The sequence below is a fragment of the Rhododendron vialii genome, chromosome 13a, assembly GCF_030253575.1.
Source record: "Rhododendron vialii isolate Sample 1 chromosome 13a, ASM3025357v1".
NCBI classification, from domain to species: domain Eukaryota; kingdom Viridiplantae; phylum Streptophyta; class Magnoliopsida; order Ericales; family Ericaceae; genus Rhododendron; species Rhododendron vialii.
Genome location: NC_080569.1, coordinates 6,918,981 through 7,038,037, shown reverse-complemented (window position 1 = coordinate 7,038,037; position 119,057 = coordinate 6,918,981). Strand labels below are relative to the sequence as shown.

Genomic DNA, 119,057 nt, shown 5'->3' with positions numbered 1-119,057 from the left:
AAAAAAATCAAAAAATCATTTTCATTTACATTATTTTTGAGTTTGAAAATGTGAAATAAGTACTTATTTTTTAAGAAGGTGGTGGAGAAAGAGCTCGAAGCACTACGCGGCCACATGGCATTGAATAATTTTTCATGTTTCTTAGTTTAATTTTGCACATCGTAGCAGAATTTTGTTTCCTTGTAGAAGGCCCACAATTAATTCATGATTGCATCAAAACAAATAAGGACCATCCTTCGAGACCTGAGTCACGGATCACCAAATAGTAAAAACTAAGCTCGATTCTTCTTCTTTTTTTGGGTGGCAAACGAATTGAGCTCCATCCTTGATTTATATTTACGAGTCGTATTATCGGAGAGAATTAACCAGAAACGTTATATGATCAATAAAATTGTATTCGATCGAAACAATCCAATAAATGGTATTAGAGCATCTCCTGGCTCCTGCTCTAAACATTTTTTGGAAAAAAAAATTTAGACTTAAAATTTGAGTAAAAGCCCCTTTAAGACTAACGTTGCTCTTTAACTTAAAATTTATATCAAATTGCAAATCATTTGATAGTTAAATCAAGCGAGGCTCGAATTTTATAAGATTTGTATCTCTCAAATTTATAGTTATGTCATGAGGTGAAACTTTTACTCATTTTTTTTGGAGTAAAATGTACTAGTAAAGATTGAAAAGGTCTTAATTATGTCACTAATCTCAAAACATTCAACTCCACTTATTAACTTAAAAGAATATGCTAATGACTGCCTTTTAGCATGGTGATTAAGGTATAATAGTACACTGATATCCGTAAAATATGTATTCAATTTTGCAAAAAAAATATCAAAATATTGTGAAATATGTATTGCTGCAATTCTCTCTTTGTGTAGGCCCCAATAAAAAATTACCTTGTTTTCTTCTTTTCTTATTTAGAGAAATACTAGATCGACTTAAGATTCTTTTCGAAAGGGACTTGTAATTCTTACCATATAAGTTATTGCGTGGCAACCACAATAAAATCGCACAAAATGAACAGAAGCAAGGAACACATAATGGTGGGAAATCCGACCAGAAGTGGTGTGTTGACGTGGTCCAGCATCAAGCCCAAATGGCTATAGTAGCTGCGGAACTGCATCCACTCTGGGGAAATCTAGAAAGTAGACGACCATATATCAAAGCATGTCCCGTGATATATGGACTATTATTTTTTTCGAGCCAACTTACGTGCATTTTGATAACTTTCTCTGATCAAACGCAAGCCAGTTACGTCGGGACTAGAAAATTGGCAAGAAATTACTATTTTCTTGCCGCCTAACTCTGAGAATCGAATCTCAATTCATTTTATGAGGATCAAACCCACCAATCGACTAGAATAACCTGCTTATATTGGACTCTCTCTGCAACTCTCGCTTGTCTTTTCAGATGCCATAAACACTTGGGGTTGGGGCCTGGGGGGGAGGGGGGGGCCCTCATCATCAAGAAGATGAAAGAAATTACATGTGGGCCCCCAGGAAATTGTCACTTCTGTTTCCAATCAAGGCCAACAACCCACCACGGAAACTACAATTGAAGTTTCTTGATTGGATGTTTACTTTGCTCTAAACTTGAGCTTGATTGCTGTGATAATTTAGTTTCCCTTTTCTTCATCCGATTCTACCAGTTGTATGATGAATTTTAAAAACAACTTACCCTCCCCTTACTATATTTTCATGCCTCCATCTGATTTCCGGGTCGCATCAGAGGAATTTACATTTTATGCAAATTTATAAAGCCCGTTATTGGACGGATGTCGTGTTTGTATCTTAAATTCGTAGGGTTATGTTACGTTTGTGTGTGTGTATATATTTGTGCCTCCATTCATTGTTTAACAAAAGTTATGTGTTTTTGGATAATTCAGAGCCCATATTATTGACCGTAACATTAACTCGCGTGACCGTACTGGGAAACGGATCTCCCTTCTTCAATTATTTCACACAATCTTTTTGCATATAAGACGGGTGGCCTAAATAATTTTGTTGGTATAGAATTAGGACTTGTTCTTGTCAACACTTACCTCTTTTTCGGTACAACTTAAGCTAACTTTTAGGTCATACAAATGTTTTGCTAAGGAATTCTTTTCTTTTTCTAAGAGGTCATACAAATGCTATGCAACCTTTTTTTATATCTCATATCGATATGCTTAAGCATTCTCAAGTATTACTTAGCTAAAGGGTTTAAAATACACTCCCTGAGCCTTAACTTGTCTAGTCTTTAACGACAAAAATGCTAGCACTACAAATAAGTACAAATACGCATACACCAATACGTCAAATTCACTGTTTCATTTGTGTAAGACTCATAATGAAAATGATCGTACGAGTGTATATTTGCGTATATGTTTTCATTTGTTTTTGTGGTGCTAAAATGATACAGTATATAGTTTCCCATAACGTTGAGACACTGATGGATGGGTCATGTATGGACAGAGGGTGTGTGTTGTGCAGCTTCATGCTGCACAGCGTGCTGCACAGCCTCCGGCGAGGCTTTTCCAGCATCGTTCCGACGATCGGAGACGTTCACCGCGTAGAGCTCATCGAGTTCTACATGTGCACCAAAAATCAGCTCGATCAAATATCGTTAAGGTCCTCATCCGAACATATATAACTTGAAAAAAATGGATTTAGTGGTTTTGATCCATTGTTTCGTATCCATTAGGATTCATTTTTTTTCAAGTTATATATGTCCGGATGAGGCCCTTAACGATATTTGATCGAGCTGATTTTTGGTGCACATATAGAACTCAACGAGCTCTACGCGGTAAACGTCTTCGATCGTCGAACCGATGCCGGAAAAGCCTCGCCAGAGGCCGTGCAGCATGCTGTGCAGCACGAAGCTGCACAGCACACACCCTCTGTCCGTCATGTATACGTCTGTTTGCCAAACATGGTCTTATGACTGCGTTCGGGAGAGACAGAAATCTGACTTCCAAGTTGAATTTAATCCCCATAATATAACATGGGTCACTTTCAAGTGTCCTTGGTAAAGCTAGTCCAGGTTCAGTCACGTAACTAATTGGTCTGGATACGTGACAGGAGGGGTACTCGATCCATGTGAAAGAACTTTCGTTCATTCACATCTACGGATAAGCTACTCCTAAAAAGCTACCACGTTTTCTTTCGAAAGTGGTTTGATAATAATAATATATCCACCAAAAGCAATAAGGTATCTATGGGAGAAAATCCATTGACGGGTATATAATATATATAAGTGCTGTAGCTCTTGTCGGCAGACCCCAAACCCGGAGAAATTTTTGGGTGCCGGGTGGGTAGCTGTGATTACGTGGTGTTTGAGTAACGCATTCAGATCGTTCAAAATTGTGTTGAACAGTTTAAATTGAAATCATCTCTCTCCTCTCCTCTCTTCTTACTCCACCACTTTTTCTCTCTTTAAATTTGAGCCGTCCAAAAATAAAATGGACGGTCCGAATGCGCTGCTCAGACACAACGTGGTGTCCGTTCGGCACCTAAAAATTCCTCTCAAACCCAACTTCAACCCAATGATCGTTAATGGATGAAAAGTACTAGGCGAAAAATAAACAGAGAAGCCAAATCATAAACATAATGTACAAGATTAGACCAGGATATACATGGCAAGCTGATTTACCAAAAAAAAAAGACATACATGGCAGGACGGGTACTCCATGTGAAGAACTTTCATTCATCTACATCTAATTTGGCTAAGCATAATCCACGTATTCTTTCAAAAGTGGTTTGATAATAATCCACTAAAAGCAATATGGGAGAAAATTCAATATTGACGGGTATAAGTGCCGTAGCACTTGCGCGGCGGACGCCGAACCTAACGGCAACCCAATAATCGTTAATGGATGAGAAGTAACCGGGGAAAGATAAACGGAAAAACCAAATCATAAGCACTACGTATAAGATAGATCAAGATATACGTGGTTTGACTTACTAAAGTAAAAACCTTCTCCACGAGCCAAGTAAAAGATGGGCGATTCAACTTGTTAGATTTTTTTGGAAGGTTTCAAACTAAATCCAACTTGATCATTTTAACCAATTGATTGGGCGGTTTAGGTGTCCGGTGTGGACAAAATCTAATACTCCCCTTACGTGCAACTCAGATACACGTTGAAGTATTGATTAATGAGATGATATGATTGACTCGGACAGAAATTCGATCACGTGAGGTGAGGCCACATAAGATGTAGCTCTAATACTATGTTAGATTTCTTGAAATTTTCAACCTAATGTGGTATCAGAGTTAGGTCTTGAATGACCGTCCAAATAAAAATTGAGTCAATGTTCCTTCATTTTATCGAGAATATTGCATGAAAAACATATTTTTAGGAAAAGGAAAGTAACGTGAAAAAAAGAAAAATTATTTTATTCTGTTCAGGATTTTTATTTATTATAAAAAGAAAGTGTTTCCAGTTGGAACTGTGAGTTCCACAATTTTCTTTATAATTGAACAATAAATAATTTACAAAGAAAATGAAAATTTCCATATATACTTTCATATTAATACAGCGTAACTCAACAGTCAACCGGGTCTAACTCCAACAGCGTACATCTGATATTTAGAGGGAAAAAAAATGATGGGAAGGTCCATCGGGAAGGAATGGACCCTGTAGAGCGGTTGGCCACTTCGCTCAGTAATCGACGATTTAGATATTAATAGAACAACGGACACGGTTAAAATTTGTATGCCATTTACATGGGCTCAAGTACAATTTGAACTGGCTGTGTCGAGATAAATGGTCGAATTAGCCACTTAGCAGCATTCTGGGTCCCATTGGGAGGTGATGGTGTTGAGTTGGACGAGGGTACAGCGTTCCCCTGGATCTCCAAGTGGTGTTTGTGGGGGCCGGCCCATCTGGGTGCAGCGTCTGATCCGCCTTTCTGGCACCGCGGGGGGGGGGGGGGGGGGGTTGGGGTTTGTGTACCTTTGGAGATCGACGTCGCTGTGGGGGCCATATTAAATATTGCTTTTTTATTTTTGGACAAATGAATCAAATGATCTTCATTGATAATATGAAGAAAATACATAGAATGAGAAGTCATCTCAAGAAAAGGGATATATAGTCATATAACAATCACAAAAGAGGCTTAAATACCACGCAGAACATCCATTATCTCACACAACCAAATGCGTAAAACAGATGGATCATATCTCTAATCAGCACAACACCAGATAAGTGACCAACAAAACACCCATGTAGGGATGAGAGAAACCCCCACAATGGGAGAGAAAACAGGAAGAAATGAAAACATCAACAAATAAGAAATCTACAACAAACCCACACCCCTAGAATCAGCCGCCCAAAAACGTCAGTAAGACTGCGGCTCGAAACCTCAATCACCACAACAGCCACATCCCACCGTATAAATGTGATACATTTGTTACCTTGTATACCTACTTTAGAATTGCTGATGCACCAAAAAAATGGAATTTTGTTACCGCAACATAATGCCATTTTCAAATAAAGATGAACTAATACAACAAATCTAATGAAAAATGTATGAACTAAGCCATGAAATCGTCGTAGTTGTCTTCGCCGGTTAGGTTTTTCCACTCCAATACAGCCATACCACCATTTTCCTCTCTTTTTTCGTACGTCGGAGTATAATTTTTAATTATTAATTTGGAGCATGTTAATGTATTCTCACGCATTTAATTTATACATTTTTCTAAAGTTTTAAAATGATTTTTAGTTCGAAAAAGTTTAGAAACACAATTCCAGACACATTTTTGTTTGGAGCATTCCGATGTTTGCGAAGCTATGTGCATTGAATGTGTTCTTGGCATTGGTTATCTTATTTTAGCAATTGTTATACTCCCTTCGTCTCTTTTTAAGTGTCCCGTTTCGTAACTCCAACTTATTAAAAAGACATCATCATTATACTTTTCACATCAACTTTTGCCTCCATTTTCCCTACTTACACATCATCATTACACTTTTACTCACTAACTTTTTAAAATGGAATCTACTTTTAGAGGCAAAATGGAAAATTCACCAATTTTTACCTACTAACTTTACAAAATTGACACTTATTAAGGGACAACCCAAAATAGAATACTGGACTATAAAATAGGGACGGAAGGAGTACAGATTAGGGGGTGTTTTCACTAACAAAAAATATTAAAAATTTAACACATTTTACTATCTCGTTTTCACTAACAAAAAAGTTTAAGCATTTTACCATCTCATTTCCACTATAAAAAAAATTGTCAACAAAAACTTTTTTTTTGTTACAGTAACTCTACTCATAAATCCATCGACAACTTATTCACTACCGAAAATAACTTGATATTTCTCAGCAACTTATTCATTATCGAAAACACCTAAATAACTTCTCAACTACAAATAAAAATCTACAAGTTTTTCGCTATTAGAAACACCCCCTTAATATTATGATGGTTGTGTTTGGTTGGGAGTTTAGTTTAGTTTAGTTTTGGTAGTGGGTGGAGAGAGAAATAGAGTAATGATTGAATCTATGGGTAATGATTGGAGAGAGATGAGAAATTAATAATTGAAAAAATAAGATAATGATTGTAGAAAGAAATAGGATAATGATTGAAAACAAAACTAAGGCCCCATTCTAAAAACATTCTTAAAAAATAAGCAGGTTATTTTACATTTTCAAACTCAAAAATAATGTAAATGAAAAATATTTTTTTAATTTTTTTGGCATCGTATTAAAGATCTTGATGAGATCTATTAAATAAGATCCATATGGGTAGGAAAATTATTTGCGTAAATATATTATTTTTAAACTTGAAATTGTCTTCTTAAAAAATAAGTACTTATTTTACGTTCTGAAATGAAGCCTAATAGTAAAACTAAACCTAAACCTTTAACCCAACAAAGCCGATTCATTTCCTTATTTCGTGGGAAAAAGCATCACGTGGTGAGGAAGTAGGGCATGCATGCCCAACAATCAATATCACTGGATAATTTTCCCTCGATGTCTCTCTCTCTCTCTCTCTTGGTGTGGCTCGATTGGTAATCGGAGGAGCACTTTTTCCGCTGACACAAATTTACTTTATTTCCGAGACACGTACAGAAGGACACCAATGACCATAGTCAAAGGCGACTGAAAGAGTACTTCTATTGGTACCGATGGTACCGTAGAGAAAATGCACCGACGGTCACCGGAAGGCCATCTCCGGCTACTAGACGGCTGATCCGAGCCGTCCAAAAATTTTAAAAAACAAAACTGATTGGGCATATTGAGAATCAATAGCATCCGAGGTGTGTAGGATACTTGATTTGAGCACCCCTTTTTCGTTTATATATGTATATACGTGTATATACACGAAAAATGGATGCTCGGATCAAGTACCCTACACACCTCGGATGCCATTGATTCTTGCTAAGGCCCACTCGGTTTTATTTTTTAAAATTTTTGGACGGCTCGGATCGGCCGTCTGGTGGCTGTCGGTGTATTTTCCCTACGGTACCATCGGTACCAATAGGATTTTCGAATAAAAATCTACAAATTTTTTTATTACCGAAACACCCATAAGATTCCAAGCCATGCTATTGGTACAGAAATCTGTGCACAGATTGTGCACAGATTTTGTGGTGGGGCCCACCACGGGTTCCACACAAATGATTCGAGCCGTTCATTAAATGTAAAATATTTTTTCAAGAGTCCCGGTAGAAAATTAGCTCAATCTAATACCTATAAGTGCTCGATCCAATCATCTAAATTTTCATTCAAATTTTCGGGTAATGAAAAGTTAGATAATTAGCTCAATCTAATACCTACTTGGCTTATTTTTTGTTTTTATTTAAAATAAATTTGTTGTTAATTTTGCATCTAACTTTTATGAATTATTAATTCGTCTCAATGAGGAAAATTGGAGAAGTAAAAAAATTTAATAGAAATTCATAACATTTTGAATAAAAACAAAAACAAGAAAGAAAATATGATTTTTTGACTTATTTTGTCTTTATTCATAAAATTATGAGTTTCGATAACTTTCTACTTTTCCGATTTATCCTGCAGAAACAAATAAATAATCTACAAAAGTGTTACGCAAATCTAACAAATGCAAATTTTTTTGAATAAAAAAAAAAGAAGAAGAAGAAGTAGAAGTCAAGTTGCTTCTTTTTATTCCAAAACACCTCGAAGGGAAAAAAAAAAAAAAAGGGAATTTACTTCATAAGCCTGGAAGTTGTACTTATGAAGATTGGACCTAAATAATGTCTGGTATCAATACGGCCAAACTTGGCACACATATTTTAGCATACCTCAAAACTATAATACACAAACTATATTGAAACACCTAAAATACATTTTGTTGGAACTTTGGTGTGTATTTGTAAAATATTGTGTTTTTCTCTAGTCTCACATTGCCTAGTCACAAAACTTCTATCTACTTTAAATGACTTTGCACACAAGTGGGTTTGTGAATGAGGACCCAATGAGAGGTCTTGCGCGCTCAGAAAAATGAGCGGCAATTTGAAAAACTGATTCAGAAACCAATTAATCGGATGAGCGTCACAAATTATTCGCGCGCAGGGGGGGTGCAAATCTGGGATTTGAGCCTCGTGCACGTACTATGGTAAAGCCCGCGTTTTGCTACAAAGCAATTTGATTTAAAAAACCAAAAAAAAAAAAAACAACTCTCTCTTCCACCCCTAAAATGTTTTCTGAGTTCGAGCAATAGGTCGATTGTGTGTTTTGTTTCGGTTTTCTTCTGTGCAAAGAAGGCCGACCAGAAGTGATGAATTCTGGGCTGATTTATCCTGGGGACGGCGGGGCACTGACGAACTGCTTGCACAATCTGGGCAGAGCCACGAAACGTCTTAAAGAAAACAACCTAGTCCGCGACTCAACCCAGACGTCGTTCTACAATTTGGTATTATGTATTTCAATAGCAGAATTTCAAGGTAATCTGTTCTTGTTTTACAGCAGTTAATCCAACACATTTTTATTTGCCAATTCCTAGTGACCACACTAAAACACCAGACACCAACAAAAGAAGAAGAAAAAAAGAGTTTTTATTTCCCAACTTAGAGATAGTATGTGTTCCACAGGGGTAATAATATGAAAATCAAGTAAAATTTCCAAATAAAAAATAAAAAATGGTCTTGAGGCCAATCGAGCTATATATCAACTCTTGTAATATTGGATAGTCCATACGAAACTTTGCTGCGATTTTAAATGGAGCTAGGCCGTCTTGTACTCAATTATCAGAAAGAGAAAAAGATACTCCACATGATAGGTTTCTTTAATGTCTTTTATTCCTAATTAATTATCTTGGGAATCTACTTATATATAACACCCTTTCATACTGCTTCCTTCACTCCCTACATTGGCATTATCTTTGTAAATGATTAGTGGCATAATTCGTGAAGATGCATGCATGTCCTCGTGAATTTCGCAAATGATTTTCTTTACTAAAAAAAAAATTCGTGCTGAATTGAGAATCTGAGATGCATGCTCGATCTGGTCCCGTTACAGGTTTTGGGGGTCATCATTTTACGATGTCACACTGCTAGCCGCCTCTCTCTCTCTCTCTCTCTCACACACACACACTCATATCTAGGGTATCCATCAACTACTTATGCACATTTCCACTAATTCCTAAGACAATTTTATCACATCATATACTAGGCTACTAGCTAGCAAGAGATCCAATTAAAATTAGGAAAAAAAAAAGTCTTGCATGAACTGAACCTATAATAAAAGTGCGATGTTGAGTACACAGTTTGTCTGTCTATGTTTAAACTAATATTCTCCTTTATTTGAACTTGGAAGTGTTAGGCAATGTTATTGAGTATTGACATATAAATACTTTTCGATTTTGATAAGGCAAAATTTATCACTAGTATTGCTAGCTATTTGAAAGTATTTTCTTTCTTTTCTTATTTTCGAAAACAGACGTGTGATTCTCAAAGATAAAAATAGTGTAGGGATTTTGAAGTTTAATTTAGAAAAAACTAAAGTGGGAATATCATTTCCCTTACCATAAAAGGTGATAAGGAGTAAAAGAAGCACATACAATTTTAGTTATTTTTCTTCATCATCTTGCCAATGGAAAAATGATACGATTTCATAAACATACCATATGCATGATTTAGACTGATTTTATGTGAGATCAAATTAAACAATATTCCTTGTATTATTAATCATTATTCTTTTGAAACATTCAACTAACACAAGCACATGACTAGCTATGAGCGGCATTGGGTCAGAACCACCGGATCCATGTGCATATTAACGACTCACGGTTAGATTATTAACTTATTATCATTTTTTTTTGACAAGATTAACTTATTATCATTATTTAGAAGAATACTGGGCTCCTAAAGTATGACAATTGCACAAGTGATGTTGGGATGGGGAAGGACAACCAATGATAAATTTAAAAGAAGTCATATTAATATAATACTCAAAGTAAAAGCACCAAATAATTATCACCCATCTCACTTACTAGTTCTACGGGGTTTTTGTTTTGTTTTGTTTTTTTTTATAATCTTTCTTGTGCAACTGTGGCTAAGCAAAAAGCCTGGTACCTTTTGCCCGAAAAGATAAATAGGCGAATAAAATAAAAATCATTTTGCGGTAATACTTAAATTGGGAAAAAGTTAACAAGGGTTATTAAATTGGAGATGCACTTTAATGCATATGAAGGTACATAATTACTAGTATGGTATGCGAAGTTGCTTAGCCTAAATAGAGTGAGGACAACAACAACAAAAAAAAAACCAAGAAGAAGAAAGGAAAAACCTTCCTCCACAAAGCAAACCCCCATTGGAGGAACCCGGAGTTCTTGTTGTCCGTAAGGGACAACATGCGTGTTGTCTATGTTAGACTTGTCCCATATTATTCATTTAAGCCACTTAAGTTTAGTTAATATATTCTAGAGGCTACTCCACTTATTACTAATTGGTTTTAGGTTGGAATCTTTCAAAAAATCTAACAGTCTACATTCGAGCCGTTCGTACTCGGCAACGGACAACTAGGATTTCATCTCGGTGGAAGGCCGAGATTTGTTCGAATGAGATAAAATATAAACCGTCTGTTAGATATCAAGCACAGACAGCTCGGATGGAAACAACATGACTAAAACTCTCTGGCCCCGTTTGATAACTATACTAGGCCTTGGGATTGGACTACCAATCCCATGGGTTTAACAATAACTTACTTGTTTGGTAACCAAAAAGAGGTGTGGACTATTAGTCATATGGGCATGTGAATCCCCTCATTAGGGGGTATTATTAATACCTTGGGGGACTTGGTATTAACAATCTAATCCCCTCTTTGCCAATGCACAAATACGAAAATAACCTTCACTAATCTCATCTCCTTACCAATCATATCCTATGTGAAGGGCAAAAAAAAAAATGTATACTATTAATCCAATCATATCCCATGTGAAATAAACATGATATTAATAATTCCATCATCTAATTCTATCTCAAATAAACATACTCATCACCAATCTCATCTCCTTGCCAATCCCTTCTTCTTATCAATCTCTTCTCATTACCAATCTCAATTCTAATCTCATTTCCTTATGAATCTCAACCATGTTATCAAACGAGACCTCTAATCTCTACTAACCCCCACTGACGATGTATACCGTCTGGAAAAAAGAAAAAAGAAAAAAGAAAAACCCATTTTACTTCGTCCAGGAATCTAAGCACATCAATGGTCTAAAAAGAGAGGTCGTGATCCCCTTACTTCTATAAATACACTCCTACCGCTTCCCTTCCTTTCCCCACCCCACCATGTGATCATATATTCATTTATTTTATTTTGGTAGCTGATCTGCTCAGCTCAGCTCATCAACCCGAGGTCAAAAGTGCATATATATACAGTAAAGGAGGATCTGTAAAGCTCAGGAGGGATAGCGCCATGAATTTATACTATATCTTACTGGTGGTGGCCGGCATGTGGTTGTAGCCGCCGCCGGTGGTGGTTGTCAGGGGGGCTGGTGATGGTCATGACTTTTGTGTGGCGCTATCTATCCTGAGTTTCACGGGTTCTTTCTTGCTATCTATCTGGCTAGCTCGCTGCAGTTTCAACTTTCAACCCCCCAAAATTAAAGGACCTTTTTCTCATCTGGGTATGTAAAACTATGTACTACTCCATATCTAGCGTTTATGATACTCCATGTGACGTGTTTATCTCTCTTGCCTTAATTTTTATCTTTTCGATCAGCAAAATCAAGAGGCTGCTTCGATTAGTGCTTCGCGCCTTACTCTCTGGTTCTTGGTTTGGTTAGGGCTCTATATTAGTAGTACTATTATACCCTAAGTAATTAGTTAACCTAATTAGAGTGAAAATCCATTCCCTTTTTTGTGGCATAATCTGACTTTTCAGGCCAAAATCATGGCCTTCTCACGTTGCTCTGGTTTATATTTGGAAGCTTATCATGTTTTGAACTGAAGGAGCGACAGTCGCATGCTGATCCGTTCAATATCGTAATCAATAGTTTGGATCTGCTCAGAGACTTTTCATTGAAAAGAATTGAATTCTTCACGCGAAGAGACTTTCGGCAGATTCGAACGATGGATTACCGTCTAAATTTGGTCTGTTTTCCCGAGTCCAAAACTTGGACTAAAGAGGATCCGTTCCCTTCAAATTTTTTGTTTTTTTCAGGCCAAATCGAGGGAGTGCCTTGATTTCAGGACGAGGGTTATGCCAACACATATGATCATGAGGTTTTTTTCCCCATGTTCTTGGTTTAATTTATTTCGCGCGTGCGCCCTTCTTCTTAGCTTCATTTTGCCATGATCGAGCCTTAATTCTCATGTTTATCTGGTTTTTAAGTTTGATCTCTTGTATTATTTCCTTTAACTTTCCTGGTTTTGTTATTTCATTTTAGCTTAATTTCGTCCCATCGAGCAATCGTGTCCATATATATTAGTATTATAGCTTATTTTTGTACTATATCGTATTAATTACTATTAATTTGCAACCATATGTTTTCGTTACTGGACCGGAAAAAATGAAGGAAAACCCTCTCTTTATTTGGCAGTGATAGAAAGATGGGGATTTTTAGAGGATATTTGCTAATCCCCCTCCCAATTCCGTAATATTGTTTGTACTATTTTGAAAACTTGCGTTATTTTTTAGACAAAAAATTGAACTATTTTTTTGTGCATAATTTTTTAAAAAGTTCTGGCACATTTACATTAGTGTGAAAAACAAAAACGAAAATTGCAAAATTTTTTATTTTAAAATATGGCACAAATTAATGTAAGAATAAGGGCAAATAATCGGAGATGAAAGAGAGTGGTGTTTTTTTCTTTTCTTTTGGGAATTGTTAGACACACGTTCAAGTTTACATCTATTCTTTTTTTTTTTTTTATAGGCAGTTTACGTCTATTCTTGGATAAGTAATGGCGAGAACCTGTAGATATTATTGTGAGTCTCACATTTACTTGTGAAAGTATGGGTAAGTAATGAGCTTGGATGAGGTCAAATATTTTGTATTGAAAAAATGCAAGTATCTCTATTCTCGTACAATTTCAGCAACAAAATTGGACAAATGGAAAGGCAAATTGCACCGGAATAGAAATGCACATAGTTTTTTTGGTACAAGTGACTTGGTCCAAACTTGGAGCAATTACTAAGTGCCCTAAGGCATCGCCATGTGGTGAAATCCAAGATAAAGTATATGAATTCTACTACGATGTGTAATAGAAAAGAAACCTAATATATCACATTACGGTGCTCGGAGGGCATTGAGCAATTTTTCCCAAACTTGGTTGGGTTCATTAATGCTCTTTTCTATTTCGTGTTTGGAAAAAGAAAATGATTTTCAAACTCATCTTTTAGCCACTCATACTTCTTTTTTTATTTTTATTCACATAAATTTACAATATTATTTTTGAATGTGTGAAAAAATATATTGAATAAATGACAAAATAGTAAATCCAAGTAGATAAAAAGAGAGTGAAAATCTTCCCTTCGGAAAATGCTAACCTAAAGTGCGATGATGTCTGTGTAAAGTTCATTACCAGTAAGTGTGCATTCTCCAATGCCCAGTAGGTGTGTTTGGAAGGCTGAGGTTAGTAAAGAGATCGGATCCCCTGTTCAACCCCATCTGGACAGGCGCATGTCCCATCCTTTTTCAGCCGTTGATCTCGTAAATCAACGGCTGAGATGGGCCGAACACTTCTTGCTCAAAACGACATCGTTTTGAAGCAAAAAATGTTCGACCCATCTCAGCCGTTGATTTGAGAGATCAACAACCGAGAAAGGATCGGACAGGGCCCTGTTCGGAAGGGTTCGGACTGGGGATCTCGTGTAGTTAGCAAAACCCTTCTTGTTTTCACAAAGCATTAATGGTGAATTGGTGTTCTTGTTTTCACAAAGCATTGATGGTGAACAGTTTGTCTTGTTTTCCAGGAGATGGGAGTAGTCCTACTAGTAGTTTAGTGACAATGGATGGATTGAATTAGAAATCTTATTGGTATCGACGGTACAGTAGGGATATACACGAAAAAAGAGTGTTTGAATTAAGTACCCTACATATCTCGAATGCCATTCATTCTTGCGTAAGCCCACTCGATTTTATTTTTTAAAATTTTTGGACGGCTCGGATTGGCCGTCCGGTGGCCGGAGACGGCCGTCCTGTGGCCGTCGGTGCATTTTTCCTACTGTACCAATAGCAACACTCGGATTGAATTAATGGTGCAGTAGCATAGCAGAGTAGCCTTACGCTTTTTTGACTTGACTTTGTTTGTGCAGGCTTTTGAATAATGTTCTGAGGTTAATGACTGTGGTTGGTTGGATGGATGTTGACTACTTCCCCATCTTCCCTGATTCACGTCTTTTTCTTTTTATAAACTGGTCCTTGTTTTGAATTTGGAAATCCTGCGGCTCAATCCGCACTGCAGAGTGCAGAGGCTGTAGGACAACTGATTTGACCGTTCATTTTAATGTCGATGACTTAAATTTTCAATTAATTCGAGCTGTTCATTGTTCGGATTAAAATTTGAGACGTCCCTTGTCGAAATAGACAGCCAAATCAGCCGTCCTACAGTCCTATAGGACAGCCCACCGTCATGTCTTCGTCTCTTTATTCTTACCATTTAGGGGTGTTTTGACTAGCCAAAAAAGTTGATTTTTTAATTTTTTCTGAATTTTTTAAAAATATTTAAGTAAAAGTCATAATGTTTACTTTTTCAATTACGAACCAATAATACATAAGGATTAGGCATAAAATTAACAAACGTGAAAAAAAAATTAAATAATAACAAAATCAAAAGGTAATTGACTCCCTCTAGTGTGCATTAATCCACTCAACAATGCCACCCAAATTTGCATACCTAAAAGGGCCAAAACACATATACTCACCCATGAAACCCAAATGGCCTCCCACACACTACAAGGTTTTTGTGAATGAGTATGTATTTGGGTGTGGTTTAAGACATTGATTATCGTGTATACCTTCGCGTATACCTGCTGATCCATTAACACCACCAGGTCTTCGTGTTGTTCGGCTCCAACTATAGCTAAGTGATCGGCGCATTGATTTGCCTCCCGAAATATGTGATGCAAAGTAGAATTTGTTCTATTTAGAATAGCATGAGCATCCTTGATCATCTCTCAAAATAAATACCAAATTACCCTCAAACCATTTTGTATCCTCAATGCAATAATTTAACGAGGCCAACCAAGTAATTTATTACAGTATCCACTCTTATCCACCCATGTCAACTACTACTAAAACTACATATAACTTAATCCCCCTCTTTAATTTACCCCCTTATAACATATTCATCTCTTATCCACCTAAAACCTTTTTCGCCCAACAAGCGAGTTGTACCTTCATTGTTATTAATAGTATTTAAGATCAAGATGATTTCAACCGTAAGTGCTTAGTGGTGTGCTTCCTATACAATAGGGAAGGATTTAACTCTTGAGGCTAAGCAGTAAGAATGTATATTTTATTTTTTAAAATTTTCTAGTCTTGGCGTGGATGATTTTTGTTTGACCGAATAGGAAAATTAGTCAAGGTGTGTAAGTTGGCCAAACACCCGTGATGACTATGCTGAAAAATAAAGATCAAGATGATTTTAATCCATTCTAAGAGCGTGTGTGTGTTTTTGTACACATGGTATTACATTTTTTTTGATAACGCAAGATGTTCTGAGCCAACTTATGTACACTTTACTAATCCTATAGTCCCTTCCACCATCATTTAAAATTCTTACGTGTGGAGGTGAGATGGCTTCAGGAGTTGCTAAATCTAAAACTTTAGGAGGGAGTAACTCCCTAAGTCTCAATCCAAAGTCACTAGACCAACCCCATGCTTATGGTATAACGTTGTGCATAAGTCCACATGGTAGATGAAAAATAAGTACCTAATGGTATAGTTGATAAGCGGATCTCAACTATCAAAATTGCACTAATTAATATATTAAAAACAGATGAGCTGATATCAAAATATGATACTCAAAATGTTATCATCATAGATGACTCTTATATAACTGTTCATTAAAAAAAAAAAAAAAAAACTCTCATATGAGCTTTCTTGAAGTAAATTCCGAGGGGTTAATTGAGCTAAAGCATAAGTAAATTTTAAGGGGTTAATAGAGCAGGACCATTACAGCGAGTTGCAATTTCAAACCAATTTGACCCTCACTGCTACAAAGTAGTAAAAAATTTAGTTGAGGCTATTAGAGATTTACCTGGTCATTAACTCTTTTTTTTTATTTTTTATCGGCAACATGATAGGCTGTACACAAACTAGCACACAGACCTTTCTTTTTTATACCTCTATTAGCTAGAGTGGCGATGATCATAATGTAAATATGCAAAAGTAATGTTAGTTTAATAGGCTTTAATTTTTTTTAAGTTTGATAGTTTCATTCTGTCGTGCACACGAGTAAAAAAGATTTCTAGCTTAGGGTTTCCTATGTTTCTGAGAGAGATGGTGCATAACAGTGACTTGGGGATAAACAATACTCCAGTATTGTCAAGGCAATATGAGCTTATCCACATGCAACATCATGTGGGACATGCATCTGGTTGGCCACTACGTGCCGCGGCGGGGATGCATTCTATAAGTGATCATGGCGGGCGAGACAACAAGTCTACAACCACATCCAAAATTCATGCCAAACGCACAAATACGTACTCACGTAAATGTGTGGGGCTCACACACGTACATTTGTATGAGTATTCGGACATTTATTTCTGTTTCGGATGTGCTTCTGGACTTTGAGGCAAGTGTTGAGGAATTTGATACTGCATTTCTTTTAGGGCCTGTTTGCTGGGGTATTACGAGAGAGGAGAAAAAAGAGGAAGAGAGAGAAGAATGGTGTCTTGTGTTTAGGGTGCAATGTGTTTGTGGTGTTGATATGGGGCCGGACAAAAGAACAACTTACCACTAATTACCAGTAACAATATCAATTATATATCTGCACCGGCCTTCTCATGATCTTCACTGTTTAACCCACCATACCGCTTCTACTAAGGATGCCTTTAGAGATGGAAAATACGGACTTTTGATTTTAGCCGTTGGATTGTGTTTTTAATGATCTGGAGTCACGGACAATCTATTCATGTGAACAAATATCTATTTGCGCGAACAGATTGTCCGTGAATCTGGATTATTCAAGACACAATCCAACAGCTGAGATCAAAAGTTCGCATTTTTCCACTCTAAAGGCGTCCTTAGTAGAAGGGCAGTATGTGTTTGTGTGTCTATACGTATACACACCGCGCTTCAGCTAAGGTCGCCCTTAGATTGAAAAAATGCAGACATCGCTCAGCTGCCGTTGGATTGTGTTTTTAATAGTCCGGATTTACAGATAATCTGTTTGCGTCCGCAAATCCGGACCATTCAAAACACAATCCAACGGCAGCTATGTGACGTCCCATTTTTGTGATATAAGGGCGACCTTAGCTGAAGCACCCTGTATATATGTATGTGTGTGTGTGTTTATATATATATATATATATATATATATATATATATATATATATATACACACACAAGATTTTCATAGGTGGAGGATAGAGGGCACCGTGCTTCAACAGTATCCCCCATCAACCCCTCTGTATTTGGTGGGAGAAATTAATTCCACTCTACAAATGTGAGAAGTCAGGAAGAAAGAAAAAGAAGTGTTCCAAACAATGTTATGTGTGAGTGGTTCCTTGTTATTCATGCTTTATGATGGAACTCACACTAACATACGGTCCGGTAGAGAAGAGCCATAGAGCAGGCCAATTATACAACCGTCTCAACAACGGGGTTGCGAAGCATAAGTAATTTGGAGTTATTAACAGAAGCAAAATAATTTTGGACAAAGCACAAGCAAATTGAACTTGCTACAAGATCATGGGATTGGGGTATGATGGTGAGGAGGATGAAGTCATAAGCAAACTTGCAGATATGGTAGCTGAAGACTTGGACAGAGCTAACAAAGTGACAGGGCAGGCCTAGCTTTCTATTTCATTGCAAGTCGCTTTCTTAGTCTTGTTTGCTGAAATTTGGGTTACGATGTTAGCCTAAAGGTTTCTATAGAATACCTTATTGATTTTGATGATAACAAAATATATTGGAATTGAAATATAATTAATATTGTGATATTTGGTACTCATTTGAATTTATGTTTATTTTGTAGGATTTGATTAAAGTACACCGGAAACATTGCTACACCAAATCACTATCTTCAATAGCTAAGATAAATTGAAAGGAGGAAGATTAAGAACAAATCTTCTTCTACCTAAATTGGCTAGAGATTGATTCAAAAGGATAGAATTATTGGTTGCATGATTTTATTCTTTCCAACGGCTCTATTTAACTATGGAAAGATTCATTTTGCTTCAAGACAATTTGTGAAGGAAAATGGAAGCAAACAAGAAAGGAAAGGATGAGGGAGCCTCTTGTGATTAACGGCTAATTGATCGATAATCTTCTACATGCTTATGAAGGGATCAACGAGAAGAAGATTGTTAGAGAGAATTATTGAAGACAGTATTCCTGCGGTGAGCTTGCTCCAAATAATCTGTGCACTCAACTCCATTACTACATCTTGAATATTTTCATAGTTTGAGTGTTGTTCTTGAGCCTTATTTGTAAAAGGGATTGTACACCCTTATTTGTATTCTTGAGAGAATTCCTTTTTGTGAGTAGTTTTGGAGAGAAAATTACTTGAGGGTTAGGTGTTACTAGCACAGGAGTCAAAACTAGTTGGGTTAGGTGTGACTAGCACCGGAGTCAAAATTAGTCGGAACAATTGGGGATAATTGCTCGTTGTAAAGGTTGTCTAGCACCCGCGAAACTAGAAGATTGTAACTATTGGAGATAGTGCAGCAAATCCCAAGTTGGACACTTGGGGAGTGGACTAAGCTGTGAAGTTGCGGACCGAACCACTATAAATCCTTGTGTTCGATTCTCTCTTCCCTACTCTCTTTAATTTTTCGCTTTGCATATTTATATTGCTTGCATAATTTGATAATCTTTGAATCTTACTTGGGGCAATTTAGCTTGCTTTATTTTTATCTTGCAATTAGTTTTTTTAATTCCGCGTTATAATTGAGATATCCAATTTACCCCCCCTCTTGGGTTGCTTTTGGACCAACACGAAGCATTCTCCATGCCTCATAATCTGGGGTGGTTTTGCTTCTTGGGGTACTAGAGCCTTGGTGGGGTGTGTCTTAGTTTTTGGGTGAGTGGGGTGTCTTGTTCTGAGTGGGTGGTGGGGGTGTCTTTGTTTGTAGGTGTGTGGGGGTGTTTTTTTGGGGTTTTGGTTTCGTCAAGTCCTTTTGGGGGTGGCCCTGTTGGGCGTTGTTCGGATTGATTTATTGTCAATTATTAGAACTTGATTTCTTTTTAAATATAATATCCCTTTTTCGCCGTTCAAAAAAACAAAAACGGGATTAAATTCTATCCGCCAAAACTGGAAACCCCACGGTTTCTACCACCGTCTATGGGCCTGATTAGTTTTTTTTTATTGTAATATGAACCGTTTATTTTATAAGAGTTACAGATCCATATAAACAATTAGCTTAGTCAGATCTCAATAGTTACATCAAAATTTAAATTTTGATTTACAGAATGTACGGTCATAGATTTTGAAGTTAAATTGTTTATGACCATCTATTTTATAAATCAAAATTTAATTTTTGATATATCTATTGATATCCAATCAAACTGATTTTATATATAAATATAATATTGTGCAAGCCCTAGAAGAATGGTTCAGATTGTCACAAAAATTACACGGTTTGGCTCACAACAGACAAGGGTGGAAAATCCAAGATTTCCACCTGTGAATTTAAACTCCCCAACTAAATGCTCAACCACAAAACAAGACACTGAGAGAACCTCTCTGCGTCCCCTCCTTTACCGCATGTCCGTTCCCCCAACCTGTGTGGTGCTCATTTTTGCATGGTTAGGGTTTCGCCCATTTCCATAATCCAAATGAACCAACAACTCCAGTGCTCAATCCTCCATGGCCATGGCGAAAATGATCAGCGTCGGAGGCTCCCAGACGGCAGACCAAGCGCTGTACGTATGTCGACATTCCCACGGCACTCATCCCCGCGGCATCTTCTACAGCGAAAACCCTTTGGATTTCTCCTTCCCTCTTTTATTACTAGATGCCATCTTAGTCATCTTCTTCATCCGTTCCATCCATTTCCTCCTCAAACCCCTCAAACAACCCCACATCGTCTCCAAAATCCTCGTACGCTCCTCTCTCTCTCTCTCTCTCTCTCTCTCTTGCATTATTCGGATTCCTTAATTTACACGGATACAGATATTGATATACAGAACCATTCTCTCTCTCTCTCTCTCTCTCTCTCTCTCTCTCTCTCTCTCTCTTGCATTATTCGAATTCCTTAATTTACACGGATACAGATATTGATATACAGAACCATTATTTCATCGTCAGAGATGTCCGTGGCCGCATCTCTATCCTGAGTATCTGAACATATATATGTGTCTAATGCTGCTTGTGATTTTTTTAATTTTTCCAAGGGAGGCATAATAATTGGACCCTCTGTGCTCGGCCGCAACAGGGCATTTGCTAAGAATGTGTTTCCAGACAACACTTCGTATGTTTTCAAGAACATAGGGTTGATCGGATTCGTCTACTTCCTCTTCCTATCCGGCGTGAAGATGGACATCACGGCAATCGCGAAAACCGGAAAGAAACAACTGTCCATAGGCCTAATCGGCGTGCTGGTTCCCTTCCTAACCGTCCTATCTATCATGATCGCGACTCGAAAGACACTCGACAAGGAACTCAATAGGGTTCCTGTCATGGAAGGAATCGCCTCTGCTTTTGCCGTAACCACGTTCCCCGTTCTGTACCAGGTAATCAAAGAGCTCAATCTCCTAAGCTCCGAGGTCGGAAAACTGGCAATGTCATCGGTAATGGTGAGCGACTGCATCGGAGTCGTTTGCATGGTCATATTCGAGGCGGCGAGGTTGGAAACGATCGACGCCTTGTGGGTTCTCATTTCATTCATCGGAATAGCGGCAGTTATCGGCGGCTTTTGGAAAGCGATGGTATTTTTTGTATTTTGTGAACTCGTAGAATTAGAGCATTTCCAATGAAATTGCTAAAAGTTAACAATGTTGCTGCTATGTGCACTCTTACCATCACTCCCCGACCATATATGTGTTGGCTCCACAATTAATAGCCCTCACACATATGTGAGAAATGAGTGATCAGAGAGTGATCGGTAGGAGTGTTTATAGATTTATTGAAATTTGCAAATAGGCAAATGATTTATTGGTAGCCAAGTTGAGCGCAACTCAATTGGCATTTGCTCTGCTTCCCTTAGTGGAGGCGTGAGTTTGAGCCCCATGGGAGGTGCAGGCGGAGTTCAGGTCTATGGACAGTCTATAGACCCCTGTGAACTAACCCACTAACTCATAAACTTCCCCTAATCCCGCTGATCTACAAACTGTGACATAAAAAAAAAAGAAAGATTTATTGGTAAGGAATTACTATGAGTTATTGAGTGAGTAGTCACTCCGAAAGACTAGCTAAATTTTCGGATATAGGAGTAGTGAAAGAAATTTAGCCAGCCCATTGAAGTTATTTTTTGCACTTTTACTAGTTATAAATTTGCAGCCAACCTCTTTATAGCATCCTTACACGATCACCCAGTGAGTTTGTGAAACTGACCGCGTATGCTTGTAATACGTTTATCTAAGAGTTAAATTCAGTACTTGCTTTATTATTATCTCTTTTTTTTGCGTAATTGCATGTCTCCCACCAACAGGTATGGATCGTGAAATCGACACCGGAGAGGAAACCAGTGGACCCAGGTTATGTGGTGTGGATTTTTCTAGCGGTGATGGTGATGGCATTCTTGAGCGATGTGAGCGGACTTGCGGTGGCGAACGCGCCATTGTGGCTGGGCCTGGCGGTGCCGGCTGGGCCGCCGCTGGGGGCGGCCCTTGTGGAAGGGGCGGATACGCTGGTGACGGATGTCTTCATGCCGTTCTCGTACGCGTTCGTGGGGATGTACACGGACGTGTCGTCGATGGTCGGGCAGTGGTCGAGTGTGGTGCCGCTGTTTCTTATGATCTTGGCAGCTTATTTCACGAAAGTTGTTACGGTCCTGGTGGTGGCTTTGTTTTTCGAAATGACGGTTCGAGATGGTTTGGCCCTGAGCCTTGTGATGAGCTTGAGAGGGCAGGTCGAGATTTTGATATTCATGCACTGGATGGATCTACAGGTATGATGTGAGAATACTTTCACTCTTCATATAATACATAATTCATGAGGGGAAAGGAAAATGACACATAGTTCATGCTACCCCGTAAGGGGGCGCAGCCAGAAAGATGGGATAAAAGGATTCGCACTTTGGGGCTAAATTCGTAGTTAGGGACGGAGCCAGAAAAGGTACGTGGGATAATAGGATTCATACTTAGAAACATACTTGATATATATATATATATATATATATATATATATATATATATATATATATATATATATAGTCAGGATCAGGTCAGCTCCGGTCCACACCTCCCCATTTCTCACATTTTCCGATTGAATTTCGATAATCCGAACCGTTCAATGTGATCAGAACGTGATTTTAAGGGTACCCGCGAGAATTCAGCAAAAAAAAAAGACCGGAAAGGGCTTGATCTGAGCAGTTTTTTTCTGTTTCAAATGGGAGGTGCGGATGGGAGCGGACCGTAAGGGTGTAGACTTGATCCGGACTGATATATATATATATATATATATATCGTTTATTTTAATGAGCTGAGTCTATTGATCGATAAATAAATTATGTGAAGCAAATATATTGATTGGATATTAGTAGTCATCTAACCAAATATTTTTTTCATGGTAAATCATCTAATCAAATATAGACATTAAGTATCTTCATATAAAATGGGTGTTTATAATTTTTTAAGAAAATTTGCATTAATCGTGGATATCCGGTGAAATTTCGCATGAATGATTTTTCATGTCAGGGAAGACTATCTTCTTGGATCATCAAGGTGAAGTGGCCAGTATTGCATGGATTTAAAAATCGGCCGCTGATCAGTAGTGGTTTTTCAAACCTATATGATAGCGCTACACCCTATTATACTGATGTTAGCCAAAATTCACACCCATATCGATCGGTTTCCGCTACCTATCTCTTTGTATTAGATTTTTTGTCTGCTACAAGACCGCTGTGGTTACTCTGGCACTAAAAATAAATTTTAAAAAATTTACGATCGTTACACTCAATTCTTACTACATATCATTCGATACTCCGGCCGCTACCACTGTTTAAACATTGCCCCGAGGGGAATAGAATTCAAGACCAAAAAAAGTAGAGAAAATTAGGCAACAACTCTTTAAGTTTTTCTTATCTGCATTGTTGTTTACCGGAGAAAAAATAAAATCTTTTTTGCCAAAATTGAAATACTAACTCCTATAGTTGTTTGAAATGTGCACGCCAGCACAGATTATACAGGTCCCATCTTTCACAATGCTGATAATTTCGACAACAGTCTTGACAGCCATAGCCACACCTTTGATCAGCATACTGTACGATCCGACAAGGCCGTACAAGGTTAACAAGAGGAGGGCCATTCAGTACACCCCTCCAAACACAGAACTCCACATAGTTGCCTGCATCCACGACCAAGAAAGTGTGACCGGATTCCTCAACCTTCTCCAGGTCTCCAACCCGTCGGCGAGCAGCCCGTTCGCGGTGTATGCCCTCCGCCTCATCGAGCTCGTCGGCAGGGCCGCCCCGGTCTTCGTCGACCACGAGCAGCAGGCCCAGGGGTTCGAGCAGTACTCCGGCTTCAACTCGATCCACAATGCTCTCAAGCTCTTTCAGGAATCACAAGGGGACTACGTTAAGTTCAACATGTTCACGACCGTGTCCCCCACGAGGACCATGTACCAGGACATATGCGACCTGGCTGTGACGAAGAAAGCCGCTCTTATTATCTTGCCTTACAATAAAGAGTACCCAGAGACGAGAACAGAGGCGGCGAGCCCGCAAATACTGCTCAGATCCGTAAATTGCTGTGTCCTGGCGCACGCGCCGTGCTCTGTTGGAGTTTTGGTAGACAATGGTCCTTTTAGGGACAACAAAATCGTCAACTCCGCCATGAGACGGATAACGCACCGTTTCGCCGTGCTTTTCTTGGGCGGGGCCGACGCCAGGGAGGCCATTGCCTTTGCGGACCGGATGGCAGGGAACGTGGACGTGTCCCTCACTGCCATCCGGTTCCTTTCTCACAACAACGAAGGGGACGACGAGATGGAGAAGAAACTCGATGACGGTCTGGTGACTTGGTTCTGGGTGAAGAACGAGGGAAACAAGCGGGTGGTTTACAGGGAGGTGGTGGTGCAAAACGGCGAGGAGACTGTCGCTGCGATCCGGGCGATGGGTAAGGATTATTATGACCTCTGGATTGTTGGGAGGAAAAATGGGATTAATCCAGTTTTGTTACAAGGGTTATCGAATTGGAGCCAGAACAATGAACTTGGAGTCATTGGAGATTTTATTGCGTCTACAGATGTAGGGAGTAGAGCTTCTGTATTAGTGGTGCAACAGCAGGTTTTGAGAGGGCAAGAGCCTGCCTCACGAGGTTTACTACGATGGTTTTCAAGCTGTTCGTATTAGGAGAGATGTACGTATTATACCTACTAACAAAAGGGTAGATAGCGGATGTAGAGGCACAGCTTCGTTGAGCTCGCTCTCCTTGGAGCTCCTCCATCCACTAGGTCGATCCGGGAGTTCCAATCTCACCAACCCCTCCCGTCTCTCCCTCAATAGAATAGAGGTAGAATTTGCTTAGTCAAAAAACGGTAGATAGCAAAGTCGTTTTGTTGCTGATCATGAGAGTAGCATTTTAGTTGAGAAATTTAGCAATGAAACCGGTGTTCAAGTGAACAAGGAATGCTTGAACCGAGTTACATGTACGATGTTGTTAAAAAATACTAGGTAGTACATTTTTTTGGTATGCTCTGTTACTTGAATTTTTAAAGTTTTGTTAAGTATCTCAATGTCTTTTTGAGCCAAAGAAAGTTGAATTACTGAAGCTAAAGAGTACTTACAACAATTAGCTGGAAACGGAAAAATCACTTATCGAACAGCCAAGTCTACAAAAATCTTAATATTCAAAGGATTTAACGCAGTGATAGTCACCTGACAATCAGGAATCTCAAGAAGTCTTTGATCTGTGATTTGACTCTCTTCCGCTTGCTATTAATTTTCTGCAATATGCTATGAGTAGCAAGGGGTGTGGTGGGCACTGTGTACTCCCATTCACTTGGCGGGGTTCAAAAAACTAAGTAACTATATAACTAGCAATGCTGACAATATGCGACGAGTAAAAATCACCTCCAGAGCAACTTTTTGGATTATGGTTTTCTTCTGCTCACAAACGCTTCCACAAAGTCAATTATGCACATTTATCCAAAGACACTTTTACAAAATCTCATCATAACAAAAATATCTATAATCTACGATACCAAACCGAGTCTTAAGTTTCAATCAATTGGGGTCAGCTATATAAATCTTTTTTTTCTATTGAGCTCTGTCAATAAAAAATCGAAGCAATAATTAACTCCCAACCACCCCCTTAGTTGAGCTTACGGTAGCAGAATGCCAGGTTAAAACAGATTTGACTACTTACTAATTTGGATTCCAACTCATTCCTGGATTGAAATATTTAGCATTTGAGCCAGGCCTGCTAGACTTCTGCTTTAAAATCAAGCTAAGTTAAGCTCTGGGTTAGAAAAAGGCCAAGATATCGAATCCAGGAATCACATTAGGACTAGTTGAAAACTGCATCTCTGTTGCCATTGGTTGTTTTCTGGTGATGATCTTAGCATTGAGGAAGATCTTCTGGAGGAGGTTCAAAGGACTGCAATTCCCCTTCTCCGTTCTCGACTATAAATGCCATGGCGAAACCCCAAGTGAGATGAGCATCTATATGACAGTGCATCAGCCAAACTCCTGTTTTAAGACCAGGTAATAACTATACCAGTCAATTTACAAATTACAACCACTCGAATATATGAGAATTACCATGTTGGCTATAATATATTACCTGGATTATCAGCCAAAAATCGGATGGCTGCCCACCCACCAACAGGAACGACAACGGTATTTCTGTTTGGCGGATCAATGAGGTTGAAATTGGCAGTATCTTGTGTTGGGTCAAAGTTACCAAAGCCTTGTCCAACAATATAGAACTGGTATCCATGAAGATGGACGGGGTGGGCCTCTGTTGAGGAGATAGCTGTATCTTGAAGCACGATTTGTACTTTCGCACCATATTTAACTTTGTAGAGCTTTGTCCCAAATATAGGTTGCCACAATGCACGACTAACATTGCCCGTATAGTCAAACGCAATCGGTGGAACAGCTGGGAAGTCTGTCGTGAAGACCCCAGGTATACCTTGGTAGTAGGCTTGGAGCAAGGAAGCTTGTGTTGGGAATACAAAAGACACATTGTTCATACTAGCGGCAAAACGGGTATTATTTGGCCCTTGACATTGAGGACCAGGGTTGCAGTTGACAAGCCCTAGCCCCACTGTGAAAAATAGGTTTTCGTCAATCCCTGCGGGCACTTTCACATTAGAAGTAGCAGGACTCCTAAACTTGGCTAGGAATGCAGTCACAGTGGCTGTATCATTGTAGGCCGGTAATAGTGGTAACATTGGCATTGAAGGAAACCCTTGGTTGGGTTTGCAAGGGGTGGATATATACTCAAGGACTGCAGTGGCGGTGGTGTTGTCAAACGGTACATTTTGGGCACTGGCATAGGCACGTGCTGCCATGTAGTAGCGTCCGGGGGTCTGATCGGCGGTGAGGAGGACATTGGTTGTCTGGCCAGGTCCCAGCATGAGGGTTCTGGTTGTGAAAGGTTTGGTGTAGGCGGCATCAGCACCAACTACGGTGAGTATGTGGTTGGCTACCATGAAGAAGAGTTGTTGATTGAGAGCGGCATTAATTATTCTAAGATGAACTATATCACCAGATTCCACAAAAAATTTCACAGTATCTGCATTGCGATGTAGATATATGTCAGCTGCTTGAAGCTGTTGAGATTCGATGAAACTGAAGTACCACCTCCCAACCTCAGCCACTTAACCTTACAGAGAATCCAAATACAAAAGCTATGATTTAGTGGTGTTAGGACTAGGCAAGAATAGTGCAAACCTTGGCTGGAACATCTGTATAGATCACCAGGTTGACCATTTATGGTGTACGCATCGGAAACAGCTGGACCTGCACCTGTGAAAGTTGCCTGTCTTAGAACATCAATGGGGTCCTTGTTCCACCATTCACCTGTTATTCATTGGCGCCGAGAGTGTTGTAAGAACATCTTTTGTTAATTAGACTTTGGGTATTGAAAGTGGGAGGGAGGAAAGGGTCATATTTACCCAGGAGAATGGGGATCTCCAGCTTCGGCGTCGGGAAAGGGTATGAGGTACCCAACTTGGGATAGATGATTAGTGCTCCAAAAACAGTAGCTCTAAGCCATTTGCTATGAGCATGCCACCAGAGTGTTCCGTCCTGATTTTGAATGGTGAAACGATATGTGTAGGTGCCTCCCGGTTGGATCGGACACTGGGTCACGTACTCGGGGCCATCTGCCCAAGGCGTTCCTCTCTGTCGTACTCCGTGCCTGGTGAAATTAAAGTTGCAATACACACAGGCAGATAGTAAAAGGGTCCGTATCAATTGTCTAATTCAGTTTGGAAAACTGCATGCAGGGACTCAAAATTTTATGATATTGAATTGTGGGTCCAAAAAATTGGTATGCATACTTACATGACCTGATCAGTTATATCTAGTGCATATTGCATTATATACAGGGATAATATTCTGTAAGTTGTTCAGAAATGTACTTGAAATTAACTGAATTACTGGAGGAAAAAAAATTGAAATTTCGTTTTCCCATGCATCCACGTGAAGGTTAGATATGTTTGTTTTACTTCTCATCGGATATCATAAAAACGGGGGATCCAGGAGTTTAAATTGGGGAAGGGTGTCATACATGCGTAGAGTGTCCGACACAGAGTACTTACATTTAGTAGATTCCATGTACCATATTGCAGAGGATCAAAAAATAATAATAATAATGTACCATTTTGCACGATTATACATACTTCATGCAAAAGCTATCAGCTATCGAAAAAATGTGATTACCAGTGGATGGTGACATTGTAACGCGCGCTGTTCGTAACTTTGATAACAAGAGAATCGCCGTCTCGTACTTCAAGTGTTGGTCCTGGATATTGGCCATTCACTGTAATAATTTCATGGGTTCTGCATAACCTCTTCACTTGTGTCGCTTGAACCTGTTTGAGTACAGGGGCGTGTCAGTATTCGACTCGAAATCACCGTAGAGCTAAATAAGAAAGAAGGAGACATACAACAAACTCGTGGAAGTGAATTTCCGCATTGGCGAAAGAAGTAATCGAAGCGAATGCAAGGAGGATGAGGAATAGGCTATTGCACCGTGGATTAACACACACATTGTGAGCTTCCATTTCTTTCTATCTCCTCAACCTGCTACAGTATCTTTTAGTCATGGTTGCTGGTTAGACTTTCTGATGGTGCTGCCATTTATGAAGCAGTTAGGAAGGAATAAGGGCTCTGTTTTAGTAAAATTTGGAAAAGAGAGTATATGGGTATTATTTTTGGTTAGGTTATGAGTCAAGAGGGAGATACACAAATGTTAGGGAACTCAGTCCAACCATAAACAAGATTTGGTGCACCCACCGGCTCTGTCAATGCTAAACAAAGGAAGAGTCAGCGAAAAAGGATACACAATTGTTAGGGGGTACAGATTACCTCCCTTTCTGCCTACACACTATCTCACACGACAAGCAAGTGCTACTCTTCATGGGCTTGGAATTGTATTTTTTTAACTTAGGTGTTCGGGCTAGCTTATGTGCACCTCGATTAATACAACCAATCACACCATCCATTTATTATTTTTTATCCGAAGCAAATAACTTCATTTGATAAAAGCCAGGCATCTACAAAATTTCCATCCAAATACAGAGATGAGGAAAACGAGCCAAGGCCAATCCGAAAAAACTAAGGATATAAACAATAAAAACAAATAGGTAAACTAATCTCTAAGTCCTACATGAGAGCATAAAGCTCTCTTCACGTTACTGCCGAGACAGACAGACCAAAGGCCGGCATAAGTGAAATTAGGTTACCAGACACTAAGTCGCCTCGAGATGGCAGAAGTCCACATCAGAGGAATTGTAACAAGCGCCTATGGAAATTAGACAAGGAAACTAAGCCCCATCGACTGAGGATACAAATGAGTCCTCAAACCAAACTATTGGAAATCCAGTCTTCAAAATGATGAAAGTGATGGGATCGTCTCTTCAAAATCTGAAAACGAAAGAAACCATTCGAGTCACGTTGGAGAACGCTTTCCTAAAAGCAGTACTTGCTCCCACCGGAAGATGTGCACCAGGTTACAACAAATCCGCCTTCAAGATAAATTGAATCCGAACTCTAGGTTCTTTCTGTTTGCGTTTGCACAAACGAAGACAGATAGAATATCCGCTAAACGAATGTAAAAGAACCAAGAACTGATACTCTATTTTGTGAGATAATAGAATATCGGTTTGCCATTCAAGCAAGAAAATGTGTAAAGAGAAAGAGAGTAATTCAGTATAGAATTTCCGATGTATCGAATGACTTAGCCAATGGCCTATTTATAGACTTATAGGTACCATAATGTAAAATGTTGTGTCTTTAGAAGAAACACACATTAGAATAGTCATGTCTTTTAAAGACACTAGTTAGGAAAGGTCATGTCTAATAAAGACATTTAATAGACATTTAATTAGAAGGAAACATGCATCTTGGTAGGAACCTTTATGTGAAACATTTAATTTAGAAGGGTCATGTCTCTTGGAGGCACCCTCATGTTTCACATCCTTTCCCAAACGAACACACCCTAATTTAATGGGTGTTACAACCAATTATATAAAGTCACAACCCATGTGAAAAGGTGTAGTAACCTTTCACAAAAACCTCACTCAGTACCTTTCCAAAAATTCCAAATTAAAATCCAATTTTACTTTGAAAATCTCCAATAATACCATTGGAGAAAACTCCGAGGGGAGCCCCCGCTGTCACGGTAGGCTTCGGACTCGAAGACCAGAAAGGAACGCTGTAATAAGCTAAGAATCCAACCCCGCAATCACGGCGGCTGGTGATTGAAACCCACCGCTCTGCTGATTCTTGACAACAAAGTGAACCAACCCAAAGAACCAAACCCAAGTCTTTATTCGCCTACCACCTCAACCCTCCGGATCTGGAAAACCAGACAGGGAATAAACCAGAATGAACTCATCCCGAAAGAGTTGATAGTACTTGAGATGGACTTAGAATTGTTGGAGGGCACTTTGTGATATCACCGAAAACTAAGGGTTTGTATGTCCTAAGACACTGTCATAAATTCGTATGGCTTTCACGGGATCGCATTTATCCTGGGTAATTAAGTTAGGTGCTAATAATGTCAAAACCTTTTTTTTCCTTCCAAAACTCAAGGTGTATCTTTCATGTCATGACTTAATTACCCTCCACTACACCACTTGCTTTTACGAAAGTGCCCCTTCAAATTCCAAAGAATTATTTAATCATTCTTTTTTATTCTCCTGCTCTAAACCCATCAAAGCTTGAACGGAAAGAGGCTGCACAGAGCTTGGCTTGGGTTTTCACTTGGCAATCCCCTACAAATCTATTGCTCTATTCTTTAATCAGGTAATAATTAAAGAAATATTTTATCCACTACTTGTTCTTTATTTGAGCTCCCCCAATTTTATTAGTAGTATATTTTACTGTTTACTATAACTTTAGGGTTTGAACAGACGTCATCGCTTGTTATATAGAGTTTGAACTTTTAGGGCTTGAACAGACACCATCTTGCTATCGGGAAAACCCAAGTTTTGAATTTCATTCCAACAGCGGATAAAAAAAAAAAAAAAAGAATTTCATTCCAACAAAGCTACTACGGTCAAAAGCTTCTGACGACAATGATAAATGCTTTGTTTGGAACACTTTTTGAAATTTTTTTTGAAAAAATAATAGGGGTAATAAGTGGAAAGAGATAAAGAGAGAAATGATTGGAATCTAAGAGAAATCTTTTAAAAAATATTTTTCAAAAAGAGACGCAAACACAGTAAAAATTGGGGGAACTACATATCAGTTTCTATTGAAGAGAATAGGACCCTTGCTTCGTTAATTCACTGTTCTTTCTCTTGGGTCCCTAGAAATTGTAATGGGGTTGCCCATTGGGTGTCATCCCATTATTTAAAGGGAGCTATACCAGTTGATTGGATTTCTACAATACCCCCTGGCTCTCCCTTCCATTTTTTATGCAAAAAAGCCACGTTTTTTCCCTGTAAGGATTGCTTTCAATTTTGAAGGGGCATTTTTATAAAACAAGTGGAGTAGTGGATGACAATTAAGTCATGAAATGAAAAATACACCGTGAGTGTTTTGGCAGGAACAAAAAAGGTTTTGGCCGGAACAAAAAGGATTTTGACATTATCGACATTAGTGTTTTTTTTTTCTTTGTACTTTTTAACTACAAACTTTGCTGGGTAGTTATGCATTTGGATCACACTTTTACACTAACAAAAAATTACAGAGTAGACGATGCTGGGACTTTGGATTTGTGAGGGGATCAGCTGAGAGGGGGAAGTGGACGAAATAAGCTTCTTCACTAAAAATTGTCTTCTTCTTGTTAACTTTAGTTGTTCAATTGTGTAGGTATTCTTCTACTGTTTCTGAGTTGAAGTTGATCAAACCTGAACTTTATTAAAGTTATATAGGTACTAATAAAGGAGCTCAAACAAGCCAGTAGATCAGGGTTTTAAATAATGACTATTATGTATTGTATCCGTCATTTCGTAACGGGATTTTGAACCTCTAATACCACTATTTTCCTATGTATAGGTCGATATTGTGCGATGGATATTGTCCGATGGTGACCAATATCGGTCAATATATAGTCATACCACCACTATCATTACGTTTCCGATACTGCAATTTAGAACCCTGTGGTAGACAAATCTAGACGAGGAATCAGAGTAGTGAAGATATATACAGATTCTTGCATGCATATGTATACACACACATATATGTATACAGGGCTGTTCAAGTCCACACCCCTTAAGACACCGTCCGCATCTCTCATTTTTCGATTAAATTTTGATGATTCGAACCGTTCAATGTGTTTAAAACGTGATTTTAAGTATATCTTAATGAAATCGGCAAAAAAAATGACCTGAAAGGGCTTTTGATTTGAGCAGTTTTTCATAAATGCCGACATAAACTGTTTTATGAAAAACTGCACGGATCTAGCTCTTCTTGATATTTTTTCTCATGGATACCCATAAAATCACGTTTTAAACACATTGAACAGTTCGAATCATTAAAAATTGATTAGAAAATGAGAGGTACAGATGATAAGTGGTGTGGATAGGAACCGAAATGTATATGTATATATGCCTGTGGCGTATGAGATACGCGACAAAAGGTAATTTAATATCTTTGGTAGGAGGAGTCAAGAGCAGGTTTTGTTGTACTTGGAAAAAATAAAGTAGGCTTGAATGCATAATTAAGCTTGCTCCCCACATAACTAGTTCTTTTAAAAGATTAACTGCATCAGGGCACTGATTAGCATTCAAAATCTTTGTCAAAATGGGGCCAGTTTGATTAGATTCTTTCCAATGTCCAAATTCATTGCTTAATTCTACGACTTCCCATTGGTTTCAACGAATTAGGTGACCTACCAAGGAAACACCAGACCTGTTGACCCAAGAATTTTTATTGTCTCTCCTACTTGAATACTTTGGAGGCCTCTTTCGATTTGGGTTTTGAGAAAAGTTTTTAAGTGTAATGAGTGAAGACAAATAGATAGAGATAATTTATTGGAGACCGTGCCCTAGAGTTTTGATATAATTTTGTAATTGGGGGATGGTGTTGTGCAATGGTGTGCGCACCACCATTCCGCGCACTTCCGAGCCATCGGATCGTGCATCCGACGGCTCGGATCTCATCTCGGCAATAAATGGCTCTCGATCGTTGGTTGCCGAGATGAGATCCGATCCATTGGATGCACGATCTGACGGCTCGGAGATGCATAGCACTGCACAGCACCAACCCAAAGTACATGATTTTGTAAGGCAATGATGTTCTGTTAGAGATTGGATTGTAGAATTAATAACGACGAATATAAATAATAACATCATTTGATGTTCATGTCCATATCTTTAGACTGCTTGACAATGGCTTTCAATTGATTTGCAATAAAGAGTTAGGGTTTAGTTACTTAAAACGAGTTCTTCTCTTTTTCGTTTTTTTTTTTTTAAATATTTTTTTAGTACTGAGATTTTTAGTCTCGCATGTCTACCATTTTACCACCAAGGCATCTTGAAGGTGAATCGTCTTCCATGAATATGATATCTATCTAGCGTGATGTATGGAATAGTTGAGAATTATTCTGAGCAAATTCATGACCTATTAGAAGTCGAAAGAGCTCTCGTGGATCCTCACTGACAGAAAAAGATTGCAGTCCGTTTGATAATGATCGATTGATATTGCTTCTTTGGAAATAGATTACGCATTAGCTTGGCAATAATTACGCATTAGCAATGCTATGCTTAGAAAGCCATGTTACATATGAATTGGTACAAATCGATAACCACTTTGAAGAAGGTTCTTCGCAAGTAACAGAAAAGGAAAAAACAACTACACTGCAGAAATGCAGAATGAGATTCTTCTAATAAATGAGATTAAGAACAGGCTCTTTCTTTTGTGTTCATAAAACTAGGGGCTGATGAAAATTCTGATTCGGATAATCGTTGTGCTCTGTTTGAGTATCTCAGCATTTAGGCAGATCAGCGGGAGGAGGTATAACAGACTCCAATTCCCCGTATCCATTTTCGACGATGAATGCCATAGCAAAACCCCAGGCGAGATGAGAATCTATGTGACAGTGCATAAACCATACTCCTGTTTTGAACACAGCAAAAGATTATTTCAAAATATTTCGCTGGAAGATAAAAACTTGAACAGTACACAGAGAAGTAAGTAAGAGTGTATTATGCGAATCGATTCTCGATGCATTACCTGGATTGTCGGCTATAAAGCGGATAACGGCCCATCCGCCAACAGGGACATCAATGGTGTTTCTCTGCGGCGGATCAACGAGGTTAAACGATGCAGTACTTCCAGGATTGAAGTTACCAAATCCCTGTCCAACAACGTAGAAATGGTACCCATGAAGATGAACGGGGTGGTCCTCCGTCGAGACAATCGCTGTATCTTGCAAAACAATCTGAACGCTGGAACCAAACTTCATCTTGTGAAGCTTAGTCCCGAAGCTCGGTTGCCACAATCCACGGGGGACGTTGCCCGTGTAGTCGAATTTCACCGGTGGAGCCACTGGGAAGTCGGTAGTGTAAACACCGGGTATATTTTGGTAATAAGCTTGCTGTAATGAGGTCTGTCTAGGGAGCACAAATGACACATTGTTCATGCTAGCAGCGAAACGGGTATTATTGGGCCCCTGGCATTGGGGTCCAGGGGTACAATTGACAAGTCCCAACCCGATGGTGAAGAACAGGCTCTCGTCGATCTGAGTGGGGACTGTTACCTGCGAAGGGCTCCTGAATTGCGTTGTGAATGCAGTGGCGGTGGCTGTGTCGTTGTTGCGCGGTAATTGTGGCAAAACTGGTCTTGAGGAAACCCCTTTCGCGGCCGATTTGTATTCAAGGATTGCGGTGGTGGTGGTATTGTCGAAGGCCGCATTTTGGGCGGTGGCGTATGCTGAGGCTGCCATGTAGTAGCGGCCTGGGGCTTGATCGGCGGTGAAGAGGACGTCGGTTGTCTGACCGGGTCCCACCAAGACGACTGAGGTTGCGAAGGGCTTGGTGTAAACGGCATCGGCGGAAACCACAGTGAGCTTGTGGTTGGCTAGTGAAAAGAAGAGTTGTTGATTGAGTGCAGCGTTGATGATTCTGAGGAGAACTGTTTCCTTGGATTCGACCAAGAATTTCACAGTACCTGTTTTGGATTTCAGTTTATGTCAGTTTCTATCATTCACAGTCGTGGTTTAAGAAGCAACAAATGGGGACGAGGACAAGGTAAAGGCCAAGGATCCTCCGAACCAAAAAAATGATGTCTCCCTGTCTCAATGAACTATCAGTGAAAATCTCAAAAACAAGAATTTCATGACAATCATACGGCTGAGAGTGCATCTAAGATAAAAGCGGCATACATTTTTGGGGACGGAGAATTCCATGCTAGTTTGATGGGGCGACGTTGTGCACCTAAGACAAAAGTGGCATACATTTTTGGGGACACAGGATTCCATGCTAGTTTGATGGGGCGACGTTGTGCACCTAAGACAAAAGCGGCATACATCTTTTGGGGAGGGAGAATTACAAGCTAGTTTGATGGGGCGACGTTGTGCATCTAGACAAAGCGGCATACATTTTGGGGGACAGGGAATTTAAATGCTAGTTTGATGGGGCGACATTGTCTGCTAAACTCTTACACACCGACAAAGCTGGGTCAGCTCGACACTCCACCCATCCTATGTAGTATTTTTGAACACTACGAAAATACTACATAGGATACTAAGGTGGTTCGGAATTACTGTACGCAGAATTAACACTATTAGTTCTTCTCAGTTGTCCATACCTTGACTGGAGCAACTGTATAAATCACCGGGTTCACCATTGATGGTGTATGCATCAGACACATTTGGAGCTGCCCCAGTGAAAAGTGCCTGCTGGAGGACACTAATGGGGTCCCTGTTCCACCATTCCCCTGTTCGAAGTCATCATGCAAACGACAGTTAAATCAGTTACTCAAAATTAGTAGGGAAAAACTTGTAAATGAGAACTGTTACTGATTTTACCAAGAAGAATGGGGATCTCAAGCTTGGGTTTTGGAAAGGGGTACGGGGTGCCCAGCTTAGGAAGGATGACGAGTGCCCCGTAAACAGTGGCCCTTAGCCATCTGCTGTGAGCGTGCCACCAAAGAGTTCCCTCCTGGTCTTCGATTGTGAACCGGTAAGTGTAAGTCTCCCCCGGCTTGATCGGACACTGCGTCACGTACTCTGGGCCATCTGCCCATGGGTTTCGCAACTGGCGGATTCCGTGCCTGATAATTCCATTAGTTAGATGCCAGTTTAAATTACCCACGTGACAACACAATGTGGGGAAATCTATTCAAGGCTGTATAGCAAAAGGGATAATTGACTGAGCTTATACATCTGACACCATGCGACTGATAGTGCAACGAGGCAATAAGGACACAGGATCTCGGTGCAGAGGAGCACCAAGATCCAGTGTCCCTACTACACCCTGAAATTCAATGATACTTATCCTGAAGAATGGTGCCAAAATATCCGCTATCTTTTGGAACAATATTACTTGACTAATAGAACTGAAGACTATTCTAGAAGCAGTGGTTCAGATAATCCAGAGTGACAACCATGTGCTCAGACCAGCTGTGTGGTGTATGAGTAAAATAAAAATAGTACTCATGTCATCCTTTTTGGAAGATGGTGAAATTATTGATGTGTACTGTTTAAAAATGTAAATTATTGATGTGTACTGTTTAAAGATGTAAATTATTGGTGTGTACTGTTTGTACTAATAATTAGTGTGTGATGTAATATAATGCTAGTCATATGCTACAAAAAGGCACAATTGATTGATGAGCTTTATTTCATCTTGTGTATACTCAAGTTGGTCAAGAATGTTTACCAGTGGATGGTGGCATCGTAACGACCACTGTTGAGGACTTCAACAACAAGACTGTCTCCGTTCCGAACCTCCAGTGTCGGCCCCGGAAACTGCCCGTTGACCGTGATTATGTTGTGGGTACCGCACAGCCTATTCACTGTAGTTTCTTCTATCTATTTCATCACCCCAAAAAAAAAAAAACACAAGAATGAGAACTCTTATATAATATACATATGCATATTATAAACGAAGTCGTTAAGTCCGTAAAAGAGGAAGAAGACATACCACAAATTTGTGGTGATGAGTCTCTGCAATTGAAACAGAAGCAATTGCAGCAAGGGAGAGAAGAACTCCCATGCATATTGTGTAAGCCTTCATCTTTAGTTTTTTTCGAAGTTCTCTTCTTCCTATCTGCTTCTGTCAGTCTAACAATGTGACCCATTATTTATACTGTATCAAGTGGACGGGAAGCATAGAAAATGTGGCTTTACTGAATTATAAAAGCTAGTAGTATTAAAGAAAAGAATGGGTTGATTGGGGAGGGGGAGACATTTTAGGCCTTTTTAGGAGCTTAGAGTAGGAGTCAACAATGAGATCAAAGTTCAAAGGACGCCTAGTCTAAACAATAAATAGGAGTTGGTGCACCCACTACGTACATCCTTGCATCTAAATCAACATTTGAGATACGTATTTGAGTATTTGCAGTCAAGTTAAAGGGTACTCTAATGTGATCGGATCATCGATTTACCAAGTGGTTTGTAAGTTGATTTGTGACGAAGATAGTAGTAGTCTGTAATTGGATAGCTAAAAAGCCATTTTTATGAAAGTTGATGAGGATACCAAGTTTACCATTCTGGGGTGAATGCAGATTCATGAAAGTTGCTCTTATTGAAATAAGTTATCCAACTGGGGTTAACTTAGTTGGCCAGGATTCTTGTATCTCACTAAGAGGTCAGGAGTTCGAGTCTTACCACCTGCGTGTGGGTGTTGTTTCCTTAGAGGGTTTTTCCTTTCTTTCTTTGTCTCACAATTGATGTAGTATCCCGAGTTTGAGCTATGTACTTTATATCTGATGTAAAATAGTTTCTTCTATCGATTGCCAAAAAAAAAAAAGAAATAAGTTCGGCAAAATCTTCTATAGATTGACCAAAAATAAAAAATAAAAAATAAGGTGGGCAAAATCCATTTTGACCCCCTTTGGTTTGCGCCCTACCGTTATGTTTTTCATCCATATTAATAGAATTTTGAATTTTGAAAAAAAATATAAGAGGAAAATACATTTTTGCTACCAAAATTTAATCTGAGTCATTCATAATGTATTAATCACAGAATAGAGCATCTCCATAAAAAAAATCAACTCGATTAAACATCAATAACTCAGTGATCTAATTTTTGATAAAATGGTAAATTTAAATTTGAAAATTTACTTCCCAATCAATTCGATTCGACCATGAGGTTTTCATTTTTTGATTTGCACACTTTTGAACCATATGGAGTGTATCCGCACATGGCTCAAACCACCGGGGGGGTCAAAGTGAACTTTGCCCAAATAAGTTCTAGAGGTTGCAAAAGAACTGGAATTTCTTGGCCTTAAACAGTATCGATCGCTAACTATACCACATCCACATATAGAAAATTAGGATCATAAACACCTAGCCTGATAGTGGGTGGTTGGTCAGCTTAAGAATCAAAGCATTCAATCTTAGGAGGTGCATCTAACAGGTACCAAAAGTAGAAATAGTACCATTTTTTTCATTTTCTTTTGTAGTTTATGTCAAGTTCTCAACTGATCAGTTCAAAAGTCAGCTTAGTTTAGGGACCATATTTTTCGCATTTCGCTTTGTTTAATCCAGTGTTTGAAACATGAGGCTGATTAGTTATTGAGGGTGTTGAATTTTGGTTTAGGTTTGTTGGACTAAGGTGAACGCGTCTGTCTTTCGCCTTTAGCTGACTGCCGTTTACAATAGCATTTTGAAAATAACCTCGGGACGACACGACGGGCTATTTAACTCGAGATATAATTTGGCTAAAGAAAACAACCCTCATTTTGAAATATAGACTGTCAAGATTATGATTGTCCTTGATATGTCTATTGATGTCCTATTTACCTTATTTTCTTATTATACGTATAATTTATACTACGTTTTAGATCATAAAACGCGGACACCTTGCATCATCGATCAAAATGGCACCATGATAAAGCTGCATTCCTTCGATATGATGGTTATACAAGGAAATCACGCCAGGGGATCTCGGTTCTTCCAACCCAATTCGCTCCGAACTTCTGCATGGAACGTAATTTGGGACGACAAAAGTACGTACCTTCCCATGGATATACAATAAGGGGTTGTATATCCCTCCAAATAAAGTTTGAACACTTTCGTTTCTTAACATGTGGTTTATGCTGGAAAGCAGGCGTGCTCAAGCTTTAACTTGATCTTAACAAAAAAAGAATTGACTCCCCAACTGCTCATAAGTCAAGTACTTTTTAACGTAATACCGGTACTAGAAGCAAATATTTATGCACATTCTCATGTCACCACTTTCACTAAAAAAAAAAAAAAATTTGACATCGCAGCTGCAACTTAACTCACGAGAGAGAAGAAATCCTTCTGAAAACATAAATAGAAATTATGTACCTTCATATACCAGAATATATCCAGAAAACGTCGACCCTATTACCTATGCCAAAAGGGAAAGACAAGTCTGCGAGCAAATCAGTAGATCCTGTTCACTAGAAGAGAGAACAATTGCAACAAATAAATAATGCGAGGGCTAGCTCCATAGAAAACCCAAACACGAAATGAACAAATATCCTCCCCACGAACATGTAAATTTTATCAATTTTACATCATCGATGAACAAGAAAATGAATGATACATTTCGCCAAAATTTATGAGTAAAGAATTAATGTTACAGCCCTGAACAACAGGGAAACATGCTCAAAAAAGAAACTACATGTTCAATTGTGTACACTGTGGAACAGAATCAAAATCCATTCCCAAAGAGAGAACAAATAAACAAGCCTCCAAAAAAAAGAGTACAGCACTCAACCAGATCCCACAAAGCGTAGCCTTTCGGCACAAGATCATTCTGAGGAAAGGAGATCAAGAAGAAGAACAAACCCATCTTTCCCAATTTTCAACCCAATCAGGTAACTTAAAGTACACGAAAGTCAAATCGAGGAACAACTTGCGCGACCACAAATAGATTGCTTCAAACTTTCTATATCGGCAGTTTCAGTCCCTGCAAAGATTTAACTTTCGATTCACAGATCCCGAGAAACTGGGACAGGACGGAACAATGTCCAGTCACTATCTTCCTCGCCACGTCAGCAGAACTCCAAGACTTCAATGCTTGAGAGATCCGATGACCAACTTCTAAATCATTCATGGATGAGATTGAAGTTTCTAGAATATCCAAAACCTTTCCAGGCCCCTCATTCTGTTCTTTCACCTGAATTGAGGAAAGTATGATTTCCACGTTTCCGTCCACTGGCATCTTGATTTGCTCCTTTAACCAATTCGCAACCTTCTCCAATACAGCACACATGCACTCGATCGAATCCCTGATTCCTTGAGACAGTTGGGAATTCGTCAGTTCTGTGGGGTTACCTTTCTTCTTCTTCTTTCCAGATGGAAGAGATGAACGGACACAAGACTGAATTATCAGACTATGCCAAGCCAAAGGTTCTGTAACCAATTGCACTAACAAAGGTAGACTGCAGCCGGGAGAGGTAACTAAGGGTCCAATGGATCTGAGCTTCTCCAGAATATAAATCTCTAGCAAAGAATTCACAATGTGCCAAGTACCGGGCCTACATGCATCTTTATCTGGCCCAAGCTTGTTTGAGCTCAGGTTCCAAGCATTCCAAAACACGGCAAAGTTCATCCAGTCAATCAGGTGTGAACTCAATGCCTGTCAAATAAAAAGGACTTTTTCAAACCAATTTTCATCCGTGCGCAAAAAGAGCTTAAATTTTTAGAAAACAACAAAGACAATCTACAAACTCAGAAAGCTGGCACTCATCATGGTTACCCATTCTTTTGTTGATTTCTTGGCATATGTGAACCTACGCCTTCACATGCCCTACTTACTAATGTAACTAATCATATCTGATTCACAACTTCGCCATGTTAAAACGCCAATGAAATGAATTACAGTAAGCACCATAGTGGAGTTCCTCTTGTCACCATGGTGGAATGCCTAGAAGAACTTAACCGCTAGGATAAAAATTTCTGGCTTTGCGTGTTTGATTGAACTACTAGTGAAAGAGAAATATAATCTCATAAGATAATAATGCTATTGAAAAGGATTTTATCCAACAGTTCATTAACCCAGACTGCATAAGTTCCAAGCAAACACAAGATATGTACTCTACTGGGATATTTATAGTCTGAGCCCATGCTTTGATCCGGACAAACAAACAGAGAACGTACTTCCAAGCAGGCTACAATTTGCGTATACAGGCAATTAACCTTTGTTACTGGAACATAGCACAAGTAATATGCGTCTCCAAAATACTACCCTCCTCGGTTGAAAAATAAACTAGAAGTGTCTGCCTTTAAAGGTAGCAAAGATATATTAATTTAATCAATGGCAAGGCCTTAAGACAAACAAAAAATCTAAATGGTAGATACCTCTGAAGACTTCCTGCCACTTGAAATCGCAAAAAGCACTTCTACTGCATCCTGGAAAGAGAATCCCAAGAATTTTGTATAGCGTTCCAGCAAAATCTGTAGCTCCAATGAGATCTTAGGGTCAAACACAGAACCATTAGCTTCAATACTTTCCTTGAGCGGCAAGGAAGCAGACCTCACAGACAGATAAATCATTCGAGGAAGAAGGGATCTCCTCTCAACGGCTTTTGGCACATTTGCTTCAGTTTGTTTAATATATTGTTGCTGCCACAAAACATAAGGACTAAGCAAACAGGATGATTTCAAAAATAGGTGGCAATGAAATTAACAGTAACTCAAATGGCATTGGTGTTTACAAAAGTTGCATTTCAGGAACATATTGTGTGCAGAGCGCACGTATATACACAGACAAGAAATAATACATAAAATGAAATTCTCAGAATCTCAATGTGGAAGGTAAGTTGTTTGGAATCTAGGATTTCAGCAACAGGGTTCAAAATATAATAAAATTGGGTTCACAAGAATAGATACTGTGAGTTTATTTTCTAGTTTTTGACCTCGACAAAAGCACATCCACGTATGAATAACATCACCTCACCAATAACAAAAAATTCACTCCACTTAAGATAAAAAGCCTATAATTAAAGCTAAACAAGTGCGCACACACAATCTCCACAAAAAATTCTGATGCAGAATTGTTAATGCCATCTACCGGCTGAATAGCATGATGACTCTTCCAATTGGACTCAAGCTCCCTTAACTCATGCAGCTGATAGACTACCTTAGCAGTCCTACCATAGATTCCATAAAGTTAAAGATGATAATTCATCCTAACAAGTTGGAAGAAGACCTTTAGAAAAGTAATTTGCTCCTACTTCAATTTTGATGAAGTCTTTTAAAATTTCCCACTTATGCTTCATCAAAAAACCAACCAGCAAATTAATGTAAATAATTAGGGGCTAAATCTCCATACCTTGCTTTCCCTTGGAAAGTAGGATACTCCTTCAAATGGTCCTGCAATCAAGGATAAACAGCTATTTAGCCCAATTCTAACAGAAAGAAAGGAAACAAGATTTCAACTTTAAAGATGAACCCTGGGTTTCTTTTATTAAAAAACTATAATTTGGGGGGAGGGGATGGGGGAGATAAAATCAAGAGTCAGACACAAATATCTGTGTTGACATAATAATACATATCAAAGAGTTGGAATTATATCAACCTAACAGATAATTTTTGTCATAGGTTGGCGTCCACCAAGGCCGAAACTGCAAATCCTCATTGAAAGTCAAAGATTTGCTTCCGATCTCACTTGAGACCTCGAGAAAATCAGCTCCACATTTCAAGCTTTCAAGGACAATCTAGAAGAAAATGAACAAATGTGAACTTTAAGTGAACCATGTACGCGTACAATAAAACCAAGGGCATCAAAAGTAAGCATTGGAGAAACATAAAAGAGAAAAAATACCTCTTCCTCTTCAATGTTATCTGCAGTCCTCTTTAGCTGTAGAATTGGTGCTTCAATCTTTGCCATTAAATATTGACTGGAGCGTTGTAATCTTTCTTTAAATTGCACAAATTCAATAACCTAAGATGAATAGATTGAAGCTATCACGGTTGCATCCCATCTTGATAATCTGCTAGACTAGCAATAGTAACTCAAATTGTGACTTTTTCCTTTTTTGCATAGGAAAAAAAATGGAAGAAACTTTTTTTTAACATTCCCTTGAATGCAGATTGCAGAGCACACAAAAGTAAAAATACAAAAACAAAAATGGAAGATTGTTTCCTTTTCGGTTGGCAAATACTCGCCACTTACCATCCCAGCTTGTGTAACACCTTTACATCACAGTATCACACCCTTTCTGTCCTAAGTTATCACACTCTTCAGGAATCAATATTGATATGTGGTGAAGGAAAAGACATTAAGCCTGGTATCTGCTACGGGCACATTCTGTTACAAACAACAAGGACAAGGGAACAGCCTTGCCTTAGGAATCGTAGTCCTCCAAAGCAACCTGGTTACTTACGGGATACTAAGCACAGGAGAACAGTGTCAAAGCTTATAGCCTTGTAGCTTACTTATAGCTTATAGCTTTGACACTGCACAACTTTCTCGAAGAGGATCCCTGCACAACTTTCTGAAAACAAATGGCAAGGGGTTATAGACTTGTAGCTTTCTCTCAGTCCAATGCTGAAAGTATCAATCCTGACCAACACCGTTATCCAGCAACCAGACATTTTACTACCAGAAATATACCTCTTGAAAAGTTACACAAAATATCTTTCCCATTTACCATCACATATGAATAAAGGTGAAAGAATTCCTTTCTTTTGTCCACCCAGATATCAACAACCTAGGACCCAAAACAATTCCTTTGTATTTGACCCTTCTAGCAAGTAAACTTCAATTACAAATGAACCTACTTGATTCAAAAGCAAAACTCCACTCCTTGCAATAGTGCACTCCTAATCTGTGCCTCCCCGAGTCCCCACCCTCACTCAACACACACAAACACGAGGTTTGGCCTCCAGAAAACAAAGAAAATTGAGTGAACACTCCAGAAGAAGATAATAACGAATGAAACCATTTGGTCCATACCGACCATCTCCAGGCAAAGTGAGCCCAACCACCTCCTTCAGATGTCGTCTTGCTGTAATATGTGATGTGTACAAGGGTTGCACCGCCATCTCAAAGGCACCATTTCACATTTACATAGTCTCTTAAGCGCCCCAAAAAGTGAAGAATCCAGTGCTTATTTTAGGTCTGAAGCAGCAATCAGATGGTTCGACGGGTCATACTAACTTCTACAATAATATCTCAAGGACAAAACACCACAAACAAGTCCCTGAATGCATAGCATCTCTTAATATAGATTAGATCTCTTTTTGGATGCAAGCATGAGTGTGTCTGTGCACGGCTTGTGACTCATGAGTGAGAGAAAGAAAGACCATAAGATTAGGAAAAGGAGCAAAAAGCCCAAGAGACAAGTTGATAGTGGAAGAAAGAAACACGGTACAACCATATCCAGATGCTAAATTAAGTGTGAAAAGAACCAGTTCCAAGAAAAATAGAAAGAAGAAGAAGAAACACAGTACGACCATATCTAGATGCTATATTCAGTGTGAAAAGAAGGCAACGCCAAACAAGAAACTGCTTCAACTACCACCTGATAAAACAATAAATATATCATCTCATCCATAAACAAAATGTCATCAAAGAGGAAAGAAAAACCAAAAATTATCTCACGTACTTTTGAGTAATTTCGATGACGATATGCAAGGAACGTAAGATCGGCAGATTCTCGGAAGTGTTCATCCATGAATTTCAGATAATCCCCCAATAGCTCACCTACATCTACCCAAAGGGGAGATATCAACATCTGGGGTAATATGTGATGGGAAACAGTTTCCAGCAAGATATTCTTCACGTCCAAAGACTTGTACCTATACAGGGGACGAACAGTCAATATCATACCTAAACAAGTAGATGCTGGGAAATCCAAAAGTCAAGGCACTAGCATTTGTATGTAACTAGCAATAGCAGATAAAAGGAATAGATGTATATGAAATGAAAGAAAAATCTCATCAACTCAAAATGAAGGTTGTCAAGTAATAGAACCAAGTTTACCATTGATATGCTAATGAAAGGGCGCCCCAATGAGAATACAAGTGCAACAATAAAATCTTGTACTGCCATACATATCTGCAAAAACGATCATTATACATGTTATTCCACAAACAAATTTCTAACATTATAAATGACGAAATTAGTGAAGGAATAATTCCTGGCTTATAAATCATTTAGTATTCATATACTATACCACAAACAGAAGAGAAATGTCAATGTATGGGTCCAACATCAACCCCTGTTTTATTCGCCACAATACAACATTGCTGATATGATATGCAATTTGGATATAAATTCATCAAGATAATCTCTTGAACAGGTTATCATGGCAAGCCACCAAAATGGTAGATTGGCAAACAAATTTAAGCATCATTTATTTCCTCTAAAAAAAATGTAGTAGACAATGAAGATCTCTAAACAGTTAATAATAGGAACACTGTGTATACTGTATAGACAATCATGATGGGAGTATGCTTTGAAGTGCTTATGTCAGTCAGAATGCAATGTTCAGATGCTCCTAATCATGCAAATCAAGCAGATGTAGAGGACCAGCAGATCAAAGAAAATGCGCAAGAAGAAAAGGACAAAAAGAAGCCCCTTCATTTTGAAGCATTATGCAAGAGATCAACAAAAAGGCTTATCTTATTTCTGCACCAAAAACTCAAACTGGGAGTCTAGTTATTCAGCACGATTTTTGAGGAAATTTCCTGGATACTGAAGAAACCAGACCACCTTCGAGAAAAGCAACTCACACTGACACACTTTAAAATACATGATAGTGCTACTAGTCAGCAGTGCACACAGCATAATATCCCACAAAAAGCTAGTCTGGCAAAATAGGACACTTCCACAGTTGACGTCAGCCTATTAGACACTCGTCAACCAGGCATCGTATCAACCAGTCTTCCCTAGACGACTACGCAAGAGTAGGGCTGCAAATGAACCGCACTGTAGGAAAACTGCTCAAGCTCTGGTCACTTAAGTCTCATAATGACCTTGTTCGTTTTGGGTTTTGAGGGAGGTTTTTAAGAGTAATGAGTGGAGAGAGATAGAGAGAGATAATGTACTGGGGACCATGTGCAGGGGTTTTGCATACCCAAATCAAACAAGCCCAATATGTCCTAGTGCGGATATGTGATGATAAGTGCTAATGCATCATTCGCCTATCAGATTGCTTCCAAGGAGCCCACACAACGTCATTTAAGGGTATGTATGTCATTTTGAGTCCTTTGTAGTAGAGGGTCTATAAATAGGAGTCTAGAGTGCTCATTAGGTAACTTTTGATATATTGATAATAGATATTTGAGAGTTTTTGCTCCTTGAATTCCCATTTGAGGGATTTATCACTCTTATGGAAATCTATCCTTGATTTTCTTTGCATCAAATAGATAGGATAATGGATATTTTCTCCATGGTCATAAAACAAACACAGTAGTTGCGGTGGTATCTAAGCTCGTATATGAGTTAAAATAAATTATACATACAACGTGGACAATCTCCTAAATCATTATACCATTATCTATCTGCCAATAGACTCATCTTTACCAGAACTATCGCTAACATATAAGTTGATGGGTCTTGAAAACTGAACAATGTTATAAAGTGAAGATCCAAATGATCAAACTGACAAAGAAATCCTTGATATGACCTTGACTTTCAGAGTTTCAATGGAATCTAGATCACTATTACAAAATTAAATGAAAAACCACATCCCTTCTGCTATTCAAGAAAGAGCAGCAATCGAATAGTTGAGACAATACTCCGATAAATGGTTGAAATGACAGCAAAGCCAGGAAATAAGAAAATAACTTCTGACCTCCGTATAGTTAACCCAAACTCCAGAACCATAACTGACTCCACCAAATAGCCGAGATCCTTAGTACGCCAGAATAACTATGGCCAAAAAGCAGATTTAAAGATGTCAACATAAGCCTAAAATCTAAGAACACAATTACACTAGATGTAAAGGAATACTCTAAGCAACCTGACAACAGGACTTTAGCAATCCCATGTGACAAAAAAAAGATAACAGGAAATTGCAACAAAATAAGTTCCAAATATTCGCAAACATAAGATGCATACCTGAACCAAAATGTTAGCCACCATAGACAGAAGATCTTCACCATGCATACTCTCTTGCACATCCAAGTCCTTCGAAAGTGGAAGGTTCTTACAGTACATTTCCGCCATTCGTACAGCTATGTCCCCAAGTTCTGAAGGAGATCTGGAGTCAATATTCTACGGGCGAAGTGCACGAGGATAAAAAACCTTGATATTGCAAATTGTCCCGTGCATTTTTCATATTCTTTTCCCCTTTGTACCAACAGTAAAGCTAAATTCGAAGATGATAACAAGCAAATAAAGCAGCAGAGCAACTGGTAAGAAGTAAACTCCAAAACACAACTACATGGAATAGGTGATCTAGAACTTCAGATCTACAGGGAATATCCACTGAAATTCTGAGGATGGATGTAAAAGCAAAACAAGGTAAGCCAGAAGGGGTGTGATTTTGGAAAGGATTTATCCAATTCGCCGTATAGTAATGACTAATGACTGACGAGTAGTTGACCAGATTTTTTCGACAGGAGGAAGACTGAAGTAGTTCGGAATCCTCTTTTGAGAAGGTATACTCAAAATTAGGAAATAGTCACGCAGAAAATAGAAGACAGAACAGAAGGGGAGACAAAAAACAAAGAAAAAAAAGAAGGCAATCCAATAAAATTCATTTAGTGATAATTTCTCCTTTCTTGGCTGGATGATGCAAGGGGTGAAGAAATTTCCAGTTACCAAAGTAAGCACGCATTAATTTCCATTTGGCCAGAGCCTCTGGTACATTAAGTCTATTTATAGTTTATGGGCACTTACTTCCCTCACATTTTCACCTTTTTTGCCGCAAAGGAATTAAAAAGGTCAACATCCTGCACACCTGTCTCTTTACTTTTAGTTAAATTTAGTTATTATACAAATAGAAACCATGTCAAGAAAAACCTCAGGAAAATTCAGACCATATAATGCTGTTCAAAAAAAAATTCACACCATATGAGGAATTGTGTTCTCCTTCCGAGCGTTCATTGAGTAACAAACAATTACAAATCTGTAATTCTCACAGACTCGAAACCACACAAAGGCCAAGCAATAGAACAAGAAGTTAATGAGGGGGCAGAAAATAAGTTGCAACAAACCTGCTTAAATCTAGCAGCGGGGCTTAAGGATTAATTGTATTAGCACTAAATCAAGGGCATGATAACTTTACCATAGGACAAGAAGATCCATTATTGATGTGAAGAATATCATAAATTGTACACACGATTAACTAAAAGGCATACCTCTTGCTGAGAGAGTGAAGAAGTTGCCAACAGACTCTTGAATTTTCAAAAGGGTTAGCGACTGTCCAAGCGCTTTTGTCGGCATTGTTGCAGGAGGTTCAATGGTTTCCATTAACATCTTCAAAAGGAGTGTCGATTTATCACGAGGTAGAACTTCAAGAAACACCTCAACATCAGAAGCGAAGCAAGCCAAGTAACCGAACCTGTACAAAGAAAACAAAATTACTAAAAAGTCGAAGCCTCCTGCATCAATTTGCACATTAAGCATCATACACTTGTACTATACAAAGCAAAATAGAAAATCCTAGCACATGCTCCACGTGCCTATCTTGAATAATCAATAGACTAGAACTGTTGGACAAAAATAACTAGGTTACAAAATCAAATAATTATTCGAAAGTGCTAAGGGCACCGACGGTGCACAGACCAGCATGCGGGGCCCACTCCGGGTCCCCCGTGGAAGATCCAAGCCATTCAATAATTTTAAAAAAAAATGAGTGGGCCTGTGAAAAATCAGCTTAATTGGATGTGTAGGTGCTCAATCCAATCTTCCAATTTTTCATCCAAATTCAGGATCCTGAATGAAAAATTGCAAGATTGGATCGAGCACCTACACATATCCAATTAAGTTGATTTTTCATGGACCCACTCGATTTATTTAAAATTATTGATGCCTTGTTGGATGGAGTTTTGAAAATTTTTAAGTTTGGTTTTTGGGTAATGAGTGGAGAGAGAAACTAGAGTAATAATTAGGGATAGAGATAATAAATAGAGAGAGATAGAGAGAGAAACGAGAATATGATTGGAAAGAAATGAGAGTAATGATTGGAAGTATGGGTAATGAGTGTTTTTTGGAAAAAAAAATTTCAAAATGTCATCCAAACAAGGCATGAATGGCTCGGATCATCAGTGCAAGACCCCAGTGGGCCCTGCCCCGCGTGCCGGGGTGTGCACTGTCGGTGGCCGTAGTCGGGTTGATAATTATTGACTGGTGAAAGAACAGATGACTGTAAAGAAGGCCAACTGACAGACAATTTAGCTAAGCCTCACAAAAATTAAACAGCGGATTTATATGCACCAATTAAACAGAGTTCGAATTTAGTAAATATCAATCGGACACTTCTTTTCTCAGCCAACCCATAGTGGCTGCAAGTTACTGCAAGACCAAGAGGTCCAAGATATGTACATGGTCATCAATATTCAATACAATAGCATAACTGACTACACATATTAACAGAGTGAAATAGAAATATATACGAGGGACTGTTTTTTTATAAGCAGCAAAAGAAATTATTTTCCTGAAAGGATTTAAAGTTGCAATATACCTGCAATAATATTGCATCAATGCCTCTACTAATTTTTCATCATCTCCCTTTCCGAACAAGAACTTCCTCCTCTCAATTTCAAGATTTGCCAAGTACGGACATCTTATGACATCATTACTAGCAGAAGCCAGTAACTTTTGTACAAGAGCTGATGCATTTGACATACGGGCATCAAACTGCACATCCAAGTCACGCAAATGAAATTCAGAAAAGTTTGTAGGGAAAAACTGTATCAAACTACAAGAGTCATAATGGAAAAGCTAAAATGTGCACCACTTCATCTGTCAAGTGGGAAAGCTTGCAGTCCAATGGATTAGATCGATGAATAGGATCACCATTACACCAGCTACTGTCATCCTCCAGCAAACAGCCTAAGTAATGCAGGAAACACTCCCAATCATCAGGGCTGCCAGATGAAAGAAACCAAATTAATGGTTGACAATAAATGTGCAGAAGTACCAATGTACCATTAATTGTATCAGAAAGAGCAGCGTAACGATGGAATCAAGAGTCCAGATAAATGCAATGCAAGAAACCCAAATCATTGATAAAAGAATGTGGACAAGATGCTGCAAGGATCACAACTCATAGAACTGTCTAAGGAAGGATCCCATAGAGAACCCATATAATTGTATTAGTATGTCACGCAGAACATGAAAATGTCAATGTAGTAAATGCGGGAATCTCAACTCATCTGTGAGATGCTGAGCCACATGGCTATATACATTTCATTAAGGCATATGCTTGGACTAATTAGAATCGGTTTACCAAGAGCTTTTGGGGCTTTATTTAGCGGCTCTTTTGGTCTCTGTGCAATTTTTTGACACATCAACAATTTGTTTCTTCTTTTTCAGGGCGTCAGACTAAAAGCCCGTTATTGATCATCCAACCTATTTAACCCATACGCAATATACTGAATAGTAATTGGCAACTATCCCCCACAATTTAATGAGAATCCATTTGTTGAATACGTCTCTCTTAAATTATTACCCAACTGCTAGACTAATCAATAGAAGAGAAGCAGAATGCTCTGTAACTTATTAACCTGCTCAATCAAGAGACTCAAAGCTAAAGAACTAAAAAAGGAAGATGCAGTAAAAAGTAAAACCAAGCAAACCAAGTAAGAATATAGATGATGTCAGCTATACTAATCACAAAGCAACTTCTGCAAGCTTACCACAGTTCTAAAACTTTCTCATATATATCAGCAGCAGCAGCGTAATCACCTGCCCTAGCAAGAAGCCTTCCCTGTCAACTTAAAGTTAAAGAGTACGAGTTTATAAGAAGCAAACAACGTATAGAATTAAGATCTTCCATGACAATATAGTCATCACAGAATGAAGCAAATTTGAATGTTGAAACATAACAGATCCAGCATAGCACCACTGGATAATGGTATTCAACGTGCTCCACATACTTGAGTTCCCTAACATCTTTTAGCCCAAAAAAGCCTATTTTTATCACATACGGGTTGTGGAGGAAATGAAGTAGCAACTTCTGTACAGACACCAGAAAGTATCTTCTGTTTGATATTCCATTGGGCATAAAAGCTTCATAGTAGACCTAGAAATAAATGGTTGTGGAATTGAAAGCAAATAAGAATGTGAAATGGCTATACCTAATAAGTAATAGCTTTGAGGTAATCTATAGAATAGAATGTCCTTTCAGTCATGTCCCCGTATGCACGTAAGGGCGGAGCAGAGCAATCACGTAAACCAAAACCCTTATAGAAACCCATTCAGGTTTCAACTTTTCTCCTGTAACAGAACCCACCCTAATAACGAACTTCTCGAATCGATATTGATATAGTGAGGATAGGGGCAGTAGAAGTGACTGATGTTTATTTAGGTACTCTGCCATCTGAAATACCTCTATTTCTTTCCAAGAAAATTTGTTAATCCGCAACTAAACCAAAAATACTTCATAAATGAATTACAAGGCTAGGACTTGTATACTATTGGATATGAGTACAAATGAAAGGCTGTTGACACGTGACGGTGAATTACAGGAAAACCATGAGAGGTAAGAGGATTTCACAGTGGAGAGCAAGAAGAAACTTCTGACATAATACCTTAACACCAAAGAATTGCTCTCATGAGATTAAATAACAGAACGGATCAATTCCGAGTAAAACTCTACCTATAAAGAATTTAACCAAACTCTAATCTCACACGTCCCTTAAAATCGGAAGGTTCCCCCAGCATTTGTGAACATTGTACCACCATCATGCAAGGTGACACACTTGTCATTAGATGAGCTTGTTTGTTAGCCAAAACCCAATTTCAATACTTCTATTGAAATTGAAGGAAACAAAAAGGTATGGATCCATCAGATATTCGGATGTGAAATCTTTAGGTACTGGGCGACAACTTCTCACCAAAAGGTCTGTTACCCTTTGTTTGGACATTCTCTTCTCCGGTCGCTTCAAGATCTACTCTTTCTTGGGATGCCACCTTTGAGCCTTGTAGCCTTGGGCGATGTTTGTTTTAAGCTAAACAAATATCTCGTATACCAATCCCATGTTTGGCAATTTCTTTTGAATCCATTGAGGCCCTCCGGATTACTTGTCCCGCAAAAAGACAGCTTTTAGAAGAGGAGGACAATATGTAAATGGCCGTAAAATCCTATCTAATATCCCATAAAGAAAATTCCTTTAAATTCTGTCTGTAACTCCATGATGCTACATTTCCTCTGGACTCAGATCCCCATCTGGAACAAACATAGGCTCGCAGAAAAAATGGAATATCATCGAGATCAAATGTTAGTTCTCGGATTTGTATAACTTCAAGAGGCACTGAGAAAATCTTACCTAAGATGATTTTATAGTCAACCCAAATAATTGATGGCAGAATTTCAGCTTTTAATACAATTAAGAGCAGTTGCTTTTAATAATCTGATCATACAGGAAGTACTCAGTTGCTTACTTTAAAAAACATCTTTGTCTTGCACAAAGTAAGGTTGTGGAGCTATTTCTAAGCTTATCATGATTCGTGGGAATTCGATGAAATTATCATAGATACCCAGTTTACGAATTAAATACCATTTTTATGCCGCTGAATGTTTACAAGCACAAGGTATGCCTACAGGCCATAAAATGGCTAGAACAGGTAGTTAAATGTTCTTCTGATACCTACAAATCAATCCTGAACCAACGCTATGCTGGATAAGTCAATATAATGAAAAATGTATCGCCATTGAAGTTGTTACGGACAGTTGTTAAGTAATGAAATGTTAGCACACATCAGAATTGGTGACGAACTGGAGCCTCTCATTCAAATATTCAAGACATGCCTAAACAAGTATGCTGGCATGACAGATTGAGATCAGAAAGTCTATGGGTACATACATTCATGTACATACACCACGTACATACGCACTTTAGACCTGTCTCGGGTCCTATAAAAATTATCCGAACAGCTCATTTTGTTCAAAATAGTTTATTTACGGTCCTCGTAAAAAATCAACTCAACCCGATATCGGTAAAGGCGTTTACGATACATCCAACTTTGCTCTATAATTCAGGCCTGGATTCTAAAGCAAAAGCGAATGTTTCGTAAACGCTTTTACCGATATCGGGTTTGAGTTAATTTTTCACATAAATCATAAACAAACTATTCTGAACAAAATGAGGGGCTCGGATCTTTTTTGTCGGACTTGATACTGATTTAAAGTGCGTATGTACGTGATGTATGTACATGAGTGTATGTACCTATAGCAACACTCAATTGAGATATAGTCATTAGCATGTATAGAACTAACTCCAGGTGCCTATTTGCTAATTAATGGATGACACCAGATAAAAGAAAGCTGCATAAAGTACCTGCATCCGTAATCTATCAACTTCAATCATTATAAGTGATCCTAATTTTCCAGAAAGAACTTCCAAAGCATCACCGAACTTGGATTGCTGTTCCAATAGAGAAACGTAGACAATAAGAGCTGCAAGAGATTCCATCATTTAGTGTGAAGAGCTAACAGAAATAATACAACAGTAACCAGACAGATTTCAGATTATAAGCCGAAAGGCCCGAAAGAAACACAAATTGCACCTTCTGGCTCGTGCAAGCTATGAGAAGCAATGTGCTTTTTCAGCAAACCTTCAGCTAAAAGTAACAACTTCTCTCCACCATTGCCACATAAAACCTGAAACAAGCACCGTGCATTTTTTAACATAACGAACTAGCAATAGACCTTCACAAACTCGGGAACAATGGCTTAAAAAAGCTAGAAGGTACAATGAAAATAAATCATGGTCCATGCGTACTTTTTGCATACAAATTTCTCTTATCCGTGTCTACAAACATTCTAGCATTAATAATTCCCAAAGAGCCAATAATATCTTTTTACTCTTTCTAGATCCCATGATACAAGTTTACATTTTTATTTCACGGCAAGTTTCTAACCCACGGACTAGAAATTCACCAACTTTTTCTATCTAACAAACTTGCATTTTGTCACACAGACATGGGTAACGTTATTTCATCCATCTTTGGAAGGTAATTAAAAGATCAAAAAGCTACTTGCTTATCTAATGATCAAACTGTATGGAGGGGATTTTAGTTCCGAAATAGTTCAATAAAATGGGTTTTGACTAAACTACAAAAAGGAAAACGCTAAAGAAATGGAGCGCGGCTAGCACTCTTTGCATTTTTTATATCAAGCAAAAAGGTGAAACAAGAAAAGAACATCATACAGTTAACAAACAAGTCAGAATAAAATGATGCAGTGAAACAAAAAAGATTGAAATGAGTGAGATTTTGACAGATGGCAAACTGACAGCAAGATTTATAAAAGCAATTATAGTGCTGTTACTCTTAGCAAAATTGTTTTCTTAATGACAGCATTTTGTCAGGGCAAAATGCTGGATAAAGTAGTTATAGAAAGTCATAATATTGAAAATAATTCTTCCGATTAAATGAAAAAATATTTAATAACCTAAGAGATGCAACTATGCAAGTAGGCTCAAAGGATTGCACAACCATCGTAAGTGGACCTTTTGAAATTACAGAGAACTAAGAGTGACGTTCTACCATTAGGATAACTAATACGATAAAACTTGAAGCAATAGTTTAAGCAGTTGTTTCATTTGTATTTAAGTAACATTTATTGCACTTTCAGTATCATTTGATGTTGTACGACCTGTTGGAAATAAAGATCCACCTTTCTCAGTCGTTGATGCACAACCACAGAGATAGCAATTACTAGTAAATCATAAGTTTTCTCTACTCATGGGTCCAAAATTTCCATTGCAAACTGGGAAGCACAAACACTTTAGGAAAGGGAGGCTTCACCTGTAACTGAATGCTACAAACTGACCAAAGCAAGAACCTTTCTTCACCTACAATCTTGTACATTTTGATAGCTATCTGCCAAGAAATGAAACTCAAATAAGGTTTATCCCAAACATTGCAGAATCCGTATGCATACAGAAGGCAAAAATTACTGATTGTCAGATGCCATCAACCTGTTGCTGCTTCACAAAAGAGTATTCGCGAACGTAACAGTTGAAAAGCCCCATCATTAATTCCAAATTGTTTGGAAACTTCCCACAGGCATACTCGTAACAACTAGTAGCCATGTCCACTGCCAACATAAACCGCTTATAAATATATTATTTGGTATTTACAAATATAATTCATCACTTTGGAGGTATGTAAAGTAGTACATGTACTGACAATGATCAAGTCGTTGGAATACAATCTGCAGCGTGCTGAGAGTTAGATCATCAATGAAGATGGAGTCGCTGGTGTATAATAGCTCTTTGGCATTTAAGCAAACAGACAGAGCTTCATCACATTTACCAATCCTCTCCAAAATGAGAGCCTTAAGTGCCTGCATTATACTCAAACAAAAAAATGAGAACCCTGCTCGACCTTGAGCTTAGATTACAACATATTCATCTACATACTAGACATAGATACGCTTAATAGGCCAAGAACCCGATCAATAAGGCAAGTAAGCACAAGGTGGCGTGTTGAAAATAAAAAGTAAAAATTCCACACTCCTCTTATCTAAACCTAATGCTCCATTGTATGCTCCATTGTAGTGAATTCAATATATGTTTTTTTTTCCTTTGGTAAGCAATAGAAGCTAAATCTCAGTGGATCGTGGCAGCAAGGTTACTCTGCCACTTGTGATAGAATTCAACAAAAGTTACACCCAATATTTATAACAACTTACAACTACATATGCACAGAAAGAAAGAAATAGCCAAATTATACTTAGCTTGGTGGCTTTGAAACCTTGGAAACCATAAACCACAAAGTTAGGGTTTGGAAATTCGAATCAGACGAAAATAACACTGCATAACTTCTTGTGTTGTTTCCTTTAAAAATCTAACACTGCGTCAATTCCACTTAAAAAAAAACCTCTCGCACTGACTATATCGAACGGTTCAGCTGCATTCATCTAAATCACTGCGAAACCTCGTGTATACAGCCGAATAAATTGGATTTGCATGTACAGATGAGTACGAAGAGACTTACGAGAGCGTAGGGAGAGTTTGGGTATTTAGCCAGAAGAGAAGCGGAGCTCTTGAGAGCATTCTTGTACTGGCGTGAGTCGATGGCGTCCCAAATTGGTCGAACCCGACGCTCCGGTATGCCACCGGCCATGCCGAACTTCGACGCCATTCAGAGCCTGGGTTTGGGGATGATTGCGAATATCCTGAAGCTAGAACCCTCTGGTTTTTCTCTCTCCTGGTCGATCGGTGGAGATCAGAAGGAGGTGATGAGAGTCAGAGAGAGGGAGAGAGGTGACGAGCGGGATTTTACTAGGTTTGGGAGCAGGCTTTGTCGGAGGGGAAGTGAAGTGTTGGGAAACCTAGTCCGTGTTTGGAGAGCAATTTTAGTAATGGTTTCTGGTGTTTGGATACGGTGATAAGTGCATCCACACCACTATCGCTATTCCTCATTGAAAGTTATAATAAAGAGCAAAAGGGGCAAAACTCTACTGCATCAGTCTCGTTTCCTCAATCGCTATTGTGCAATTTGATTAACTTTGCTACAGTTGCTCGTGAGAATAAAAGAGCCACTGTTCATCAAACTATCTACTATTTTACTATTTAATTTGTACCCACAAATGAGTCTTTTGTTATTCTATAAAATCTTTTCTGATAATATGATGTTCGAATCAGCTTGCGCCCACCTTAACTAATTTTTGAGCCCTGAAGGTGCAAAAATTTTATTTTTCTGATCATTCTATCATAAATGATCATAATTAATTTTTATCTCTAGGACTCTCATAATTAAGTATTTGCTTTTATTTGGGACCCTGTAGAGCAAAAACTTGATTATGAAAGTTTTAGAGGCAAAAATTAATTATGACTCTTTAAGATAAAATGATAAAAAAGAAGAAGATATTCATACTAGTTCAAACAGATTAAAAATTAGATCACCTAATTTTTTATCCTTATTTTTATATAAACAATAATTCCTCCATAGCCGAGGAATTCCGTCACCGCTGGCAAACACGATCCATCCTGGAAATTCCGTGTGTTTGTTTGGGTGAGTTTGAATATTTTAATTGAAAAGAGAGTGAGAGTAAAGAGCCTGATACAGTAAATATTTTAAAAATGGGCAGCTAAAGTAATAAAGTAGCTTTTTAAGGTGTAAATTGGTCCAAAATTTATAGAATCTGGTGCGAATGCTCTAAAGAGTGCATCTCTGGGCGTCGCCCAACGTTCGACTGACATCGAGGCCTTGGCCGTCTGGGGCCTATGGGCCATGGGGGTTAGACATCGGTTTAGTTTTGACTTTTGAGAACTAGTACTAGGAGTACATTTTATAGTCATGGTAGTTTGGACCAAGTCAAAATAACTTGGGGCCTCTTTGGCTTGATAAGTCAAAATTATAAGCTTTGTTTGATTGGGAGTTTAATTTAGTTTAATTTTGATAATAGATGGAGAGAAAAATATGGTAATGACTAAAGAGAGTAGTAATGATTTGAGAGAGATGAAAAAGTACTAATTTGAGAAATAGAGTAATGATTGAAGAAAGAAGTAAGGTAATGATTGAAAAACTAAATTAAGTACTGAACAAAGCCAAAAATTTTATTCAAAATAATTGTATTTGTTAATTTTGTCTCAAAGTTTTGCGACTTATTGAGTCGTCTCGTCAAGAGTAATCGAAAAAGTAAAATAATGATCGAAACTCATAATTCGTATACGGTAGCGGCTGGTTTTCGATTCTGGTTGTCAAAATAACTTGGGGCCTCTTTGGCTTAATAAGTCAAAATTATAGGCTTTGTTTGGTTGGCAGTTTAATTTAGTTTAATTTTGATAGTGGATGGAGAGAGAAATATGATAATGACTAAAGAGAGAGATAATGATTGGAGAGAGATGAAAAAGTACTAATTTGAGAAATAGAGTAATGATTGAAGAAAGAAGTAAGGTAATGATTGAAAAACTAAATTAAGTAATGAACAAAGCCAAAAATTTTATTCAAAAGAATTGTATTTGTTAATTTTGCCTCAAAGTTTTGCGACTTATTGACTCATCTCGTCAAAAGTAATTGAAAAAGTAAAATAATGATCGAAACTCATAATTCGTATACGGTAGCGGCTGGTTTTCGCTATTTAATGGCTGTGGTTGATCGAGGAAATTGAATGTATAACAACTCACCCTTTACTGGTCCAATAACTTGTTTAGAGTCTGATCAACATAACACAAAATGCTAAAAGCCCAAGTTGTTTGGTAATAGGAGATGGCCCTAATATTTCATTGAAACTTCTTTTAATCCACCAATGTGGGACCAACACTGGAGTATTACAAATGGGTGGTGGTGGTGTTCAGAACGGAAGAGAAATATGGGAATCGAATGAATGCAAATCAGAGAAAGAGGCATCAAGTAGCGACTTTAAGATTTGAGAAATTGGATGATGGCTCATCTTCTTTTACTCCATATATAATTTATAGTTTTTGAATCATATATTGCTTTGAATACATAACAAGGCACAAAATATATTTACCTCTTGAGCTCAACCCTTGAGTAAAACAACTGAACCTTAGAGAAAAATTGGAGCCTCATACTGGCACTTCAACTTTTTGATTCACTTGTGTAACAAAAAAATAAGGATTCTTGACTCACTTGATTTCCATGAGAGTAAATAGCCACCACCCTGTTAATTATGTGCACGGGGTCCTATAGTTATTTATCTCTCTAAATTGGAATTTTCGTTTTCTTTCTCGTGTTTATTTGTGCACGTTTATTGATCAGGTATATTAAATTTTATAGAGGCATGGTTATTCAGAAAAAAAATCCAGTGGGAAGAGGGGTGATGGATTTTTAGCCCACAAATAGTATGGTTTGGTGGGGTGGATTACTACCCATTTAGGCTTTGGGTTGGCAATGGTGGTTACACGTGGCAGGGGTTATTTGGGCACTGTAATTTAGGGACGGTATTCAGTGAGGGTGGTTGGACAATGTAAATGGAGCTTCGGGGGAGGATATCAATGATGAGGGTTTCTAGTAGTACAATGGTTTTCGTTGGAGATTATTTTTTTTTACATCAAAAAAGAACTTCATAGATAGATAAGGAGTCATTACAAGAGTGCAAAGATAATAAGTACAACCCCAATTCCATTGGAGATTGTGCGGGGCCAAATGTGATGACAGAAGATGGGACCGATTTCATGGAGGAGGGGCTTCACGCAGATAACGGTGGATAGGTCGATAACAGAAATTTCAGCTGATGATAATCAAATACTACGTTGATAAACACACAGAGGTATGGATCAGGTGGAACTTTGATAATGACATGTTTGGATGCTTCCGGGGGGGAATTTGAGCGGTTGTTTTGTCCTTAGATTTAAAAAATAGCCATGAATTATCCAAAAGAGAAAATAAATAGCCATGACAACTCCCATCCAAAATCTTAACAAAATTCTAAGTTTTTTCTTCCCTTTCATACGGTAGATTGCTAGGGACTAATTGGTAGTGGTAACAAACAAGAGTTGAGCATCTCTTCCATAAGAACTCGAACTCAAGATCTATCTCTTAAAAGGGAGAGTAACAAACCGACCACACTAGATATGGTTTTCAAAGGTAAGGCGACAAGTGTCTACCCCGTTCCGCTTTCTCAAGCAAGTACTTAAGAAATAAGGATCAATTTTCAACCTTAAAAATAATAGACTTACGAAAATATTTTTTAATTTTTTTTACAGTGTTTAATAGATCTCATCGAAATCTATCAAACAAAATTCATATTGCATATTTTTTGATTTCAGTAAACGTATTATTTTTAAGTTTGAAAATTGCAAATAAGTACCTATTTTTTAAGGGGAATCTGGAATACAATTAAATTACATTGAGGGGGTAAAGTGCCTGACTTTATACAGTAGGGGCAACTTGGGAATGGGTAATAATTTGAGGGGGTTGAATGTACTTTACCCTTTCTTTTTGGTGTTATCACTTTTACGTAGTGCTCCTCCGTTCGGATTTAATAGTCTTTCGTTCAATTTTAATCGGATAAAAAATGAATTATATTTTTAAATTGATAATGAATTTTATATCCAATATGAATCTTGTTTGTTAGGTTTCAATTAGTCCTATAAAAAAATATTTTCAAAATTACATAAAATATTATAAATTACAAGATATAATCGATTAAAAAATAGCATAAACTCTAAAAAAGAGTATTAAATCTTGACGGAGTAGTAGTTAGTTTTAAGTTTAAACCCTCCTATTAAATAATCAAACAAAATTTTTAGGACATTTTTATTTACTCCATGTCCGATTGCTTCGAGACAAATACATAATAAAAAAGTGGTGAAGTGCCGTAGGGAGTTTAAAAAAGAACCTGGCTACCCACATATAATCTGTGCAAAGATTATGCACATATTTTATTATGAGGCTTGCTATGGATCCCACAAAAATAATCAAAGTCGTTCATTAAATGTAAAATATTTTTTCGATGGTTCCCATGAAAATTTAGCTTAATCCGATACATATAGATACTCAATCCAATTATCTAACTTTTAATTATCCTGAAATCTGAATAAAAAGTTAGACGATTGGATTGAGCATTTATAGATATCGGATTGAGCTGATTTTTCACATGAGTCCTCAAAAAATATTTTATATTTAATAAACGGCTCGAATTATTTGTCTAAAACCCGTGATGGACTCCGCAGTAAAACGTGCACTAATAGTCTATATGTGAACAGGCTTTTTAAAAAAAAATAAAAATTACTCCACTTTTGATCCAACCTGACTCTTCTGTTGAGGCCTTGACAAGCTACGCTGCTACGGTAGCTAGTAGCTACCCCTATCCAAAATTCCAGCCCAGGGAATCTCACAAGGAAAACAGGTACGAGTAGTTAGAAAAACGACGGATTTCCAAGAAAAATCACTTCCATCTCCCCCCTCCCGGCCCGATAACCACGTGCCCCGATCATTCCCTCCGTCTTCTTCCAGGTATCACACGGGCTTCACTACTACTCCCCCCCGCGCACGATACCTCCAACCGCCGTCCACGTGAAACACCACCACTAACAATATCAGATGTTAACAGCTTAGAGAGAGAGAGAGAGAGAGAGAGAGAGAGAGAGATTGAAATTGATATCCGTTTCAGTTTCCAATTCTTAAAACATGATGGGTTCAGAGATCCACGCATCAAGAGAAGAGATGGAAAGCCTCGTCCTCGACGATTCCTTCACCTCTAAATCCTACTCTAATTACAAAAGCGCCATGACCTCTCTCTCCGATTCCCGCCTCCACCACCACCACCACCCCCTCGCGCCTCCCATCTCCTCCACCCCGGCCGACACCGATCCCTTACTCTCCCCTCCTTCCCCTCCTCCGTCACCGCCGCCAAATCACACTGAAATCAGGAGCCCTAAATCAGTTGACCCCCCGCCGCCGTACAACGACGTCGTTTCGAACCCCCTCGACGGCGACGACGACACCGCATTCGAGGTCAACGGAATCGAAAGCCCTAGCGAAGAGCCGGAGAAATCGACGGTCTTATCGAGATCCGCGTCGTCAAGCTCCGAGTACTTGAAGATTGTAGTGTCGAACCCTCAGAAGGAGGTGGAATCCTCGTCGAACGCGCTCGTGCCCGGAGGTAACACCTACGTCACGTACCTGATAACGACGCGGACGAACCTGGCGGACTACGGCGGACCGAATTTTATCGTCCGGAGGCGGTTCAAGGACGTCGTCACGTTATCGGACCGGCTGAGCGAGTCCTACAGGGGCTTCTTCATCCCGCCGCGGCCGGACAAGAGTGTTGTGGAGAGCCAGGTGATGCAGAAGCAGGAGTTCGTGGAGCTGAGGCGAGCGGCGTTGGAGAGGTACTTGAGGAGGCTCGCGGCACATCCAGTTATCAGGAAGAGCGATGAGCTGAGGGTGTTTTTACAGGTTCAGGGGAGGCTGCCGCTGCCTACGAGCACCGACATGGCTTCGAGGATGCTTGACGGGGCGGTGAAGCTGCCGAAGCAGTTGATTGGGGATTACTCGGGGAGGAGTGTGATCGGGCCGCAAGATGTTGTGCAGCCTGCGAAAGGGGGAAGGGATTTGTTGAGGATATTCAAGGAGTTGAAGCAGTCTGTGAGTAATGATTGGGGAGGCTCGAAACCGCCTGTGGAAGAGGAAGACAGGGAGTTTCTGGAACAGAAAGAGCGGTTGCGTGATCTCGAGCAGCAAATTGTCAATGCCTCTCAGCAGGTGGTTTTTAATTGAGCCATCATCGTGTTATACTGTATATGCATTGTGTGAGTTAATACTACTATGTGTTATGCTGTTTGCTGTTTGCATTTGGGCTGAATCACATATGAAAGCTCAGCAAGATAGGGTATAGATTTGGGTTACGTGGATTAATATGTATGTTTTGGGTTTACGAGGCTTAATTGGTTGTGTGAGTTAATACTACTATGTGTTATGTTGTTTGCATATAGGCGGAATCACTTGTGAAAGCTCAGCAAGATATGGGAGACACATTGGGAGGGTTAGGACTAGCTTTTATTAAGTTGACGAAGTTTGAGAATGAGAATGCTGTGTTCAACGCGCAACGGGTGCGGGCCGCTGATATGAAAAATGTGGCTACTGCAGCTGTCAAAGCAAGCAGACTATATAGGGGGTTAAATGCTCAAACTGTCAGTCATTTGGTAAACCGTCAAACAGCCTTGTTTGGGTTGTAACTCAAATTTTGAATTGGACATTTTTAGGATGAATGTTAATCACTCTTAAGTGTAACTTCTAAAATGTACGTTGCAGGACACACTGCATGATTATCTGGGGCTGATGTTAGCAGTTGACACTGCATTTGCAGACCGTTCTAGTGCTTTGTTGACAATTCAAACTCTAATATCAGATTTGTCTTCTTTGCACTCGAAAGTCAAAAGACTTCAAACTTCATCGTCGAAAAGATTCGGGGATAACTCTAGGATTCACAAGATGGAAGAGTTGAAAGAATCTATACGTGTCACTGAGGATGCTAAAAACTGTGCCACCAGACAATATGAAAGGATCAAGGTATTTTCTTTTTCATTTATATACTCCGTGGGCGTGGACTGAGGTGGCTTTTTTCTACTCTTCAAGTATAAAATTTGCTCATTGACCGAAATATTGCACTGTTTGGCTAAGTTTACTCACTTGTTATCACCATATGCGTACTGCTTTCTTATTGTGTTGCTATTGGATGAATAATTGCTGGAAGAGCTAGATGGAAAAGGTTGTCTACTCAAATCGTTGAAATCTTAGCTTTCCACTACTTAAAGTCGGTTACATAGTAACGTATAGTTTGCATAAAGGCCATCGATTATCTTTTGTCTTCTCACAATTTTTGCTTTCTCATTGTTCATTTTGGCGTCTTCTTCCTCAGTTGAGTCAATCCACTATGCATGAAGATATCCATTTGTCTTTCGGAAGATTATTAAGATCTTAGATGACTTTGTATTCTCCTCCTTGGTTGTTGCTCTTGTTCTTGTTTCCTAACATGCACTTCTCCGTTGTAAACAGTCTGATTCTATAGCTTAGAATTTCTTGGATGCATTTGTTGTCTTATACTGTAATGAAAGAATGTCCTTGTGACAATCTAAGAAGATCTTACTTCGGTTTAAAGGTTCAAAACGAGAAATTGTTCTACTCTATTCTGCGATCTTGATACTGATATAGTTGATACTTTCCTTCAATTTTGAACTTAAAAGGGTTATCAAGGACGCTAGTTTTTGACAAAAACAAGTTGAAGGGTGGTGGGTGCTGTCAGTGTTTAATTGTTGGAGTTGCATAATTCCTATGAAACACACGGGCATGGTGTGAAATATTCCTATTATGCTTTCACTGCTTTCTAGTAGAGTTTCATGCATAATGTGATAGTATTATCCAGATTTTTGCGGTGAACTCAACTTGCTATTTATGCTTGGTGGGAAGATAAAGATATTTTGGGATCCTTGTGACAAGTTTTGCAACTTGTCCAATATCCTGGATACATCCTGGATGCGATGTCTACACTATAGCGGGCACATCTGCCATTTCGGGGCATTCCATATCACAATTGTCAAATATGAAATCAGATGATCAAAATCACCCTTTCCGTTATTCGGATAAAATTGTGTATTGTGAAGATATGGTTATAATTGTGTAGTAGAAATCAATTAGGGCATGTTTGTTAACCATACTAGCTAATCTGGGACCAGATAATCCAGTGTTTGGTTGGGGCACATGCCCGGACTAGCTAATCCGGGACTAAATAGTCCCTCTACAGCTGAACTATATATTGTCACCCCAACCCTGTCCATAATTAGTCCTCCATCCCCAATTACCCAATTATCCCTCTCCACCTTCAAACTTGGGTTTTTAAAAGGAATTTGGAAGGGCAAGCAAGTAACTTGCTGTGTTTTTTTTATCATCCACCCAATTTTATCCACTCTTACAACCTACCTATCAAATCAAGTATAAATTATCTCACTTTATTAGTTGAACTCCCCTTCTACTATATCGTCCTCTTAATTGCCCTTCTTATTTAATCCCCAAGTTAGTCCGGCTAACAAACGGGCTCTTATGGCCTGTTTGTCTGAGGGATATGGAGGCTGGATGTCGGAGAGGCCAGATGTAGCATCTCGAGTCCTCCCATATCCGGTGGTGGTTTACATTTTTCACAACAAGATGTAGAATCCGGGGATTAATTAGTACCCCTGCAGCCGGATATACTTGTCCCTCCCCTCACCCCGTTGTTGTTTTATCCGGCTTCCAAAACTCCGAAGTACCCTCAATTTGTGCTTCACGGAGCGAGGCTATGCTGTTACCAGTCCGGGGCCACCATCGTTGCTGCTGCTAAGCTTTCGGTTTTCATTTGGTCGTCTCTTGGTTCTGATCTGATATATATCTACATATACATATACACAGATTTAAAAATTTACCTTCTAACAGTTAAAAATTGCAATTTTACCTTAAAATAAAAATGGAAATTATGTTATTAACCCTGAGGAGGGTGTGGCGGTGGTGAAAGAGGAAGGAAGTTGGGTTCAAGAGTTGGACTTGGGGCTTGATGGAGCAAGTGCAAAGTATATACGTGGATATACAAATTTTATGAACTTTAACCTTTAATTTAAAAGAACAAAGTAAGGCAATTTTGGCCTTTTAAAAATTTAACAAGGGCAAAATAGGAATACACCACATTTATCTATTATCCACCCACTCTATCCACCCATATCAACTACTACTCAAACCAAGTATAACCTAATCCCCCCCTTCTTAACTAATCCACCCTCATAACCTATCCACCGATAAACCTTTCTTCCTTATCCACCCAATACCTTATCCATCCAACAAACGGGCCATTAGATGTTAAAGGACCTGGGCTATGAGCTTTGCGTAATCACGAGCCTTTATTATGTTATTGATTAGGTATAATCTGTTCTGAATATTGGTGAATCCATACAATATGTTTTTGGTTCGAAGAAACAAGAATCAAAGATCCATCATACAATAAGCTAGAAATTAATTCAAATCACCAGGGTGAAATAGAAATTAATTCAGATCACCAGGGTGAAATAAATTTAACACGATATGCATGCCTTTAAACCTAACCAAACCAAATGAAGCTTTATGTCCCAATCGACTGTGGTGAGCTACATGAATAATTTTTGCGACCCCACTTTATCATGTGTATGTGTTCACTCAAATTTAACTCCTTACCATTTTTGTGTCCATACTTTATGCCGTTTTATTTAGTCCCTTTTTTTTGGTAAAACGCATGGATAAGGTTGAGTCAATTGCTTGGTGTGTTAAACAAAATTCTGTGATACAACCATTGATCATATGATTCTATGCCAAATCATGATTCATTGATTCATCCCAGACACGAGTCGATTGTTTGGTGTATTGATCCGAATATGGCAATATGGATTATGGATCATATGGCTGTTATAAAAGAGTTTCATGCATTTAGAAGGGCTGTGCTATATTGATTCGGGTACAGGTGCAGGTAAGTGAGTAAGGGTCAGATTCATCTAATTTTCATCTCAAGGACGCCAAAAAAATTCAAATTGTGCTGCCGATAAAAAATCATATTGGTTAAATCTCTTTATTTTTGCTAGGATAGATGTTCACAAGGTACCTTGATGCATTTCATGCATAAACAGTGGAACTTACACTTGTCTGGTGTCCGCATGTCCATTGCGTAGAGCTTATCCATGTTAGACACGTGTTTTGAACTCTGAAGCTACAGTCTAAATCACGAATTATGTTTCTGTTTCTATATTTGGCACAAGTGAGATTGTTTCTACTCATGTAAGGTAGATTCATACAAATGTACAATTAAAATCAAAACCCTAAACAAAAACTAAACTCGCCTGTAAGGTCGGTTGATGAAGGAAAAGGAAGAGAAACAAAAGGTTCCTTATAGCTTAAGCTGAGTATAATGTAAAACGTGTTCTAAGTAAGATTCGAGAAGGTTCAAGTGGTGCAACACAATATAGGGGTTGGTTTGGTTGCAACTGGATCTCGGTATCATAAATAGATGATTTGTGAACAAGAAAACACTTCGGGTGCTGTTACAGGAAAGTGTTTTGCGGTTGTATTAGCTGATTTTCAAGAGCACATTAGACGCATGTGATTTATTTTTGTGCAAACTTTATGGTTGCCGTACTAACATGCTTCTGGGTCTTATTCATCAACTGTTATCACCCTTATCTGATGCAATGTTGTGTACCTGCAGGAAAATAACAGGTCTGAAATCGAAAGGCTAGATAGAGAAAGAAAGTATGAATTTGTGAATATGTTGAAGGGATTTGTGAGTAATCAGGTACTCTCTGGTCCACACTTTATTAGATGCTTGGAACTATCCATGGAACATAACCTCTGAGTTTAATCATGTTATAGTGATGTATGTGAACAACTATTATGACTTGGTTTAATGAGTGTACATTGACAGACTTTAAAGTGTGGAATTTATAACCAAATTATTGGGATCCTGCTATCTACATTAACAATGTGTTCTACATTAATCTGATGATAAGGCCGATTTTTGTCATACGTAATCTCCTCAGCTGCTGGTGCTTGAGATCAGTTGGTTAGTAGTTTTTCCCCACAATTTATACGGACTTTTTGATAGTAAAGTTAGTCAGTGTTAGTCTAGCATTGGAAATACGTTTCCCTGGATTGCTGCCTAAGTTAGAGAGCATCGTAATGTTGATGGTTGAACTAGTTTAGCTTCGGCTATGAAATTGATCTGCTTGAAGGAAGTTGTGAAGTCGAATGGAAAGGAGTTTTGGAGGGTGGAGATACAGAAAACTTGAGTTCTGAATCAAATGCTATTCCCTTGTAAATAGGATTTTGAAACTTTTATGCATGGACACTGCTAACTATGCGTAATGATTCTACCTTTTGCGGTAAATAGTGGACAGAAAGGAAGGTCATTCCACATCGACAAAAAACCAACACCCAAGCTGCACAGCTTGTGGGTCCCCTTGCCACTCATGGGAAAGAGTTACGCGGTGCCATCCTCCCAATGGGTGGGTGGGTTTTCTGTTCAGCTTGTGATGTTGGGGACAACCCCCATTACTGCATCACTATGTATTGCAGTATTGGCTCTCACAGAACATCCTAAATTAGCACTGAGTTTTTCCCTATAATGTCCTTTTTGATGATGGAGTGCATCACCGTCTGGAAGGGCTTAAAATAATGACCATAGTGTTTAGATTCACACCAGGTACTTTCACATACGTATGCATCTTGACATTCTATGTTTGCTTCTTTATGTAGAGTCAGCCACACGAGCTTTGGCTTTCCCAGGCATCATATTCTTGTCAATATTAGACATTAATTCGAAGTCGTGTAATAATATCTTTGCAGATGTTTACAAAAATCTTACCCAACAATTTCAATAGTTGCTGTCGATGACATTGTGTTCTTGAGAAATAGTGACAATGATATGTGGTCCCGAGATGTACTTCTATGGATATGTCCATTTGCTCTCGTCATTCTGCTAATTGTGCGCGTTAACTTCTTTTGAACAACAGGTGTCATATATGGAGAGAATTGGAAATGAGTGGGCAAAGGTTGTGGAGGACACTAGTCGATACGCGAAAGATAGTGCCTGAAAAGTGCGGCTGTATATCACATGTTTAGCTTTTCCTTCCTCTTCTCTTTACATTTTATGTGTGAAGTGTGAACTATTAGGAAATAGCAACACATTCATCATAAAAAATAAAGATAGAGCATCTGCTAGCCTTTCAAATAGCATCTCTCTCAGTTGTACTTGTTAGAGCTAGAATAATATTGAGGTTGTAAATTGCTTCCTAATTTTTTTCCTAGCGGTTTCCAAAATTGGATTCCTGAATTTTGACATTGTAGTGGGGAAATACTGGGAGAACACTGGAACTATACTGGGCATGAATACATTAGCTGCTTTTGTATTTGCATCTACTTGATAGTATTATTTTCTATGAAGCTCTGATGCATTCATATTTCATGATTCTTGGTTCTTGGAGCTCTTTTACTTGAAGGGAGGAGACCATCAATATATTTGATTGAATGAGACCAAGGTATTGACCTAGGATTAGGTACTTTATGCCCGGGCATGATGCACGAGTTTGAGTCACCGCGTGTTGTGTTGTGGCTTCCCCATCCCGTATTATGTTTTGCGACTTCGATGCACTGCCTCACTGTTTTTGCTTGTTTTATTTGTTGGTAGATGAACGAAGTAGATCATATTGTATTTCCCGATTATTGCCCTGCAAGGTTTTGAAATGAAACTATAACCCTTTCTATTGGACAAAAAGTATTGATTCATTAGACAAGGTTTTGAAATGAAACAATAACCATCTGTTGCAACACCCCAATTAAATTTTCCTGGATTCTCTTTTACTCTAAGAAAATTCCCAGAATTCCTCTCAGAGACTAACCCCCGTCGCTTAAAAGTTTAAACTGGATATATCCACTCCAAAGCCTCCAACTTATACACAAACTCGAGCTCGAAACAGTTAAAAGGTTGAATATCATTCAAATTTGAGGGGTCCAATCTTTTCTGTCTCGAAAATTCGAATACTTTTGTACTAAGGGGTTTTTCGGCTTGAATTGTGTGATTTTTTTTTTTTATGTTTAAAATTCAACAACCGGGAAATCTTTCTGCACAAAGGATCCTGTCTCCAAATTTGGTCCATTCAAGTTCTGTACACATAACCTTTGGGTTTTTTTGAACGGCAAACACATAACCTACCTTTGGTTGCCACCTTGAGAGTGAACTTGAAGAATGGGTCAATCGACCTTGCTTTACTGGCATTCCATCTGTTGGGATCGACATTCTAATCCCAATATTTTTTTGCAACAAATAATTTAAATCTCAGTTTCTAACAATTGGGCATGTCAATGCTACCGATTCATTAAACTCCTCGAACAAAATTTAGCAGTAAAAAAAATTAAAATTCAAGAATTTGAATTCTCAAACAATTTCACGTAGGATACAAACAAGTGCCATATGTCTTAACAAATCGTAAATCAATTAAATCCGGGCCCTAGATTTCCGATCCGGTGCGTTGCACGCTCCACCGGTGTAAAAAATACTTCGTAGACAACTTGGATCTGATCAACACGACTTCAAGCACGCGAGATTACAACGGAAGGTGCAGCGGCGACGGCAGCAGACGATGCGGCCCCGCCGACGTACGAGAAGAGGCCTGATCCCATCTGCTCTTGATCATCGAGGAACAGGTCCTCTGGAACCCTAAACGCGCCGTGAACGCACACGATCGCCGATCCAACCAGCGCGGCCCACAGGAGCAGGGACCCGACGCTGGTGAGGAAAAACACGATCACCGTCAGCGCGATCAGTACCCCCAGGGTTTCGGCGTCGGAGAAGGTGCGGCCGTAGACGACGACGGGGTGTTCCTGGTGGCGGAAGACGTAGAGGAGGAGCCAGGCGGCGAGGAGGGAGACGAGCGTGAGGAGGGAGAACGGGTGGGAGAGGAGCGAGAAGGCGAGCACGGCCGCGACCACGGTGAGGTAGTTGACGCGGAAGTAGGAGGCGTTCTTGCGGACGCGGGAGGCGGCGACGGCGAGGTTGTCGGGCCGGGAGAAGGCGGTGTGGTCGGCGAGCTCCGTCCAGGGGCGGCGCCGTGCGAACGCGCGGCGGAGGGAGTCGGAGGAGCGTGAGGCGAACTCGCGCAGGGCCGGGGAGGCGATCGACGACTTGTACAGTGATGTGACCGAGATTGGGAGGATCGGTGGGGAGGACATCGGTGGAATTTGTGGGAAAGGCGAGGGGGTATTTTGGGTAAAAGCACGCGGTGGACGTTGGCAGAAAGCGACAGGTCTCTGGCAACGAAGAAGTGAGAGAGAGAGAGAGAGAGAGAGAGAGAGGTGATGGTTTATTGGTTTTTGACTTTTTGTAGTGAGAGAGGAAAGTCGAAGACTGACGGGGGTTTCTATCCGATGCGGTGTAATTATAGGGTTTTCGTGCGTGTTTGGGAGATCGAAGACCGTTGATTTTGAAATGGACGGTGGTGATTGGTCTTTAGTTTGTCGCGATTGAGGCGTTTTTGTTTTTCCTTTGAGGTAAAATTACACATAGACCCTCTCATCTATACATTTTAGACACGATTACCCCTTAACCTTTAAAATGCTCAAAAGCATCTCCTCATCTATAACCGTTAACTAATCAGCACCCCTTATCTATAACCGTTAACCAATCAGCACCCCCTCATCTATAACCGTTAACCAATCAGTACATTTCTGTCAAAAGACAGTTAAGTTGTAGGGGTTAGCAAGGACAATTTTTTACAGATGAGGGGGTAAGTGTGGGTGAATTTTAAGGGGTAGAATCGTCATTTTTTGTCATTCCAATGACAAGTGTTTACACAATTTGTTAACACTAATTTAGATGATGACAAGTGTCATGATTAATAGTTACTATGGTTTTATTTTCAAAAGGTAACGGTTTAGCCTTCTTTCAAAGGCAGTTATAGACGAAATTAAGTAAATGAACTAGATTAATTAGTCGAGTGCATGCTTAACCGTTTGTTACACATGGCAGTCCACTGTGAAGTATGTTCGATTACAAGAAGATGCAAAGCAGTTAGATTAATTGCCCAATCCAGAATTTGAAGAAAGGAAACTGCTCATATTTAAATCAAATGAGGGAAATGCTCAGATTCAAAATTCAAGATAAGAAGATGGCCTATAAATAGAAGAATCGAAGTGGTTTACAAGGACACCCAATCGCCCAACGGCTTATCTTTTTTTATCTTTTCTAGGAGTAGTTGTAATTTGTAATCGTTCACTCGACTATTTTAGTCGGTTGTACTTCTACTTTAAAGATTAATAAAGTCCATATATTATTATTATTCTATATTTTACCCACTTCATTGTTTACTTCTAAAGAAGTCTTGATAACGGGAAGGAATCAAACTTCACATTTCCAACATACGTTTCAATCATCTCCATTGATTTTGATCAATTGAGAAATTTGGTAAACACATAGTCAGCTATATAGATGAGGAGGTTTTGTGTAATTTCATCTTTCCATTGCGTGGGAATGTGGGATCGGTTACACGCGGAGGAGAGATGGGGCGAAACTGACGGGGACGGGAAGTTACGTGGTAATGCGCTAAAGGTGGTTGGGCTGGAATTTTGGCACGTTGCTTTCTTGAAAGTGAGATTATATGTGGGTCCATTGGGCTTGGCCCACCAGGAATGAGGACCAAATTATGATACTCCACTATTCTGGACAACGGAGAAATCAATAAAGAAGAAAGAAAACCGATGACCAAGTCCAATTCAGACAAACAAGAACAAAAAGAGAAAAGTAAGGACTAAAATAGGATGCGATGTTAAATAATGAAAAGCCGAGTCCCATTCCAATCACCGTCATCTGGAACCCTAAGGACTTTTATCAGAGGGAGGTGGTTTTGCCGCTTTTCAAAAATGAATCCTAATGGATACGAAACACTGGATCAAAACTACTAAATTCATTTTTTTCAAGTTATATATGTTCGGATGAGGACCTTAACAATATTTGATCGAGCTGATTTTTGGTCCACATGTAGAACTCGACGAACTCTACGCGGTGAACGTCTTCGATCGTCGGACCGATGCCGGAAAAGCCTCGCCGGAGGCCGTGCAGCACGCTGTGCAGCACGAAGCTGCACAGCACGCTCCCTCTGTCCTCCTACAATAATCCTATTTTAGTGTGTTTTGGTTAGAGGGTGATTGAAGATTCAAAAAAGGTGGGTTTAAGCAGATAAACCACCTGGGCCCCAATCAAAAGTGAAAAGATACAAGGGAAATCTTTGGATTTATATTTAGATGTCTAGACTAGAATATGAAGCAAAAATGCTACTTGCACAATCGTTGTGTTGATTGTGTGTGTAATTCTAACCGTCCAGATGTATTTGGACGGTCTAGATTTTAAAAAAACTCTTCCATGGATAAGTTTAACTTTTATGAGGAAGAGTTTGAGCGAATCCTGACCATTCATTACAGTCATGGATGGCTAGAGATTGATTGTGTGTTGTGTTTTACACAACCGTTGTGTGTGTACATATATGCCTGATGATGATTGTGATATCCACGTACTATATCTTTTGGATTAATAAATTTATGTAACATTGAATGGTTCTGGACACATCAGCGTTTGGATTTGTGTTCAGACATCTTCGTCGTAGCACAACTCAAAACGAAAATAACGTGTTTGATATTAAGATTGTAGAAGATTTTTTAAATTATGTAATTATTTCATAGTGTTCTTAAATAGCTTATGCTTTACTAAAATCAGAATACGGTAAACTCAGTCGGGGAGGAAGTCTACGTTGAATATTCCTCTGTTTTCTGACTTCTGAGATATACAATGTGCTAAGAAGAAATTTGATGAAAGTCAAAATAATCTTTGGTGTTTTATTTTTATTTTATGTGTGTGTGAACATGCAACAAGTATTAGGTAAACTTTTTTTTTAATGATCGATTGTCCGGGCTAGCTCGTGCGCACCTCGAGTACTAGTATTAGTTTATAGTAGGATTTGATCCATAGTCTTGGGCATGTGGTATATGGTGCCTATCGACTTGGCTACCACTCTATTTACAATCTTTGGTGTTTCAGAATATCAAATACAAATAGCAGTATCCTTTTATTTCGTCTTTAATGTTTTTAGTTTCAAATATTCTCTTGATATTTTTGTATGTCTTCTTGAACAACTAGAGACAATTTCTTTGTCCTAGAGGCAAATTTTCCATGAATCATTTCTTTTATACAATAATATTATTATTCTTTTATCGTTTGTTGGCAAGTTGTAGTGTCTCTAACGGTAAGTCATACTATCAATTACCAATTTAAAATATTATCAAATTGTGTTGTAAGTTTAGCAAATGATTCGATTGGACTTGTCAAATTTTCTGCATCGTGCGATGAATAAAAAAAATGACACATCTAAATTTCTCTTTTCAACCATTGAAGTCAAAAACAAGGATCACCGTTGGAATAGGCAGCAGCAATTTGTTTTGATGAGTTTGATTTTGTTGGTTTTCTCTTCATAAATAAAGTAGTAATAAATTTCCTCTCCCCCTGCCAACCCGTGAAATTGTATCGTTGGCGGCACCTGTGGGAAAAGAAAATTAAAAAATGCGGGAAAATCTTTCCAACGCACCACCGGGACTTTTATTTATAATATATTTTTTGATTAATTTAAAAAATTACACGAAAAATTAAATCAAAAGTTGCAAGGAGTAAAAATATATTAAAATAAATTTCAAACTTATAAATTTATAAGAATGCAATCTAATTCCTATCTAATCTAATAAAGAATAGATCATTCAAATCGAGACTGAAAATGTCACCAAAAATTACTTTCTCACGTTTTGATCCCGAAATCAAACTCATCAATCAACCCGATTGACCGTTGTGCTGGTTTTTTACGTTTTACCTTTCTTCCTCCCCTCCTTCCTCCCGCGTTCTTTTTTTCGTACTTTATTATTCCCCGACACCATCCGCCCTTTATCCATCCATCTACCCCTTCCACGAAACCGCGTTCCTCCATCCATCCCTTTCCCAATTTCTTCACCCCAATTCTGAAAACCCTAATCTCCATAAAAAGGCAAAATTCACACTCCTCTCTCTCTCTCTCTCTCTCTCTCTCTCTATCCGTACTGAAGAATTTCGCACAAATAGTTCGACTTCACCAGTACAAGCTTCATCAGGAATGGCGGAAAACGGCGAAGAGAAGCTGATAGCGGTGGCCCGGCACATCGCCAAGACTCTCGGCCACAACGAGACCATGGCGGACGACATCCTCCAGATATTCTCCAACTTCGACGGCAGGTTCCGGGAGAAGCTCTCGGAGAAGCTGAGCGATGAAGACCCGAGAACGCTGGAGCACACCCTCAAGTCCCTCGACCGGCAGATCTCCCGCTACGTCTCGGCGGACCACCCGATCTGGTCCGACTCTGCCGACGCCGCCGCCTTCCTCGACGCCGTCGACGACCTCCTCTCCCTCATCCAGACCTGGACCCCACTGTCCGACGAGAAGCCCGTCGCTGCCTGCCTCGACCGCGCCGACGACCTCCTCCAGCAGTCCATGTTCCGCCTCGAGACTGAGTTCAGCACCTTAATCGAACGCGGCGGCGAGTCGTTCGACACGACTCGGTTCCAGAACGGAACCGAGTCTGCCGCGGCGAATTACTTCGACTCGGACGACGACAACGACGACCTGATCGGGGGCGACGACGAGGACCACCAGGTCCCGATCGCGCACCCGGTCACGAACTATGACTTCGTCATCGACGCCCTCCCGTCCGGTACCATCAACGATCTACACGAGATTGCCAAACGAATGGTGGCGGCCGGGTACGGTAAAGAGTGCTCCCACGCCTACAGCACCAGCCGGAGGGACTTTCTAGAAGAAAGCCTGTCCAGGCTAGGGTTACAACAACTGAGCATCGAAGAGGTCCAGCGTATGCCGTGGTCCGAACTGGAAGACGAGATCGAAAAGTGGACCAAAGCAACAATCATGTCCCTCCGGATCCTCTTCCCAAGCGAACGCCGCCTCTGCGACCGCGTCTTCTCTGGCTTCTCCTCGGCCTCCGACCTCTCGTTCATGGAGGTGTGCAGGGGGTCCACTATCCAGCTCTTAAACTTCGCGGAAGCGGTCGCGATCGGGAGCAGGGCTCCCGAGCGGCTGTTCAAGGTGCTCGACGTGTTCGAGACGCTTCGCGACTTGATGAGCGAATTCGAGGCGGTTTTCTCTGATCAGTACTGCTTGTTTCTTAGGAACGAGGCGGTTACGATATGGAAGCGGTTGGGTGAGGCGATAAGGGGGATATTTATGGAATTAGAGAACTTGATCAGGCGTGACCCGGCCAAGGCGGCCGTTCCAGGGGGCGGGCTGCACCCTATTACGCGATACGTGATGAATTATCTTAGGGCGGCGTGTAGGTCGCGGTTGACGCTAGAGCAAGTGTTTGAGGAGGGAGCGGTAGGGGGTAGTGATTTTAGGAGGGTGGAAGCGTCGTCTTCCTTATCGGTTCAAATGGCTTGGATTATGGAGCTGTTAGAGAGTAATTTGGAGTCGAAATCAAAGATATATAGGGATCCTGCTTTGTGCTCTGTTTTTATGATGAATAACGGGAGGTACATTGTTCAAAAGGTTAGAGACAGTGAGTTGGGTTCTCTGTTAGGGGATGATTGGATTCGAAAACACACTGCCAAGGTCAGGCAGTACCACGTGAATTACATGAGGAGTTCATGGAACAAGGTTTTAGGGGTGTTGAAGCTGGATAGTGGTGCTCTGGCATCTTCTAATGGCGCATCAAGAGCAATGAAAGAGAAGCTCAAGTTGTTTAACTTGTATTTTGAGGAGATATGTAAGGCTCAGTCCGCATGGGTCATCTTTGATGAGCAGATGAGGGAGGAGATGAGGATTTCGGTGGATGGAAATTTGACTCCAGCATATCGGAGCTTCTTGGGAAGGTTCCAGAATCTCTCAGATATTGGAAAGCATGAGAAGCATATTAGGTACAGTGTGGAGGATGTTGAGGCTCGGATTAGCGAGTTGTTCGAAGGAAGGATTGGTTCAGCTGGTGGAAGGAAGTGAAGCAAGTAAGTTGCTCACTTGTTTGTAGTGTTGTATCATGTATGCTGCTTGTTGTTTTAGTCTGTAGAAGAATTTGTGTAGTAGTATGTAAATGTAACTTTTTTTATTCTGCCCTTTGTAGCCACTGTTCATCTTTGTTTACCTCATCGGACCTATTAATCAAGAAATTGCTAGGTACAATGAAGTTCTTGTTTTCTTTTTGTTTTCTTTTGTGTTTCAAATGCTTGGTAATACATGTGCTTGTATTATTATGTTGTAACGATGTATCTCAAAATTTTGAAGGCAATGTCACTCGAGTTCTTTTGAAATGCTTCCAAATTTGTCTGTGCGTACTTGTTTCCACGGTAATGCTATACCACTATCTCCCACAATTTTAAATGTAGATGACAAATTCAACTTGAATAAGCTCCATCAACAACAATATGTGGCCCCCTTCGATTGGGGTTTGGGTGGAGAGGACTTGAGACAGATCTAATTTTTGGCAATATGTGCATAAAATGACTGCTTTTAGAAAGTTTTACCACTAATATAGCAGCTTGCTTATACCTCCAAACTAAAAGGGACATTATGTCATGGAACCAAGTCTCAAATCAAAGAGGGCAGGCCTAGAGACCTGATTGAATTTGTGTTCAGTACCTTAGTTCCTTCATTCATAATTCAGAGCATTATTAATGGATAAGACTTGAATATGGTTCATGAAACAGCAAGTATCAATATGCTTCTGGTGAGTCCAGAATATTGATTTGCTAACACATTCATCTATCTATCTCAATGCTGTAGAAATTATCTTCTTGTTATCCCATTAACAACATGCAAAATTTGCTACTGTCAATCAGTGTTTCCTTATCGAACTGACAAATAAGGTTGATGATTAGTTTGTGGAGGGTAAGTTGCATTTTTCTGCTGATTAGGGATGCGTTCTTCTTCACTAGTTGCCATGTAAAATTCATGAAAAATGCTTGTTAAGTTGCTGTGCGTATTGGGGCACTGGGCCAAGAGAAGCTCTATGAGTTACTGAAATGGAAGCAATATGTGTCATGTGAATTAGGCCAATCAAATGAAAAAAAAAATGTGAAGCTAATTTAGAGGTTCCCTATGCCATTCTTTTGATTCTGCTTACTATGGCTGTAGGACTAGGATTCATCTGAAATGCTGAAGACAAGTCACATTAAAGCTGAACATTGAGGAGCAGCAAATCAAATCCATTTTCTGAACACTCGAAACAATCTACTAAGTAATCTAAAGCCTACTTGAAACAGATTTTTGTTTAAGAATAAGATTGGAAATCCAAGTCTCTACCCCTTGTATTTGGATCCTGGATTCTTGGAGGAATTGGTAGAGGGAAAAGATGGTTTTGTCACTTGTGAATGGAAATCCCTGATATTTTCTCTCTACAAATCCATGATCCAAATAGAGCTTGACTGAATCAGTTAATGGTTGCTAACTTTTTGTAATAACTGGCTAGTGATTTGCTGTTTGAGGGCTTCAGAAAGGTACCGGTAAGCCGATTCAGTTGGATGAATTCCATCCCAAAACAAGAGCGTAGTAGAGTTTGGACACACTGGGCTGAGTGCAGAACAAGGGGTCCTGCTTCTAGCAATCCTGTCCCACAGCACCCTCTGCGAGTTTCCATTAGTCCTGTGGTGCATAATACACAAACTTAGCACAAAATAATCACATATCCGCTTTCATTTCAAATGCATTCGTTGGGTTGATTAACCTCACCGTATTTGTGAGGGTTGTCCATCATGTCGCTCAGCGGAGTGTATACATCTGCATATATGATTTTGCTCTCAGGAAGTGATGACTCTAGTCGAGGTATCAGACTTGCAAGTTTCTGATTATAAGATTTTGCATCGGAGTTCTGTTGGTCTATGCACGTTCTGAGAAGATGGAGTTTTACAGTCATTTGGAGCGGTAGACTACCGATTGGAGGAAGCCCTGCTACCACTATCGAACGGCACCCCAGATGCTATAGTTCCTGCAAACACACAAGGTATGTAAATATCTCCGTTGGATATAGTGGTATTCATGTGTATGTGTTTGCATCTGCAATTGTGTTGGTGTTAAGAGGTAGAAGTTTTACCTTAACGAAATTTTGCAACTTGTTTAGCACAAAATCTTGGTACCCGTTTATTGTGAAGTGAAGATTTCGTTGGGGTATGTTGTAGTAATTGAAAACAAAGTCATTTGTTCCTGCACTAACAATAACCAAAGAACCATTTAAGATAGCCTGAGCTTGTTCTTCCCCTACGATTCTCTTTAGCCTCTCAATGTATTGTTTAAGATAATCTGGTTGCTTCGAAATGGAGATTGCACGAGTTAAAATGGTAGTGAGGTCATTGTATCCCGATCCTGCTGATGCAAAGCTGACACCTGTACGTATGTCTTCATCGGTTAGTTTTGGATCTAGGAAAGGAGGAACGGTGTCTTTGATTCCTAGAATGGAGGCCGCAAAGTCTGGAATAATTTTTCCGTCTGAAAACCTCCCTGTGGCAACGTGGCCGAGGAAATCTTTTCCATACGGTGGGTGGTTGCTTTTCATAATAGTGTTTACATAGTTGTTGTTTCCGGTATCCACTGTTGAGTCTCCAAAGATGAGAATGGTAGTGAATTTAGGCAATTCTATGCTATAACATGGGTTGGTATTGGAAATACAAACTTGAATTACCAGAATGAAGAAGAGGGCTAATGCCATTTCAAGATGGAGTCTTCGAGTGCAAGATCAGGATTTGTAGCGTATTTAGTTATACGTTGCAACTTGGGCCTTATTTTCATTTTATGGTGATCTTAATGCTCATTCGTAACTTGCAAGAGAGTCATCAAGTGGTCAAAATGACAATTTTTTATTTGGATTTGAATGTATATATAGTAAGTTTTTCAAATTGTAGAGAGTGTAATAAAAGAGGCAACATTCATTACCATTTTGATGTTTCAGTCAACTGGAAGTCTCGAATTAATATCCAGGAATTCTCAAAATAGAATGTGCGTTTTTCTGGGCATAAGATCTGTACTGTATACTGTATACAGAGGTTTTTTTTTTGCGATCAGTCAATCAACGCAGAGTGAATCAGTCCCTTAGAAACCCCCGAAAGGGCCGCCGCCCGATGGGTACACGAAAGTGATAGTTGCCTTGACTACAGAACCATGCATGTCTGTTGGAGCGAATTGGATGACCGGGCCGAGGGCTGCCCCATCTTCCCCTTGCTCTCATTTCCCTAATATGAACCTTGAGTCATCAAAGCCTTTCTGACTCGACCTGCCCGATCTATAGGAGTAGATGATTTCATGGTGAAGATGGTGGGTTCCATTTGCCAAAAGTTGGCTTCTTTGAGAGAACTATTTATGTGTAGTAGAGTTGAAATAATGACCAAATTCGAGCTTAGTTCAAGTGGTTGGAGGCCTAGTAATTTTAGAAGAATATTTGATGTTTTGCCTTTTTGATTACTGAAGTAATGGTAGATAAAAGATTTTGAATACGATGCTTCATTGAATTAATTTCTGAAGCAACGTAATTTTTTTCTTCTTCCTCCATAAAAAGTCAACGCCAATCAAGCGACTCTAAAAATTGAAATATACTTGTTAATGAAGTTCTTTATTTTGCACCGGGAAAAAAAAAAAATACTGATTTCCTTTCCAAAGTCACCTGAAAGGCACTCTATCCGAATTATGAACCCTAACGGATTTGGTCAAGCGGGCATGAGAAAGTAAACAAGTGCTTGTCCTCCTGAAGTCTCATGCTTCAGCCCAACATAGGCCAAACATTGGCCACTCAAGGGTCTGTCTGATCAGTAACTTCAAGGCCTCGAAATTAGTCGAGGTGCGTGTAAGCTGGCCCAAAATCCGGTTATCAAAAGGCACTTTATCTGTGTCTTATCCCTAATCCCCCAATATCCACAATTGTATTAAATACTATAAATTAACCACCAAGGATTTAGCAGATAAATTTTTCTGAGTGCGACAACAAGAATCACTTTTGTTGGGTTGTTGGAAGATTAAGGATGATGCAAATAGTTTGCTTTGCGATTATTTATCGGTAAAAGTATTGCGTAGGCTTTTTAAAGTTCCTCTCTTTTCCAACAACCTAACAAAATATCTACACGCAAAATTCCTCTCTTTTCCCTAAAAGTTTTTGATCGTACAATTTTTTATTATCGGCTTTTTAATCGTACATATAGAAGATGATTAGGGGCATTTTCTTTGGATTTCAACCCTGTTGATTGGCTCTCTCTCTAAAAGAAAATCCCATTTATTCGAATTCAAATGCCTTGGCGCCCCAAGTTACATATAGGGGATCAGAGGAGAAAGGAACTATATACATGAACTAGATTTGTGCTAACCCGAAGTTTAGCTCAAGTTTCTCCCTTTGATTAGTTTTGATTTTTGAGCACCCTGGGATTAATCATCAATAATCAATGCTTCAATATATAATTCGGTGAAACATATTTGATCATCAAAAGTAAATTGTAGCCGATAAAAAAAAAAGTAAATTGCAAAAATGCAAGCACCAAACTGTACTAAAAGGACAATTTTATTAACTTAGTGACCCAGATACGAAACAGAAGTACTAGCAGTTCTCAAAGAAAATGAAAAGAAGAGAAAAAACAATTCGGGCATCATTTGATGAGGGATCGAAAAATTCGAAGAAACTCCCTTCACAAATTATCCCTGATACCTAGGTTGTTAGCACTCCTAGCTAGCTACTACTACTGTGTAGTTAAAATAAAAACTGGGTGATTTCTCAACTTTATGAGAACTTGGGAAGAGCATCGTCCTGTAAATATTTTGAGACAACTCGGTAGGCAGCTTCTCCTGGATGAACTGAATCCCAAAGCAAATATTGAGAAGGGTTTGGGCAAACTGGAGTGAACTGAGTGCATAATCCGCAACATCCTGTATTAGTCACTGTGAAACCTATAGCACAAAAAACAATCATTTAGTTCTTGACGAGGCACTTGGTTGCCAGGTGATTACTATTGCCCTAATTCTTTATGGTTTCATTTACGTATAAATCATTTGCACCATTTAATCCATGAACTTTCTCCAAAAAAAGTTCAAAGTTGTCCGGTATGAAAGAATTATGCAAACATTGTCATATTTTAAACTTGCGGATCCGTCGAACTTTGCTCTTCATACTCTTCTATGAATTTCCCGTTGAAAAAAAGTGTGCGCGTGTAGATATATTGCAATATCAAATTAAATATAGTGAAAATTAATGTCTTACCATATTTTTGAGGATTGTTCATCATGTCGTAAATTGGGGTGTAAAAATCTGCATAGGCAAGTTTGCTACCAGGAAGGGATTCCTGTAACTGAGGCAACAATGCAACAAGCTTCTGATTGTAAGATTGAGACTGTGAGTAGTCCACACATCTCCCTCCCATATTGAATCCAGCAGCCCAACACCCAAGTGGAGGAAGCCCTGCAATAAGCACGTTTCGACATCCTTGATTGTACAATTCCTGCACATTCACAGTATTTGTAAGAAGATAATCATGCATCGATATAGAACATATTGTTGGGGTACACCCTTAGTGGGTGGGTGTGACCACAGGGGATCACTTCCCCTTGTTATATGAAAAGTGCAGTGTGTGCACTGTGTGTGTGTGAGTAAAGCTGAAGGTGGAGCTGCCACCGTTATTGGGGAATTTGATTTTGAATCTACTGCAGATCTGTCCGCTGAAGTTATTGGGAGTGAGTTTGATGGTGGTTCAAGCTCAGTCCACCTGATTCAATGTTAAGCACCTTCGGGGTGCATGCGCCTCTGGGGCGCCTGGCTCAATCGAGGTTGAGCATTTGGCTTGATGTGGGTCAAGCATCTGAATTTGTATATGAATCTGTTGCCGGGACTTTTGAGTTGTCGCGCGACTTGTCCGAATCTGTTCTGAAGTTTACTCGAAGACTTCGGAAATCTGGCTCTTCTGTTGGTTTGTTCCGGTATTTTGAATTTGTTAAGAGCATCTGTTATCTGCAGTCAGTCTGTTTGTTTGTTCTGTTTTGAGAGCACTGTTGTTTGCTTCTATAGTTTGCTCTCTTGTCTCTCTTTGTTTGTTCGAGTTTGTAGAGAGTCTGTTTGTTCTGTTTTTGGATTGTATTTGGGGGCAGCATCGGACTTTTTGGAGAATTGTCGTCAAGGTGGAGATTGTTGAAATCAGCACATGGGCTGCTGAAGTGTGGCTCCAATTCTCTCATTGGTCAAAGATGGCAGCCTTGGCAGCCTTTGTAGACTTCAAAAGATTTGCCTAAATCTTGAAAATCCCAGGCATGGGATTGCAGTAAATGAGCCTCTCGTGGCTCATGAATAGGGCTCCAGGTTTTGGCTATAAATTGGAGTCCTCTGCTTGGGGTTTGTATCTCTCTTGAGTGAGAGACCATTGAAGGAAATTGTGAGGTCTGTTTGCAGTAGAAATGTAGGTCAGAGATGAGAGAGTGTGGTGAGGTGAGAGACCTCACTTGTAAAGCTTCCTTTGTTTGAATAATTGCTCCGGTTTACCCCGTGGACGTACCCGATTTTGGGGAACCACGTAAATCTTTGTCTCTGTGTTTGTGTGTGTGTTTGTGTTCTGGTTTGATCCTTAGTTTCCGCAACAATTGGTATCAGAGCGCCGGGTTCGGGCTGCGGACATCACCGGAGGAGCACGGACAGCACGATCGGAAGAAAGCACGGAGCATGGCCTAAGCTGGGTTCTCGGTTGAGCCGTCTGAAAACTCAATCGGACCAGTAAGGGTTGTGCACCTCACTGAGACGAGTCTATAGGAGGTGACGGGGTCGAGTTTCGTCACCGGATGAAGGCTCGGGAGCCATTCGATCGCTGTGGGCGAAGTCGGCGACGGGCAGAGAGGCTGTTTTGAAAAGCCCGATATTGTGGTTGCTCGAATTGAAGGTTGGAGCACAGGGTCGGATGGGGCTTGAAGAGACGATCACAACGGTGGTCGGAACGTCGCCGGAGGTGGCCGGAGGAGCGAGCACGCGCCGGTCAAAGGTGGGGCGTGCGGAGCGCGTCAGATCTGCGCGCGCGCGTGGATAGCGCACGCTGGCACGCGGAGAGCACACGCTGGCGTGTGGAGAGCGTGTGCCGGTCAACGCCACATGGGCGGTCAACGCTGACTAGGCGATGAGTCAGCGGCCCAGTAAGCAGCCACGTCAGCGACCACGTGGCGGTGCCACGTCAGCAAGAAGGGTCCCATTTTGGTGACACGTCAGCGGTCAACTGTCCACGTCAGCCGGTCAACGCTGACGTGGCAGTCCAGTCAGCGGTACAGTGGCTGGTCAATGGTCAAACTGCCAGTTTTGGTTTTTTGCGATTTCGGGGCCATTCGGACTCCGTTTTTCGCGTATGATTAGTCGATTTTGACTATCTCGACGTTCCGGACGCAACCGCGGGCTCCATTTTCGGATTGGGGGCTCCTAGGCCGGTGCGAGCGCTTAGCGGAGCAGACTTGCAGAGATCGGAGGTTGATCGAGGCAAACATGCGCGGAGCTAGTGAGCAAGGATACACTCGGGTTGGTAGTGACACAGGCGCTCACTAGTGCATTGGTTTGCGGAGATGATTGACAGTGATCGGAAGCAGTCTGGTTCAATCGGATTTTGTGCTCTGTGATTGGGCACGGTGCGTTCGGAGTTCAGCCGCGGAAGATCTGGTCTTGCAAGGAGACACTCGGTCAGTTGGTAGATACACTTCCGGTGTGGGGGTGCAATGTATCGGCGGTGTTGCCGATATGAGTCACGGATATCTAGCTGGGTTGTTTTAGCCTCCTCGTAGGTGATGTGTGAGATTATCTGGCGAGTGGAGCCTCTGGTGTGAGCAGGGGATAGCTGTGGTGCTAGAGTGGCGGATTGCAGTCGGACAACGCTGCGAATTCAACGATTACCCCACTCGGGTGTAGGGGGTGATTATTGTTGGGGTACACCCTTAGTGGGTGGGTGTGACCACAGGGGATCACTTCCCCTTGTTATATGAAAAGTGCAGTGTGTGCACTGTGTGTGTGTGAGTAAAGCTGAAGGTGGAGCTGCCACCGTTATTGGGGAATTTGATTTTGAATCTACTGCAGATCTGTCCGCTGAAGTTATTGGGAGTGAGTTTGATGGTGGTTCAAGCTCAGTCCACCTGATTCAATGTTAAGCACCTTCGGGGTGCATGCGCCTCTGGGGCGCCTGGCTCAATCGAGGTTGAGCATTTGGCTTGATGTGGGTCAAGCATCTGAATTTGTATATGAATCTGTTGCCGGGACTTTTGAGTTGTCGCGCGACTTGTCCGAATCTGTTCTGAAGTTTACTCGAAGACTTCGGAAATCTGGCTCTTCTGTTGGTTTGTTCCGGTATTTTGAATTTGTTAAGAGCATCTGTTATCTGCAGTCAGTCTGTTTGTTTGTTCTGTTTTGAGAGCACTGTTGTTTGCTTCTATAGTTTGCTCTCTTGTCTCTCTTTGTTTGTTCGAGTTTGTAGAGAGTCTGTTTGTTCTGTTTTTGGATTGTATTTGGGGGCAGCATCGGACTTTTTGGAGAATTGTCGTCAAGGTGGAGATTGTTGAAATCAGCACATGGGCTGCTGAAGTGTGGCTCCAATTCTCTCATTGGTCAAAGATGGCAGCCTTGGCAGCCTTTGTAGACTTCAAAAGATTTGCCTAAATCTTGAAAATCCCAGGCATGGGATTGCAGTAAATGAGCCTCTCGTGGCTCATGAATAGGGCTCCAGGTTTTGGCTATAAATTGGAGTCCTCTGCTTGGGGTTTGTATCTCTCTTGAGTGAGAGACCATTGAAGGAAATTGTGAGGTCTGTTTGCAGTAGAAATGTAGGTCAGAGATGAGAGAGTGTGGTGAGGTGAGAGACCTCACTTGTAAAGCTTCCTTTGTTTGAATAATTGCTCCGGTTTACCCCGTGGACGTACCCGATTTTGGGGAACCACGTAAATCTTTGTCTCTGTGTTTGTGTGTGTGTTTGTGTTCTGGTTTGATCCTTAGTTTCCGCAACAGAACAATGCTGACTCAGAAAATATATCAGTATTGGAGGTCCTATTAAAATTTCTTTACGTATCGATAAAAAATGTACGTAACAGACGAAACGTAAAAACTGAGAGAGTGGCAACAAGACGAAGCACCAAGAATGGGAGAGAGACAGGGGGAAAGGTTTTAACCTTAACAAATGCTTGGACCCTTTGTAGCAGGAAATCATGATAGCCGCCAATGAGGGGGAACTGAAGCCTCCTAGCACCACCACCAAAGTAGTTGATACTAACATCGTTACTTCCTGAAGTAACAAGCACCAAAGAACCGTTGATTATATCACTAGCTTTTGCTTCCCCGGTAGCCCCCTTAAGCTTCTCTATATACTGCTTCAAATACTCCGTTTGTTTGGATACCGGAATTACTCCACTCATAGCCGTAGTCATGTCGTCGTACCCTGACCCTGCCGATGCAAAGCAAACACCCGTTCGGAGTTCGTCTTGCGGTAGATTCGGATCGAGAAAAGGTGGGACAGTCTCCTTTATCCCTAGCGCCGAGGCTAAAAGATCCGACACGAGCTTCCCGTTTGAAAACCTTCCCGTCGGGATTTTCCCAGGAAAATCTTGGCCGTACGGCTTATGGTTGGCTTTTACTACAGTGGGTATGAAGTTGTTATTTCCGGTGTCCAATAACGAATCACCGAAGATGAGAATGGCGGTAAATCTCGGCGAGTTGGTCGTGTCGAGTCTCTTGGCTGTGATGGAGAAGACTTGCACTAGGAGGAGGAGGTAGAAGAGTGAAGAAGCCATAGGTAATTCTGTTTTTTTTCCCCCTTGTTTATGTGCTTTGTTTGTTATGTTTCTGAAGTGTTTGTTGCACACACACATATATAGAGGTGTTGGGGTCAATGTTCATTTAGTAAGTGTACCATTTTTTAGGAAGGAGATAAGAATTACCACGAGAGAGTAGAAAACTAATCTTGATAATTAGTTAATTTTCGTATAATTTTGGTCAAGGAAAAACAGAAACCTTACCATCAATACTCTCTATGGACTTGAATGTTATTGAATTTTTGTAGGTTATGGGTTTCTGGGTTTTAGGCGTTGATGAGGGGGTTTTGGATATGGAATTTGCAATTACTACTAATTTGTATGGTCTCATAATAAGATTGAAAGGTAAAATGTAACTCCCCTCATGAAGTTATCCTTTTTTAACAAAGCTTCTTTCTGGTCTGCCTTTATTGATTTTGAATGGTTTTGATGGGGATTTTAAAGGCTCTTTTTGTAACACTTGCTGCCCATATCCTTGTATATAAGATCATGGTATTGTGGATAGTTGTTACTGCTGGGAGTTGTATTGCGTTGTGTTAGGTAGGAATAGACATTTAACTACCACGAATCAAATTCCTAGTAATAGAATACCCGGAGTAATTTTATATTGCGATGTCTGGATTAAGTCACTAATGTTATTTTGGAATTTTACTACAATCAAACATTTGCTTTTTAATAGATTAAGTCAGGAATTTAGGATTACCACATGGATGATACAGATGGGAGGGATAAGATTCTCACGTACGAGTAGTTTGGGAATGTGATTATTGCTTGTATATGTTATCATGATTTCACATTTCTCTATGCCACTCGGCTCCAGACATAGGAATCATGGAAACACTCACCTCGAGATTACTCTCATCCAAACCGAGCCTCATGTCATAAAATATCGAGGCTAAAGTTTTATTGATGAGTGCTTTTCACATGCTAGTTTGTTTTCATCTTCAACATGTGGATTAAGTTGCAAAACTTTCCTCTAATGCTTTTTGATCAAAAGTGAATCAGGAAAGGTAGAAAATGGGGGGAGAATTGTTCTGTTGATTTGACTAAATGAAGGCAAAAATGAAGCAATTTTATTCCTAATTAAGTGGGGCAAAACTTTCCTCCAATGATTTTTGATCAAAGGGGAATCAGGAAAGGTAGAAAATGGGAGAGAATTATTCTGTTAATTTGACTAAACGAAGGCAAAAATCAAGCAATTTTCTATGCGATTTAAGTTGTCGTAATTTCAGCCCATTGCTCATCCCATTTTTCATTAACTTTCGTTGACTGTGATTAACCAATTGACGGTGTATTAAGGTGGAAATAATTGCACAGTAAATTACGCAGTAAATTTTTCCATCAAGAGGTAAAAGAAAACCCTCTTAAACTTAAACTTGAAGTTATTTTTGTTTTATTGACTGAGTGAAGGTAGATATAAATGATTTAAAGTTTCAACTTGACCGATTTTCAAGTCTTGAGGTAGATTTTAAATTTCAAGTCTCGTATCGCCCTTTTTTTTTTCCATTCGTTAATCCTAATATACTCTATCTTAGGGGATTTGGAGAGGGGGATGGGTGCTCACGAGAATCAAACCCTGTCTATGTGCATGGGAGTATAAGGGGGGCACCAACTGCACTCCACTTCACTTGCGTCTTGTATTGCTTGTCCTTCTCAAAACTTGACCTATTTTGAGCAATAGAAAGGGTTTAGATTCTCTCCGGTCCTCGTTCAGAATTGGATGATCGAACAGTCTTAATCTCGACTGCTTGAATTGAACGGTCCAAATCAGGAATGCTCATTTCACAATAAATAACAAAATAGCATTGGTATTCTTTTATACCAGTAAAAACACGAATATTATCAGTAAGATACTATTAACAAATTCAAGTGCTAATTAATTATTTCGATGGACGATCCAAATTTAGATTGTTCGAGACAGTCCAAAATGAGAACCGGAGCATTTGTTTTGTTTTGTGTTTCTCACATTGAGAAGATTTCATAATATGAGGCCCAATTTCAGTTTAGTGAGCAAGCCCACTACATGTAAGTCATTGGGAAAATGACGGCGAATGACGTGTTGCGATAATTAATACTCGCCAAGGACATGCTGAGAACATTTGTTAATGCTGAAAATGTTATTGACGGATATTAATTATCAAAACACGTCATGAGCCGTCATTTTCCCAGTCATTCCCTCCAAAATATCATGGCCCAACCAAATATTGGGCCCTCAATTTTCATTTCACCCCGTTTCTACTTTCCGAGGCTTCGGGCCGGGCCGGGCCGGACCACCACTGGCACCACATTTGTGTCGTTGATGTGCTTCTTCCAAGATTCATATATGGATATTAAAAGAGAAAAAGAGACTATATATATATATGTCCTTCCAAGACTTTGGTTGTTGATACTCGAGATAGACGGTTGGATTGTGCACTACAATTGCCTACACTACAGGCCACAGGGACTTTGATGTCGGGGCCCCTTCTCTTGAAAATAAGTCTAATTTTTTACCAGTGAGTAAGAAGGGATTAAGAAAAAAGAAACAAGTTAGGGCTAGTCAGTCACCCTTCTGGAGTTTCTATTGAAGGATCAAGGGGTCAAGCTAGTTTTTTCAAAGTACATTTGATAAAATTAGTTTCGTTGCAGATCGAGGAGTCTTCCGTCCGTTTATCTCTTCTCTGGCCATATGAGATTTCTTGAGTTGTTCTGTATTGAACTTGCTTTAGTTGTTGTACATCTTGTCATCTTCGATCTCTGTATCATTCCAATTTTATCGAATGTCCTCGAAGGGGCTACATCTTGAAATAAAGTTCCCTTGTACTCTTTAAACAAATTGTTTGAGATACCAAACTTTTCTTGGATCATGAAAAATATAATTTACGATCATATGGATTTGCTTGTTTTTAATTTGTAGCAATATATAGCATATGATCCCCGTCGGCGTTTGTGGAAGAGCTGAAGAAGGTGACTGCCATAGCAGAGCCGATGGTGGTGGTGACAATGTCGCAGTACCTCTTGCGCGTAACACCCATGATAATGGTGGGACACATTAGTGAACTTTCCCTCTCCAGTGTGGCAATTGCCACCTCTCTCACCAACGTTACCGGCTACAGTGTCCTTGTAAAGTTTTGTTTCTTGTCATTTTTTTTTAGTTAGCCCTGCAATTTTCCAAACTAATATGGGCACCCAATTCAAAATTTATGCATTATGAAGTGGTTTCTTGATCTTTTTACCTCTTGCACCGACGTCTTTTTTCGATAACAAATTGACTACTAATTTATATGTATGCAGTTTGAGATGGCAGGTGCATTGGAAACCCTGTGTGGGCAAGCTTATGGAGCAGAGCAGTATCGAAAGCTTGGAACTTGTACTTGTGGAGCAATATTGTCCCTCATTCTGGTTTGCCTACCGATATCTCTTCTCTGGATCTTCATGGACAAACTGCTTGTGGCCAAGACCCTGTAGTTTCTTTGGAAGCTGGCAAATATGCAATTTGGCTGATTCCCTCGTTGTTTCCTTACGCCATTTTGGAATCAATGGTTCCGTACTTGCAAACTCAGAGTTTGATCCTTCCAATGCTTTTATGCTCAATTATCACGTTATCTTTTCACATACCTCTTTGTTGGGCTTTAGTTTTTAAGTCTGGGTTAGGAACTAAGGGAGCGACATTGTCAATTAGTTTGTCGTATTGGGTGGATGTGATCGCGCTTGGGATTTATTTGAAATATTCTCCAGCATGTGAAAAAAGCCGCGCTCCTTTCTCAAGGGATGTTTTCCTGAGCAGTGGGGAGTTCTTCCGCTTCGCTCTTCCTTCTGCCGGAATGGTTTGGTATTCTATGCGCGCGGATTTTGCACTTCTGGTGTCAGGAAACATGAATTTAAGCAGCATAAAAAAAACAAGAAGTTCCAAGGAAATGCATCAGGTTAATTAGTTAACCTCAAAATTCAAATATATATAGAACATGCATGCTGAACCATGCATGTTATATACAATGAATATCATACTATATATAAATCTCACCAACTCGATCGATATCTTTTCATTTGGGAGAGCGAGTTGTTAGCATTGAATCTTTAGGATTTGGACGATTATCAAATCCAATAACGGAAAAAGGAAAAACTAAACTAGTGAATTTTCACAGTGCGAAAAAGAAAATAATAGTGGAATTCTTAATCAACCATCTAATTAAAACTAAACTAGGATGTAAGATTAGATTTGTTTAAAAAAAAAATGCAATTATTGCTTGAAAAGAACAAAAAAATTGGGAATGAAGAGATATACAGAATTAATTGGTGGTGTCTCAGAGGAGTTCGTGGAATTCTCATAGCCACTTTGTGTTTGTTCGATTAATGCATATTGGCCTATCAACATCAATATAATGATCGAGTTGATTTTTTCTGCTGGCTAGCTCATCCGTGTTATCCTGTTTAATTTAATTATCACCTTTTGTTTTGTGGGGGGTGTTCCATATGGCCTCAGAGCAATAACATATAGGAAATGGATCCTCTCCTGTCCATGTTTTGGATCGGAGGAGGCAGTCTTGCTTGGGATCTTTCATTTGTTGCAATCGACAGTTTAGATGTATTTTTACACTTTTATCAATATTAGTGTATTCTTACACTTAAAAGTGCATGAGGAAATCCGAATGGATGGTACCGATTTGGACTGTCTCGTCCAGTCCAATGAATTGGAGAGGAGCCAGACCCTTAACCCCACCAATGATTAATTCCTTGATCTCTTAGCACAAATCGTACGTATGGGTCCAAAATCAGTGTGGACCGGGGATTGTGTTTATGGTACTGTGGTAGTGACCTGCATATATGGTTAGGGATCCTGTCATATATTGTTTTTCTGTGGCATACGTAGAATTAGGCTTCTCAGCACCCTCGGATTGAATTGTAGAGAACAGTTTGTGTGAATCTCAGCCACCGTCGAAAAAATGAAGACAATGGTTGGATTTCCTCAAAAGTTTCCTTCCAAGAAGAAACTATTCTTTCAGAAAAGAATATATGTTTAGAATCTGAACCATTATAATTATTGAGATGGACGACCTTGCAAGCCTTCTCTACAGTCCAATTGCAGAACAGCCAGATCCTACATATATGTACTTTTTTTGCGTTCGCTTTGTTTTGCCTTGATTGTACGAGTCATGCTAGGAGCCGGGCGAAAAAACACTCAAAAGTTCTAAAAAACACTCAACTTCGCCGTCCAGTCCATAGACCGGAGAGAAGTCATATCCTAATATCGAATATCGCGATCATCGCATCTAGAGATGGTGACTACTTTTATTTACTCCACATACTCCAAATTAATTGACGATCGCTTGGAGCGTTGGAGGCGGAGCAAGTAGCAGATCACAAAAAAGGGGTACGGCTGGGGATTAGAGCTTTTAATAATAAAAACCTTAGAAAAATGCATGATCTAGTCTAGTCTAGTCTATTAACTACCGATGATGATTCAGTATTAATCTATTCATCTGGCCACCTTGGCTCTGGAGTGAAGACAAAAACCTAAACGCGTTGTTCAATAATGGGATGCATGATTTCTCTCATCCTCATAGATGGAAACAAAATCTCACGTTAGGAATCTTAATTGTATACCTCGTGCGGCGCGCCCCTCGAACACCATTAATTATCATCACTGGTACTCCGTTATTCAGTTTGTACGAGGCTTTTTATCATCCGGATTTTAATTAGGCCTTACTGATAGACGGCGGGATCGGTCTCCTGAATTAGTCGATCATTTCGGTCGGATATCGAGTACTTGTCACAAAATATAGAGGCGGCTCTACATTCACCTTTTTCATGGTCACATGAACACCCAAACAAATTTTTCTTGCTTAGAATACATGTAAAAATTATGGGCTAACCTCTTTTTGAACATCCAATTCAAATATCAATGAACACCCAATATTAAAAATTATAGTCTTGAACACCTAATCCAAAAATAATTGAAGACCTAACTCAAGCAATTGAACACTCAATCACAACCCAATTACATTCCATCAATCCAAAAAAATCATAATTGAACACCTAACACATTATCTCAAAAATAAAATTCACAATCCTAATTGAAAAAAAGAAAGAGAAAAAGAAGAATCAAGTGGTTTAAGTATTATGCATGTGTTCTTTCTCCCTCCCTATTGTCAATAGTCTTAATGTGTTAATTTTGCATTCGTAACAATAACTACTTTATTATTATTATTTATCTAGTTAGCTTATAGAATTAAAGACAAAGCTTTAAAAAATTCAATAACATACATTCCCCATTAGCTTGAATAATATTCCTTCGAATTTAAGATTAAGATAGAAAATCTCATCATGGCATCCTAATGAACAATATATTTTTGAAAAAGGTCGGCCTCAACATACTCTCTAAAATTTCATTCAAAATGGTTTTAGTAGATTAATACACCGATTAAATGTTAGCAAAAAATATTATAACTCGTCCAAAATAACTCTAAATTTTAAGTCCCTCCATTCTCAAAACACTATTGACTACAAAATACAACAACTTAAAAAATAAAATTTGATTTTTTGTTAAAAAATATGGTACATATTATAAGTTCTCAGTTTGCCTCGTAGTTAATTTTCTTAAAATAACAGTCATGTTTTTTGGTTTGCTCTATTTATATTAATACATGAGGTTTTGCACGTATATTAGGTTGATATATTAGCTAGTAGAGTTAAGGTAATTTTTGAACATCCTATCATAAATTTCTGGAGCCGCCACTGCAAAATACATCGCTGTAAAGAAAACTACAGGTACATCATTTGGTGCGTGGACACCAAATGTACACTGGATTAAGTGGGACCCACTTTGGGGTTTGTTGGAGCCGTTCAATTCGTTTAAATTTTTTTTTAAGGAATCGCTCTATAGAAAAAACTAATTATTTGAATATTGATAAGGGCTTGATCGATTTTCGCCCAAAAATTCACGAAGACAAAAAAAAAAATGAATCGATCAAACCCTTACTGATGATATCTCAATGAGCTGATTTTTTTTTGGCAAAAACCCTTGAATTAAATTTTTGAATGGCTCCAATTATTAATATAAGATCCGAAATAGGTTCCACACAATCTGGTGTATATCCGGTGTACCGATAGTTGGGCCTGTGTGTTAGTATTTGGAGCAGTAGTTGCCTAGTTGGAGCTGCGGTCGGTGGCTGAAGCCTCCGTGCTGCGAAGCTTCGTCTTATTCCTTGGATAATAATTAGCGGCTCTGATTCAGCAGTTCCTCTACTGCAGAGAGCAATTTTTAATTGAGATTTCGCTGGATTTTGTTTTCATTGTTAATTATTAGTACTACTAATTAATTAATTTGATCACCATTCACGGTTTATTGGTTTATTAGGACTTCCTTATTTGAAGGAATATATATTTTATTCTGCCAACACAAATTAAAATAAGATGTGCTTTCCCACTTGGATAATTCTAAAATTTGGTGCTCGACATGATTATTATTTATTACTGGGGTGAAGTGGAAGAGATCAAGGGCAAAAAGGTAAAGTACAATTAGAAAATTAGATGCCAAATAGGCAGCAGTGCTGGACACATGCACGAACTTTACAAAGAGGGCGCCAAATATTTTACCCTCTCTTCGCAACATAAGATAAATAAGAGAAAGAGCAAAATGATTGTTTTCCCCGTCTCATTCAATCTTTATAAAGGATTACAAAGATTAAAAAAATTGAAAGCACACCGGAATACGCCATTTGAGACCGAAAAATGGAAGGCAAGATGCCAATCTAAAACAGCGAAAACCAAAAAGAAGCCCAACTGAACCATCCAAAAACACCTAGCGATTCTCGATACCCAACCTCAAAAAACCCACGGCGGCAAAACAACCCTACCAAAATCGAAGCGAAAAGCCGAACCTACCAGAAGGATGTGTTAATTTGGAAGAGACAAATAAGAAACGAAAATGTTTGACAGTTGGTTATTTAGGAGAGTCGTAGAAGATAAATGTATGCAATTTTTTCCTCAAATTTTTAATCGGGAAATTCTCGTCCAAGTTTTAGAATAGACTAGACAGTTCAAGTATGGACTATATATTGGTATAATCGATGGTTTGGATTTTATAGAGAGTCTTACCGGTAAAAGCATTTGAGCAAATTAGAAGTATTAATTGCAATACTGGACGATTCAGATTTAGATTGTCTTGTTCCGTCCAAATTAAGGACCGAGGATGATCCAATTGCTTATTGATCTATTTTGCCAGCCACACATCTTTGTATTTTTACCTGATGATGCATATGAGATATAGGACACAATAGTAGGTTGCTAAAAGCGTGGGTCTTGTAATTAGTGGTTGGCTTTCTAATAGTGGAGTACAATTTTAGCAAATGGGTTATGTTAACAGAGGGGATTTGTCACCTGCAGGGGAACTTGAAAGGTCACCGACCAATGGATTCTTCGCTTTTGCCTCACAACAATTACTAGTGGAGACTGTGGAGTAATAAAGAAAGACAAATACATCACCCTTAGCCCCCTCAAATGTTTCATCTTATACTTGGGTAAAGCAAAAAGCAAATAAAATACAAATGGCTTTTGTTTTTTTATAGGGAACGTTTGTAATTAAAATGAGATTTGATTTCTAGTTTTATTTCCATAGAGTTTTATGCTCTGTTTGGCTGGATGTAAAATATCCTTGCGTAAAATATTTTACGTATTTTCCCTTGTTTGGTTGAACAAAAAGTTAGTAAAACATTTTTCACTGTAGAATTAATATTTTCATGATATAGTTGAAAATGATTTTTCTTTTAGAAATGTCGTTAAGTCATTTTACATTGGCGACCAGTAAACGAAATTTTCACCTTTCTCAACTATCACAGCCTCCAAAACTGAGGAATTCATGTTTTACCATTTCAATTAGCCCACCAGATCAACTATTTTGTTGTTCTTTGAAAATGCTTCAATATGCACTGAGATTGATTTTTTATTTTTATTTTTTACATAAAAATATTTTACATTGTGAAACATTATATATTGAAACCAAGAGGGCCTTAGTGTTGAATTTGTTATTTTCCTTAGCTGTTTAAAGGAACTAAAAATTAGTTATAGCTTAATTATCCAAATACGTATATAAGTACTTCAAGATCAAATTAAAACAAAGTATATAAGTTGCATTCACTTTAAAGTCAGTATTTATTGATCCGTACGTGATGCATGAAGAGGAAGGCTACTATACGAACAATAGAAAACAAAAATATCTATTGGATTTATCGAAATGTTAAATAATCCTAATGGTCAAGCTGGCACTCAGAAAAATATATATAGAGAGAGAAAACACTTGTCAGAAACATCCCTACCCTTTTATGAAAATGTATGTATTATAAGAAACCTGCCAGAAAATATATATATATACATATATACACTTATTATTATTACTGTGTTAAAAAAATGAAGTTTTCGTCTGTCTAGCTCTGATCATCTGCACAAAACAAAAATAAACCTGTATTTGCAGTAAACGTGAGGTGTTCATGTGGTGGGGACGACATCTGCACAACTGGCATTACCAATTTATTTTTATTTCTCGTGAAAAATTTAGTAGTATTAATCTAAAATTGTTTTACGTCCAGTTGGCATTTGGTCTTTCGCCCACTCCTGTGCGCGTATACATGCACCTTAATTAATCTGATTTTTATTTAATTAGTCATTTAAATGCAATTTTTCGTTGTCATTGTCACGAACTAGCTAGCTAGGCTAGCTCATTTCCATTTCCATTTACTACGTGGTAAATGGTTCGTCCTAATAATTTGTTTTTATGAAATGTTGAAATTTAGTAAGTTTGTCGTTAATTTCTTGAGTTAATTAAGAACATGCAAGTGGTGCCGATTCTGCATTGCTTGTCAAGGCCTGAGACTTAGGGTTTGCTTCCTCATAAACTTTCAAGTTTAAAACCTCCCAAGTGTTATCATCTCATATGTGACTAGTCCATACGGAGGTTTGCTTCGATTTTAATTAGCCCCGAAAATTCATTGAGGTGCGTGTAAACTAGGCCGAATACCAGAGTTATAAAAAAAAGCGGTGTAAAAAATTAAGCACGATAAAAATATTCGGCAGGGTTAATATGCTTTCAATTTGTGCAATAATTGTCATGCGATATTCAATATTAGACCCCACTCTCCGGTTTTAGAGGTTCTTGGCAATGACCTTGTGACGCATAACCTTTTATTTGGTTTACAAAAACATCAATCCAACGTAAGCTTACGTATAAATGGCCTCAATACCACGGACTTCGGATTAATGTTGAGTAGCATTGTGCTGCGCACTTTCGAGCTGTTGGATCGTACAATATTCGACGGCTTGCATCTCATCTCGGCAACCAACGATCTAGAGTCGTTCATTGTTGAAAAGAGATCTGAGCCGTCAGATACATGATGCGACGGCTCAGAGGTGCACAGCACGATGCTGCGCACACCTCCGCACAGCACCATCCCCAATTGCAATACCACCAAAACCCTCTCTAAAGTACCTAGAATATGTATAAGCTTTTGTATGTAGATTATGAAAATTTTATTACTTGTACGTACATATATAAACTTTTACAAGTACTGCAAACTTTTTTTTTTTATTTCTTAAAATCTTACATATGTACGAACCGATTTACTTACAAAATAAAAATTTTATTCGCAGCTCTCAACCAATATCTTTTTTTTTTTTGACTCAAGCTTGTGAACAAACTTGTTTTAAACTCAAATTTAGACAAGCTTGGCTCGTCAAATTACCATTCATGAGCTCAAAAGTTTGCTAAAAGTTTAATGAACGAATTTAAACATTTTAAAACTCAGCTCGATTTAGCTCGTTTGCAGCTCTAGCGGCACTAACATTCCAAAATAAACTGGTCAAACCAAACCAAATCCAACCATTAATAATTGGTTTCGTTTGATTTTCATAAAATGTTTGAACCAAAATGTACGATTTGATTTGGAAAATACTTATACAGGACTAAACCGAACCGTTTTCACTAAGCTAAATTTACTATAGGGTAGTGATAATGTCAAAACTGTTTTTGTTGGTGCCAAAACTCTAATACATAAAAGTATTGTACATTGCACATGGTACAAGCCTTTTATGCACTAGAATTTTGGCACCAATAAAAACAGTTTTAGCATTACCATTATGTACTAAAATTGAACTTTTTACGAATTTTTAAGCAGACCATTCTCTTCGCACTGCATACCGTTCAGCGGAAATGACTTGAATATTGCCATTACCCTGGGAAAAAAAACACAGTGGAAACTACCCATACAAGGAAGGGCATGATAGGAATATAAAAACAAAATTTGCAGGGCACTTTAGAGCCCGTTGCAGAAAACAAATAACAACTTATTTTTTGTCAAATAATAAGGGTTGTTCCAAAAAAATAAGAAGGTGGTACTTATTTTTTCAGAATTTACGTAGGTACCAATGGGCGCCGAGGAGGGAAATCGTACTGACCGCTGTGCCGGGCCGTCTCCGGCCACCAGACAGCCTATCCGAGCCGTCCAAAAATTCTAAAAAAAAAAAACCGAGGGGGCCAATGTGGGAATCAACGACATCCGAGGTGTGTAGGGTGATTGATCCGAGCACTATTTTCCGTGTAGGGTGCTTGATCATATATATACGGAAAAGGGGTGCTCGGATCAAGCACCCTACACACCTCGGATGCCGTTGATTCCCACGAGAGGCCCCCTTGTTTTTTTTTTTTTTTGAATTTTTGGACGTCTCGGATCGGCCGTCCGGTGGCCGGAGACGGCCCGGCGCGGCCGCCGGTACGATTTTCCTCTGCTGGCGCCCATTATCATAGCAACAGTCTTATTTTTGGTATAAGGCAACTTCAAGCTCAAAAATCATGTGTTTACGCAAATAATTTTTCTACCACTATGGATCTTGTTTGATAGATCTCATTGAGATCTTTAATACGGTGCAAAAAAAATTGAATTTTTTTTTTCATTTACATTATTTTTGAGTTTGAAAATGTGAAAGAAACTTTTTATTTGGATTTTGTGGAATGACCCTTTTTATTTTTAATGAAAAATGGCAAAATAAGTACTTATTTTTTAAAAAGATTTCCGGAACGGAGTCTTAGTCAACTTCCAATCAAAACCACAATGTCATAATAAACTACTCGTTTTTATGGTAAGTTCGTTGTTCCTATATAACATTGTCCTCCCCACTCATGCTTCATGATCACATTCCCAACCCCCGGAGAATAAGAAAAAAAACGCCAAACGCCAAACTCTAGAGAGAGAGAGAGAGAGAGAGAGAGAGAGAGCTTTGACAGGAGATGGGCAACAGTCTAGGGGGCTGTTTGGCTTGTATCCTTCCCTGCGGAGCCTTAGACGTGATCCGAATAATCCACATAAACGGCTACATAGAAGAAATACCCGGCCCGATCACAGCCGGCGAGATCCTCAAGAACAACCCGAACCACGTCCTGAGCAAGCCCAGCTCCGAAAGCGTGGTCCGCCGCTTCCTGATACTCTCGCCGGAGTCCGAGCTCAAGCGGGGCACCATCTACTTTCTTATTCCGGATCCTTCGATGCCTGCGGAAAATAGTAAAAAGAGTCAAGACGAAATTCATAAGAAGCCGTCTTCCAAGAGGAGAAAGAACAAGTGCTGCGCCGATACGAATGTATCGGCCTGTAGCACTGCTGATCGGTACGTAACGGAAACCGAGTCGGAAAACAAGTCGGCGCACCGGGATCGGCGGCGCCGGCGCGTTTGCGTTTGGCGGCCTCATCTTGAGAGTATTTCCGAAGACTTATAACGGACCTTTGTTTTTTTTTTGGGGTTTTTTTGGGGCGGGAATGTGACCACTTTTTTTTTTTTTAAAGGCCGATAACCCGAATGATTCAACTGTTTTTTACCTCCAAAATTTGTGCAGGAGGTTTATCTGTTTGTGTAAGATTTTTTGTTAATTGATTTTGTGGATATGAGTTTACCACTTCATCTATTTTTCTTTGTTTCCGGCAGCTCAGTAAATTGGAAACTGATCACTCATGAGTTGAGACTATGGATTTAAATATTAGCCGCTAAGTAGCTGTTTTTCGATTTTCCGATATCACTGCATCTGTCATCCGGCATATAGGTGCCACCAAAAGTTGACATCCGTATAGGCTGATTCCCGCTACGTATTAATTTGTATTTGATTTTTGCCCTCTTTGTGAGGGTGGCTCAGGTGTTCTGGCACTAAAAATAATTTTAAAAAATTCATGACATGCTACTTTTCATCAATGCTCTCGTTACCGCTATACTGCTATTTAAAACCTTAGTGAGAGCTAGGGTTTGAGCTAACTTTTTGAATTGTAGTATTTTTTTTTTGATTGGCAACAATGTGATAGTTGATAGATTATGTATGATTGAAACAAGTGATTAATTCTCGATCATTGTACAGCGAATCAAAATTTTATTGATAAGAAAAAAAAATTACAAAGCAAAACTCACGTTGACAAGAAACCAACAGAGCACTCAAAGGGCCAAGCCCGGATCACAAAAGGGGTCTAAATAGATCTAAATATAACAATAAAGCCCGCAAGAAACCCAAAATCCAAATACAACAATAAAAGCCAAAGCTTCGGATAGGATTATATATGTACTTCTTTTGTAGTATTCACAGACGAAAATTCTCTGGTGATAGTCAACCTCCAACAACATTCCAGCAATCCACGATTGAATGGTTATTGACGATGTGACGGTGGCTTATGTGTTATATTATGAGAAACAAAAAGAATTTTTAGGTTTTGGATCATACTATTTTGTACACCCACTTACTCACTGTCCATATGGGTGAACATTAACTACTCACGTTTTGAAATTCCACCTGGAATTTTACTTCGATGAGTAGAAACATTCATTTTGTGGGACTTTTTTTGTTATAACAATTCTAGCGAGTCATTCTTATTTTGGTAAATATTTGATCGATTAACAAGTGTTTTCGGTTAAATTTTGGTCCAGATTTTAAACTAAAAATAGATGTAACACATGACAAGTGAGTCATTCAATGAGATACTTGTAATTTTATTTTTTTACTAAAAGACAAGAAGTGATCATGAAGTGCATTTTTTTTTTAAACAAGAATGAAAAAATCATTTCCCATTATTTATTGTGTTAACTTTCTTTTGTAAATTTGTTCACTCATTTTTTCATATACTATACTGACAGTTGGGTAATTTTCCTCTCGTATTTGATTGGACAAAAAGTATAAAGTCGACCATACTATAAAACAAAACCCATCGCATTATTTTGCATTCTAATCGATACGAGATGAGGACACTGAAACTGAACAAATCAACATTTTATTTATTTATTTTAATTATCTAACGATCTGTTTGCCGCAAGGAAAAAAAAAGAAATTAACTAAGCAGGAGTTTTATGGAAAGTGGAATGGTGCCATCAATTAATGAATTCCTAGTGGAGAAAAATATTGAGTGATTCTACCCGGCCCCACGTCTGTCCAAACGAACCCTTAGTTGTCCCTTTTAATTTTCTTTGCTCAATTGTCTGTTGTTGCACTTCAGATCCATTGAACCTCATGGTTGATCTTACATTAGATATTCAAATTTCCGTACTTTTAACAGCTAGCTTTCACGGTTGTCGATCTTGCTCAGAGATTCATCTTTTGTGATGATCAAACTAAAGAAACTACGTACGACGGACACTGAGCCAAGTCAAGTCGAGCTGAGCTGAATGATTCGTTGCATGGTTGCTAAAGTTTAGATAAATATTAGCTAGTAACGAGTTTTAAAAAATAGTTTCAAACATTGTAATTGTTTTGTTCCCTAGCAAACTCCTTTCAAATCATACGAGCGATAATGCAGGTGATGAACGACGAAATTTAAGTGACCTGATTTCTCAAAAATACTACTGTTAAAAGGGTTAAATTGACTCATAATTTTAAGATAAGGGTCTTGTTAATATGTACCTAAAAGGGCATATGATAAAATTGCATTAAATGATTCATGTACTTTGGAACGCTGAGTATGGGACTGAAATGCCCCTACTTTACTCTTCCTTTCCCATCCCTCCACCAACCAAACCACTGCAAATCTTCCACAAAGACCTGAATTACCCATTAAAATACCTTAACATTCGAGTTAAAAAAAAATTGAAAAATTACTCACAAAAATCTAACAAATTCAAATCAGAGTAATAATTAAAGCTGAACGAATAAAATGTAATTTGCAAAAATGCTAGGTTTGGCTTATTAAGCCATTTGGATTTGTTAATTGTGATCAATTTTTATGAGTTATTGATTTGTCTCGAATCTCGATGAGTATGCATGCACTAGGATATACTACTATATGATTGCCTGTTTAACGAGTTGTTGATATTCAATGACCAAACTAGAGATGAACCTTTGATCGATCTCAAAGGAAACTTAACTAATTAAGTACAGCTAGATTACCCATTTTGTTTACTAATGAATTACTTAATTACTAATTAATTGATACAGCTTATCCAGCTATTCATTCTACCATCCTAGCTAGAGAGAGAGAGAGCAATAGAAGAAAAGTTGTTGTAGTTAGTGGAGTGGTCAAAGGCGTGAGACATAGAAATTTGCTTCTCAATATTTCATGTTCGAAACTTTTCATGATGTTCTTAATTTTTTTTGGAGCCGGTTCATAAAGAGCTTTAATTGATAGTTTTAAATGGAACCTCTGCAAACTAACGGTGGCATTGGTCCTTCTGAATTAATTTAAGTGCATAAATTGATCCGAACAGCTAGTTCCTAAAAAAACAAAAAGTGAGGTTTGTACGGAGGAGAAAGCTCTAAAAGCTGGCTCTAAACGTGTGCATAAATCAAAGCGTTGGAAGTAACGACGTGTCGCCGCTACACCAAAATATAAATGCAAACAAAGCTGGCAACTTGTTCTTTTTAAAACATATATTTCGTACAACTTTCCTCACAATCAAATACACGTATTAGTGTATGGAAATCACCTACGTCTAGGCTTCATCAAATCGGTAAGTGATCGTGTCGTACCCTATCAAAATTGAATTTATAAAAAAAATACGAAAAATTAACTATTATTCCGCAGAATAAAAGCTAAGTCCAAGTATCGATTATCAGAGACAGAATAACTAGGTTACGCTAATTTTAGTTAATATTTAGATTATGTCTAGTCTTCATCAAATTGACAAGTGAAAATTTTCAACTATTGTGCATGCCCTCGGGTTCTCAACCGATGACGACTTGGTGTTGGAAATTGCGTGCATCAGTCAGGAGTAAAACCAGGCCACAATCCCAAGGGATCGAAGAAGAAGTTGGCTTGACTCTCTCTCTCTCTCCCGCTCTAGATTGGAGTGATTCTCAATCACCAATGCTCAACTTTGTTCTAAACTTTACAGGTTGTCAGAGTTTTCGTACGTCTCGATTAATTTTTTAACTACCTGTAATATAATCTCTCATGGCACACGATTTTGAACGCTCTTGCGAGTAGCCCAGATCACCCAAGGATGGTGTTAAAAAAATTAATCATTCATACAACCTCGAAGTTTGAATTCGTGATTTTCCATACAGAGTAATCTAATGAGTTTAATCACCACTTGATTAATACTCCGTATTTAAATAATATTGTACCTCGAGTGCATAAAGATTTGATCGGCAAACGATGTAGATTACATCTGAAACCTTCGAAGTAAACTTCTGATTAATTTCCTTATTAATTTGAACATTGGCTCATAATTTTAGGCTGCAATCTTAAATTTATTATTCCAATTTCAGAAATTATATTTAACAATAGCATTTAATTGCATGCAAGAAACTCTTCTTTATCCGGTAAAGTTACATAATAATAGCATCACTAAATTTGAGGATTGTGACTGAATTTGCACCCAAAAAGAGAGACAAAAAGGAAGAATAGTATATAGAGTCCATGACACTGAATCCATGAAAATGTCCATAAAAAAATTAAACGGTCCAGATTTACTAATGTGACTGAATTTGCACTCACACAAAGGAAAAACATTATACAGTCCATGACACTATAAAATAAATCTGGACCGTCCAGTTTCTTTCATGAACAATATCATGGATTCGGTATAATGGATCATATCATTTTTTATATAGATTGGTGACAATGCATTTCTTAGTCAATCAAGCTTTTCTGATTCAAACAACCAAAATTCTTTACATCATCTTTTGATTATTTGAACAAGAAAAACAAAAAACAAAAGCAAAAGCCCTTGTTACACTATAAGTCTATATAACCATTACAAAACCACTCACTGTCTCCATTCCTTCCTCTCTATTCTGGAGAGGAAAGATTGCAGAATTGAACAGAAGTGATCACAATTCTGGGGGTAAAAAGCTTCATTTCCTACAACTTCTTTTGTGACCAAGTCTCACAAGTGTACATAAGAGGACTTGGGAAACTAAAAAGTATCTTCTGCTAGCTTGCTGCAAATTCCTTTGCCCTATCATCCATTAGACCAGTTGGAATTAGTTGGCCACACTTTCCCATTGTCATAAGAAGATACATCCAAAACAGCACATTTCGGGCTTTCGATCATTGTTTCTCCGCCCACATTCCCCTGTTGCACCACCAGCACCGACACTCTGCAATTCGAATCGGATGACGACAGCATGTCTCCGAAAAACCCCAGCTCCGGAAACTCATTCCATTCCTGCAGCCCGTGCAACAACGCTGAATGACTCTCATGTCGTCTTCCCACCAGAATTAGGTCGAACGAATTCTCCATCGCCCTCACCACGCTCACCACCTCCACGGTATCACTCACCACCTCCTCCTTGTAATTGCAACACTCGCTCCTTGCGTTGGAGATCCTGAACTCATTGATCAACTCGATGTCGCGCTCCATGTCGTTGGTAATCTTGAACTTATTGATGGAGTATTCAACCAAGCGGACAACAGAGATGGCTACGTTTGGATGCTTCGCCATTCTATTAGAATACGCCAGTGCCTCCCTATCATCCTGACCGCCCAAGAAGATCACGCTGATGCTATACGAAGTCCTGCTCGTCCCATTATGGGAGCTTCTGCCCAAGGTGCCCCGGTCAACTAAAATCCCAACAGAGCACGGGGCCATTCTTAGGATGTTTCGATTCAACGATCTGGCAGCGTTGGCGGACACTTCAGCTTCCTCCATCCCCCCAAACTTATGAAACGGCAGTATCACCATGGAAACCTTCTTATCTAGAGCAAGTGCACAAACCTCGTTGTGCATTGTTTCAAAAGGCGAAATGGCTGTGAAAGGGTTCACTATCACTGTTCCCTGGTTGTGCTGCTCGTATAATCTGAAAGCGTTGACTATGCGGTCTGAATCGTGGGAGTTAAACGCGGGCCTTTTTCCAAGTTGGTGAGCCACCAGGAGTGGGGCAGATCGACCTGCAAGCTCAATGAGGTGGACAGGGTAGAAGAAAACCGGGCTCTTGGGGGTTGGGTTGGAGGCCTCGAGGAGATTGATGATGGAAGGGGTGTGGTCTTCGTGGTAGATGCACGCGAGGAGTCTGAGTTCGGCACCTGGTTTGGTGTGTTGGATCGTCCTCCTCTTGTGGGCAATGTATTTCTTGGATGGCTTGTAGAGGACTTTCACTATTGGTGTGGTGGCAGCAGAGATGATTAGCATTGACATGAACACGAGAGTGTATGATTCCTTATCAATGTACTGCACAGGAAAAGAGCAAACATGATGCATAGATGTTAGGTTTGATTAGGCAAGCAATATCCAAAAATTGAGTTGGGCTCCCTCCATACCCCGTCTCTCCGTATCTCTCCATACTATCACTTGTAGGCGCCTCTTCTTGAGAACAAAATATTGATCTAAACTGTTTATCTTGCAAACCCGGCAACCTAAACCATCCCGTAAAAGTTTGATGTTCTGTCCACCGTCCATTTTAACAAACAAAATACCATTTGTTGACATACTTAACGATGTCTAATCAAAATTGATTTTCTGCAAATACGTTTCACTCTACGATATCTACAGGATGAACGGTTTGCATCATTGCTTTAGTCTCGGGGTGGGACCCAAAATTGGGGGTATGAAGGAGTATGGAGAGATGATGGTATGAAGGGGAGCTGAACTTTTTGAAGAGGGGGGCTGAACTCAAATCACAGATATTCATCGAAATTGAAAATAACGCTTCCGAAGTAACAGAACCATCAATAGAACCCTGGTCCCTACTAGAAACTATACATCACTACTACGGTCATGAATTTGTGCCTTCGTGGAGGCACTTTATTTAGCTTCATTTGTTTTTTTGGTTTCTTCAACATTTTTCTCTCCCTCAGTATGTCACCACGAATCCATGATCCAAACAGACTATGAGAATCATTGAGTAGCAATGAAGCACGGACACGTTGCCGTAGGCCACAAACTTGTGTTGGACACTTAGAGAACACCAATACTCTCAAACACGCGTTCGATTGTCAAATGACTCAAATCATAAGTGCTCAAGATTTCTTTTCAACTTTGTTCCCTGATACTCTAGAACATGTCCGGGCATATTATGATACTCTATGGACCCTAGTGGGCTACGAAGAACCCACACGCCTAACTTGTCGCAGTATTTTTGTTGAACAAGGGGCACGCTGCGGAACACATATGTCCAATGACTTATAATAGTTTCACACAAGGTACACATTGGGGACGTGCGTGTCTGCGGTTAAAAAGGTAAAATTTGCAAATAAAATAATTTCACCTTGATAAAACTCTCATTTAAACTACAGTATTTTAAAACTAAAAGGTAGGACTGCTAGTTAAAAATTATAGTAATATTAGCTTTGGGTGTTTCTGGATACTATTTAGATTCACATTAATACAAACTAGATAAATGTGTAAATATATGGCTTTATACCCTTTTTATTGCACCCCTCCGTATCCTTGTCCCTATGTTTTAGAATTGTCGTGTCCCATATCTGTATATGTATTTGTATTTGCGTTCGCATTCGTTTGTCCTAGGGAACGCAATGCAACACGTCAGGGGTGGCAAATGAAATAGTAGGCTAAGTTAAAGCTCGGCTGGAGAGGAGTTCTTTTTGGGTGATAGATGATGATTCATATATTCATGCATGCAAGTGACCAAACAGCACTTCTAGTAGGAAATTAATTTGTTGTGAGGAGAATCAGGAAACAAGTCTCACATTACCCCAAGATGTGTTGCCCGTCCTATGACTAGAACCTCGGAGATGCCTTGGGTACTCATGACGAGGCCTAACGACACTGCATCCTTGACAGACATCTTGTAGTAGAGGGAAGGGACCATGATTCCCATTACTTTCCAGACAAACCCAAAAAAGGCCAACAGCTCAACAATTCCAAAGGTCCTGATACTTATACAGGAGAAATCAAGATGTGCGCCAGTGACAACAAAGTAGATCGGCAAAAGCATAGACGAAACAAAGGAATCCAGCTTAGCAACCAAGGCAGTGCCCAAGGGAGGTCCAGCTGGCACCGCCAGCCCCAAAATCATTGGCCCTAACAAAAAATGTTGCCCGATCAATTCTCCAAGCAGTGAACACCCCAAAACCATGACAAAGACAAGGAAGATATAGATCTCTTTGATTGCTTTATCTTCGCCTGTTCTTCTAACAATCCAAAACAGTATTGGCCGAAGGATGTATACAATGATAACAATCAAGCAGGTGACTAACGCACACATTTGTGGAAGAATATTCCTTCTGGCGATGTAACTTTGCCTGATCATGAAGAGGATCAATGACCATGTCCAGCTGCATGTTCCACTGATCATCGATGCAGAAATGGCTAGTCTTCCTAGCTCAGAATTGAGGAGCTTGAGATCATGAAGGAGGCAGGAGATGACGTGGAAGGAGCTTAAGCACTCAAATGATGCGATCCAAAATAGTGAATGGTGTAGAACAGGGCCCATGGTGACAGAGTGAAGTAGAAGGACAGCCAAGGCATGGTTGAGCGCCAAAGGGATGAAGAAGGTGCACATTCCTATAACTATGGCTCTCTTTTCGAGTTTCCTCAGGGAAGTTGCGTCCATTTTGACTCCGATGAGGAATAGGAAGAACGTCAACCCAAAGTAGGAAGCTGTTTCACTGACATAGACGCTATCGAGTGGGAAGATGAGGTCTCTAACTGAACCAGCTGCTTTCCCAAGAACCCATGGACCTAACGCCAAACCAACCTGTTTAATACACAAAAACATGACGCGGTGTTAGATGATATGTGGCCAGATGGGTGTCACCAAAACGTTTCTACAGTGAGTGGTTCTATGATCACTTGTTTCATATGAGCTTGGCTCTTTTGTACTATAACAAAAAGTTCATAAATCTAGTGAGACAAGAATATGACAGTATTCTTAGAGACACGAAAATATAAGAAAGACATCGATGATCTCTCCCATTTAATAACAGTGGCCACTGTACTAAAAAACGGCTAGGATACAAAGGGCTGAAAATCAAACAGAAGATAACCGCATCAAAGCAACTTCATCGGTGTGCCAAATTCATTGCCAAAAGCAAAAATCTGGCTTGTCAGGCCAAAAGCAGCTGCAGCAATGAGCCAAGAGTCGTGCAAACAATGGCGAAGCCAAATTTGGTCCCAAAATTGCACCATCACTGTTAGTTCTTTTCATTCCCAATGCTTTTTAACCCAACGGTACAAAAGAAATACTTGTCCCAAAAATAGCATTAAATCAGTACAACACCACAGTTACAAACTGATGATTAAAAAATGTCAGTCCAGCAAGCCAAATTTTGGCAATTGGCGAAAAACGGTGGAGATGCTTTCAAAACCTGGCAACCAAAACCGTTTAGCCTTTTAATTTGAAACCAGAGGTTAATTTGAAAAAAATTTCATGGGATTGACCCCTCCAATTGTCCCTTAGATTAAAAAATCTTAAAATTCTCAAAAAACGCCCCCCAAAATTTCAAGTTATGAATCATTTTTTTATCACGTGTAAGGTTAAATAGTGGCTACCTCTATATCCACACAATCTCGTCTATTTGTCAGAGATACCAATAAAATATACTCGTTGTCTGTTAGCAAAAGTCATTAATTTCTGATTAAGTGATGTAATAGTGTTTTAGTATACTTAGTGATTAGTTAGTGGAGCTTGACGTCATCAAGTTGTAAGTCAGTTGTGAGTTGTTGAGTGGGGTATATATAGCTCTCACGTCGTCTGTATCCAGTTAAAGCGAGAAAAGGCAAAATCAATTTCATGTCTAGATGCGGATCAAAAAAAATAAAAAAAAATAAAAAATTTCATGTCTAGATTCAACTTAGGGTTTCAGTGTTCTTCATGATTTTCTCTTGATTTCTTCATTTTCCTGTAAAATTTCATATGGTATCAGAGCATTGACGACGAAAGTCTCTCGATCCTCTTCTCAAATCTCTTCGTTTCTGTTTCTGTTTCTGTGATCTTGAATCCTCTTCAATGGCGACATCTGCAGTCACGCTTCCACCTTCGCTTGCCTTCTTGGTTGCCAATTTTCACTCCTTAGTGAATAGCAAACTCGATGGCTCCAATTTTCTTCTTTGGAAGACGCAAGTTGAGAACGTTCTGAATGCTAATGGATTTCTTGGTTATGTCGATGGTACGGTTGCATGTCCTTCAACTCAGATTCGCAATTCCACTGGAGAAATGGTAACAAATCCTGACTTTGCTCTCTGGAAACTCATCGACTCACAGCTATTGGCCTGTTTAACTGCATCATTGTCTCAAACTACCTTGCCATATGTGTTAGGGTTTTGTCATAGTTATGAGGTTTGGCATTCTTTGAACACTCGATACAATTCTCTATCACGAACTCATGTCCATGAGTTGAGAAGCATAGTTATGAGGTTTGGCATTCTTTGAACACTCGATACAATTCTCTATCACGAACTCATGTCCATGAGTTGAGAAGCAAACTCTATAGTCTCACCAAGACTTCATCAATGGAGTCATATATTGACAACATAAAGTCTTGTGCTCAGAGATTAGCTGCTGCTGGGAATCCTCTGTCTGATGAGGATCTCATTTTTCATACGTTACATGGATTACCTCCTGCGTTTAATGGTTTTAAATCTGGAATCAGAACAAGTGGCCGAAACACAGATCTTTCGTTTGATGAATTGGTAACTATGCTGAGTGGTGAGGATATTCAAATGTCACATGATTCTACTGAAACTGTTGAAACAAATTCTGCTTTAGTTGCCACTCATACCACCTCTATGCCATCAACTTCAGTTACTAATGGTTTTGCATCTACTTCAAATACTAGTGCCTCTGTATCTCAACAGTTTCCATCTTCTAATCTGTTTTTACCCCAGCCACAGTTCTTACCTCAACCTCAACCTCAACCTCAACCTCAGCCACAGTTCTTGCCTCAACGTCAGCAACAGTTCTTACCCCAATCTCAGTTCTTTCAACCTCAGGTTAGGAATTTTAACAGAGGTAGAGGGGGAAGAGGCCCTAGATTTTCCAGAGACCCCTGTGGCATTTGTGGAAAAACAAACCATGTCACTCAATACTGCTATTATAAAGGTCAATATTCTCCTTTTGATAAAACCTTTTCACCAGTTTATCCTACAAATTACTTGCCTCAACCTAGATTTCAGCAGTCACAGTGGCGTGCGCCTACTCTATATCCACCCTCTTTTCAAACTAATGGCATGCAGTCTTATGGATTACCTGGTCAATATCAGTCCCCAAGACCTTTTTCCTCAGCACCACAGTTCTCCATTCCTACATGTGCTTTTGGAAATTATGCTCAAAATGGTCCTACTTCTTATGCTCCAACCACTGGGCCTCCTTATGCACAGGCAAATGTTGCTGGATTTTCTGGAGGGATTTTTTCTAACTCAGAGCCTAATGCAGTTCCGCCAACTACTCTACCCACTGGTTTTTCTGTTCCCAAGGTGTTGGCTTTCCAAATATTGGTTCATCAGGTAATCCATGGTATTTTCACAGTGGGGCTACATCACACATCACAAATAATTTGCACAATATTGAGTATCCTCAAATCTCTTCTGTGAATGGTGGTGTACAAGTGGGCAATGGGTCACAGCTTCAAGTTACTCACTCTGGATCAGCTGTGTTAACTACACCAAATGCTCATTTTAGATTGTCACACATTCTGCATACACCTGCTATCACTCATAATCTTCTTTCTGTACACCAGTTTTCCAAAGATAATAATTGTGTTCTTATTTTTGATTCCAATGGTCTTGTCATTCAGGACAAGGAGTCCAATCACCTTCTATACCAGGGGCCATGCAGCAAGGGTCTGTATCCTCTGCTGAACTTCTCTAAAGGTTCAACAACCACTGATCTTTCCTCCACGGCTTTAGTAAGCACCACTGATACTACCCTGCTTTGGCAAAATAAACTTGGTCATCCAAGTACTTCTTTGTTTCAGTCCTTGATAAACCAATTTCATTTACCAGTCTCCAAACTTGGAAATGTAAATTGTAATGCTTGTCATATGGCCAAGAGTCATAAACTACCTTTTTCTTTGTCTGAGTCTCATACTTCTTTTCCTTTTGAACTTGTTCATATGGATGTGTGGGGTCCCTCTCCTATTCCTTCTCATAAAGGTTTCAGACGCTACTTGTTAATAATTGATGATTTTATAATGTACTCTTGGTTGTTTCCACTTCATTACAAATCTAAAGTTAAGCACACATTAGCTCATTTCAAAGCTTATGTTTCTACTCAGTTTCATACCAATATTAAAACTGTTAGAATTGATAATGGTGGTGAATTTGTGAACCCTTTTCTTCTTGCTTTGTTTCTTACCACTGGTGTTATTCATCAAACAACATGTCCACACACACCAGAACAAAATGGTGTGGTTGAAAGGAAGCATCGACACCTTATTGAGACTACTATTGCTTTGTTATTACAATCTGGTCTTCCTACAACCTTTTGGCTTGAAGCTCTAACAACTGCAGTTTATTTGGCCGATAGGTTACCTCATTCAGCCTTGAAATTTCAGGTTCCTTATTTTCTTTTGTTCAAATCATCACCTGATTATGCAGCGTTAAAACCCTTTGGTTGTAGCTGTTTTCCTTGGTTAAAACCCTATGCTCAAAACAAACTCACTCCTAAATCTATTCACTGCATTTTTCTAGGATATTGTCCTGCAACTGAAGGATATAGATGTCTTGATCCTGTTACTTCCAAAGTGTATACCTCAAGACATGTTAGATTTGTTGAACAAGTTTTTCCTTATTCAACACTTGTTTCTCAGTCTTCTATCACCAAAATTGAATCTTGTCCTACTAAATTTCAGGTTCCTCCCACAGATTTTATTGATATTGCTTATTTCTGTTCCTCTTTCTACACTTGAGTCTACTTCTGCAGTTTCAGTTCCTTCAGTTTGTCACCCTCCTGATCCTATCATTTTTCCTCTTTCTCTTACTTCTAATTCTTCTAGTTCTCTATCTTCTCCTATTAGTCATTCTGCCTATCCTAGTCCAACTTCTTCCCCTCCCATTTCTGATCCTGTTCTGCATCATTCTTCTCCATCTCCAACTACTCTTTCTACTCCTACTTCACCTTCTGATATTGCTTCCTCACCTGTTACGGTTAATCTTCCTATACATTCTAATCTTTCTCATCCAATGGTGACAAGATCTAAAAATGGCATTTCAAAACCACAAACATACTATGGTTTTACTGCAGTCAATACACCTGATTCTCATGATAACTCTGCTGCTGATCCAACTGTGGAGCCTACTCATTTTTCAGAGGCAGTCGCACACAGTTTGGCAGCATGCTATGGCAGAGGAGTATTCAGCCTTGGTCAAACAAGGGACTTGGACCGTTGTTTCTCCACCTTCCAATGCTAATATCATTGGGTGTCAGTGGATCTATAAACTCAAAAGACATTCGGATGGGAGTATAGCAAGGTATAAAGCTATACGTCAACTAGATGTATTGAATGCATTTTTGCATGGTGTAATTGAAGAGGAAGTATATATGAGACAACCTCTTGGGTATAAAGATTCTGTTTATCCAAATCATGTTTACAAATTGAATAAAGCATTATATGGCCTTAGACAGGCCCCTAGAGCTTGGTTCTCCACCTTTTCTAGTTTTCTGTTGTCTCAAGGATTTCATGCTAGCACAGCAGACTCTTCTCTCTTTATTTCTAATTCAGAACATGGCATTACTCTTATTGTTGTCTATGTTGATGATATTGTCATCACTGGAGATGACAAGGAGTATATTCAAGACCTTATCAGTATTCTCAGTAGAAGGTTTGTGATGAAAGACTTGGGTACACTCAGTTACTTTCTTGGTATTGAGGTGTTACGACATGGTCAGAATTTACTTTTATCTCAAACTAAGTATGCACAAGACTTGTTGATTAAAGCAGGTATGCATGACTGCAAACCAAGCTTCTCTCCCTCTTCTGTTAAGCCTGCTCTGGTAGATCCTGATTTGCCTATGCCTGATCCACATTGGTACAGAAAAATTGTGGGATCTTTACAATATCTTACTTTGACCAGACCTGAGATTGCATTTGCTGTAAATGTAGCATGTCAGCATATGCATGACCCCAGACTCAGTCATTTTATTGCTGTCAAAAGGATTCTAAGGTACCTAAAAGGGAGTATTCATCAAGGCTTGTACTTTAGTCCTGGCCCTTTACATTTAACAGCATATACAGACGCAGATTGGGCTGGGGATCACTCAGATAGGAGGTCTACTACTGGGTTCTGTGTTTATTTGGGACCTAATCTGATCTCCCGGAGTGCCAAAAAGCAACCAACAGTTGCTCGTTCATCCACAGAAGCAGAGTATAGAGCACTTGCTCACACAGCAGCAGATGTGACATGGATTCATCAATTACTGGTTGATTTGGGTATTCCACCAGCTCTTCCTCATATTGTTTGGTGTGACAATCAATCTGCTATCGCATGAGCTTCAAATCCAATCTTTCATGCAAGAACCAAGCATGTGGAGGTCGATTACCATTTCATCAGAGAAAAGGTTCTAAGCAAACGGATTTCTGTTCAGCATATTGGAACTCAAGCACAAACTGCTGATATTTTTACCAAGGCCCTATCAGTTGATCATTTTCAGTTTTTGAAGACCAAACACATGGTAGTTGATACTTCCATGAGTTTGCGAGGGGCTGTTAGCAAAAGTCATTAATTTCTGATTAAGTGATGTAATAGTGTTTTAGCATACTTAGTGGTGGAGGTTGACGTCATCAAGTTGTAAGTCAGTTGTGAGTTGTTGAGTGGGGTATATATACCTCTCACGTCGTCTGTATCCAGTTAAGCGAGAAAAAGGCAAAATCAATTTCATGTCTTGATTCAACTTAGGGTTTCAGTGTTCTTCATGATTTTCTCTTGATTTCTTCATTTTCCTGTAAAATTTCATATTGTCGTCAACATACACGTGTCTCGTGCCCCGTAAAGTATAAATTCAGGGTCCACTGCAACCAAGGGTTTTTATACTTCAAAATGAACGAATCACAAGCTAGCAGTTTATGCAATGTCCCAGATTAGTTAAAAACAAATAGATTTTGAAAAGAAAACGGAAAATTGATCTTCATAATTGGGAAGAGAGTAGGAGAAAAAAAAAAGAAACGAAAAAGAATTCGAGGTGCGTCTAAGTTGGCCTGACCGGACATTGAGTTATCAAGAAAGAAAGAAAAAGGCGAAGGAACAAACTTACGAGGGTCTGAGCAACGAAGGAAGTTTCACCGAGAGGGGTGATGAGAGACTGTAAGGCGGAAGTGAGAACAGCAGAGATACAGAGCTGGGCAAGAAGAACAGAGCTGGAAGAGCTGAAAGGATTATCGCCGTAGAAGATGCCTCTGGATCTAGTCGGCCTCTGTTTGAAGCAGATGTAGGTTTTATTGACTGCGTCTGCGACATCCATCGCTGGACAATCATGAGGGAGGAGTTTCTGATGCTTGTTTTCTTTTTCTTTTTCTCTTTCTCTCTCTGGTTGGAAATTGAGGAGGATGTAGAATCAAAGAAAGAAAGGCAGAGAGAATTGGGGAGTGAGTATGAAAGAGAGACATGGTTGAGAGAGAGAGAGAGAGAGTTGGTGAAGGCTTGGACGGGAGGAAGAAGCGGCAAGGTCTAACCTCGGATGTTTCTCTGTTTTAGACTGTTGCAATTCACTGAGAGATTACCCACCATGGGTTTGGTTTCAACTCATTAGCTTCATCAAATAAGTTCTGTTTTTTACTCACGAGGTCACGTTCTGTTAAGATTTTTATTTTTTAAATATTTTTTATAAAATAGATCATTCTTTCATAATATATCACATATAATTCAAAAAAATAAATATTTATTTCCTTTTAATTTGTGGTCATTAGATTATGAATGTTGTTTTTTGACAAACAAAATCATTGCAGATATGTTATAAAACAAACAAAATAACCAACAAATCAAATGAACGACATTCATAAATGTCCTCCTAGGTTATAGCAAACCATGCACCAGGTGTGGCACCCATATTTTGGACTGTTATGAGTCCATCGCGAATCTACGATAGTATCCAAAACCATTCCTATTTCAAGTATCAAAGAAAAGCATGTCTCTACAAAAAATTAATTGGATAGACTTTCGATAGCAAGGTCAACAACTCACATTTGAGAAAGACGAAATGGGGCAAATATGATTTTAAAGCTTCCACCATCCATTTATCTTTCACTAAAAAGTGAACCGCCTATATAATTATATATCAATGTCTAATTGAACTACTGTAATTCTTTTTTAGGAACTCATGCCCCTGGAGATCAAAGTGTATAACTCTGATAATTGCGTAGTGGGCTTGTACTCACAACAGTGGTAGGGTAAGACTTTATATTAATTTCTGAATTTATTTCGGAGATAAATTATTATTATGTTGCGAAATTCTACAAAATTTTATTCCTAAAGTCCATTGAGCTAGACATCGAACTAATTAGTAACCCATTCAGATTTCCCAGCAATTTTAAGGTTGTTACTGAAATAATCAGTCAGCTGACAAGTTACGACTTATTGATCAAGTTTCAATAACAGTACGTCCACCGACTTGGATGATTGCAACCCATCAGCCTACTAGACACATGAAACTTTTAGGTGACTGCAACGAGGCTTGTCAATGACTGAATTAAATCCGAATTCAATTGCCAAAATATGGTCCGATAATCCGTTTGATCAAAGTTTGCAAATCCAAAATTTAACGGATCCGATCCGTTTACGAATACAATCCGCTACTACACCACTGAATCATGGGAAGTTCAATCTACCTCATGAATTCTCGAAGTCCTTTTACTCAAATCTCAATCCTCCTATTCCAGATTTACTTTACATTTGTTATCTGATCTAATGGACTGTTCAGTATCAGGGGAATCTTGATGAACCCACCCTTGAACTGGCACCCTTACGTACAGCTACTAATCGGCCTAATTAGGTTAGTATTCAAAAACCCAGTTCCGCTTGGCTGTTGTTGAACCACCAGAGCAGAAAACCGAAAATCCGAAGAAGCTAACATATCTCCAATGACTCCAAGCTCAGGGCACTCACTCCAGTCTGTAAGACCAAGTGTAAGCGGCGAGTAAGGGTCATGGTGTCTACCCACCATGAACAAATCGAAACCATCCTCCATAGAATGAATCACCTCTGTAGTCCCGACGGCATCTTCCACCTTCTCCTCCTTGAAAACAATCCTCTTCTTCCTCATGGCGTTAGCCCTAAACTCGTCCATCATTTCAATGTCGGGATCGGGATCGCCAACTGTTTCCTTTCTGATCGATGCGTCATTGGTCCGCATCCTAATCCAAGCTACGGTGAGGGTGACTTTTGGGTGATCTGCCATGCGGCTTGCATACGCAAGTGCTTCCCTGTCATCTGCCCCTCCAAGGAAAAGCAATGCAATTCGGAAAAAAAACTGCCCGGTTAAAAAACCAGTTTTCTGATTCCGGTCAACCAACACTCCGACAGAACAAGGTGCCCTGTTGATGACGTTTTGATTCACTATTTGGATAGAGTGAAAATCATTTCCAACTTTTCCATCAACAGTCCATTGTTTGTGAAATGGCACAATCAAGATGTTTACGTTTGCGTCCAGTGCCAGAGTGCAAATATCATCATGCATGCTAGAATATGGTGCCATGGCTGTGAAATGCTGCAAAAACATGCTGTCTTGATTTTCCCGAGCGTAGTAGCTAAAGGCGTTTACTATATGTTTAGAATGTTTTGCGGTGGAGGTGAGTCTGCCTTTGCGGAAATTAGGGACCAGAACTGCTACAGCTCTTCCTTTGAGCTCCATGAGGTTCAAGACGAAGATGGAAATGGGACTGTTTTTGGTGGGGTTTGAGGCTTCGAGGAGGTTGATAATGGTGGGAACATGGTCTTCGTTGTGTATGCACACCAGCATTCGGAGATCAACATTGTGGCGACGGGAATCTTGAATGGAGCTTCTGGTTGTTTGGACCATGTACCTTCTTGAGGGATCGTAGAGGTGCCCTACTAGAATTCTGGACATCCCTGTTATTACCAGCATTGTGAGTATCAGAAGCGTGTATACTTGGTGGTCCACGACCTGTGTATGATAGAAAGTGAACTAAAAATAAGATGATCTCATTATTAAACTGATTGCAGTTTTGTAAAAGTCATATATGTATGTATCTAAGAATTTTAAATCACTTGTACGACGACAATCCATTCAGACATTGCGAAGAAATTAAACCCTTGTACTTCCCTCTGGTTGTCGTCTTCTCACCTCACCACTCTACTCATCAGCTTCATTGAAAGGGCTCTCTCTTCTGCTTTTTTTTTTAGCTAGCTAAAACTACGCCAAAAACTTACTTAAAATTACACGGCATGATACCCAACTGATTATTAATTTTCCAGTCAACCATATGATCGAGAAGATGTAAATTCTCAATCCCTTCATTATGGATTCATTCATCATCCATTCGGTGTTACTTCACCATCTTTCCTACCAAACATGTCCTAAATTCTCACCTCTTAAACTAACCAAAAGAAACCCGATACAATAGCCCATATTTGCCAACCTAAGACTGATTCTTCATCCCCGTATGATGTAGTCTTTTGTTTGTGCGTGCGTGTGTCTATGCATATATATACGACGCCAAACTACGGCAAGTTCCCATAGAAGTCCTGGATGTACCAGCTAAATAATTGAATGTGGCCGCTATAAGAATAGAGAGGAGCTGCATGTTACATGATACTCCTATTTGTATGCCTATACAGATACAGGCATGTACACACATACAAGCGCGCGCGCGCGCGAGAGAGAGAGAGAGAGAGAGAGAGAGAGAGAGAGAGAGAGAGAGAGAGAGAGAGAGAGAGAGAGAGAGATTTACCCCTTCCCCCACTAGGATGTTATAAACAGAAATGTCAATGATGCCTTTGCAGCACATGACCAAAGAAAGACATACAGCATCCCCCAACGGCACACTACAGTAATACGAAGTAGCTAAGGTGCCCAAGAACTTTCCAATGTACCCAAAAATTATAATGAGCTCCACTATTGCAGCAGAACTACTTTTAATCGAAGACAAGTTCACATTCAAACCCGTAATCACAAACTTCGCAGGAAGTAGCAACCCATTAGACATTGCCTCTAGCTTATACACTAAAGATTCCCCAAACGGTGGCCCATCTGGTACAACCATGCCCAAAATAAAGGAACCAACCCCGGAATGCTGACCGAGAACTTCAGCACAGAACCCACATGCAAACAGTATCACAAGTATGAAAACAATGTGAGACTCCTTGATGGGTGCTCCTTCTGGGATTCGATTGGCAACCAGCAATATCAATGGCCGTAGAAGAAACACAATCGCCAACAGGTAGACCGCGATCCAGAAAAGGGACCAGAGCAACCCCCATTGCGATGTGCGTATTGCTATAGTAACTTTAGCCATCACTGTCGCGACAAAATAGCTGCACAAGTCACCCACCATAGATGTAAAGCTGGCTAATCGGCCCATCTCCGAATTGAGAATGTTCAGATCGGCTAGAAGGCTAGTGGTAACGGGAAACGAAGATATGGAGTTCACAGCCACAACAACAGGGAGGGATCTTAGTAACCTATCGTCCAATTTGATGACATGAGCTAGAGTCGCCAAGGCCAGTCCACCGAGAACAATGGCCAATGCAAAACCGACGGTGCCTATCAGCATAGCACTTCTTCCTGCTTTTTTTAACATGGTCACGTCAATCTGAACTCCTAGTAGAAATAGGTGAAGCATGAGACCAATATCTGCAGCCGTGGAAAGAATCATATTGCCTCCCGGAGGAAGGAGCTTCCGTGCATATGATCTGTAATGTGCTAGAAACGATGGCCCCATAATTATACCAGCCTGTATTGAATAGATTGATTATGCAAGAACAAGAGCAAAACATTCACCCAAACAATAAAGAAAACAAAACAATCACAAAACATGAGAAAAACAAGATATTGTGATTTAGAGGTGGCATGCCTACATGTAGACGAACAGAAACAACAATCCATTACACAGAAATAAGGATTGCAAAGCGCAACTCCCACAGCCTATCTTCTCGCAGAAATCCTAGTTGAAGGTACAATGTAGTTGACTTTTTCCCTCTCCGCTCGGCCCTCCACCTTCGCAAGATGGCCTCTGCAACACTAAGGTCCCGTTTGCATGACGTGAGATATTATATAAACTTGCCGGATTAGCAATCCTATCAAAGTAAATAGTGAGCGGATTAATAATACCAACTCTACCTTGTATGAGTATATCTCATGTCCG

The 119,057-nt window shown here is 39.3% G+C and overlaps 12 protein-coding genes and 1 pseudogene across 15 annotated transcripts in view; 5 read left to right on the top strand and 8 right to left on the bottom strand.

Annotated features, from left to right (window-relative positions):
- Positions 1-20,192: 20,192 nt before the first annotated feature.
- Positions 20,193-25,448, top strand: LOC131314260 (cation/H(+) antiporter 24). The gene is made up of 4 exons (XM_058342786.1): positions 20,193-20,659; positions 20,953-21,486; positions 22,209-22,667; positions 23,898-25,448. Exons 1-4 carry the CDS (start codon positions 20,426-20,428, stop codon positions 25,071-25,073), a joined length of 2,403 nt encoding a protein of 800 aa, XP_058198769.1. The 5' UTR covers positions 20,193-20,425; the 3' UTR covers positions 25,074-25,448.
- A 333-nt stretch (positions 25,449-25,781) lies between these two features.
- On the bottom strand, positions 25,782-29,086 carry LOC131314261 (laccase-13-like). Its single transcript, XM_058342787.1, has 6 exons — positions 28,841-29,086; positions 28,614-28,765; positions 27,845-28,089; positions 27,621-27,749; positions 26,506-27,462; positions 25,782-26,411 (listed from the first exon to the last, which is right to left on the bottom strand). Exons 1-6 carry the CDS (start codon positions 28,955-28,957, stop codon positions 26,281-26,283), a joined length of 1,731 nt encoding a protein of 576 aa, XP_058198770.1. The 5' UTR covers positions 28,958-29,086; the 3' UTR covers positions 25,782-26,280.
- A 4,961-nt stretch (positions 29,087-34,047) lies between these two features.
- LOC131314263 (laccase-13-like) lies at positions 34,048-37,638 on the bottom strand. Its single transcript, XM_058342789.1, has 6 exons — positions 37,490-37,638; positions 37,226-37,377; positions 36,373-36,617; positions 36,153-36,281; positions 34,578-35,513; positions 34,048-34,460 (listed from the first exon to the last, which is right to left on the bottom strand). Exons 1-6 carry the CDS (start codon positions 37,580-37,582, stop codon positions 34,330-34,332), a joined length of 1,686 nt encoding a protein of 561 aa, XP_058198772.1. The 5' UTR covers positions 37,583-37,638; the 3' UTR covers positions 34,048-34,329.
- A 2,370-nt stretch (positions 37,639-40,008) lies between these two features.
- On the bottom strand, positions 40,009-56,991 carry LOC131314259 (N-terminal acetyltransferase B complex auxiliary subunit NAA25). Of its 3 annotated transcripts, XM_058342782.1 has the most exons (19): positions 56,609-56,991; positions 55,799-55,955; positions 55,588-55,706; positions 55,415-55,489; positions 54,173-54,266; positions 53,944-54,062; positions 51,301-51,371; positions 50,397-50,529; positions 50,124-50,299; positions 48,799-49,001; positions 47,555-47,685; positions 47,289-47,365; positions 45,473-45,547; positions 45,096-45,288; positions 43,310-43,429; positions 43,064-43,202; positions 42,818-42,858; positions 41,845-42,108; positions 40,009-41,122 (listed from the first exon to the last, which is right to left on the bottom strand). In XM_058342782.1, exons 1-19 carry the CDS (start codon positions 56,753-56,755, stop codon positions 40,430-40,432), a joined length of 3,027 nt encoding a protein of 1,008 aa, XP_058198765.1. In that variant the 5' UTR covers positions 56,756-56,991; the 3' UTR covers positions 40,009-40,429. The 3 variants fall into 3 exon arrangements, with proteins under 3 accessions (XP_058198765.1, XP_058198767.1, XP_058198768.1); XM_058342784.1 differs by lacking the exon at positions 56,609-56,991 and having other exon boundaries at positions 55,789-55,921; XM_058342785.1 differs by lacking the exons at positions 55,799-55,955; positions 56,609-56,991 and having other exon boundaries at positions 55,415-55,485; positions 55,588-55,693.
- Positions 56,992-61,385: 4,394 nt separating this feature from the next.
- Positions 61,386-68,979, top strand: LOC131314262 (sorting nexin 2B-like). Its single transcript, XM_058342788.1, has 5 exons — positions 61,386-62,788; positions 63,019-63,228; positions 63,338-63,595; positions 67,281-67,367; positions 68,584-68,979. Exons 1-5 carry the CDS (start codon positions 61,712-61,714, stop codon positions 68,662-68,664), a joined length of 1,713 nt encoding a protein of 570 aa, XP_058198771.1. The 5' UTR covers positions 61,386-61,711; the 3' UTR covers positions 68,665-68,979.
- A 975-nt stretch (positions 68,980-69,954) lies between these two features.
- LOC131314258 (PRA1 family protein B3-like) lies at positions 69,955-70,989 on the bottom strand. The gene has a single exon (XM_058342781.1). The coding sequence runs from the start codon at positions 70,796-70,798 to the stop codon at positions 70,160-70,162; it is 639 nt and encodes a 212-aa protein (XP_058198764.1). The 5' UTR covers positions 70,799-70,989; the 3' UTR covers positions 69,955-70,159.
- Positions 70,990-74,500: 3,511 nt separating this feature from the next.
- On the top strand, positions 74,501-76,835 carry LOC131314255 (exocyst complex component EXO70B1). The gene has a single exon (XM_058342778.1). The coding sequence runs from the start codon at positions 74,752-74,754 to the stop codon at positions 76,639-76,641; it is 1,890 nt and encodes a 629-aa protein (XP_058198761.1). The 5' UTR covers positions 74,501-74,751; the 3' UTR covers positions 76,642-76,835.
- On the bottom strand, positions 76,452-79,339 carry LOC131314257 (GDSL esterase/lipase At1g06990-like). Its single transcript, XM_058342780.1, has one exon. It carries the CDS (start codon positions 79,337-79,339, stop codon positions 78,671-78,673), a length of 669 nt encoding a protein of 222 aa, XP_058198763.1. The 3' UTR covers positions 76,452-78,670.
- A 1,811-nt stretch (positions 79,340-81,150) lies between these two features.
- On the bottom strand, positions 81,151-86,829 carry LOC131314256 (GDSL esterase/lipase At2g30220-like). The gene is made up of 3 exons (XM_058342779.1): positions 85,777-86,829; positions 81,866-82,103; positions 81,151-81,555 (listed from the first exon to the last, which is right to left on the bottom strand). The coding sequence occupies exons 1-3, from the start codon at positions 86,470-86,472 to the stop codon at positions 81,389-81,391; spliced, it is 1,101 nt and encodes a 366-aa protein (XP_058198762.1). The 5' UTR covers positions 86,473-86,829; the 3' UTR covers positions 81,151-81,388.
- On the top strand, positions 86,667-90,329 carry LOC131313824 (protein DETOXIFICATION 14-like; annotated as a pseudogene).
- An 8,235-nt stretch (positions 90,330-98,564) lies between these two features.
- LOC131314254 (uncharacterized) lies at positions 98,565-99,335 on the top strand. The gene has a single exon (XM_058342777.1). It carries the CDS (start codon positions 98,669-98,671, stop codon positions 99,149-99,151), a length of 483 nt encoding a protein of 160 aa, XP_058198760.1. The 5' UTR covers positions 98,565-98,668; the 3' UTR covers positions 99,152-99,335.
- A 4,284-nt stretch (positions 99,336-103,619) lies between these two features.
- Positions 103,620-114,484, bottom strand: LOC131314253 (cation/H(+) antiporter 15-like). Its single transcript, XM_058342776.1, has 3 exons — positions 113,993-114,484; positions 106,496-107,500; positions 103,620-105,012 (listed from the first exon to the last, which is right to left on the bottom strand). The coding sequence occupies exons 1-3, from the start codon at positions 114,197-114,199 to the stop codon at positions 103,804-103,806; spliced, it is 2,421 nt and encodes an 806-aa protein (XP_058198759.1). The 5' UTR covers positions 114,200-114,484; the 3' UTR covers positions 103,620-103,803.
- Positions 114,485-115,439: 955 nt separating this feature from the next.
- LOC131314252 (cation/H(+) antiporter 14-like) overlaps positions 115,440-119,057 on the bottom strand; it is a 5,207-nt gene continuing 1,589 nt past the window's right edge. For both annotated transcript variants that reach the window (XM_058342773.1, XM_058342774.1), the window contains exons 2-3: positions 117,645-118,646; positions 115,440-116,857 (exon numbers count right to left, since the gene is read on the bottom strand). In XM_058342773.1, the coding sequence (XP_058198756.1) occupies positions 115,697-116,857; positions 117,645-118,646 (2,163 nt within the window). In that variant the 3' untranslated portion in view covers positions 115,440-115,696. The remainder of the gene's footprint in view (positions 116,858-117,644; positions 118,647-119,057) is intronic.

Coding starts and splice junctions, on each gene's coding strand:
- LOC131314260 (XM_058342786.1), top strand. CDS start 20,426: ATGGCCATGGCGAAAATGATCAGCGTCGGAGGCTCCCAGACGGCAGAC. Junction 20,660..20,952: donor ACATCGTCTCCAAAATCCTC/GTACGCTCCTCT, acceptor AATTTTTCCAAG/GGAGGCATAATAATTGGACC. Junction 22,668..23,897: donor TGCACTGGATGGATCTACAG/GTATGATGTGAG, acceptor ACGCCAGCACAG/ATTATACAGGTCCCATCTTT.
- LOC131314262 (XM_058342788.1), top strand. CDS start 61,712: ATGATGGGTTCAGAGATCCACGCATCAAGAGAAGAGATGGAAAGCCTC. Junction 62,789..63,018: donor TTGTCAATGCCTCTCAGCAG/GTGGTTTTTAAT, acceptor GTTTGCATATAG/GCGGAATCACTTGTGAAAGC. Junction 67,368..68,583: donor AGGGATTTGTGAGTAATCAG/GTACTCTCTGGT, acceptor TTTGAACAACAG/GTGTCATATATGGAGAGAAT.
- LOC131314253 (XM_058342776.1), bottom strand. CDS start 114,199: ATGGATGTCGCAGACGCAGTCAATAAAACCTACATCTGCTTCAAACAG. Junction 107,501..113,992: donor CCTTCGTTGCTCAGACCCTC/GTAAGTTTGTTC, acceptor TGTATTAAACAG/GTTGGTTTGGCGTTAGGTCC. Junction 105,013..106,495: donor GACGGGCAACACATCTTGGG/GTAATGTGAGAC, acceptor TTTCCTGTGCAG/TACATTGATAAGGAATCATA.
- LOC131314259 (XM_058342782.1), bottom strand. CDS start 56,755: ATGGCGTCGAAGTTCGGCATGGCCGGTGGCATACCGGAGCGTCGGGTT. Junction 55,490..55,587: donor CTTTTGTGAAGCAGCAACAG/GTTGATGGCATC, acceptor ATTTCTTGGCAG/ATAGCTATCAAAATGTACAA. Junction 47,686..48,798: donor CTTCACTCTCTCAGCAAGAG/GTATGCCTTTTA, acceptor GATCTCCTTCAG/AACTTGGGGACATAGCTGTA.
- LOC131314257 (XM_058342780.1), bottom strand. CDS start 79,339: ATGGCATTAGCCCTCTTCTTCATTCTGGTAATTCAAGTTTGTATTTCC.
- LOC131314254 (XM_058342777.1), top strand. CDS start 98,669: ATGGGCAACAGTCTAGGGGGCTGTTTGGCTTGTATCCTTCCCTGCGGA.
- LOC131314255 (XM_058342778.1), top strand. CDS start 74,752: ATGGCGGAAAACGGCGAAGAGAAGCTGATAGCGGTGGCCCGGCACATC.
- LOC131314263 (XM_058342789.1), bottom strand. CDS start 37,582: ATGAAGGCTTACACAATATGCATGGGAGTTCTTCTCTCCCTTGCTGCA. Junction 37,378..37,489: donor CTCATCACCACAAATTTGTG/GTATGTCTTCTT, acceptor GTGATGAAATAG/ATAGAAGAAACTACAGTGAA. Junction 35,514..36,152: donor ATACAGTTGCTCCAGTCAAG/GTATGGACAACT, acceptor AATCCAAAACAG/GTACTGTGAAATTCTTGGTC.
- LOC131314261 (XM_058342787.1), bottom strand. CDS start 28,957: ATGGAAGCTCACAATGTGTGTGTTAATCCACGGTGCAATAGCCTATTC. Junction 28,766..28,840: donor TTCACTTCCACGAGTTTGTT/GTATGTCTCCTT, acceptor GTACTCAAACAG/GTTCAAGCGACACAAGTGAA. Junction 26,412..26,505: donor ATTTTTGGCTGATAATCCAG/GTAATATATTAT, acceptor GTCTTAAAACAG/GAGTTTGGCTGATGCACTGT.
- LOC131314256 (XM_058342779.1), bottom strand. CDS start 86,472: ATGTGTGTGTGCAACAAACACTTCAGAAACATAACAAACAAAGCACAT. Junction 82,104..85,776: donor GGGTCCAAGCATTTGTTAAG/GTTAAAACCTTT, acceptor GTGAATGTGCAG/GAATTGTACAATCAAGGATG. Junction 81,556..81,865: donor GAACAATCCTCAAAAATATG/GTAAGACATTAA, acceptor TTTGTGCTATAG/GTTTCACAGTGACTAATACA.
- LOC131314258 (XM_058342781.1), bottom strand. CDS start 70,798: ATGTCCTCCCCACCGATCCTCCCAATCTCGGTCACATCACTGTACAAG.